This window comes from Lates calcarifer, linkage group LG5 (assembly GCF_001640805.2).
Source record: "Lates calcarifer isolate ASB-BC8 linkage group LG5, TLL_Latcal_v3, whole genome shotgun sequence".
In the NCBI taxonomy this organism is placed as follows: domain Eukaryota; kingdom Metazoa; phylum Chordata; class Actinopteri; family Centropomidae; genus Lates; species Lates calcarifer.
Window position 1 is genome coordinate 2,459,925 of NC_066837.1, and position 121,896 is coordinate 2,581,820.

The window sequence follows — 121,896 nt, forward strand, 5'->3', positions numbered from 1 at the left end:
GATAAGTAGATAAAGAGGTATGCAAAAGGAACAATGTGGGGACTGTGTGGTTTCAAGTGTTCCACATATTGGCCTTGATTCTTTCAGCAAACCCACTTTTAAAATCAAAAGACAGGAGGGGTTTTTTGTCATGCTGAACCCCCGTCTCTAACAGGGATTCAGAGAGTATCTTTCTGGGAATCTTTCCACACTGTTAAGAAGTTGCGATGTCTTGAAAAACAACCGTCTTTTTCCATCTTTAACTAAGGAATGCGAGGTGGGCTGCGAAAGGTTTGAGACCAAGAATGTTCACAAATCAAAAGACAGAACACATTGTGAGGATGTGAAACCAAAGCAGTATAAAAAGCTATGGAACCTCCACTGGGCGCTACGGACCGCATGGCAAAAGAAGCAAGAGGAAAAACAAAGACAAAGGACAGGAGATTAAAACAAAATGTCCAGGAGATGAGAGTTGATGGACAGGATCTGACAATATGTGGAGGTTGTCAAGGTTACATGGATTTCTTTTCTGAGGTATTCTGTGTTGTAATTTTTTTTTCATCTTCTTTACATTTTTGCACACCAAGAAACACCAAGATGGAAAACATTATCAAAGACTGAAAGAAAGAACGAACACTCAGCATTGCTTTCCCAAACCACATTTCAGTCAAAATGCTCGTTTTTTTTTTCTTTTTCTGTTTTTACGAGCAGCTTTCCTTAATTGTGACATTTGGAAAGGCAACAGTCCCAAGTCTTACAAGTTAGATCTCCAGAGGACCAACAAGGTGGACCGTTAAGCGAGCTCCGTATGAGCCTCCCCTGCTAAGAGTTATTCATATTTACAATCCTTGCTGTTTATAAAGCACTGAAAAAGTATTTGGCTGAAAATAATGTACAGGATCAGTCAAAAATAATTTTAAAAAAGGCTTTTCAAAAACCCTTTCAAGTGATGTTCTGGCTTTCATGAGTCAACTTCAGCCAGATGAGTGTGAGGTGTTCCACAAAAGCGTTTCTGAAAAGTTTCTGTTTGGCAGTAGGAATCGTCTGCATGACATTTAATCTTATGTACTGTTTGACAGAATATTTATCTCACCTGCCAAACTTCCTGGCTGAGGACTGAACTCTCGATATCCGCTCACTGAGTGCTGGTCTGTCTGACCTGGCTATCGATCGCACTCATCAGCTCGACTATAAATACACTGGCTGCTGGGGTTATCTGCATGTAGTGTAGACTTCACAACTGAAAGGTAACAGAGAAGGTACGCGGTCGTCCAAGACACCAAAGTTCAAATTCAGAAGACATCATAACTCGAAAGACGGCAAAAAGAAGCTACGAGAGGATCACAGCAACGCACTGGCAATTTCAACAAAACACAACCCTGCTCATTAGCTGATTTTTTTTCTTGTTTTTCTGTTTTTAAACACAGAAACTAAAAGTCAAGCCCGAGCCCATTACCCTGAAACATCAAAACAAGAGATCAGAGACATCATACAACATTAAAAACTTCCAAACCTTTAAAATATTGAGTCTCTTTTGTGGCGAGAGTTCATGAAATTTTCACCAGCCTGAAATATTAACCAACTGCCAAACATACTGTATGTACTGTACGTAGTAGTAGTAGTTAGTGTGTGTTTTTTTTTTCTAGAAATGGTTCTCAATATTGCAGAGGATAACGACCTCCTTGTTACTGAAAAAACCTCAAGCCCTGTCTTAAAAAATCTAAATCTGCAAGTTCCTCATCAGAGGAGAATGTGGCAAAGCCTCTGTGAAAAGATAAAGGAGAGAGAAAAAGAAAGGTGAAGGCCCAGGGGGCTCTGGGTTGTGGATACAACCCCAAGAGGTGGCAGAGAGATTTATGAAAAGGCCTGATGAGAAGTGAAGGACCTGGGGCTGCCCAGGAACACCCCATCTCTCCTGGGATAAACGAGGGCCTGTCAGCCCCGTGGCGCTCACGCTCCACTGACCAAGGATGCTGAGAGGATGACACATACAGTAGTTAAGGGGCGGAGGGGAAGGAAGGGGGTTAGGACTTTTCATCAAAGAAAGTGACAATAAAATCCAACAGTGTTTACAGAGATGTGTGGAGGGGATGCGTGGCCCTACTTGGCCACCGATGGCAGAGCACCAGCGTCACGGTGCCTCTCTGGTGAATCTCACTTTTGAGTGACAAGACAATCAAGATGTGACACATTTCTGAGAGGGAAAATAAGAAGAGGAAATTGCAACAGTCGGCAAACAATCAAAGGATACTGTCTTCGAGGACCGCCGGTGGGAAACCTGACAAATCATCCAGCCAACTCTTTGCAGCATTTAACTTTCATCAGAACCTTTCCGCACCAGCTGACCTGAACTCAAACGTCTATAAGGCCTAGGAATGCTATGAAATGCTTGCAATGGTACTTCAAATCAACTTTGTGCAGCTGACTTACTCGTGAAGCAGTCAGCACCTGAAAGGATTCCCGGGGGCAAGTCCTCACGACAGACTGAGGTAGCAGAAATAACAGAGACCATCTCAGAGACAGAGCAAAGAGACGGATACAAGATGCTCTCACGTGGACCCACATGAGAGCGAGATAAAGAAAGAGTTGTAAAAATTAGTTGGAAGCATAACAAAGGGAAAGAGGAAATGAGAAGAGGATAAAAGACATTCCATGGCAAATATTAGTTCACTAATGTTGGACTGAGATTTTGTATAATCACGTCTTCTGTTAACAGCATTTTCTGCACATCAGGACTGGTGTTTTTTGCAACAAGATCGGTTCTGCTGAAGCCAAACCTCCACGTTTGTGTACAGATGCAGGAGATAAACTGGTGTTAGCAGAGTTCAGAGCGACAGAGACCAGCTGGTCCACGTAGGTGGCTCTAAAGGTCCAGACACACCTCCACATGGGAACAATGCTGCAAGATTGTCATGGCAACGCACAAGGGCACCTCATGAAATGTACTCTTGTCACAGAGCATTTGACCACATTTCCTTCACACAGTCCTGTTTTTTATTTTTTAAATTTCAGCCTGTACGTCAGGTCTGATGTTTTCGCCCCTAATAATCGCCTCCTTTCTCTAAGTGGAGTTTCAGATCAGCCACGGCACCTTTTAATCGCGTGTGCCGAGGCAACGGTCGTTTGTGAGGCGAATTTCAGCATCGTTCCATTAAAAGCCCGTAGTTTAACTGTGGCGTGGGGGTGGGGATGGCGACCTTCAGCGGCCCTTATTCTTCTCTACTTCACTTAGAGTTCATCCTCACACTCCCATCCACCTCCTCAGACCGTGTCTATCTGGCGGTCTGTCTGGCTGCCATCTGTAAGGAGGCTTTCTGATGAGGCGGAGGGGTGAGACGCATGCCAGCACTGCGGGCTCGTCGGAGGCGAGAACAGCCAGTGTGAGAAAATGTCTGCATACAGGCCTTTCACAGTGCAACATAATCACTGATGAGGAGGGGTGGGGGTGGGGTGGGGCAATTTAAGCCGACAAATTTGACCTGAATCTCACATGACATTTTGCTTCGACAGAAGAAAGTTGCTCTTGAAGCGACGGCTCCGTGATTTCACCCAAGTGGTTAGATTATACGTGATTAAGAAACCAACCCTTAAGGATCAGATTTGAGATTGTGATCAGAGTCTTCAAAAGGCACTCTTGCTTCCACTGACTGAAGAACAACAAATATACAATCACCATCACATTTAATGTGAGTAAGAAGTTAAGAGTGGTCCATGTGGTGAATTTCTTGTTTAGTTAATTCTAGGGAAAGGGAGTGAAGGTGTCTGTTGTGTTGTTTGCTGCGGATCAGCATCATTCCAGAGGCGTGTCTGGCCTTTAAGGTCTGTACTCAGCTCTGCTTTCAAAGCCATACTGCTACTGAGCGACTGCCTCGTCACAAATTCTTTGACATTTACAGCACTTGGCATCACGCTCCACGACAGAGGAGATGCACATTCTAACAGATCTGTTAGCGTCGCTTTGACAAATGCCAGAGGGGAGAAAACAAATGACTGCATGGCAAAACTCACAGGGAGAACTGTCACTGTCAGTAGATGTACTGATAATTATTTCTTAAGAACTGTCCTCAAAGTAGATCTTGTTGCAAGAAAGAGACAGTCTTCTTGGATGTGTAGTTTAAGGGAGTAAATCCAAATCCTGAACTATCCACTGAAAAACAACCTCAGTCCAAGACTAGGAATGGAGAATACAGCCCATAATATTAACTAGTAATGATGTTCTTTGCATTCCTGCTGCTTCTTTTAGCTTGTTATGGTATTTGTGTCTAGGTGGAGAATCCGCAGTAGCCTTGATGGACCAGCATGCAACACCGCTATAAGACACCACAACTCACTTTAACTGGGAAAAGAAAACTCCACATCCAACTGAAAACAAATGCAGCCTGAGCTTCACAACAGTTCTACCTATGTGCACCTCCACCCACAGTTTACACACAGCTGAGTACAACAAAACCATGTGTGTGCGGCGGGTGGAGAATGGGGGAGTGTCAAAATGAACTCTGTGACTTGTAGGCAATCACCGACAGTGGCAGAAACAGATGAGGCAGTTTGAAGGAAAACATATTAAAAAGGGGAAATTAAATTACAACAAAATAACTGCAGGAATGCACAGAACATCACAGACTGATCACATGTCCAGAACAAATGAAGACAGGGGTTTTTTCCTTTAACAAAGAGATCAGTAGGTTGATTTAAAAAAAATAAAAAATAAAAAAAACAAGGAGTCTTTGATGAAAGCAAGGAACAAAACGATTTTCACAGAGGCAGTGCCTGCAGTGTCCCAGTGTGCCAGATCAAAATCAACCAGCAGGGCTGATGTTCTGCAGGCTGTGGACAAAACACACCCACCTGCTTCTAAAAGAGACGCGGCAGACTCCCAGCTTCATAATTATACATATAACCTGCCCACACAAAGTGTGGCTACCTGATGAGGAGGGAGAGTTGCTGTAGGTGCCTCGTGTCTCTATAAATGTGTGTGTGTGTGTGTGTGTGTGCGCACGCTCTGCTCTTCCACGGCTGTATGTGCTAGAGAGAATACAGCATTGTATTCACAGAAACCTGGCTTTCTGGCTTTTAAAGAATTAGTCTTTTCTGTTTCATATGAAAACAAAGAAAAGGAAAAGAAGATGTCATCAGAATAACAACAGTACGAATGACGACAACAACAAACGACGATTATTCAAAAACTGCTTCCTTCAGTTACATCTAAAAATCTGGAAACAAGCCGTACTAAAAATCCTGATTCTTCTTTGTGTTTCTGCGTATTTCTAATATACAATCAGCTGCTTTGAAGTGGTCGGACCTGAGGTATAAATGACAACCAGATATGCAGCGTGACAGAAAAAGAAACAGAAGAAACCTCTCCGCAGAGAGGAGCATGGCAATCATATACATTATGGTTCTTTCTTTCCTGGTAGCCCGCAGCATCACGCACCATCCTGAAACAAAATGGCACATCATGTGGCGTCTACTAAGTGAGGTTACAGTAGTTGCTGTTCGACAATTTTTTCTTCTTTTGTCGTGTTTTTGACAGTCTTTCACTCAGAAGAAAAAAAAAACTAATCAAATAAAAACCAACCTGAAAAGCAAAAGAGAAATCTATTGGCTTACCTGAAGATGCAAAAACAGTAAAATAAATACATATATTCATAGGTATACTGTATAGCTTTTTCATTTTCATCATATAAAGGTACATTTTCCTGTGTGTGGGGTGTTTTTTTGGAATGAAGTGTAAAAGATTTTGGATAGAATATTTTTCTTTTTAAAAGACAGCAGATAAAAGAAGGTTAACTTGTCCACCTGTCCCCCAATCTCCCCTCTGGGTCTCTGATTTCTTTTAGGTGTGAGAAATTAAAAAAAAAAAATCCCCCTGTCAAGTTTCAACCTGGAGTTTTGTTACACCTAAAAACACACAATAAACTTAAAAAAAGGAAGGAAAAAAAGAAACCTCAGTGAACAAAAACACCTTGTTCTTTCTCAGACCAGGGTGGGACCAACATGACTTGTTGCCTCCAGGGTGAAACCAGACGACTGAATCCCAAAATGTTTTCACTTTTGGAGGAAGAAATGAGAGGTTTGCAGCCCTCTCATGCCAAACCCCAACCAGTGCTAAGCTGTGTGATCCCCATGGGTCTCTCTTTTTGTCAATCTGTTGCTCATTCTATAATTCCATAAGGTTTTTTGTTGGAAAAAAGAAAAGAAAACAAAAAAACAAAATACCTGAAAAGAGGTAGGGTGGCAAATATTGGTCAGTCAGACACTTGAAGCGTCTCCCTCCTCCCTTCACAAGAGGGAGGCGAAACAAAGAAAAGAAAAACAATCAGATAATAAAAGAAAAGAAACAGCGGAGGATACTATATTTCCCAGAGTATCGGCTATCCCTTCGCCAGGCTCCCAGGTTAGGGATACATAAAAGTACGAGGCACGGAAAGGAGTCATTATTCTGAGAATGAGGTATAGCACTTGGTCTCTGCTGACCAAGCTGACATATAGTTTATATATTTGTATATATATGTCTATAAATTACATTTAGTACAGGTAGTTAAGTCTGCGCCATTTTCCGACTGACAAATATTGCTGCCCATCCCATTGGCTCGATCCTGAGACATTTACAGTACTGAAGGCTACTGTCGCACGCCCGCGTCAGAAAACAACTGCGTTTCCAATGCAAGCAGCGTAAAGTGAAAAGAAAAGTAAAAGGATAAAAACAACAGTCTGTTTAAAAATGAACGGACAGTGCCATCTTTTTTTTTTTTTTTTTTGCAGATCACTGTTGGCGGTGTTGTGGTTTTGTAAGTTTAAGATATTCATTTCGGTTCACTACATTCATTATGTGAGTATTTGTTAATATATATGTATATAAATAGATATATACTGCTCTCCTAAGTATATAATAGTATGAGGTTTCTTTTAAAAACTGCAGTGAGACTCAGTTGCAAGAAGGAGGACTTTTTCGGACAGGGGGAGCTGTTAACCACATGACTATAAACAATCAATAGAACCAAGAAAAAAAAACAAATGGAATGAAATAAATAAATCTTAAATGGCATGCACCTCAGTAGATAAGATCAGGCTGAAAATGGGACTTTTGTTTTTTTAGAAATTTAAAATTACAAGTATTTTTTGAAAGCAACAAGAAACTTTAAGCACTTTAAGAGTCAAAAAGGATAGAGAGAGAATTTTTGAAAATGATTTAGAGATTTGTGTAAATTATACACAGAGATCGTTTGGCCCTCGAGGAATCACCCCTCTCAGGGGAATTCAGTCTAAGTGCTGTTGGAGTTTATCCATGCAAACCTGTGCATTAAGTGCCAATTATACTATTTCTACACATACATTTTCTTTTTTTTTATTAGCACAAATCCATGCTTTACATGCATTACATGAAACTTTGATTGCCAAAGTTTGTTTGTTCTGTTTTTGAGAGGGAGGGGGCACACTGTAAGTCTGCTATTCACAGCTGGCTGTGAGCAGCTATCATGCCTTTTTAAAAGAGGCGTGTTCATGAGAAGTGCATTACTATCAACACTGGGGCTTCGACCCTGTTTTTACTATCAGATCAGTGCATTGTCCTTCGCTGGGTCCAACTCAACGCGCACAACAACCTTTTAGACACTTCAAATGCTCAGCATTGTCAAAGTGTTGGACGCATTTCATGCATGACGACCCCCCGGCAATGTTGTTGCTCCAGGGGTCTTTTCTAGAGCTTTTCCCCTTGGCCATGCATACCTGCCAATCAAGCCAAGGGAGCTACAAGGCTTAAGGGGGATAACCAATAACCACAGAGGGGAAAATTAAGATTGTATGCAACAGGTAGTAAGTAAGCGAGTCTAATTCTCAGTGATTTGAGCATCTCTGGCTCAGAATTAATTGAGTTGAAATCCTCTCAGCATAACTTATTCAATTGGCCTGACCCCAAAATCAGCCAGAGAAGTGGTGCATGCCATTTTTAAGAGAATAATCAAAGAAAAAAACAAACAAAAAAAACAGATTAAATAAATAAAATATACAATACATTTCAAAAGGAGTGAATCATCATCATTTCATCTGAACAGAGAGGTACAATTCTCATGTTAAAAATCTCACAGACTGGGTGAGCACCAGGCAGTGTTCGGAGCGAAGAGCAACATTTACCACAGAGCAAAAAAGAAAAAAGAAAAAAAAACCATGACAACCAAAAAGCTTTTTTCCGTCAATCTTTTCCTGATGGAAAACACCAAAAGAGCATTTTTTTCTTTCCACCTGTGTCCTCTGAGGGATATTCTTTCCCCGCCTGGTAAAACGCGATGATAGTTTTTCTATCCCTGGTGCTTCAGCAACGAGGGGAGGGAAATCGACAAGACGACACTACACAAAACTCAACATGTTCAAGCTGCTGACCTTTTTTTTCTTTTTCTTTTTTTTTTTTATTTTTGGAGGTAATTGAGAGGAAAAAAAAAGAGTAGTTTGGGTCCAAGCTGCAGCTTTCTGAAAGTCTTCACACACTAAAGCTTTTTTCTTCCATCTCTCAGCCCTCTTCTTCCTGCTCCATATCCCTCAGAGAAGAGCTACACTACATGCATAACCTCAAACAGATTTCCTTCTCTCTTGTTTTTTTTCTCTTATTTTTGAAAAGTGCTATTTTAGAAGTTTAGCGCCACAAGTTCGATCCCTAAACCATCAGTGTTTTCTGTTCTTTTTCATGATTCGTTAGCAGGTCTATCTGCTATGGCGCTGCCATATTTACTCACACACAGCCCCTCCGCGCAGACAAAGCAGTCAGTGAGAGGCGTGTGTTGTCCTCCTGTCTGTCTTCTATAGGTCCAAGAGGAAATTACCATATTTCAAACCCACATCATCTGTCTCAGTTACCCTGAGTTAAAAATGAGGAGAAAAATAATCACCCAGAATCATGGATTGGCTTTTACATAATCAGTCATAATAACTTAAATATATTAAAATCTGCCTTTCCCTCACCTCTATCAACTACCCCTCCCCACTGCATATTGCCCACCCACCACCCTACATGAACACCCCTATATAAATGCACATTGTTGTAGTAAACTGCCTCTAAAACTGTCTTTGATGGTTGAGGGAGAAGAATTTCTTTTAAAACTCGTCAGCTAAGCTGCTTCTGCTTATTTTGATTAGAAAAGGAAAAAAAACAAACAAAAAACATCAGAAATGTATTGTTGTTAGCGAAAACTAGCTAAAAGTCATTAGCTTAGGCTAGCTAAAGCCTTGGATAGGAGCTAGATAATCAACTGGATAGCAGCAGAGTTTCACATTCTGATCCTAAAAGGCCTTCATCAGGGTAAAGATCTCCATGATGTATGTGATGAGGCAACCTGAAGGCGTCTCCGGCATTCCAGGATCAGCAGTGAGACACTGATGGAGGTCCACGAGGTAGCATTCCGCCTTAAAAACAGCTGATCCATTATCAGATTACCCCCCTCAACTTGTCCATTGGCAAAAAAAAGAGGGTTAAAGAGCCTCCTGGATCTGATTATGGATCAGCGTATGCAGGCGATGTGCACCCCTGGCCCATTGCAAGGTTGCGACTGGGCTTCAGAGACAGACCATAATAAGTGCATGATGCAAGGGCAACAATGCCGAGGTAACCTGGTCTGTAAGCGCCAGACCCAAAGTGTAGTGCAAAAGAAAGCAAAACAAATCAAACGAAAAGATAGAGGAAAAGAAGTCAATTATAGAAGTCAGTAGTGTCCACGAAACTCACAAACATGCATCCCTGAATGACTTTTGTGTGTCTTTTCTCGTTCAAAAAGGACGGGTTAATGTTGCTTTCATCCGCACAGAGATTAGCAGAATATCTTAAGGAGGAAAGAAAAGGTTTGCAGTTAAAGCGTCGTGGCTACCTGGCAATAAGAGAATGGGTTTTGATTCAGAACCCTCGTGAGGAATATCAGTGGTATGATTAAATCTTACAGTTGGCTTCAAATGTAATAGACAGTTCACTTACCAATTTTCAGCTAGTAATCCATGAGAGAGGGGAGCGGTAAAGGGACTAAATTGTGAGTTTTTTTAAGGAGTTAATTTTCAACCTTCCCCTCATTTTCTCTCCAAATTGGTCCAAAGCCCAAACTGCATTTATACGCAGCAGTGGTTCAGTGTGTCAAGTTCAGAACAAGGGGGATTGGGTATTTTGGGCTAGGGATTATCAGCATGCTTAAGGAAATTTCATCAATTGTCATTTAACTAATGTCTTTAGCTGCATTTGTTAAGCCTCTGGATATAAAAGCTAAACAAATGCTTGTACAGCGTCGCTCAAGTGACGCTTGTTAAAAACCATCCGATTAGTTGTTTCTCTCCAGTTTGTTTTAAGAATCCTCCTCATATTATCTCTGCGTTTGTGCTCACCCAGATACTGCAAAGTAAATTGGCACAAATAAAGCCCCATCCGTTTTCAAATTACTTAAGTCATTTGTCTGAGGTTTACATGTGTAAGTCTTTTAGTCGATTGGTTTGAAATTGTCATCAATCTCTTCTTTTACATTGTCCTTGAGCTCTGCAGCTGCCAGCGGCCGGCCGTCGTCTCGTGGGGTTGAGGTGGGCGTGTTCTCCGACTCGTTGGGAAAATCCTGGCCACCTGCCTCCATCTTCATCATCAGCTTGAGCTTCTTCTTTGGGGGGTTCTTCAGGGTTCCCATGCGCTCCTTGACCTTGTACTCTAGGGTGCTGTGCGGGATGCCGTACATGTTCTGAGCCTTGGACACGCTCATCTTCCCGCTCATCACCACTGCTATGGCCTCCTCCAGGATCTCGCTGTTGTACTGGCGATAACGGCCCCTCTTCTTCCTCGGCTGCTTGGAGCTCGGGTCCCCTTCCACGTCGGAGGTGGAGTACGCCGGCCCGGAAATGGAGTGCTCCAAGTCAGAGCTCCAGTAGTCGGCTGCCCCGTCCAGCAGGCTTCCAAGGCTTCCTCCCCGGCGGTTCTGCTTAGGCAGGATGGCTCTCAGCTTCCGGCTCAGGGTGTTCTCCCCGTGGCCACCACCCCCAACCCCCATGGAGCCGTAGCCGTACAGCTCAGAGGCATGGGAGTCCCAGGAGAGATCCATGCCCCGAACTTGGGGGATCTTTAGGTCGACAGGAGGTGAGTGGCCCTGGTCTCTCTTGCCCTCATTGTGGTGGTGTTGGGCCTTGGAGACCTGATTGTGGTGGTGATGGTGGAGGGAACTCTTGATGGAGAAGGCTCCGTGGTGGTTGTGGTGGTGATTCTCCAGGAATGTGGGCAGGTCTTTGAGGTCGCTGAGGGCCCCGCTCAGAGCTCCGCTCAGAGCTCCGCTCAGGGCTCCGCTGGCCTGCTTCAGCTTCATCAGGCTTTCGAGGTGGGCCTTGCTTCCCCAGAAAGAGGAAGAGCCCTTCTGGCCGAGCAAGGAGTGAGACTGCCCGTGATTGAGCAAGCCAGCTGACTCTAGATTAGCCAATGAAAGAGCAGCAGGCTGGTTCAGGAGGCGGTGCTTCTGGCTGAGGAGCTCTTCCTTGATGCGCAGCGAGCGGGCCATCGGGGGCTTGAAGGAGTTGGAGTTGACGTAGTTCTCCCTCAGTCCGTCCTGCAAGCTTCTCTGCAGCAGGCCGTCTTCCTCATCCACCTCTGGCGGGGTATTTTCCACTCTGAGGGAAGGTCTGATGGAGGAAAAGAAGAGGAGGATTTCAGAACACTAGAAGGCTTCAAATTTGACAAAATGGTTGCAAACAAGTTGTTATTCTCCGCCCTTAAAAATCAGTTAGGGTGTCTGTGATTGCACTGCACACTGAGGTAGCATAAGGATGTCAGCCATTATGTTTTAATCTTTGATCTCATTATACACACAAATTTAATTCAAAAAGCATCAAACAAAAACATACAAATACACAGCACTTACTTACATTTTTCCTTCAAGCTCAAATGTCTGATTACTGTTTATTTTTTCAGTGCCACACTAAAGGGTGTTCAAATAATATTGGTATGATTCAGAGATGTTGGGGGCAACATGTAACAGCAGTGTCTGCTAAGCCAATCAATAATGTAACAACAAGGGGAGAGGCTTCGAAAGCAAGGACACAACGTTCATGGAAACTGTATAGATTTAGCCAAACCCTTAGACCACAGACCTATCCATATCCTGAATCTACATAATGACCAAGTTCATATACACTGGGTGATGTTTTGTAGGGAAGCAGTTGTAAATAAAATTCACAAAAGAATCCCTCAAAGTAATAAAATTAATCAACCAATCAAAAAAAATAAAATAAAAAATAATAATAATAATTTGGGAGGCCTGTGTCTTGTTTTTAATTATTGTTAATATTCTCAGTGGAGTCTCTTGAATTGCTCCACGTCAGATGAATCAAGGCTGTACTGAGGTGAGATTCATAAATACAGAATGTCCTCCAGGTAATAAGCGCTGGTCTGCAAGCATCTTGCATTTCAATGTTTCAAATTTCTGGAAACCATCTCTGCTGCTGAAACATACACTTACATGCAAAGTGCCTCCACTTGAACTGCTGCAGCCAGTGTTCCTACTGCTAAGTAACTATAGCAACAGTGGACAGGCTCTTTAAAAAAATGTTCCCTTAGGTTCATAATAACAGGAAATAGCTTGTCAAGTCAGCGGATGGCAAGGGAGAGAAGAAACTTAAGGGAAATACTGTCTCTCTCCTTATATATTCTGGTGAGCTACTGACTGTGCAATGTGGGGAGTCCTCAGCAGGAGCTTTAAGACAGATTATCACAGTGGGCGGTCTCGGACTCGTTGAAAACAATACAGGGTTAACGAGAGGCTTGGAGTCTATACTCTAATAGAGCGTTCTGTTACAGTAAGCAGACAGTCATCGGGGGGGAGGCTGTGCCAGACAGTAATGGTGGATCTGAGGATTCAGTGTGAGCATACATTTGAAAATAAAAAGACCAAAGAAATACACACAACAGAGGGGGATCCCCAATGAGATGGATAGAAGGAGGGTTTCAGCATCTGGGTGTATGATCTGAGTTCCCTTAGGCTCACATGGTTTTTGAAGTATGGCTTTATCCTGGAGGTTTAATTTTTGTATAAACGTGTTCAAGCCAGCAGCAGATTGTACTGTATTCTTCTTATGTAAAATATCCTCTGAAACAGCATTCACTCCATCAGTTTGTAGCTTCTAAATACTTCAGGACCGACCCACTTAAAAACAGTAAAATTATGAATTGAAAATAAAATAATCCACATTTTTAAAGATATTTTCCTGCAAACACGGTTGGAAAAGAATTTGAAATTAAAGGCCAGTAACCTGTAAAGCACACACACACACACACACACACACCTGCTGTGGGCTTTGGGGATTGTTTGGCTGCCAAAGACGAGGTGTTTGTGGGGGTGGAACTACAGGCTCCACCTCCTCCTGTAGTAAATATTACATGACCTGATCATTAGACACTCGCAGTGAGGCTCCGGGGGCCTTAGGTACCTCAGGCGAGAGACTGAGTCCTGTCCTGGGGGTGTTAGGGTGCTGTTTCTAATTTAGCTTTTAGTCCTGTTGTGGAAATACTTCAACATGCCCATGTTTACCTGCTGAGCCCTCGCTTGTGGAGTGTGTTGTCAGGCAATATCTGGTTGTGTTAAAGCAAAAAAAAGAAAGCTGGTGTGTAGAAAAGGCTCACAGTACTCACTGAGGTCGGAGGTAGGAACACTGGCGATCAAACAGCTTGTAAACAACCAGTTAAGTCAAAGTATCTAAACCACTTTTTGGGGAGTAAAAGCCAAATTGATGGATGTGCTCAGACAGCAGGTTGATGTTAAAACCAGGAAATTGGTCTGTAAAATGTGATGGATCTTTACAACAGGCTAAAACTGACAAAAATAAGACTCTAAGTGTTATAAACCTGAAATATACCCAGTTAAATGCCAGGTCCATGACTGAAAAAATCCACAGCAGCTGTTCATTGATAATCCTTTCTGTTCGTTTTAATTCAACTGGTGCGCTCAGCACTTGGTTTGGTAGCTTTGTATCTGAGCAGCATTAGCTTTCAGCAGGAAGAGCGGCTCATGTGGTGGTCCTTTGAGACGTTTGTTAACTGTAATGTCAATGCAACACCTCTCACATCTAAGTTCAGAAAGCAGCTGGAGGTGTATTCACTGCTCGGATCAAACAGACGCTGCCCACATGGTGGGCGCAAGATTTCTGTGCCCACGTCCTCCACCGCTGCAGCCTCTCCGCACTCCACCGTTTGGGGCCGCTCTGCGTATCGAACCTCGCCTAATCCATCTCTGACCTACAGATCAAAAGTATTCCTGGAAATGGCGGCCTCGATTTAGCGGTGATTGTTTATTCCCTCCTGATGCAAGAAACCGAGTATGATGACTACTGATTCAAACATGACTTGGAGGCAGAGAACACGTTCATCAATAAATGATCAGGCTGCAACGCAGAGGGTCGTCAATAAAGGCACTGACACAGAGACAAAAAGAAGAGCAGTCAAAGCCTCCATCTTGTGTTTGACATGCACTGATGTTGAACTCTCACTCTGGAGTCGGAGGGGGGACGAGTCCAGGGTCTGAGTTATAAATACCTGAACACATGTATGTAAAAACTTGGAGACTGATGGTAGCTAAGGTATCGATCAGCTGAGAGAAACCGATATGTAAGAGATGGGAGGCGTTGGCAGGACTCGCTCAAGGACGACGGGAGGAGGGGGAGGTGGAAGTGTGTGCCTCCAAAATGTAGAGAGACAGAGTGAGGGCATGTTCCTGCTGACCTTACGTTCGCTGTTCCCACCAGGTCGACTCTCTACTACCTTCTCGTTGTTAACTGCCTTTCTGTGACGTCTGAAACAAATTATTAGAGTGACAGAAATAGAAATAACGACATAATAACTGCACGATGTGGAGACAAGGGAGAGCAGATTTTGATGAGAGTCAAACCCTGATCAACAGAGCTGCTGATGCCGATGAATAGGAATATCTGCTGGATACAGCTACACCACATGCACTAATATCCACGGCTGGAGAAGCACATTGTATTCTTCAGTCAGGTATGAGCAGAGGTGTGTGAATGTAGAGCATTGTGTGTGTCTGTTGGTTTAACGGGCTCCCCGTGGTGCTGCCACACAGCAGTGGATTGTTCGTCTTCACTTCATGCATCTTTTATGAAACTGTTTGAGGATCTCGGTGCTTTGTCGTGCTTTCCCCTTTTCGTCACATTTGATTTCAAGTTTTACAAACTGTCTGCAGGTTGTGCTGTCATTTGCTGCGATGCATTCAGGTGCTGTGAGATTGTCAGAGACTTGAAACACCTTGTTTGTAAAAGCAATATCTCAGTGACACCTTGAGGGAATTTCTTGAAATTTGGCACAAATGTTCACTTGAACTCAAAGATGAATTGATTAGATTTTGGTGGTCAAATGTCAAAGGTTAAGGTTGCTGTGACCTAACAAAACACAGATTTTGTTAATGCCTCTTTTTAAAAAATATTTTTGGGACACAGCATTGTGCAACCAAAATTTTTTATGTCGGGATCCCCCACCAGCACTTGAAAGCACCACAGATGCAGCTTTTTCTTTATTTTCTTCTGAAACCAAAGGTGGTCGAGCTTGAACAGGAACACAAACATCCAGAGCACATTCACACAACCACATGAACTGCTACAGATGATAAACTGTTATGGTTATGGTGGTGATCTCATCAGTGTTTGTCAGCTAAAAAAGGAGAAGCCTGACTGCGGTTTGGCATCTGAAGTGTAACATCATCACCTCAGGCCGAGTCTCCACACAACGTTTCGTGTTAAACTAATGAGCTCGCTCTCTGGGAGGTGCAGTGCAGCAACGCAACTGCAGCAACCGCTTTAACCTCTCCAGTGTTGTTTTAGGCGCATGACTGCACCGCTCTGCTAACAGCGGGCCGGTTCGACTAATCCTGTTGTCTTACCCTTTGACCCCAGGCGCAGGGGAGAAGCCCAGGAAGGTTTTGAGGCCGTCCGCGCTGTGGTTCTTCTTGGTGGAGAGGTCCAGGACGCCATCTGAAGATAAACACACACAGGGGAAAAAAAAAGGTTAAACAAATCTTATCCAGAGCATTATTTGGCTTTGAAGAGTCACATGTGGAGTTACCTCTGACTGTGAACTTGTGTTGTAAACTGAAGCTTCATCATGTTGTTTGCTTATTAGGCAGAATGTGATACACTGCTTTCAGAGGAAGGCAAAGGTTTTGTCTAATTTATTGATCTGGCTTTACTGTTTTATCAGTTGTTACCGAGCTTCAGCAGCTAATTTCTCCTGCTGTCCACTGCAAAACAACTGTTTTTAATCACATGCTGAACAGGGAAGAAAAGCTGTTAATTGTAGAACTAATTAACAGTCTGCCAGTATTAAATGAGTGAAAATCTGAAGTTACACCAAACAGTCGAAACTCTGTTTGTTGGCTTTAACAAATCAATCTGAGGTTTGTTGCTCTAAATTTGTTTTAAAACATTAATTCCACATGTACATGACTTTATAAACGACTCGTTTTTTCTTCACCTGTTTATCAGTGGCGAGGTTAAAGATCGCAGATCACAGAGTTTGTCTTCCAGTATTTTGATGCAGTAATGAATACAGTCAATCTTCAGCTGCACAGACAAAGCACTTAACTAACTATAGCAAGTTTTTTAAAAACATTTAATAGAACACAGTGGACTGATATTTCTTGCCTCGTCCCTGATAATAATTCTGCATCTTATTTATTCCACTCGATCTGTTTACTTTCAGCAAATTCATCTAACAACACTTTTTTCTTTCCCTCCTCTTCACTCCAGTTTGACTGCTTTAACGTCTGACAGTGCGACAGGATTGCAATCAGGATTTGATTAACCTGAAGCAGGGACAGCGTTACCATGGCAACCATATCATATTTCCGCCCCGTGCGTGTGAGAACTCGCTCGGCTTTAAATTCAGTTCAGCACATCGACAACGACTCTATATGTTAATCTTGTGCGATAATCAAAGTGCAGAGAGAGTAGCTGTTTTTTTTTTTTAAATGAAATTTTTAAAACAACATTCCTCATCAAAAGATCAAGGAGAAAAAAGGGAATCGAGGAGAAGTGTATTTCAGATAACTGTGTGTGTTATACATGAAGCGGTTCACACTCTAAATCACTCAGACTTCATTAACATTTGTAAAAATTAACCTCCACAGTGAGAGATCACTCCATCATCTAACACAGCTTCTCTGCAGCTGCTTATGTCTGCATGGAAAAATGACTCCTGTTTCTGTGTGGCCGGATGATCAATAAATAAATAGATATTCTCTCAGTGCTTCAGAACAGGGGAAATGAAGTCTTGGAAATATGGCGACATGCTGAGTGTGAAATCTCAGTTTATTTGTGAATATGTTTGTCAGGGAAATCAGGTCACACACACACACACACTTACAGAGAGGATATATCATCATGTGTGAAGACATTAAATTGTGTGAAAGTGAGTTTAAATTGATCTGCTCTTTCGTTTTTTTTAACTTCCTGTTTTTTAGGAGCAGGATGTGTTTTCTTTTATTTAACAAGTCTTACAGGTAAAATCACCTTTTAAAAACTGGAAAACCTGAAGTGAAAAACCCACATGGTACCACGTACAGATAAATTCACCAGCAGACTGTTTCTCTTTCGGTGTTTTGCTGGTGTAATCCCTGAAGTGCAGCTGACCTTCTGACCCCTCTAACCCACACACGCCCATATGGGCACACAGGACTCGTTACTGCCTCGTTAATCTTCAGAGGCTTTTTGTTGTTTAATCGGACCAAAAAGAAAACATTAGGTGATATTAAAATGGAAAAAAAAAAACACAGTCACTGTGCAGAGGACACAGAAAGATGATGAATCTGGTCATACAACATACACACGTTAAGAGTTATAACTAGGAATCACGAGCTGTGTGTGTGTGTGTGTGTGTGTGTGTGTGTGGTGTGTGTTTTGGATTCAAAATGAATTTTAAATCAAAATGCACTCGAGTCCACTGATAACAACCAGGATTAATTATACATAATGAGTTACACTAATGAGGTCCTTCTTTGAGCTAATTAACATGTTAATTAGCATCTACATCAACTTTAGCCTGTTTGTTTTAGCATAACACGCTGGTGCTAGTAATGAGACCTCACTATGTTACAGTGTTAAAGAGTTTTCCTCATCAACAGGCACATTTCTGCTCCCAGTTTTAATCAGATCGTGAGGAGAAACTCATGCTTACACAGTATGATGGTTCAGTTGGTTCAAAATCAAGCATCTAGGAAAAGATGCTACTTGCTGGGGTCGTGAGATATTTGGTATCTTATGCACATATCTATTCTGTCGTCGTTTTCTTTCCTCGTTCGAGCTGGCAGTCAGACTGTAAACTGGGCAAACTCATTCAGTGGACATGTTGTGCTGGAGTAGCATTGTTAGCTTATATGTTATGTTTATATGTATTCCAGTGAAGCCATGTTTGTGTCCAGGATTCACTCTCCTCGTAGCTGTTTTTGTCTCCACCTCCTCCTGAGAAAGTTTGGTTCCATAAAACCAAACCTATGAGCTAAAAGAGGCTAAATAACTCAGCAGAGCCGCACCCTGTCACATGTGATGTAGTCACTTGGTTTATTGATACGCAGCATTAAAAAGGGAATATTTCCTGAAATTACATCTACTGTGCAATTTAAACGAGTGCGTGTATGTGATCCAGCTTTGAGGATAATCTCAGAATTCATCTAAAAGGTGTTTTGTGTTTGTGTGTGTGTGAATGAAAGAGAGAGAGAGAGAGAGAGATAACGTGTGAGCATGCGGTGGATGTAAATGCCTAAATCTTTTTTGTAAAAATTAAGGAGGCTTACTGTAAGCAGATTCCAAAAAGCTGGTATTAAAAGTGTGTGACCGGTCACATTGCGTTTGAGGGCTGAAACAGCGAGCCGTCGCTTCAGCCCCGCAGCCAGCTCGGTGATGGATACGCCGACCCCCTGCTGGTTTAGTTTGATTAAACGGAGATTGAATCCTGAGCTACATTTCAGAGCTCAGTGCAGTGCTGCAAGGGTTCAATCCCAAACATGATGGCTTTTCAGTGATCTGTGCATGAGCCAAATGTGTGTGTGCTGGAGTCTCCATGTGAAGAAAATGAATCTGTTCTGCTCTCACGTGTGTGTTAACAATAAGAGGACTGTCCTACCTGGAGACAAAAAGACGATGCCTGGAGCTTATTGATTTATCTTCTGGTTAATATGTTGTTTCAGTGTCAAGGTTAAAATCTAGGTTATGTTTTAAATAAAGGCTGGGTTAGACTTGGGCTGGTCATGTTTTAGATCAAGGTAAGGCTCCAGGGAATTAGCCTGTGTGTGGTTGTTCTTACCCTGCTGGCTGGGCTCCGTGTCGACCTGGTTCTTTTTCACGGTGAGGTCCAGCGGGCCGTCCTGGTCGGTCATGAGAAGCTTGCTGAGGACGGGATTCTGTGCAGAGGCAGCAGCCGTGCCTCCTCCTCCTCCGCCGTTAGTGGCTCCCGTTCCGTTGCTGCTCTGGGTGCAGGTGGGTGCTGAGGCGGCAGCAGCGGCGGTGGCGTTGTTAGCGGAGGAGGGGCTGAGGCCCAGCCCCGGGGTCGGGGATGGGGAGGAGGAGGCAGACGATGGAGGGGAGCTCGGCGCGGGCAGGGGCCCGGGTGGGGAGCAGGGGGCCGGGGCCAGAGACGCCGCTCTCGGCAGGCTTTGGTCCTTCATGGTGCCGTTGGGCAGGGGCAGGTCGTCCTGAGTAGTTTTTGAGGTATATTCGGCAGCGAACTGGCGGATCATTCGCTGCATGATCTCACGAGCCACTAGAGGAATGTGAGGGTCTGAGAAACTTGGGAGGTCTGGAGAGAGACAACACAGAAGAGCAAACGTGTCAGCATCTCATCCTCCAGGAATTTGCTCAACAGCTTATTTATCCCATTTCATCCTGAAAATGTAATCCTGAAGCAGCACTTAATCCTGCCTATTGCCCATGATCACAACACCAGTGTGTACAGCAGATTATTGCTTGCCATTCTTCAGCTGGAGCTAAACAACAAACTGATTAATTGACATAACAATTTTGTTAATGAAATCATTTGTTGAGATCATTTATCAAGCAAAAGTCTCTGAATTCTCTGGTCTCATCTTCTTCAGCTTGAGGATTTCTTTCTCTCTTATATCGTTGTAATCTGAATATTTTGTCGTTAGTTGGACAAAACAAGTAAATTCAAGATGTTGCCCAAGACTTCTACTTATTACTTATCTGTCACTACATTACATCCTGCACTTAAGCTACTAACGAGTGAACGATGCAACAAAAATATCACCTACAAGACAGAGGTGACTTGTACTGAATTACACATGCCCTTTAGAATCATAGCAAACCACATAATATCCATTATATCACACCAGATTTAATCAGATCTTCACTTTGCATTTTTGGTCTCACATCCTGGATTTAGGACACAAGAGCACAAACTGCACCCGGACTAAAAGTTTCCGTTGTCCCCTGCTGCGACACAACAAACCCATATCAAACACGCGTCATGGATCTCATTGGTTCATACATGTTGAGCAAAACAGCGACAGTGACGACACTCATTTGTTATTAATGCAGTAATCTGGCATTGTCCCAGATAAGTCAACAGTACTTATCTCTTTATAAACAGCAGCTCTATTATTTGGATACTTTAATGTTTGCCACTGAGTCTGAACCTAAATCCTCCAAACAATACATTAGCCCAAAAATCTAATCCTGAAGATATGATGAAATAATCCAAAACTCACATACATTCTGCACTGTATATATAATATAATCCTGCACTGCCGAGCGAGGTTGAAGCGCTATAATATCATACAGTTTATAAATGCTGTGTTTCCCAGCATGCTTCCCGTTTTTAACTCTGCACTGTACCACAGTGAGCGCTCCAGCTAAACGAGCAGTGAGGGCTGCAAAGAAAATGTGTGAAAAAAAAACCGTAAAGCCACTGGTGGTACTATTAATTACTGCTATTAATTTGAGGTTTTGATTCGTTCTGGGCCAACAACAGCCTGACACCTTCCAGGAGTGTGGGCTGGAGACTAAAGGTGACATTTTGACGAAGAGCTCAGGCTGATAGAGTCAGTTTTAAATCGTTTTTATTTATCAGTAAACTGGCACTTTATTTGTCTTGTGTTATTCTCTTCTTGTGTTATTCAGACTTACAGCAAACTTTAAAACAATAGCCATTGTTAACACTTGTGGTATGTGTTTCACAAATGCTCTGATTTTGCATTTCTGTTCTGTAAAAATAATCCGTTATATAAAAGAAGGTATTCTACAAAATGATTACAACTGCCCTGACAATACACAGAGGAAATTACAGTCATGATTTAACAAAACTGGAGTCAAACATAAGAAGAAAAGAAAGACGTAAAAACTAATTATGTCAAAGCCTCTCTGTTTAAGGACAAAAATAATAAGCTCCTCTAAAAAAACAAACAAAAAACATGAAATTACAAACTCCATTAATCAATATTCAATACAAACATGACACTTGTTTATAGAATATTTAGGCATCGGTCACCAGCGTCACCACAGACCTACATGTGTGCGCTGTTGCCTTTGTTGTTTGTGTCAGTTTGTGTGTAATCCTCAGTTAATGTTATCTGACTTCTGTGCTTGTTGCACCACACAACATGAAATACACACTGTAATCCCTGCTACTGAAATGATCTTGTTAGCATAGCAATAAAAGAACCTAAACTGTGCACCGGAGTATCTGTTGTGCTCAATTAACACATTCCCTAAGATATTCTACTGTGTAGATACAGTGTGTGGCCTTTTGCCCAGTCTACCACAGTCGAAAACCCAGAAGTGTGTTAGTTTACTGGAAATGTGCCTTAATTACACAGCTCCATTTTGACTGCATGTTGCCACCTTGGGAAATCTCCTGAGGAAACTCCAGCATGCAGCGACTGTATGTGCTGTGTTTGCTAGGAAGTGGCTGTTGTGTAACACTACAGGCTCGTGCAAAGGTACACAAGAGGTCTGGCTTTAAAAAAAACAACAGCATTTCAGGAATTCTACCATCCACCCTGAGAGAGGAAGCGTCCTGAGCAGACAGTCGACAGGATAATGTGTCTTGAGTCTGTGATGGTTGTGCGCGGCTGCATTCATAACGTAATAGATTGCACATTTAAATGCCATATTGCTGGGGACACTTCACAACAGATTTCTGACTGTTGATTGTCGAGTGTGTGCTCACAACCCAGTTAACGCCATTGGACATAGGAGGGTTTCAAATAGCGAGGATCAAATTTAAATATTGACGTTTCTCAAAATAACTGAAACCTGATACATCACTTTTAATGCCACATTAAAAAGAAGACACTAACAATTAGGAATGCGCTGTCGACAGCCTTTCAAAGGTTATCTAATGTTTGCCCCACGCAAAGCAAAATTAAACTGACAGATTTTGTCGTTTGTTATTGTGTATTGTGTATTGTTAGCTGTACCTGGAATTAGAAATCTTTAAGTTCTAGGGCTGCAACTATTATTTTCATAATCAGTTAATCTGGTGAGTAATTCCTCCATTAATCAATCAGTTGTTTAGTCAATAAAATATAAGAAAACACAGTAAAATACTGAATTGAGCCAGAGATTACTTGGCATTTTTGCTGGATTAATGACCAATCGACCGATCACTTAATCTACTAATCATTTCAGCTCTAGCAAGGTGTAAATGTTGCTAACTTTCCTGTCTTCAAATCGGATTAAGCTGTTCACCTGCACCACGTGTGTTGTAGTACTGAATTAACAAACATGGCTGCCTTGCTGCCGGCCAGTGACGTCGCATGACAACACATTATTCCTGAGCCTTGTTCCTGCCTCGTGGTGAATGTGCACTTGTTTTACAGTGTTTGTGTGGCTGACAGTGTGCTGACAGGTCTGTTACTGTATGAATGGCAGTGTGAGTGTGTGTGTGTACACTGTATATGTGTGTGTGTCCAATCATGCCTGTGTTACTGTTTTTCTGTCTATATATAGCAGCTGTGTGAGTGAAGCCAGATTGATTAGAGCTGGGCATTGATTGGGCAGACATCTGTTTCCTCGCTCCCTTCTGGAAAAAAACACAACACAAGCCACCGTCTCCGTCCAGGCTCAGCTCTCCTCTGTCACCAAATAACTGCCTGCCTAGTTCTTATTTTGGACAAGTTAGTCTACTGGAAAATATGCACACACTGATATTCTCAGATATGCTTTAATTCTACTAGATTTTTAAGGCTGTGTTCATCAGTGAAGGAATCTGAGAGAGTTTTGAGACAGTCAAAGAAATCTTATAACTAGTAGTCAAAGTTTTACAAGACTACACCCAAAAAGCTTGAAAGCTTGTCCATGTCTCTGTTAACATTAAACCTTCACGTCATGTAAACCTAACACTTTGTTCACGGTGGCTTCCTGTTCACGTAAAGATGCTGGGACAGGATAACATATTACACAGCCGGTGTGATGATCCATGTTTCTAAGTGTGGACTCAGGAATGATACAGCACAATGCCTAATGTGACTAAAAGCAATGCAAATGTATATAAGTGAGTGTGAGTCAAAGTGCACATGTAGGAAAGAGAGCTCTTTACAGGAAATTACACAGCAGACTGCAGCTTAACATTTTGTCAGATAATGGAGAACAGAAGCCATATTTGATAAGACTTGTATTTAAGGTTCACACAGCCCTGTAAGGATAGCTCATATTTTCGGCATCACGTGGAAAAAGATTTGATATTCAATGGCAAAAAAAGCTTTTAAAATCTGATCGTGAGGCATTCAACCTGAGCGTGATATGTATTGTAATGTGCCTCACTGTAATTTGTCAGCTTTGACAATTGTTTGCACCATAAAACAGTTGGATAGAAAAACAGGCTTGGTTTGGTAAATGCTGGGTATTTGCTGTAGGTTCAGTCACATACTCTACATAGGGCTCTGTTACCTATTTTTCAGAGGATAACTGAAAGCATTTCTCTTTTTATTGGCACCTACACATTTTGGACAGTTTTCATTCCCCTTCCACTTCATCTGCCTCCACCTCAAGGTCATTAAACTGATTCTTCAAAGAGGCACAGAAACCTTCAGTTAAATGCAACTTAACATGGAGCACAAAAACATTTAGGCAGCAAACCTCATGTGAGTAATTATACAGAAGTCCCACAGTGAACCAAACATCTCCCCTGGTCTGGTCCAGTGTGCTGTAAGACCTCATCAAATTCTGAAAAGACTCAGCCTCGCTCTGATTAGCACTTTGGTGACCAGTCATTGTTAGTTTTAGCTGTGTTCATGTATTTTGGTCATCTCTGGTGTTGTGTAATTTTCCTTTGGGGTTTTGTATATGGTCAACACATGTGGCCAAAGGCACAGGTGATATCTCTTATCCTATTTTTAAAGTCTCCAGCCCTCCCAAATTCAGTACTAGTACCTCATTATACTGCAACCATGTAAAATAACCTTCTGCAGAGTTTCCCATATGGCCTCTCATAGTAATCATGGCACTTTTAGTACAGGTCGGAAAAGTGGGTCGGCCTCTTTGGCCCAGATCTCAACCAGTTTTAGGTCTACCTAGAGGGCAGAAATGTCTTTGTTCCAAATGTAAAACTTTGGAAAAGTTATGTTATCCTCAGGGATTTTTATCCATTTTCAAACTGCAAAAATTCTCATCGTATGCAGATGATACACAACTCTACATCAGTCTCTAACTGAAACTTGTGTCCTCCCTGATTCAGCGAACTGAATTTCTCAGTAGTTTTGCAACCTGAAATACAATGTAGTTCACATTTTTGTAATCACTAAGCTGCTGCCCAACAAAAATCTTCAGTAGAGCATCTTTGGGGGTTAAAAGGTTTATATGGAGTGTTGCAACGAAAAACAATAAAAAGGATTTACACTGTGACCAACTCCATAATTTTCCATTACTTTCCCAAACCCTAAAAGGTCTGGTTTCAACCCAAGTTGGGATGGAAAATAATTAGATGTCTGAAATATATAATATACTCTGGTATTATATTTCCTTATAGGGTTAATTTTGTGAAATTCCCTTATATTCACTGATTTCCCTCAGGATTTCACCAAATTTTCTGACTTAACCTGTCTGAAATACACCTCTGGAAACATCAAGATATTCTAGATATTCATGACCAGAGGGAATGTGGTAATGAGTAATGAAATGACTGATGAGGAGTGTGTGTGTGTGTGGATGTAAGTGTGTGTGTCTTGCCTTTTCTGTGGAACACAGCATTGAGGAAGTCTTGGGCCTGTCTCTCCAGCCGGCTGATCCGAGACTGCTCCTGTTTGAAGTCTTCGCACTCCGACAGCACCTGGCTGCCTCCACCGTTCTCTACTCTGTGGTCCTGCACAGCAGAAGTACACAGAGACAAACGAGTGAGCTAAAGTCTGGTCTGTCTCAAAATAACACCCTTACACACCATCAAATAACAAGTTAGCTCCACCACGTCCAGCTGCAGACGTCTGTCACGGTTCTCCTGCTCATTTCTCTGTAGCTGCAGGTACAATCAGACCTCTCCATTCTTTGGCCTGAAAATGGCAGATTATGGTTAGTAGGACTAGTCTTCACAGGCTAGAATCTGCTTAAAAATATTTTATTTTTTTAATATCCACATTTATTGTGAGGCTGCAACTCACAGTTGTTCTTATTATTATTGATTATCCCTTGTAATTATGTTATTTGATTACTACATAATTGTTTGCGAGTTTTATTTTTCTTATGAGCTGATAATTTAATTGTGTATGTTGTGATGATTGACAATAATATTAGCTATTTAAAGCAGAGGAGACAACTGCCAGTGGCTGATGTTTCTGCTATTTTCCTTTGTATCTATTCATCATTAATGTATTGAATAAATCTGCTGATATAATCCACTAGAAACTTTGGAAGTCTGTGTTTCTGAAGAATGAACTCGCTGAGCGCTTTATTAGGAACAGCTGTACATCTGCTTAGTTGTGTAATATCAGCCAATCATTTAGCAGCAGTGCAATGAATACAAATCATGCAGATACAGGTCAGAGCTTCGGTTAATGTTCATATCAAAGGTTACAGCGACTTTGACCGTGGCGTGATTTTTGGTGCCAGACGAACACCGGTTTCTGCTGAGGCAGCAGATGGTACAGACAGAACTGCTGAGTGTCCAGGCTGCTGCTGCTGCTGGTGTAATAGCACGGGGAATATGCTTTATGGGGGCACATCGTCGCGTACATGTGGTGGAACAGGAGATCCATCCACAAAGCCACGAAGACCTGAGACTGTTTTGAGAGCAGTGGGTGGCCCTAAGTGCTTGGTGAGTTTCATCCAGCCACTGCCCATCTGACATCTGAGGGATTTCCCAACACTACCTGTCTCTTAGCGTCATCTGGTCACTATTCACAAACTCAAAGCTCAAATCGTGAGCTGGCCAATAACCAATAAAATCACAGGGAGAAGTGGCTCACTACTCTACTGAGGTGCCATTGTTGGAGGCGGGCCTTTTCAAGCTGACAGCCAATCAAACAGCTTCCTCAGGATATCCAGGGTCTTGAGTCTGGAGGTCTGCCATTATTATGAAAGAAACCTCCGCTAACTCGGAATGTGAATTCAGCCTCTAAGTTGCAGAAGAGATTAAAACCGCTGTTGGTGTTGTGGTAATGAGTGTGTTACCTTTGTGTTTACAACACTTAACAGGGAATGTGTGTGTATGTGTCAATGGTACGAGACAAAGCAACAAACAGAGATGAGTGTGTTTTTAAGGCCATCCCTCCCTCTCTTTATTTTAACCCCCTCAGCTCTCTTTCTTTCTGCTGGCAGTTTGCATGGCTTCAGATCAATGAATCAATGGTTCCCGCCTACTGAGGCTCCTCTGGCATTTCACAAACAAGCAGAGGGTAATAATGGTGAGACATAGAAAGCCTTCAAGTCCTAACAGATAACAGATGAATAAAAGATGAAAATTGTATTGAGTAAAAAGAGGAATACAATTAAACACAAATGCAAACTGCATCTTATTTGTGTTATGATTTGCACACTATGAGTGGCTAACATAATTATTGACCAATCAGGGAATACTGCTGAAAAGATTTCCAGTAATCCCCGCTGGGCTTTGTTTAATTGATTTTTTTCTGGTGATTGATTAAGATTTTTTGTTTGTTTATTTGTTCCATTTAAGTCGTATCTGTAATTTACTGTATTACACACAGGAACTGTGTTCTGTACTTTTTATTATCAGTGATGTGAGTGAGAGCTTTGGCAACACGAGTGTGATTTTATTAGCCTGAGCAGAGGGACACAGAAAAAGGGAGACAGAGAGCGACAGATGGGGGGTTGATGGAGTAGGGGCGGCGGTGAAGCCGGGATGTTTTTAGGAGACAGATGGCCGACCTCGGAGGTCAGACAGGGGTCAAGTCGAAAATCAAGAGACCGTCAACGGCCGAGGGAAGGACGCCTCCTCCTGACTTCCTTCCCTTCTTCGTTTGCACCCTCATTCCCTCCCTCGCTCCAAAAATAAAGGATGGAAAACATCCCCAAAACCACTTTTACCCTCCCACAGATGAACCAGCAAATAGAGACAAAAAAACTACAAAGAATTCAAGAGGACAACTTAGATAAAAAGTCAATTTGTGATGCTGGTGAAGAGAAAAGCTCCAGAAGAAGCGAGTGAGTGGAAGTTGAGATTGTTTTGTTAACAAAGTACGAGAAGATTAAATTGTTGCACAGGTTTAAAGCAAATTTCAGCAAAATTAAATGTAAGTCAGTGTGTGTTTCCATCAACTACCTTTACCTAAACTTACTGAAGCACATGTGATAAGATCAATATGTTGATTAACTCTGATCCTACTGTCATTACTCCTTCCCACCTCTTTGTGTTTTCTTGTTTTTTATTGAGTGAATTTGTCTCCTGAGTCACACGTTCCCTGTGGTGTGAGTAACAGGCATTTGGTGATAGAGAGGGGGTTGATGTGTGACAAGGGCCCCTGTCTAGAATCAAATAGAGGCCACTGAGCATGTGGACACTCTTGCTCTTTTTGTTCTTTATTTTTCAGTGTAGTGGAGGTCTTTAACGGCGAGCGGCTATGTCACATGAGTACTTGGCCTGCAGCAGAATAAGCAGACGCAGGTACCATGGTACCAGGAGTCCATGCATGTGCATATGTATATGTGCATTAAGAAGGGGTTGGTCCAATAAACTCGTTATTATTCTGCTGTGATCACTTTTTAGCCGATGAGAAACTCTGAGAGGAGGCACGGGCCTCTCTGCTGCTGTGGGAGTCTCACTAATTTACACCCATGTCACCGTCCTCCTCCTCCTCCACCTCCTCCTGTTTCCCCACACACACACTCCTACACACCCAAATCATTATGTAGCATTCCTTTCATAAGCTAAATTGGGGTCAAGACCATGATGGTTGAAAAACACAAATAACAAGTATGTAGCAGGAGGAGGAGGAGGAGGAGGAGGAAAGACAAAGATGTGGAGCTTTCAACAGAACGCTCAAAATGGCGGCAGACAAAAACACAAAATGTATGGACAAAGGGAAGGGTTTCATTCACAGGATTAATTCAAGTGCTGTAACAGGCAGAAAGCAGCATTTGTTTCTATTCTTCAGAATATAATAGAAACACTGATTTATATTTTCTTTTGCTTGCTTTTTGTCTCTCCCTCCTTTTAATCGATCACATGTTCAATAGCAGTGAAAGCATGTGGTTTGGGGTCTTTATTATTTTGCACATATCATTCTTCCCTATTTTATTCAAGGATGTTATGTTTCATAATAGATATTGATCAATAATTTAGCGTAAACCTTGGATAAAAGCACAGTTTATATCTTAAACTATATTTAACCTACATTCATTAAACCAGAGGACTAGTTTGATATTTTGGGAACTAGCATGGGATAGCTTAGCCTAGCGTTAAGACTAGAAACTACTAGCCTGGGTATGTCCAGAGGTTAAAAGCATCTTTAAATTTGACTCATTAACATTATTTCTCATTTACTTAATCTGCAAACAAATGTACAAGGACAAGTTCTGGTTTTACAGGGAGTTCCATTAAAGCCTTGTAGTTTTACTCAAGAGTCACTGGATCTTGTCTGAGAGGGAGACAAAATGTTTCTCTGTCTCTTACCTTGACTTTCTCACGTCTTAAGCAGCAGAAGAGACAGTTTTCGTCAAAGGACCAGTCAGACACTTCCTCTGGCTCGCAGTCTGGATCACAGAGGAAGACAGAGAGCAGACGGTTAAATCCTGACAAACTCCAGCTCCCATAATCCTCTGTATCTCCCAACTTGATGCACATACTAGCAGCGAATGAACTTTTTTGATCTAAACATACATCAGCAAACTGGTGAGTTCATATCTACAGTCTTCTTATCGAGAAAAGTACAAAGAAACTACAATTTGTTTTCTTGTTTTGTCTTTTTAATTTGGATTCAGATTTTGTATTTTGTTTGCGCTGTGTGTTTATCGGCTTATTTAAATAACCAAACACAGGTTGAATCTGAAAACCTGCTGTAGATAATGTGTAGATGAATCAACATCCAGTCAAGCCTACAGAGACTGACAGCAGAGCATTCAAATGATTCACTTTTAATTACAGCAGATGATTAGATTACTAACTTCATACGTCAGGTATGCTGCATAAAAATTAACCACACATGTGAATGACAGATAAATTCAATTCACTATGGACTACATCAATATACAGTGTTGAATCAGTCCTGAGGATGGTGGAATATCCTCATGATCCTTCACTTGACATTAAACTGTGAAAATCAGCCCAGTTTAAGCCACAACATTTTCATTTTACCAGACCAGTTCACACTGGATCAGTGCTACCTGGAGACCTGCAGTGATTTAGAAATTACATAAATGAAACCCTCAGATCTGTGACAAGGTAAACACAGTCTGTGTTCGACTTATAACAAGAAGTTTGTATTGAAACATTTAAAAACTAATGTGCACGTTGTCCGTCTCTTTAAATGCCTAGATTTTACTCTTTTGACTGATTTATTTTTAGTTCTTTTCCTTGTTGCAAAAAGAGATGTTACTAATATTTCTCTCTTTAATATGTGACCCAGAGTCCTTGTAAAAACTAACCAACTAATTAGGACAGATGTCATTAAAGCTGTCAAATAAAGTGATATGGAAGATGTTTTAATTTGTGATGAGAATTGTGACCTTCAGTAGTTAGAGAAGAATCACACAGTAACACAAACAGACTAACAGATGGAGGCAGAGGTATTCCAGCAGCTCCTGTGTTCTGCTCTTTTAAATTCCTGTTTTTGTCAGTGGAGTCTGGTACTGATATATAGAGATGTTTCTGGATCTTCCTCTTTAATAAAAAGCTCTGTCTCTGTAGGAATCCTGTCATCATGTCGTCAGACACTTTGCAGCAGCTGTTCATGGCTGCCCAGGTCAAAAGATCCCAGAACTAAAACTCCAGTATACACCTGACATACACGTACACACCGATGTCTTTTGCAATTATAACAAATCACAGGGGGAACCATACAAGGTCAGGTTATACAGTGTGTTAGTTTTCTATGTGAAAGCCTACTTCTTCCTTATAATAAACCAGATCACATCTACATCTCTTCCAATCACAGTCCACTTTCCTTTCACACTCCTGTGAGACATGCAACAGATAAATGGACAGTATATTACTCTCTCTTTCTCCCATTCCGTCTCTTCCTCTCACTGTAATGAAAAGGTTAAAGGTGAGCTGTGCTTGAACCCTGCGGTTGTGCCACTTGCAATATCCCTGGGAAGGCAGCAATTAGCTCCAGTCCCACTGCTAACGTGACCCCCCACCCTCTCGGTAGTCAAGTTTCTGTGTGTGTGTGTGTGTCTGTGTTTGCGAGCTTGAGGAAGACGTTGATACTGTTTACATGAATCTTTAAGTGGTTGTGTTCCTGCTCAACAGTCGGTGTGTTTGCATGCACTTCATTAATCAGGGTTACAGCGTCTGCAGCCACCTGGTTTCTTAAGCATCTTGTAATTGAGAGATTATTTGAGATTCACAGAAACCTGATTAATGTGCTGTGTGTAGATTTCTGCCAAACAAACTTGATTTCTCAGATGTGTATGAGGGTTTTCCACAGTTTTTTTTATGTGTGAACTCCCTGTGACAGCAGGGTGGGAAGATAAAAAGTGAACTGATTAATGTGTGTGTGTTTGTAAGAGTCTGAATCAAACATTTCTGGCTCCATTTTGTTGTTTGATGTGTTTTTTTTTACTGTGGATCGACAGAATATCGGACTAGAATGAAGATTCAAGATGTCCGTATCAGAGATGACGAGGTGTGATGTTCAATCTATCTGCAATCACAAATAAATCTATACAAACGCAGCATGGTCACATGACTTTATATGTTACATGATTCCCTTCTCTTGAGTGGGCTCCCGCAGGGAATTCTGGGAAATATAAGAAACCAGTGATGTAGAAAACACTGAGCACCACTTTAGGGAAAACAATTTCTGAAACATTGCTATGTTTTTCATTTAAATGTGTGAATTTGTGTATGTAAACTTCACACGTACAGGTTTCACCGTCCGCAGCCTCGTGAATGAGAACGTATGGCCGCTGTATACTTGTGTGTGGAAGTGTAATGCATGAGTGAAAATATTAGAAATATTCTAAAAATGCCTTAAGTTGGTGGGGGAGGGGTCACATGACTTCAGGGCGCCATGTTGACCTCGTTTTTTCTAGATAGGAGGAGAGAGAGAGAGAGAGATGGAGATCTGGGTGGCCTTCACTTGCTCTGCTCTCATGGCATCCATATTTGATTTGTCACTCGGAGGAGGAAACAGGGAACAGTTGGATCAGGTGACAGTTTTGGTGAATTCTACCATATCTCATGTATGTATTCATGTGTATGGATTTACTTAATGGACATCTCTCTATCCTTATTTTCCCATGTTTTTGGGTGTAAATGATTAATAGGGAGGAAACTCTGAACAAAATCCACAAACAGCTGCTGCAATGAAAACAAACGTGCAACTGTCACAGTCAAAGTACGTCCACTAAAGTGTTTGTTTTTGTCACTGACAGACTCAGATTGTTCTTCTAAGTGTCTGACAACATGATGACAGGATTCCTACAGAGACAGAGCTTTTTATTAAAGAGGAAGATCCTTTTAGTTTAACCAGAAACATCTCTATATATCACTACCAGACTCCATTGACAAAAACAGGAATTTTACTGAGCAGAACACAGGAGCTGCTGGAATAGCTCTGCCTCCATCTGTTAGTCTGTTTGTGTTATTGTGTGATTGTTCTCCCTATGTAAAGGATTTGAATACTTTAAAGTTGCACAATAACACAAACAAACCAACCAATCGAGGCAGCAGTTTATCAGCAACTCCTGTGTTCCCCTCAGAAAAAAATTACTGCTTTTGTCAATGTAGTCTGGTACCAAACTCCTGGCTGAAACAGAATCTTATTTCAGATTTATTTTGCACTAGAGTTTTTTATTCTTGGATCTTAACTCTATAGATAACAATGTCTGTCTACAACACTTGATCCAGAATGAAAAACTAGTGATAACAGTTTTTCTCACTGGATCCTGATCGATCAGTCTACATCAAGTCTCCTCTTCTTAGCGAGCTACTTCCTGGTGTATAGTTTGAAACAAAGAGCAAATCCTGAATTTGCACATTAAACAAATTTAAAATTACAAGACAAGATCTACTTGACTGATGCGAGGTTGAGACTAAATTTTAGAGGCATCTGCAGTCAGTAACATTAGCTTATCTTTGCTGCCACCTTTGTTGAAAAAGACAATACCAGACCAGACAGACTGGTTATACTGGAGACCAGTTTCTGTTGGTCATGCTCTGACCATGAATGCTGTTTCTAACAGGTGCGTTTAGTCACTTTTCATACTGTGTTTTAACGTTTAGCAGCTTATCAAGAATCAGACCAGCGCCGCCTGGTTGAGGCCAGTAAGAAACCAGAAACAGACTCCATCAGCTTCAGCTGTTCTTAAGTTTTGCAGTTTGACTTAAATTAATCTTTGCTGTTTGTGTATTCGTTCGTTCAAGACGGCAAAAACAATCAAACGTCCTTTTCAGTCCTTGTAAACAACAAGAACAGTATTACGTCTGATCTAACAGCGATGTTTATTAATTTGTTTCTTTAATTTATCTTCACATCTTTCAGACATTACTGTTTAATTAATTGTGAATCACTCTTCTGGCTCCGGAAAGAAAATATGTGTATACCTATATTATTATATTATCATTATTACAGATGTGTTTGAGCATGTTTACCTTGGAAAAGGGTGATATCTTTGACTAGTCCCGGCCCAAACAAGCCTTCCAAGATGCTTTCAAAGCCTGTGGAAAAGAGAGGAGATGTGATATTAATGTAAAGTGACATGTTTACTATCAAAACAACAAATATGACAACAGCTAAAATACAACGCAACACAAACACTGTGAAAACGAAAAACTGTCACTCAGGATAAAATAACTCCAGCGTTGTTTGAAACACAGTGAAATATTTACACGAGGATTTTTGAATCATTATTTTATCTTTTGAAGGGGAAGGAACATAAATGACGACGATTTTTTTTTCCCCCCGTGGGGCGTATTTTGCTGATGCACAGCCTCCACTGCTCTCGCCCCAGCAGCAACAAAAAAAACTAAACCAAAAATAGCTGCAGAAAGCAGTTTGCAATCTGTGGAGAATTCAGTGTGTAAATAAATATTTTTTTTATTATTTTTGTAAACTGACCATAATAAACTACATTATTGTGCATCCACACATTCACACAAGAGCATGGAAGCTCATTTTAAGGCACTCACAAACACACACATGGACAATAATGTGAGAGAACAAAAATCACAGTAATACACACATGGACAAAAGACAAGGCAAAGGCTAATGTGAAGGCCTTTTTAGGCACACAACACACACACACACACACACACACACACACATGGAAACATCTACAAAGACAAGACTGGCTGAGTGATTATTATGCATATACACACAATAGACGCACACACACACACAGTTGCGCCTATACAGACGGGGTGTGGAAGCATTTATTAGTCTCTATACACAAAGGACTCTCTCTCTCTCTCTCTCTCTCTCACACACACACACACACACACAGACCTTGTCTTTATTCCCAGATCTTAAAGCAAATGAGCGCTTTACCTCTAATACACCAAGCTAATGTCACTCACTTTTTATTAACTGTAAATACCCTCGGCCTGCTGTTGCTTGGCAACCACATACAGAGAAACATAAATACATATCGCAATTTTCAATCTGGACCCCCCCCCCCCAACCCAACCTACCTTCCCCCTCCCCCCTCCCCTCTCATCATCCTCCATTAAATGGAAAATAGAGGCAGACAGAAACAGAGACAAAGACATATGTATGTATGTGAATGAATGTGTGTTTTTTTAGCAGGCAGGTAAAGGTTAACGGAGCACACACACAAAGTTCAAGTGCAGCCACTTGTCTTGGTGTAGTGGGTGAATGTCTGGGGCCACATACTTTACATTGCAGGAATAAGCTAGCCTGATAAACCGCAGCCTCCATGGAAATGGGTTTCTTTTCTTTGTTATGAAATCATTACAGCTGACCTCGTGACAGCGGCAACATCCCTTCAGCTCGTACGCCACAGACGCTCTGTGCTCAAGCACGCCGCTTTGAAAAATGACTGAGGTTAAAAATGCTGACATCTGGCTTTAATTTGAGGGAGCTGACATCTATATGAGCATTTAACTTCACTGTCCTGCTGCATTCATCTATTCAGGTCCTGATTTTTTAAATTCATAATCGTGAAATTAAGATGGTGGGGGAACTGACTTCAACCTCACTGATGAGTAACTGCTCTGAACTGTTTGATGCTAAATAGAGTTTAAATCTCACACTGGATCACAGCAACTGCCAAACCTACAAAAAATTCTTCACATCATATTAAAACTTTTCATTTTCTTAGTTTCTCAGTTTAATATGAAGAGCTAAGGTTTTGATTGTGGGCTTAAGACATGCAGAAACACCAGTATGATGCATTTAAATCACATTTTCCTGACAATAAAAGTGTGTAGGATGGTGTGTGACTGTGTATCTATATGTTAGTGTGTGTGTGTGTGTGTGTGTGTGTGTGTGTGTGTGAAATCCCTCATTACTAGCCCTTTAGTCTTTTCAGCTTGTGTTGGCCAGAAGCCAGAAACAAATGAAGTTGTGTTATCTTTTCAATTCCAGCACGGCCTATCATCTGATGATGGTATGATACACACATCAACCACACACACGGGTCATGTCACGTGACATTTAAACTTGTGTGGTCCAGCAGTCTTTGTGATGTTAGTGTTTTTGTGTTTTTGTGTAATTGGGCTTCTGAAGGTAGATTTTTTCATATCATGGTTTAAGCTCTAAATGTTAAGAGGCGGATGTACTAATTTTGATGATTTAAATCGGCCAAAGAGAGTTAATCGGCTGCAGATTAAACCCGCCTCTAATGTATTCATCCTCTCACCCAAATCTATTCTGACGGGCAGCCAATATTCTCCCTCTTTCCTCGTCTTTCCTCATTTCTCAAATTAGTACAGTACCGCATGTGTTGAAAAAAACACACACACACACACAGGCACATCACAAAGTTCCCTTAAACCTGCACATGCAAAATTCATGTGGCCTACAAAGGCAGCTTTGATAACAAAAAAACGGAAGCTTCAAAGAATTTTCAAAAGCTTCAATTTTTTCCTCCTTTCCAGCTGCCAATATGCACAGAAACACAACTCTCCTTTCAAGTCAGGGAGCGGGTGGGGGGGTGGATAATTAGGGTTGCGGAGCTGCAGCGTGAGAAATCAGTGCTGAAAGTCAAAGTTACACAGGTCGCCCCCCCTCCAGTGCTATTTGGGCCACGAGATGGAGAGTGTTTTCATATTTAAAGGGACAGTGGGTCACAAATGCATCTCCAGCAGTGGCCCTGGTGGAGAGCAGAGGATGTCTACCCCGCGAGGCTAAAGCTGCGATTGGACAGAAGGGGCCGAGGATGTGATTGGACAAACGAGATTAGGGGACGTGATTGGCTAGATGAGATAACAGCGACAAAGTCTCCTGAGCCACAGGCAAAAAGCTCCAGAAATGTAGGTCAGTTAGTGAACGCACTCTGGGCCCAAAAGCATTCACACATGACAGAGTAGAGAGAGAAACCACACACACACATTATATGGCATCTGGGATTCTGTAAGTATGTTACACAAAAATGCACGTGAACATAGAGTCACACACACACACACACACACACAGAGCTGTCCCCAATCTCTGAAACCTCCATTGTGTCACTTCGTTTCACTTCACAGAGTCCAGCAGCGCAGCCGAGAGCAGCGTGACACAAACTTAAGAGACTCACACACACACACACAAAAATACACACATACATGCATGGAGGGAATCACAAGACATTGAGCTAATCCACATCTGTACCAGAAGGGACAAACAACAAGCTACAACACAGCCTTAAAATATGTGTTGAACATATATGAATGAGCTGCTGCAGACGCAAAAATATGATTTGAATCATAAAGCAGAGGTAGATTATGTAAACAAACGCACACCTGACAAGTTTAGTGTGTAAGCACATGATTCATCTTGTAACTGTAATCTCATGTAAAGCTGAAACGCTGTTTAGATTTATATATTTCCTGGTTTGGTTATGAATTGCAGCAGAATTTGATACAGCATTCAAAAAATGCAGTCAATATCGGATCAATTCATCCAGTTTCCAGGCAGTAAAGACATTAAAAACAGCAGTTACATACAAAAGTACTGTTGTATAAATTGTGGGTTTACAATATCTAGGCATTAAAATAGCAGAAACACAGAGGGAAGGACAGAGGAACACTGAAGTAAAGATGTGACTGACAGTGGGCACTGGACACCATGAGGACGACATAGATGTGTTAGAATCAAATATCAGCCTGGATGGTGCAAGAGGAGAAAGAAGAGGAGCTGCATGGAGAACTTTTCAGAGATGACCAGGAAATGCTCGATTTATCTGTGGCAACATGCCAACAGGGAAATCTGGCAAGTACGACATCAGAAAAAATGAAGAAGAAGAAAACACTCCCAGTGCTGTTGCACTACTGCTTTGCTGTATGTTGAGAGCAACTGAGCTGCTCAAAAATTCATTCAAGGCATGCTTGTGAAATCAAAGCACACACACACACACACACACACACACGCACGCAGGCATGTGAAGAAACAGCATCTCTCCCTCCTCCAGCAGCCATGGACAGAAACTCGACACTGGAGGAAGCAGAGCAGTCAATCTGAGAATGAACGAGGAGGGGAGAGGGAAGGAAACAGGGAGGCAGCGAGGCAGTGGAAGAGGAACATGGAACCAGCGCTTGGCTTTCTTGTGACCATTGGACATCAGCTATATATAGTGCTGCATGAGCATTAATAATTTAGCATGACCAAAGCCCTTAGAAACAGGGCCCCTTGCCTGGCCCTGATCAAATCAATACCTAATTAACCCTAACAGGGGTCTGGGCTTAAGGGAGGAGGGAGTGAGACAGCATGCAGGGGAGAGATGGGGAAGATCAACAAGCCAAGTTAACTTAACACCTCAGACACAATTTGTGGTTATTGCATTAAAATTCTCCATTCCTGACACCCTGACGTGACGGGCTGTTCATTTCTTTTCAGGGTTATCTCCAAAAACACCATGGGTGTGAATCAAGAGTAAAGCACAATAACTGCAACTACACCGAAAGCTTCGAGGCATAAGGAGGAGCTGGGTGCAGCAGTATGTGGCTTTGGGATGAGGGTATCAGCTGGATGAATGTTACTGAACAGCTGGATGTATGAGCCACTAAAGATCATATTCCTATCAGATAATAAAGCACAATTTCTGCCTGAAGTAAGGCCTGTTCTTGGGCTGGTTTTATGAGCAGTAAATATTTTGAATGGGGTAAAACAAGCCACTCATTTTTAAGGGATGATAAATACACATGTGGGGTAAAGTTAAGTTCGCCCTAGGCTTTCTGTAGCGAAATTTATTATGTTTGTCAAAGGTCTGAGACACGTGAAACGCTTGGAGGTGTGTTCCTCTGTAGCTACTCTTTTTTACCCCTACACAGTCTTTTTTGTGTTACTGTGTGGTACTTTGACTAAAAGAATCTGAATACTTCTTCCACTACTGAAAGTCACATAACATGAACAAACTGACCCATCAGACAACTTAGAAACTCCCATGTCCTCTCCATAACGGATGTCAGGTCCCAATCATTTACACCCAAAAACATGGGGCTACAAGTTAAAAAATCTAGGAGTTACTTGTTAAATGTGTGTGCTAATAATGTTAAATCCTTAAAGTTAAAAACTACTATTAGATAGGATAAGAGAAAGGAGACACAAATTATACGAACAAACGCATCCATTGTTTTTTTTTACCTCACAAAAGTGCTCCAGGCAGCACTTTTTACCCACAAACACACAAGCAATAACAGCCACAATGCCTGAGCAGAAAAACAAAGTGTGCCACTTAGAGAAATGTGTTCCATCACTGGCCAAAAGCACTGAGTTAACTCACAGGTGCAGATCATGACCCCTGACCCCTAACACTAAAGTTGTGCTAAGAATTATAAGCTAAACTTCATCTGGTCAGTGGTGAAACAGGCCTCATTGATCTCTATGATCCTTGCACTCTAAATTAGCCCTCATTAGCTGCAGCCATTTCCACAGAGGCTGCTCTTCTTGGGCAAAAGAAAATAACATTAATCTGTGTAATTCATTGCATTTTGACCTTCATTATAAGCTCCACACGGCAAAACATCTCATCCACAGTGGTGACAGTGAGGGCCATGGTGAGGATTTGGAATGACACGGGGGGAGATCACATGATGAGTCAGCAACCAGAAACACTAAAACAGAAATTTACTGGCAGACTAATCTATTTTCTCCACACATGCTCCATATTTACTGTGATTTGGATTCAACTCACAGGGACAGTATGTCTAATGTAGAGAATGATATGTAAAATTCATCTTGTAGTTGATCTTTTAATGTCTGAGTACAGTATGTTCCTTTGCATGGTCATCATTATTAGGCTGGACATTTTGATGCACGACCCAAAGGAGCATGAGCAGCCCTGCTATGTCTGTTGTTTACACACAAGATACAAAGATTTAGACATCTATCATTTCACAGATTTCAGCTGCTTTGACGCTTTGGTTATCAACCAACAAGACCGAAATAAACAAACACAAGATAGTTTGTTAGGTGCCCAGTTGGAGGTAAATAAAAGTCAAATATTTAGCAACATAAACAGGAGCCAGAGATTTTTCTCAGGAGTTGCTGGATCAAAGGAGATTACATTTATATTTGCCAGGTGGCCAGAAACACAGCTCCCAAAGGATGCCAGTGCTCCGTTTCTGCTTAATGTTTTGGCAGCTGTTCGCTAACATGCTACAATTTTTATAAACTAAAAGCTCAAAGCTGAGAGTTTTGTTGGAGTTTTCTATTACCTCATGGCCACAAATCAATTAATGTGCCAGGGAAATAAGGAAAAGAAAAAGATGTCAGTATTGTGGCTCAACCTACTTGCAGTCTAAGATAAGCTAGGCTAACATGAACCCAGATTTAAAGGTACATTTAAATTGACTTTAATCTTTAATCTAGCGGACACCTAGCCAATCAGAGACAAGTCTTATCCTTCGCCACATAAGCACATATTTGTATTTGGACACATGCTAACATCCCATTTTCTATGTGTTCTAGTATTATTCAAGTTCATACAACAGTTTATGTGAACGGTGCTAGAATAATGGTGGATGCACTAAGATGCATGTGCATATGGCACGAACAGCGTGGTGATGGGAAGATGCAGCGAAGCCTGGATTGAAACTGACATATATCATGTTGTACAATGTGATAATGTGTAAGAATATCTAGTTTCTGTCATGGAAAAACATCATGTCATGGTGGAAGGGGCTGAGATGTAGCCTTGAATAGCCGTGAATCTGTCTCTGAAAGCTCCCCTCCTTTCTTTGAATGTCTGCTTTCTTTCACGCAATGTTTGTGACAACGTTCTCAGATGTCGCCCCAAGGACCGGCTGTCTGGTTTGACTGGATGATGTCTGACTGACTGCTGGAAAGAAATAAAATTCTGTTTGGCCTTGGTGCCTCGGTGGAGATCGAGGGTCTGATTTCAAGGCTGCAAAGGACACGCAACCAGGCAAGACAGGAAGCTAATGAGGTGCTGTGTACTGTAAGCACTGTGTTGAAATGAATCCTATATTTTTTTCTGTCAAAGTTACATCTGAAAAAGGCGAAGGCAACATTATCAGCAGTAGATCTCAGTCCCTCTCCCAAAAAACAAACAGAAATAGAATAAAAAGCATCACTCATACCCATAATAAAACCACTTCTGGCTGTATTTTTGTTAACCAAGTTCAAATTCTTGGAAAGTGAGACATCATTTAAACAGCTGAATTGTTTGAGTGCTGCAACACACAGAGCCACAGAGCAGCGAGAGAGCAGTGATTCACAAACATCACAGCGAGGAAAGATCAACGAAATCCTTTTTTTCTCTGCAGGAAAACAAACTTCAGTCGAACTGTTGAGCCATTTTTGTGTGTGTGAGAACAAATACAAACACAAAAGCTTGTTTACAAAGAGTCGCAACCACCTCTGGTATAATGTGTGTGGTGTGTATATGTATGTGCATTTATGTATGTTATGTGTGCGCATGTGTGGGTGTGTGTCCTGGGGAATGAGGAGGAAAATGAATAAAGCAAATACGTGCATGATTGGCCAAAGGCGTGGTAAAACACAGAGTCAAACAAACTGCAGGGAAACACACACACACACACACACACATAAAAACACACATCCTAAACGTGGTGTGTCGATTCAATCTGACGGCTTCTCGGCAAACCAAATCCCTAATCTCATCTCATCTCTCTCTCTCTCTGAAGTATCCGGTGATGAGCTCAAAGGAGGCTGATGTGCGCTGGCAGCTATTTCTGTGACTAACACACTACCGTTGCACACACACACATACACACACGCTTGTTAACACAGCAGAAATACTGTAGAAGCAATCAAAACTGGGTGTTGTCTCACAGGAAGGTGCATCAACACACAAACACACACCATTGTACCACACATCAAACTGTGGATTTGCAGATTTCACATTATGTTTCTGTGGCGTGGAGCCAGTCACACTTTCACCATTTGAACATGGTCATGGCTCGGGGAAGGGAAGGAGGAAAAAAAAACTAGGTCGAGCTCTCTGATTGGTTGACTAATCATCCCCTAACATAAAGCAATGGCACAACGGATGAGTGCTTAATGCAAAGAACCGCTCTCCTCTCTCCTACTGCACACACGCAGGGTGTTTATGCAGGGCTTATTTTGAGAAATGCAAACTATAGGTCAAGGCAAATTTAGGCTCCTGTTTTCCCCATAATGCCCTGAGGCAGTGCTTGGGCGTGGTGCTGCTCAAAATCCGCACTACCCTTTTCTGTTCGCATTTCTGCAGCCGAGCAGACGTCACTGCAGGAGGAAAGACAAAAAGAATAAGTCCAATTACTTGTCTAATTATCTAATTATTTCATTATGTGGTGGAGAGCAGGAAGGAGGATGATGATGGTGCCTGCGTTTCCTTTCCCCTCTGATCTCCGCTCCTGGAGACGAGACCTGGACATATTTCAAAGTATTACCTTTCTGCACAGGCCCTCTGCTGCGGATTTCACCACTATCTGCTTTATCGTCTTCGTTTATTTGACCTCCAACAGAAACATACAAACCACCCCCCACATATTCTCATTCCCCCTCCTTCTGGGTTTTTGCATATTCTCTCTTAGATGAAGAAGAAAGCGAGCAGAGAAGGAGGTGCGGGCACATGAAAGTGCTAACTGGAAACAAATTAAAAACAATTAAAGGAGAGATGGGGGAGTTTATGTGTTTGCGCAAATGAATGTGGATGTTGTGGGGTGTGTGTTGGTGTGTGTGTGGGGAGGGGCGGTAGTGGTGATTAGCGAGGTATTAGAGAATGGGAGTGGTAATTAGTGTATTCTTTTATTTCCTGCCAATTAAACCTGCTAAAGAACAACAGAGGTGAGATGGAGCAGAGGACCTGAGAACAGACTGGACTGACTCTGAACTGGGATGAACTGGAACGTGTCGGGCGCTTTCACACTCTAAAACAAGTAACACCACTGAGATGTTTAGAAATCTTTAGTCTGCCATCTTCTAAGTAACTAACTTGATCATTTAATCTGAATTTAGTAGAAGCATTACAACCCCTAACGCCCTAAGTTTCTCAATCTTTGGGGCAAGACCCCATTCAAAGCTTCTCTCTGCGTCGACAGGGCTGTGGGTGATTTCTTTAACTGAGTAATTGAAACACTGCATGCAGTCCATCTGGAATTTCCCCTGTGTTTTGAAGTAAAATCCAAAACAATGGCTCACTCAAATTCACATGACAGTATAACATGTTTCTAGCTGATTTTGGAATCTAAAAATGGAGTAAATTTCTGGGAAAAAAACTGAAAAGCTGCTTCATTGCCATAAAGAAATGCGTATTAGTAAGTGGAAAATCAAGCATTATAAAATAAACTTGAGGGAAACCAAAATCAGATTATTATCTGCACAGATTTCACTATTACTGCTCTTAACTGTTATGAAGCACAGATAAGTCTATCGTGCTTATTTAAAGATAAAGGGACTGGAAATCTGATTAGTTCTGAATCCCTTCTGCTGACAAAAATCTCTAAACTTGGCAGGATGACAGGCCATCGAGCATCTGTCCAACAAAGGAGCTACAACTGAGTCATGTGACGTTTGTTTACAAGCCTTGATCCTGTTGCACATGGTCGGTTTAAGCCTGAAGAAACCCGACTGAAGGTGAGACTGTGCCTTCGTGGAGAGCTTCAGGAAAGCTGTGAGACTGAGGCAAGAGATGGAGGAGTCAGCGTTTGAGAGCGTGGAGGTTTAAGGTGAAAAGACAGACAAGGAAGAGAGCAGCATTAAGTCAAGTGACATCCAAGTGGTCCTCCCGATCGCTTCTAGACCACAGTTTGTGGTCAGTCCAGGTGTATCAGCACCATCTGGACAAGCAGTTCTCAACCATCTGCCTCTGAGCCCCGAGAACAAACTGACAGATTCTGCAAATTAACTTCATGGTTTACCAGCCAACAAATGCCAAGACTACGTTTTACAAGAAAGACGAACAGATTTCAGTCCCTCTCTCTCACACAGTCTATCCACTTGCTTATCATTTTCTTCTATTTTTGTATCCTCACACCTGTCACTCCTGTCACCAGGAGAATAACATCTAATTTCATTGCATGGTAGACCACTCGTCGAGACAACTGAAAAACAGAAGCTGCTGCAATTTAACAGGTTTTCGGTTTATAAGAAAAACTTCTTTCACACAGCTAGTCATACAGCATGTGATTGGTGGGAGGTGCAGCGTCAGTTATTGTTAAGTTGAGCTTTGCACTGTGCGAAACATGTCACAAAAGCCAATATAGCACCATGAAAACAACATGATGGCAAGAGATGGATGTGCTTCAGCGTCTCTCAAGCAACTGTCGTCCTGGGCTTTTTTATACACAGCTGAATTTACCGCGGTGGAAACAGAAAAGACCGATTACCCTCAACATTACTGGGCAGACTCGGTCTGACACACAAGGATGTGAACGATGATTGGTCGGGGATAAACTTGTAGTGTTGCCAGTCTCCAAACCAAGAACTGATCAAGAATTAATAGCACTCTTTTCCTAATCTGACATGGTGACGATTGTGAAATAAAAAATGAATCCAGTCTCCCTGACACATGCATACAAACTCTCTCTTTCAGTTACAGTGTTAGCTTTGTTGTATTAATGTGTTTTCATGTCCTTGCTGTGTGCAGCACTTTGTAGCTATATATATTTAAAAAAAATTCAAAGCATTAAATAATCAAATGGAAATGACTTGACTAGAAGTGTTGTGTGAAATGGGTCAATGTCTCGGTTTTGTTTACCGTGGCCTCCTTCAAGACCTCTGCAAAAGTCTCACACTGACCTGTGAGCACTCAGTCAAGAGCTTAAATAAGTATGAAAACCTGCACTACATTACTCTCTTTACAAAAAGTGATTCAATTCTCATTTGTTTTTGAAGTACTTTCTGACCTCTGATCTGATTCTGCCGCCATCAAAACATTCTTCCCTCCTTCCCCATGAAAAAGACAAGAGAGAGTCTCTTATTTGTATGGCCAATAAATATTCTTATCCACATAACTGTATAAATCTTTCATTATGCTACAAGGTTGCAAAAAAAGAGAGTGAAAAAGAAACATGAATGTCACAGAGTCAACAGTCAGCAATGAAACAAGAAATGAAGTGAATTGCAGACAGTTTTGCGATGCCTGGAAAGCTGGGTAACATTTTTCTTGCTCATCAATCTCTCTTTAAATTCTTTTCAGGAGGCAAATTATTCACAGCGGGAATGAAAAGAATCTAAAATATTAGCTTGCACCTAGAGGGAAGAAGAATGTGAAACGGAGAGAGAAGGTTTTTAAACTGTTACTGAGACAGAGACCTTGCCTTTTAAAGACCGCACAATGGCCCCCAACAAGCACTCAAGTCATTTCTAAAGAGCAGCAATTTGCAATTCACAGCAAAGTGAATCCTTTCAGATTGAAGAGGGTGACATACGACAATCTCCCTGGCCTTGAAGTTTTCTCTTTCTTTTTTCTGTTTTTAGCTGACACTGTCTCCCCTCCTAATGGACGTCAATCGTCCACTGTTTGACCACAAAAACACCATCATGATGAAATCTCTTTTTTCGTCCCCACAGAAAGAGAAAATCCTCGTGGGAGTTATTGCAGGTTCCATCAGGTGTTGTAAGAACAGGACAAAGCAGGAATGATCGCTAACTAGCTTGTCCCCAAGAGTTGGCATAGCAACCAGCGAAGGCCAGCCTCAATCGACCTGTTAAAACCGAACAATTGAAACTAATTACTGCTCGTGTAATTTGCGTTAATTAATGATGACTAGTATTGGAGGGATAATTGTTGACGTAGGGCAGCACAGCCAGGAACAGATGAGCTGTTAGTGAAGATCTTATCCATTCTTTATAGCACTGAGGGAAATTCCTGAAGCTTCTGTTAAAGGATCCATAAAAAAAACAACATATCTTCTCACTAATGTCTAGTGAGGCAGCTGTATTCCAGCAGCTCCTGTGCTCTGTGAGGTAAAATGTTTTTATTGTCCATGTGGTTTTAGACCTCTGAGAACTTTTGTGGGCTGTTGACAGGAACTTTTTCTAGATAGCCCTTCTAGAGAAAACTGTTCAAAGCTTCAAAATCACAGATTTCAAACACAGATTGGAACTAATGCAGTCTAAGTGGTGAATTTCGATAGTGATAATGTATTTAGCTGTTACTCTTAACAACACCTCCAGCGCCTGTTCGAAAGCATGAATATCGTGCATCAGTTTCACAGAGACGCGTTTCCACAAAGGCTCTCAGAGCGGATCACAGAGGGGTTTTTAGCCTCAGAGCAGATTGTTTCGGGCCGGTGATCCCAGTTCATCACAGCCAGCGTCCGGAAGCTTTGTGTGAAGACTGCTTGTTCTGGCGCGTGGCTAAGTTTCAGCACTGAAAGCAACACTGTGCGAAAGTTCTGTTTCAGTGGCACACGAGTCAACAATCACATGCTGAATCTCCTCGTTAGCATCAAAGAGCTGTGAAAGCGAGGCCTTTGTCTGCTTCATTATCTCCTTACATGGAGCCTCTGAGCCCCAATCTTCTGCTAGTAATTACTACCAAGTTCTTTGCAAAGGGAGGTGGGGATCTGATGATCTGAATTACCATTTTTTCAGGGAGAGTAAAGCATAATGGCTCTACTGTGTAACAAAAAAATACACATCCACGGCACAAATGAGGCGTCCTATCAAATGAGAAACATCCGGGCTTGGATGGAAAGCAAACGAGGCTGACATATAATCTTGTTAGTCGAGCTGAAGTCGGCAGTATGTGCTGCTGTGTCCTGCAGCATTTACAACTTCAGCATCATTATGTGGCCAATCAGCAGCTCATTCCCAAAGAGGATGGGTCACTTTCAGCTGCTAACTGGAGTCTAGTTTGGGACAGAGATCACAATACGAACACCGCATCATAGGGATAAGGAACTTATACAACAGACAAACGAATCGGTTGTGTGACTGCGCTGCAGGTCAGGGATCATCCTGTGCATGTAAGGTCACAGGTCTGATCTCCTCCCACAGTTTTTCCTGGCTTACACTGAGGCTACAGCACAACAGGCTCATGTTTAGTTTAGAAAATGTCAGAAAATAGTGAAAAATTACCTTTTTTTTATGATTATGGTTTCCTAAAACCTAGAGAGACTTCTCCAAACTTCATGATGAACTGATTATCAAACACAGTAGCTGCTAATTGATTTTCTGCCAATCGATTAGGCCACTAATTGTTTCAGCTCCTCTCAGTGTTGTAAAACTGTGGTCGGACCTGCACTCAGACTCGAGCAAAAAATGTATTCAGACTCAGAAGTTGGAGACGAGGACATAAGATGCTGATAGCTACATTAAAACTGTAACACTGTTCAGTTTCATGCAAGGACAGGCGCATGTGTTCGCTTACTTACAGGCAGATTCATGCGCGTACTGTCGGTAACAGTTAGTGCTCCAACTCAGCCTTGTTAAACCTGTATATTCATGCTCCTCAGAGGATAAATTCTAAGGGATTTTATTGACCTCTTGGCCTTTGACCTGGTTCCATCTTGGGGCACAAAAATGTCCCATTCCATACGAGAAATGTTAGCATTTAATGTGCAAACTGTCATGATATTTTCATCCATCTTGGACTCTCACCAACAGGTCAAAATTGTCACGTTTGGACACAAGAAGACTTAAATTCTGAAGAGCACGTTCAAGAGGATATATCCACAGTCTTGCCTTGCTCATGAGAGCAACAACACCACCACATCTCTGAAGGAAGCGAGAGTGTTAAACTTTTGATTCACCCCACTCACACTTTTCCCAGAGATTCAAATCAGCGATGTTCTGGTCACAAGTCTACGTCTAAAAATGAGGCTTGAAATCATCCTTTTACATGTTAATGTCGCTCACATGTATGAGCTGAGCTGAGCTGAGCAAAAAACACTGTCCACAATGTAAAGAAGAAGACGGACTAAATGTTTTTTTTTTTCCAGAATTTGAACTTGGAAACACATCCCAATAACGAATCAAAGATCTGGAACTGAAACGAGGAAATTCATTTTGACCACATGATGCAGTCCCAGGATCTTCTCATAAAAAAGGGTTGATCCATTTCAGCTGATTTCATGCTTTAAAAAAAAATGTTTTCTGCACAGTTCACAGTAAACAAAACCTCCAGGGGTGAAAACAGCTCCAAACATGCTGCTGCTAATAGAAAGTGAAAAGAAAAACTACCACTACTGTTTAATATGCGACACATCAGTCAACACAACACATGCTTTTCAACAAACAAGATTTTTAAGTTGGATTTTTGAACGCTTTAATACCGGAGATTATTCCCAACCTTTCCCATGGAACACTGAAACACTACAACCATTACGATCTGTTCATTTCAGGGCAAAAATAACAGGAAAAAGTCTAATTATAGTACTCGGCAAACTAAAAATCTCCTTTGTAGATTAACGACTGACCTGATCTGGATTCAAGAATGAAAAGAAAAAACATTTGATGGTTTTGTTTTGATAAATTCAGTGTGAAAGATTCAGTGAACGCTCAACTGTAACTGTAACTGTAACACACATATCTAATGAGATTCAGTGACTCACTGTACCATCACACACGCAACGGAGTAAAAGATGCACCGCCTCAGCACACACACACACACACACACACACACACGTGCATGTGTTGCGTCACACACACTATTTGTTTTGATTTTGCGCAGCAGAAGCATCAGGCTGTGTTACTGCGCTCAACAATCTCATCTGGTCCCCTCCTGACCTAGATTTCACTTGAATTAAAATTCACTCTGACCAGAGGGCCACAGAGAGAGAGCGAGCGAGAGAGGCAGATTTGGAGTGACATCATGCTTAGCGAACAGCTGAGCTACTGGAGAGCAGAAAATCCAATTTGTGCAGGCAGGACCTTGGACACCTAACGCACCGAGGGGGGCTTTTCAGCTCCAACACCCTCCCCCCTCCCCCTTCTCCAAACACAGCAGTGGAGGGGTGGAGTGGATTTTTTTTAAGCTTTTAATGCCAGTGATTACAGCCAGAGGCGAGGTTCGAGGTTCTGCGCTAAGCACCGAATAAATGTTTTTTTTTTTTTCTTTTAACGGTGGAGTGGACAGATGTGAGGCATCCTCTGTCCGGAGCAGCTGCAGGTCCTGTTTAATCTCTGCTGGATGCATCTTATTCCATCTCGTCCTAAAATTTTTAAAGATTTTTTTTATATATAGCATTTCCTCTGAGTGGAGCCGTGGAGAAAACTGCATGTGAATCAAAGGCTCCACACAGACTTAATCAAAGTTCATTATGTTTTCACAGGCTGACATGAAACTCCTGCAGTGGAGAGACTCTGAGCATGACTGTAATCTGCCATTTCGTTTGAGATATCTCACAATTTAATTTATTTTTCACAGCAATTTTGTGAGAAAAAACTGCCTCTTTATTCGTGTTTTTACAGTTTCCCTCTGACTCTCTAACGACAGAGAGAACGACCTGCAGCTGCTCACTTGTTCTTCACACACCTCCCCTCAGTTTGCTTTCTTTTTATGTGTTCAGGTGAATATGAAATCATGAATGCACTGATGTGGCAAATCCACAAACACCGCCTCCTGTTGCTTTCAGTGTTCATATAATGACAGTTTAAACCCACAAAACCTGCATATGATACTAGCATAGCTTTAATTCACTTCATCTAAATAATTCAACATATTTTTACCAACATGAGCTGAGAGATCAGCCAGGAGACGAGTCCACCAGGACGTCTTCCTCTTCCTGTTTTCCTCTATTGATTGTTGTTTTTGTTGTCAACAAATCTAAAACCACGTCATGTTGTCGTGGGTGTTTTCCTGCTGCTCTCTGTCGGGTTTAAAGGTTGAGAGGTTGACCAGACTTCTTTAGCCGGCCCCCCTCCCCTCTCCTTTCCTCTCCTCTGCCCCGCCGGGGCACGTGGGTAAATTCCTTATGAGATTTAAATGTTGGATGAGACAAAAGAAAGACACACACACACAGGCATACACTCACACTCACACAGGGCTTATGTGATCATTGTGGTGCTATATTTACTGAGTGTGTGTGAGGGTGAAAGAGAGAATAACATACTGAGGGAGGATGGATTGAACGCGACCTTCAGCTGGAGACACAGACGGCCTTCAAACCTGAATAATAACACCAATGGCAGAAAACATACTCTCATTCTCTTTTCATTCTGTTTGCTCAGATTTTCTATTCTCCTTCATTCTTATTGTTACTTCTCCATCTGCAGTCCTCTGCTTGTTATTTCGTTTCATTTTCATGCCCTTTAATTTTTTATCTCCCATGAAAATCAACGTTATTCTGATTTTCACTCTTTAAGCTTTTTGTTTTAATCCCATTTTTCATTTTTTATTCCTTTTCTCTTTATGCCTTCCCTACTTTTTTAACCTCTCTCTCCACCCACTCATTAATACCTTTTTTATTCCCTCTGTTTCCTCTTGTTCACTTTCTTTAATTACTTCCCTCCTGCTCCGCTTCTATCCTTCAGTACTTCCTCATCTCTCCTCCTCTTCACTTTCTTCTTGACTCGAACCTGAACGCTCCTCCTGTCTTTATTCCTCTGTTTGGCTCATGTCTCGTTTTTAGTTTATTTCCCATTTGTTCACTCACTCTGTAACACACTCTCACATCCTTTTATTCCCTCTCGCTGAATCATGTTTCATTTCCTCTGCAGTTGCGTTCTCTCGCTCTAACATCTCTTCAACTGTATTTCTCAAGTCCTTCATTGTTGCTGTTGTACTGTCACTGCCTCCTCTATCAGCCCCAAGAGACCAGACAAGATGCTCTGCCTCCAAGAAAACACCTGCTTACACTTAAACACAAAGTAAAGCCACACAGAGAGGTCAAGATACTGAGAGGTGAGAGGGAAGAATGAAAAACTGCGTGACTGCCGAGTCTTTTCAACGACATTTCCATTTACACAACCAAATAGTTCTGCAACGAACAATTCTTTTCAGTATTAATTATTGTGCTGATTATATTCTCAGTTCAGTGATGAAAAGTTTGGTCTATAAAATGTCTGAAAACAGTGTCTGTTCAGTTTTATCCATAAACAGACTAAAACCCAAAGATATTCAGCAGGAAATTCTCACATTTGAGAAGCTTAAAATCAATAAATGTTTTCAATTTTCACTAGAAACAAATAAGCAATTAATGGATTATCAGACAAATTTTTTATTTTATTATTTCTTAAAGAAACAAAACTAACACATTTTGCTTTAACTCTATATTGTTTCCTGGTTGGTTCAAGAGTTTGGGGTTCATATTTAGGTAAAAAGAAATGATTTTTCACTTCTTTTCTGTCCTCCTGGTCTTTTATCTTTTTGTATTTGTCAGAACAGAAACAATACTTTAAAACAAAATGGTGCAGTATAATCATAATTTCCTGTCAGATTTATCACCAAATCATAGATTAATTATTTGGGCCAGAAAATGTCAGGAAATACTGAAAAACACTGATCATAACTTCAAAATGCCAGAGCTGATGACGAAAAAGAAAACCAGTAAAAACACTGACTTTTTGCTTTAAAAAAAGAAAATTAAAATTGTCAAAGCTCAAGTTTCAATCCAATTTTCTAAATAAATTGTTTAAGCTCTAAAAAAAATAGCAAAACATATTTTGTAGTAAGTGTAACACAGCTCAAAATAAATAAAATGGTCTTTAAGGCTACAGAGAAAGATGGAGGCCATGGTTTAACATGGTTTAATGCTGACAGTGGTAACTGGAAATCGAACCAGGGACAATAGCGTTTTCAGTGCTGACACTGTCACTATATAAACATCACATTACTTCTGTATTAGCTGAACTGTGCTGCTATTGAATTAGTGCAGAAAAACTGCCCATAAATCTCATTCAATGGGAGACTTCTGCTGCTAAAATGCAACAATACACAGTTATTGATGGTGGAAACTCATTGTAACATACAGTCATTCACTGGCTCTGGCCACAGAGCCATCGTCAGCACTTGGGTGTCGCCTGGATGTTTCACGTTTGACGGCCTAAAGAGTAAAGGCAGAGTCGTATTATATCAGATTTTATTTCCGAAAAGAAGAGGGCGTCTCCTTTTCTTTCATAAGACACAAAGGATCTGATGGAGCAGCGATCCCGAGCTGCGAGAAACAGTCCCGCTGTGAAGCTCCATCCGTCTCCTCCCCCTCTCACCATAAACACACGGTGGAGGCTTTTACTGGGGCCTCATGCTGACTGACTGATTGACTAACTCTATATTTATGTATACATGTATGTGTGTGTGTGTAGTGCAGGATTCAGTACATGCACTAAATGAGAGCTGGTGAGCCACGTGCCTCCATTGACGAACGGGGATAAGAGCGAAACCCACAGAAGCCATTATGATGTTAAATCCAAAAAACCTGCCCAACACACACACAAGAGGCAGATTAATGCAAACATTCACGTCCACGCCCGGCTAAGCCAACGTCATGTGAACACCACAGGTTCAAAGCTGGATTGCAGACCACAGGACAGAGCACCAACCGTCACTGACTCCTCTTTAGAAGAAGAGGAGACAAACAACATAAACAAACAGCCGAGGAAACTGTCACACACGACGCAAAAGACCACAGAGAAAAGCAGCCACTGTGGAAAAAAAATTATCATTTATCTAAGACCTGTTTAAAACTGTGGTTCCCAGGCTTTTTGGCTTGTAAAACGAAGCTCCTTTTTTCACCTGGTCGGTGTTTACATCTGCACCAGAGAGTGTTTATCACCTTTACTGTTTAATTTGAATTATTGTTAAAGGTCCAAAGACGTGAAACTGAGAGGAATTTAGATTTTTTCTTCTTTTCTTTTCTATTCCATTTATCCTAAACTAAAAATACTGAGTGGAAACTGCTGAGTCAGATAATATATTTATTTGCTAAATAAAATACTGACTGATTCTAATTTAATTTTGCTTTTAATTAAGGTTAACTGTATTTTATTTTGGTTAAGTAGTTGTTGTTGTGTTGAGACAACATTAAATCATTTTGGCTTCTTATGTTAAATTAAAAAAGTGGGTTGCAGAAAAACGTGGAATGAGGAAACCCCTTAATTTGTTAGTTTGAGTTCAAAGGTGAGTGATGAAAGAGGTTTTGAAGTTTTGAAGAAACCACATCATTTTAATTGAAGGCAAAAAAAAAAAAAAACACAAGAGGTTTTTTGAAGGCGAACACAGGAGATGTCCCAGAGAGTTTTTCTGCAAGTCAAGTTTCATTGGATAATTTAATTTGAAATCAACTAAACAGATCAGACTCCTCGACTGCAGTTTTGATTACATTTGAAACAGTTTGTTATTTCAACATTACAAACCTCTGCTGAGTTAAATCTCCTCTGTAAGTTTATGTACTTTGTTGGCACAACCTTAAACCTACGTATTCATTATTACTTCACTGAACCCACATTATTCATGGGAGCTGCTACTTTTTCCAGAGCTCACAAACACGTCAATAACATCGATTAAACCTGGTGTAAAAACAGAAACAGCAGAGGAAGAAGATAATGTAAATCCATATAAAACTCAACAGATAAAGGTGAAGGTGACCACATCTATAAAACTATTAATGTAATTATACTAAAACAATTATTAATAAGTATTTGAATGTAGTTTTGAACATGTTGTTTTCCTGTTTGATGGCGTTTGCTGTACTGAGTGACTGGGTGATTAAAAGATCACAGGTTGATATGTCTCTGTTCTGCAGGTTAGATTTGCACTGGGCTGCAGGATGAAAATGAAATCAACAAAAACCTGCTTTTAAAATAAATGTAAATACTGTAATTAATGAGGGAAGTTACAGATGGAGGCCTGAAAGAGAGAGCAAAAACAAAGCCTCTAACCTTTTTACAGATTAAGAATCAGAAACTGATTGAAATAAAAACTAAAATGAATGTAAATGAAATGAAATACATATACATTTCTCTGTTCATCAGAAAAAGCTCTAATTATTTCACCACGTATGTTATTGAGGTTTCTTTTGCACTCAGCCCTGTTTGGTGTTTGTTGGTCCAACAACATGCAGGTGTTAAAGGTTCTGGTTCACCAACCTTTATTATTATTATTCTGGAACTTTTAGAAACCCAAACACACACTCGTGCACGTGCACATCAAGAGGAAATAAAGGTGCGCTGCTGCTCCCACATGGAAACACAGCAACAAGTTCCTCACTTGTGCAGGAGAGCGGCCTCAACTTTTAGCCCAGCACAGCTCTGAGGTCAGAGGCCGAACACTTTACGGCCATCTAACTCTGCTGGAAGGCGGCGGCCCGGTCAGCGCCGAGAGGCCAAACCACAACACTGAGTGAGATCTTTTATGGGAGAGGAGAAAATGATTCTAATGGCTCCAATTTGACTTTTATCTGAGCCTTTTATCAAAAGCATCTCTCAGCGGAGGAGCAGGCTGAACATGACTTGTACAGAAGTGACACTATCAGCAGTCAGCAGGGAGGAGAGGAGGAGTAACGCAAAACCAGAGCGACCAGAAGAGAAAGAGACTGATGCTGCCAGATACACTGAAACTAAAGAACAGTCCCTATGGAAACTGTTGACAGCTGGTTGTATGGATTTTCCAAGGTCATGGGGATTCTGTCTCTAAAAAAAATTCACAGTTTTGTGTAATGACCAGATACAGTGAGAGGAAGTGAGACAGTACGGGGTTGTATTGTGGATTTGTTGAATAAGCTCTTTAAGATGGAGGAAATGCATCTCATGACGGAGCGGTCGCACAGAGACGGGATTTGGGATTTGCAAGAACATCCAAAAAGGTTCTTGCAAACTTCACTGACCTGCTGACCGGCGGGGCAGTCCGGACTCGACAGCCATGCATGAAACATGTAGATATGTGTTCATTTGATGAAATGGTGCGGCCTTTAAAAACAGTGAGTGCTGGGTTTAAACATCATGCAGGCTCACAGAGGAGCTGAGGGACAGAGCCACAAACTTTTACTGTCAGCAAGAATCAACTGAAGCGATAAATTAATGTAAGACAACAGCTCATGTAAATACATTTCACTGCACACACACACACACACACACACAAATAATAAAGACTCAGTCATCATTTAGCATCTTTTAGCCTGAACAACATCAGCCAGATGTGAGGATTGGTTGAAATCTGGGCGAGTTAACGAGGTCAGGAAGCCCCGGAGCTGATGGAACAACGACGTGGTTTTGGACTTGTGTGTGTGTGTGTGTGTTTGCCTTAAATGTATATAGTGTGTTTACAGTCTATATGTGTGTGTGTGTGTGTGTGTGGGAGGCTCTTGTTATCATATGATAATCACATGAAGTCGTGCTGCTTACATTTTGACAGACAAAGGAGGCGATTCACAGACAGCAGGGCACATAAGAGGAAAATGTATGGATTTAATACCAGAAATTCCCCTAAAAACACACAAAGATGGCTGTCTGCTGTTATAATTGGGAGCTGGCTAACATGTTCTGTGACCTCTTTCTACAAAACTCATTACTAGCTTTGTTTTCATCCTGATTTCTGGAGATAAAAACCTACAGTCTTGCATTTGACGTCTGGGTTTTAAGCGAGTGACAGCTCGTTTTGAGGAAAGGTGAAGATTTTAATACGTGTTATGTTGACTTTATATAAGATGAGGGTTAATCTCATTTGGCTGTAGAAATCTGCAGCTTTTTGTTTTTATTCAGTTCAATTAACTGTAATGTTTTTTTTTAGTGCATGTGCCATTTCTAGTGAGCTGTTGTTGACGCGTCCGTCAAAATTTTCCCCGAGTTTTTCAACAGAAACATGTTTTCTAATAAATTTTAGAAATCTATAAAAAAGGTTTCCACCCATGAACCAGCATAAAACTTGTTTTTTATGAAGTAGCTGTGTTTGTCACTGCACTGGGGGAACTTCTACATATCTTTGGTCACCTGATTGGTTTTAAAAGCAGAAACAGCAGCAGTGAGCTGTTTGGTGAGGAGCTGCAGTCAACAGGCTCTCACTGCAAACCAACACACCTCCAACACCTCATCACTGGCTCCTACCGCACCGTGCCACACCATGCTGTGATAAAACGCTATGCCAGCACTGTGCCAGCATGGACTGAATGGCTGCAGCTGCTAATAGCTGAGCTTCTGCATGAGCTCCGCAGTCTGGCTTTGTTCGACTGGAGTGTTTCTGTGTAAAAGCAGATTTGAAAATGAAATCTCAGCGGCTAGTCGGGTAATAGCTGAGACAGGTTTTATGAACTTAACTCAAAACGCTGAGACGTCACCAGTCAGAACGACGAGACAATGAGCTAAAAAACTGCTAATGTCTCTTTGGCTGTTTTCATGGGTCAAATCTGGGACATGAAATCGTATTTTTGTGCCTCTGTGCATCATATGATCCAGTCAACATCCGCAGGCAGAACAAAAGCATCAATCTGCTTCCAGGACACAGGGACACTCCATGTCCTCAAAAGATTGATGCACAATTTAAGCTGTAAAGCCATTAGCTGCTTATTTCATTACAGAGCATGAAATATGAATGGCAGTACCCTACATGGCTATATTAACCTCTCAATAACAGAATAAGTGATGTCTCTTTTAGGAAGTAAAAATGTTCTTTAAAATGCTTTTTACTCTAATAAACGGCTTCACAAAGCTGCCTGTGGTTACAACTTCAATTCTGTTTCTTAAAAACTCTGATCATGTAGATTCCATTTAGGATTGGTTTTCAACAATTTCAGGACAGACTAGTTATAAATACAATAATTATTAGGAACTATAATTCATAGATTTACAATAAGTTAACTAAAACTAAAGCGTTTCACTTGGAAAAGGAGTGAAAAGATGCTAAATTTGGATTTTTAAAGTATTTTTTTAATATTTAGTTGCAATTTGTGCGTTCAGGTGATTTTTCTGTCACATATGTTGCAAAGGATTGTGAACACAAACGTAGATTTTTTTTTTACGAGGCTCCAAAGAAACAACAAGTGTCGGGTAGATGTTTACGAGCTGAGAGAGAAAAACTAAACGAAACACAGGACCTGCAAGAGCAGCTGAGCAGAAAATGTATTTCCTCAAAAAAAGAGATACAGAAAGAGAGGGCTGAAAACTGAAAGCTGCCAACACACACACACACACACACACACACACACACACACACACACACACACACAGGTTGTGGCATTAAAGGAAAACACCATGTCAAGAGCTTCAGATCTGAAGCCATTTTGGAGTCGAGGCTAAGTGCTGCAGTGATTTTAATAGCAGGCAACCATGTGACCCACACACACACACACACACACACACAGATATGACCATATGGCTGCTTTAAGTCGACTTCACATTCACATGTGCACACACAGACACACACAACCCCCACACACACACGCAGCACTGTACCCAGGAGAGCTTTAACAACTGGTCATAAATATTTCCCTTTTTGCAAATCAAAGGTCTGGTGTACTTGCTTATCTTAGTTTGCCAGTGTGTGTGTGTGTGTGTGTGTGTGTGTGTGTGTGTGTGTGTGTGTGTGTGTGTGTGTGTGTCCGAGATTGATAGAGAGCAAGAGAGAGAGAGAGAGGGGGAAGGAAGAAGGGAGGAGAAAGAGGGAGCAGCTCTGAAGTTCAATATTGACACAGCAGCAGAGGAGCCTCCTCACATTAATATTAAATGATATTATCACTAATATGGAGGAATGTGCTCTTAGTTGGCTCCGCCTACGGCAGCACACACACACACACACAGGAAGTCGTCCCTCTCAGTGTGTTTATAGCTATCTTGTAACTCCTATCCTTGAACTGTTCCCTAAACAGCCTCCTTCCCAATTTATCCCCACAGTCCAAAGGTGGACGGTCCAAAGAGCCGCTGATAGGCCGCAACACACCTTACTTCACAAAATGTTCACAACTCATTAACCACATCCAAAACTAAAGCACTGCAAAACAGAGCGACGCAGATAAAGTGACTCAGGCAGCCAGGCTGAGAAGCACCAGAAAACTGTCTTCAATATTTCTCAGTTTCAGAACTAAATTTGCATTTGAGTGATTAAAGTCACTTGTGGTGAATTTGGTCAGAAGTGATCTGAAACACTGAGTCAAAGATGGCGACTTCTTAAAAAAAAAAAAACAGCAGATATTATAAAAGATAATGTATCATGAGGTGATCATGAGGTGACCAAATTAGGGATGAGGTGGAAGTGAAATACCCACAATGCAAAGCTGGACGGCTCCTCTTATCCTTTCAGATAAGAATAAGATGTGGAGAGTATCTATGGTTTGAGGTAACTTTTGACATAGTGTAAAATATCATTAATGTTGCCATAGTAACTGAATGGCTTAATATATGCAGTGCAATTATAAATGAAACTAAACTGAGATGCTGTGGTAAAAACATCACCAAGGAGAGATACGGAGCCCAAAAGACAAAAAGAAAAAACGAAAAGAAATCTAAAACAGCTCTGACATACGATCCAATCAGGAACAAGTATTTTCTGTGGTTGTGGTTTAATGACATTTATTCAGTTCTACTGAATCAGGCGTTAGGGTGACAAATGTAACGGTTTAAGACTCATCTAATCATGACAGCTTCTGTTTTACAAGTATTTTCTTTTATAAGATTCACATGAGTTTGTCCTTGTGGTTCTGATCTCTCACTGATTTATGCAGGCTTCAGCTCTTTAGCGTGTGACACAGTGCTTTCATTGTTGTTGCAACCCTGGCAGATACAACGTCCAAATTGCAAAAGGCTGCAGTGATAATTAGCCATGAAGAAATGTGTTTCATGCAGTTTTGTTTTTGTTTTTTTTTTTTTGTAAAAAACAAGGAAGCAACATAACTACAAATTAGAGTCACATCATAAAAACATTGTCGCTTCAGTCCATTCACACGGTCGAAACCCCACAACATCCTCTGTTCCTTTAACGTGTTGAGAAATCAATTAATACGTATATCCAAGTTGCAATAATGGAAAAAGTTAGACTGAGCCTTTGGTTGTGGAATTATACTAGAAAGCCAAAAGTATGTGGACACGCCTGCCCACAAATATTTAGATAGGCTTATATCGAAGGAAGGGAAATATTAACGCTGCACCGTGCAAGACGTGAAAATGCCCCTGTGCACAAAGCCTCAACCCCGTCCAGCATCTTTAGGATGAGCTGAGATTCTTTCTCCGGCTGAAAAAACAGTTTAAAAATCAAACATGGATGTGACCGATGTGTCTCTATCTGCTTCCACTGTAAATCTGCTCACTTTTAAGATTACAGTCTCCTGCATAACGCAACAATACTACACAACTTATTCATGTAAAAAAAACAAACAAACACTCACAAAATACTACAGTACCCATGAGCCTCATCAGCTGTTGCTATGGAGATGAGAAAGCCAGAGACGTGACTCAGAGCTCTGGCATATTGGTTTTGCAAATGGAAACAAAACACAAACACCACAATGTAAAGCTGCTTGTGTTCCTGCTGTTTCTTAGTTTACTGTGTCTGTATCTCTGTGAGTGTTTCCTTCAGTTATTGTTAAATAAGACACTTGTGAGGGCACGGAGCCCGGGAATACTAGCAACCACTGTGGCAGACTCTAGATAAACAAATACACTAATAAAAACAACACAAGAATTATTCCAAAAATCCAGAATTAATTGATTACAGTGCTGAAACAATCTGAGGATTTGTGGTGTTTTCTCTTTAATGTCACAGTAAATTGATTCTCTTTGTGTTTTGAACTGTTGATCAGATAAAACTGTGATGGCTATGTAAGTACTTAACCAATAGCTGATTGATTAATTGACATTATCAAATTAATAGTAATGATAATAACTGTTCACTGCAGCCCAAATGTATTCAAATTTGCAGAAAATAGTTCTACAGGTTGAGAAATTTAGCTGCACAGCGACAGACTTTAAAGCTTAGTGATCGGATGTTTCTCACCGCAGTGCTTCTTGGGAGTCGTAGTTGATTCACTCCTCAGGCTCCTACTGAAACACACAGTAGAATTCCCGGTGTAGTTTCTAACCGTTAGCGCTGATGATTCAGTTACGAGAGCTTCACGTCTACATCCAGTTTCTGAACAAACTCCACTGAGAAGTCACCCCTCACTGACTTTTACCTCCACCCAAACAGAACTCCACCCACTTCACCACCCTGCTGTGGATTTTTTTCCCCACATTTTTACTACCATTTCCTCTCTTAGATGATATTTCAAAGGAATTTGTCCTTCTGGTTTTGACCCTTACATTCATTACAACGGGTTTCAGCTCCTCAGTGTGCGACACAGTGCTTTCATTGTGTCAAAAGCTGCAGCAGTGGCAGCTGAAATCTCCAAATTGCATGAGGCGGCCATGTTAATTAACCAGAGAAAAATGTGTTTCATGCTGCTTTTTGAGGAGGGCACGCAAAATAACTACAAATTAAGAGTCACATCCGAAAAATCTTTCATTTCTTTCACAAGGTCCAAACCCTAAACATCATCTGAACCTTTTTTTTAAGTGTTGAAAAAGCAATTACTCTGAAAACCCTTGCTGCACATGGATCACAATTTATCTCCCAGCTGAAATATTGAATGCACAGAAATTGCATTTTGATTTTTTGTCTCTATTGTGAAGCTCTACTCAAGTAAATAATGAAATCACATGCTTGTACAGTATCTGTGCACATCTGTGCACATGTAGCTGCTCCAAGCATTGGAGAGCTAATAATAATAAAACCTGGACGTTTACATGGTGGCATGACATCGGTAGTGTAAGAAATGATGATATTAGTAAAATGAAGAAAAATATGTATGGATGTATAATCTGCCTACGCCTCAATTAAGTCTGAGACGAGAACGTCTGCAGCTGCAACACACTCATTTGAAGGTGGGTGTTAGAAAATCTACCAGAATAAAAAGTTGCAGAATGTAAGTGCCTCTTGGCAGAAATGAAATGAAAAAATTTCAAGAGATCTTTCAGCGAGCTGTGAAGTCTCGTCGGCAGATTGATTCCTTTATTGCTGCCTCGAAAAAAAAAAGTAGAGCCTGTATCGACACTGTGTGACATAAGCTTGATAAAATGTCAAAATACTGAAGGCTGCATAAAAGTACGTTTAGGCATCGAAGAAAAACATGAATGAAAACAATTTAAAGAAATACAATCGTAGCTGTGAGAAGGAAAACGAGAGATGAAGATGAAACAAAAGAGAAGAAAAAAAAAAGAAATGAAGGCTTAAAAATAGACAGAAGCGTATATGATAAGAGGACTGAGAAGAAGAAGGAGACTAAAGAGCAGGCAGAGAAGAAGTATCTATGTGAAGTGAGGGAGATGAGAAGTGATAAAGGAAAAAAAGAGAAGGAGAAGAAGGAAAGAGGGATGAGAATATGAGAGATGGAGAGGATGCAGCAGAGGAGAGGAGGAGATAAAAATACAAGTGACATTTCTCCTGGCAGTGACGGGAGTGACGGCGGCGGCAGAGTGGCGTTTGTTGCTTGACCTTCAGTTTTATTGCGTGTGTGTGTGTGTGTGTGTGTGTGTGTGTGTGCGTGTGTGTGCAGCAGGCCGGTGGGCTTGACACCTAACTGAGGGTGACACGGTCACACACAGAGGAGAGCTGAGAGCCCCCAGCTCTGCCAGCCGGCCCGGCCCTCACACAGCACAGCTGGCCCTGTCACCTCCACTTATCCTGTCCTAGTACAGTAACTCAGTGTGTGTGTGTGTGTGTGTGTGTGGCTTCAGTACAGTGCTGGGTAAAAGCCAGATGCAAAGGCTTGTGAGCATAAAGGTGCATTAAATTAAATTTTACTGTCCCACTGCACTATGCAGCCATGAATTATCTGCAGCTGTCAGGTTGGTTGAGCAGTGCTAACGCTAATAACTGCTCTAAATCAGAGCTGGTGGCAGAGTTACAAAACAAAAACATGACGAGTTTAACCATTAACATATTGTGTAAAGTATCAGGAAGGTAATCAACTGTTTGAGTCATTTTTTAAAACAGAAATGCAAAAAGTTTTATTTCACTGTAAATGTGAAAATCGTGACATTTTATCAATCAAAGATTAATCGATCACTAAAAAGAAATCTTCGTCTGATTGATCAGAAACTAAAATTATTAGTAGTAGTGACCCTCAGGATCTGGTCTGGAACTTTTTGAATTATTCATCTAATCTATTTCATTGTCAGCAGTTTGGAAAATGGACACTGTGACCAGGAGCCGAGGTATCTCCATTTAGACAATAACAGACGGCAAAACATTCATTGCTCACGTCTAGATGCTTTTCACACATTGGTGCCTCAAGCGTTAACACTGCAAGAATACATTTCCCACTTCCAGGCCATTAGCAAACACTTGTGCACACTCTCCTGGTGAAAACTTCTGCCCACCTGCGACAACCATTAGCACTGCTGGAGAGCAGTTCATGTCCTCCACCTGGTCATTAAACAAGCTAATAGAAATGGAGTTGAAAGCAGCATCAAAGCAAATGGAAGAGCAACATCTTCCACCTGTTTTCTGTTGTAGAAGGGTGAAGCAGGTTTTGCCTTCTGCATTTTGAGAAAGAGAAAGAGGCTGCCAATATTCCTGGCAGTCATGGTGCTGTAATTCTGCACGGAGCATCTTCAGTACCATGGCTCCATTACGTCTTCCACCATCTCTCCCTTGAGGTGAAGGCTCTTTGGAACACAAAAGAGCCAAGTGTAGGAAATACAGAGATCTCCTCAGCCAAATATTCAGCAAACCCAGTTCAGTTACCAGCTGCTTGCAGACAATGAAATATACATGTGCAAAAAACTGAACAATAAACTGACTGCACACAAAGCAACTATGAGAGCAGAAGGCAGTCTGCAGGAAAAAATAGATGAATGACAGACTGCAGGTTTTGTAGACAAAGAAACAGAAATGGCTGGTAAGGTGGGAGTTAAGGTGGGCTGTAGGCGGTGCTGAAGAAACGGCTCGAGTCTGGGAGAGAAAATCACGACTACTACTCCCTGGATCTATTGTCTTGAAGAAACTGAGCTTCGACGCCTGCTTTTATAAAGCTAATTTTAGGGAGACAGCAGGATTAGTGCGTAACCAGATAGATAATAATTGGTCAGCGTGACGAATACGTCAGGAGGAGAGGGGGAAGTGCTTGTTTTTTTTTTCATTTCCACATGGAGCAATGAAACTTTCAAAGGATCAAACACCTGATCCGACAGTAAAATCCTGATACCAAGTGTGTGTGTGTGTGTATCCAGGGCCTGGTACATCTTATTCCTCTGGGCCACAGACTTCCACTGTTGTCCAAACACTATTAAAAACACATTAATGAGGCACACTGTTTGTTACCATGACCACACACACTAGTTTACTTTGACTTAATCCCACATACACTCTTGTTAGTATAAATACTCACTAGAACATCAAAAGCGTAGTAATCCACCACCAACAGTTCCCAACAAATGCAAATGTTTCCTCCTGTTTGTATTGTTTCCTAACAAACAAGCTTTAACTTCTGTTCTGCTTGTTTTATAACAGACATTATTTAAGCACTGCTTTTCCTTCAGGCTGTGAACACGTTGGTTTTCTGATTTAAAAACTGCTCAATTATTTTTTCAACTCCAAACTGAGCAAGAAAGAAACAACCGCTCGTCGGCTGCTGTGAATCACCTGCAGTGGCAAATAGGGGTCAACAGTTGCGTTCATGTATGTGGACATAACTAATAAAATATTCACAAGCTTCTTTAAACTATCAGGGCATTTTGTGTGAATTTATTTATGATGACTTTATTGTTTTATGACTTTTAAAAAGGCTTTTTGCGCCCCAGCTGCCGTTAATGTCTGACCCCTGGTCACCAAAACTGTCAGGTTTAAATTCAAATGCTCCCCTGATGTGACTTTTTTTTTTTACCTCTAAATAATTCATTTCTGCTTCACACTCGCTCTCGTTTATTAGAATAAACAAAAATCTACAGCCCCCTCCAGCTGCCTGTAGAGGCTGAAATGCCCATTATACCAGACAGTACACAGGGTTTTCACAGAACGAACAAAACACCAATGCTTTCACCTTCCTATGATCCTTATCAGCCGGCTGAAAATGAACTAAAAATTTAACGTTTCTCTTGAGGGTACAGCCAGATGAAATAAAAATGGTTTGTCCCCATGGGCACATGAATGTATTTCAGACAATCAAAGGCAACCTGCCAAAGCCAGTTAGCTTAAGAGATACTTTGCAGAATTAACATTTTGGCCAAAGGGTGTTGCTAGATGAAAACTCCTTTAGTGTGAAGGGTAAACCCTTTGAGAAGCATGAATGTGTTCATACTGTATAACCTGACTGATGCACCTGCCATTTTGAGTATATTTTTTCCCTGTAAAACATTTTGTAAGTTCATTAACACTTCCATCCATCCATGTTGGTTTATAACAGCAGCTGCTGGTCACACTTAACAAACAGCAATATGGCGAGATGTTGCTGCTCTGTATCACCATCTCTATCTGCTAATCCTGCTAACAGAAGGCGGCCTGTACAAGAAGCTTCAGCCCTGCCTGTTGTTGTTTTTGTTTTTTTTTGTGGAAGAATGACAAGGAGGTCAGTCTTCCTCGGGGCAGTGTGAGTCAGACCCCAGCACACCCTGCAGCTTCAGAAAGCATCACAGGGGACGACCCTCTATTCTGTTCTTCATACAATGACTTCTGTGTGTTTTTGACAACGCTGACATCGGCGAGACCCCCTCTGTAGCCGCCGCGTTGTTGAATGTGGTTGGCGACGGCACTGAAAATGAGCTCATTCTGACGCAGAGGGAGATTCAGGGTTTCATCGTGGCTGATTCAGAAACGTCAGGGTTAAGTTTATTTGCAGAGATAATTAACCACACAGAGAGAAAAAAGTGTGAACTATGCAGACAGAAAAACAGGGGAAAAAATAAAATGAACAGGCAATGAAATTAAGCTGACAGCGAGAGTCGAGCTGAGTGGGAAGGTTGGTGCTTTCTCTTCAGCCTCTCTTCTCTCTCGCCTTTACTCCCTGTGCTCATCTCGACGAGCTGACAGGCAGAGAAAGACCAAAACACGCTGGAACAAAAGGTTTGTGGTGATAAAAGCTAACTGAAGTAAGCATACAGGTTCAGATTCCACGTTCCTCTTCCAGGCCTGTCACGCTTTGAACACTTTGAGACATTTAACAGATTTTCTTACACGCAGAGACTCAGAAACTGAGCCTGACTCACGCTCAAACACACCTTTACACACGATCAAACAGGTGACCACCATGTTACAGGACAAGCCCTGCGTCCACAAGGTCATCATGATACGCATTCCGTCTCATTCTAACTCTTCCTTTCCTCTGCTTTCTCCCAGGTTTACACTTTTAAAGGCTAAACAAGCAATTTCAGAATATTATCTCCTGTAGACACTTGTTAATAATTCGCCCACATCGGGGCTAATATACCTCACTGTAAAATTTACTGTTGGAGGTGCTGATTACAGGGCGGAGGCAGCAGGCTATATGATGTCTAAACAGGTTTATGAGGGTTTTCTTGACTGAAAGGTTTATACTATCTTTGGAACATACTTCATGTCAACACTGGATGTTTTTCTGCTTCGGGGAGGTCACGTTTCCAGCCCTGTTTGTTTCCTCAGTCAGAAATTAAACATATTTAAACATTTGGATGAAGGTCATCAGCTAAGGATGCACCAATACTGAGCTTATTAAGTGGTCTGATTATCAGCCAGAAACCACCATTTACAAAACCCTTCTGTGCTTTTTTTGGAGGAAAAAAATGAAGAGAGAAAAATGAATTTTTAATGATTATATTCATTTAGAGATTAATGTATTCAAAAACATAATGTACATCTACTGAAAATACTTTAATTATTTGCTGTATTTTTAAAACCACAGGCAGCAGTGGAGGGTTTACCTGCTTTTCCATGAGCAATCTACTGTCCAAGACCAAATCATAATGAAGTCCCATTCAGTCTTTGAATTGCAAATAATTGCCTATTGTTTCCGTGTCATTTGTTGTGCAAACCTCATCTGTCATGTGTCCTCCCAGGGTGTGTTGTGTAAAGGCAGCATACCTCACAAAACACTCCCTCCACTCACCCTCTCCTTCAACGTCTCTCTCTCTATTGTTCCAGCTCACCCCTCTGTGCCTCTCTTTTGGAACTACATTTCCCAGGGTGCACCTGTGGGCAGCAGCAGAAGCAGCAGTGGGGGGATGGGGGTGGCCTGGCACGCTGCCATGCCCAGCGGGTACAGAATCTTTAAACAAACATGCCCAAATTAAACCCAACTTAAACACAGATGCCCCGCCGACCCACCTCAAAGTGACGCACAGTACGAACACGCTCTAAAAGCACGAAAATTATCACCTTGCCAACTTGCATTTGCATTATCATTATTATTATTATTATTGTCATAACAAGTCAAGTTAGATCTTATTTATACAGGTGTAATGAAACTGAGACAGAGATGGAGACTCGCTCTTCCAGGATGGACAGACAGTCAGATTATAAATATATTTTAAGAATATAATCCTGGGCAGCATCATGCTGTAGCCTACGGTGGCGAATATTAGCTAATCTTAGCAAACTTTAGGTAAATATTGGAGTATAATGTACATTACTGCTTCAGTTTGCTGACTTTCCGACTCTTCTCCACCTGCGTTACTGTTAGACTAGCTTAGCATTTATTTAGCATTAGCGTCATGTTTCTCCGCAGCGTCTGCTGTTACATTGTCTCATGGTTTCCATTATTGTATTATATCATAATGTATTTGTCTTCTTCCACTTCTATAACGAGTATTTCCATTTGTATGTTGTTATTTGTAATGTTTTTGTTTGAGCATTTTGCGACAATCTGACATGTTTACATGTTGTGTTTCATACTGATGTTCAATAACATGCATTGTCCCTATCAAATTAACAAATAGAACACTACTGTATTGTTATCAGTAGTGGAAGCTGTAATAGTTGCACGCCTACAAAGATTCTCATATCTAAAAGTATTAGAATCAAAAACTCTGTCACACTGGCACTGACAGAAAGTACACAGTAGTACATAGTGACAGCGACATGTGACAGACAGCAGCTGATAACAGTGTTTAGCTCTGACTAAACATGTGTAAGAGTACAGTTATTACAGTTATTTGATATATTCTTGAATATATTCAACACTCAGCATCTTTCTGTCTCTCGACAGAGATATCTGATCTTCTTGGCTTTGGTGACACCTTTGGTAACGAGAAGTAAGTCCAAGCTAACAACATGTAAAATCTGTGCAGTGCAGCTTTAATTTTCTCCTAAAGTTTATCCCAAATAAGCTTCTGTTGTTTTGTCTGAGCATCAGCACGTCCTTTCCTGCTGCTGCAGAGGAGGAGTTTGATATCGATGACAGAGGTTTATTTATAAGACAAAACTACAGAATGTGCCTTTAACAATTTAGAACAGACGTGTGCAGTTACCCGTGAACTGTCCCTTTAACTGTGAACCATGACAGCTTAACGCTGCTTAACTGACTGTTCAGCCCTATTATTATCTCATTAGCTGGTTCCTCTTGTTCAGGAATACTGAGGTGCCACTTAGTATTAATTAATTGTTAATGACAGCCTTAATGGCACACACTTTTACTTTAATTCCATTAATACTGAATTCTCGGGGAGAGGCAGAGATTTGAGAATTCCCTCATTAAAATAATAAGGCATTCCCTTCAGCTTAATCATCACAGTTATGTGACCAACCCCAGGTCTTAACCCCCCCCCCCCCACTCAGCTCTGTGAGGAGGTGACAACTGAACTAAATGTCTCTGCTTTCAAAAGACATCCACACTTTCAAAGTCTTAAAATCCACACATGCACTCAGGGTCATCCACGGCATTGATCAAATACACTGAAAAGCAAAATGTGCAAATATGACCTTCCACTCAAAAGCAGCCATTATTGAGGAACCAGGAGGAATTCACCAAAGGTGGGTCCAAGTAAACACTCCTGCTGCTCTAAAGCCTCGACACCTCTCACCAGCCCTGTGTGTGTGTGTGTGTGTGTGTGTGTGTGTGTGTGTGTGTGTGTGTGTGTGTGTGTGTGTGTGTGTGTGTGTGTGTGTGCTCCAAACACAAGCTCTTAACCGTGCATGAGCCCACATGGTGTCAGTGTCCAAAGGACTGTACCAAGGAGGTCAGGTAGCTCACATAACAGAAGGAACTCACACACACACACACACACACACACACACACACACACACACAATAGAGTGCTTACATAAATTTTAGGTTGAGTCAGGGACGCTATGTACAAAGTTTAGTTTAAGGAAATGGAGGACTTTGGTCGCTGCTGGTACTAAAGGGAAGAAAAGAAAGCGAGAGAGTGAAAGCGTTGCCTTTTCACGGTTTTAATTCCCGATCTCTAAACTGCAGATATTCATCTGCAAAACTTGAACCCTGTCTGAACTAACTGAGGAAAGACTGATACCCTATATAACAGTGTTTTTTTGTTTTATTTCTGTCATTCCTTTTCTTAAATTTCACACTAAGGAATCTGGTTTCTGTAACACAAACAGTCGTGTTTTTGGGAAAACAAGTGACACAAAACTTATATGAAGACCTGCCTGTGCATCCCAGACCCTATCCCTCCTATTTCCCGTTATTAACAGGTAAATCACTGACACCACTTCATCAGCAGAAGTCAAATATCAGCCTATAAATATCAGTGAGTCAACCCATAGCATCTGTATCATGGTTACATTTGTCTATTAGGTGAATACTGGCCTCTCCATATTTCCGTGGTTCTGATTTACTGTGAGATAAGTTCAGGTAAATAATTTAGTTTCTTGTGATGATATGTATGTCATATAGGTGTGTGTGTGTGTGACTGTGACACACACTCACACCTTGGTACAGGCCTCTCCTGATCGACTGATTGATTGGAAGGTTTCACCTCTAAATGAAACCAAATGAAGACAGAGACGCAGGAGAAGATCAACTTAAATTCAGGTTTAGAACAAAATGTTTCATCTGATTCCTCAGAGTGCTCTGCTCCACTCGCTGACTATGACAACAAGCCTCTCAGCCTCAAAGCTCTTGTATGTTCCTCTTGAATCTGCTGCAACCTTCAAAAATAATGGCCAAAACCCTCCCACTGCTGTTTTCAGATTCACTCAAAAGATCCCAAGGGAGGAAAAAAAACATGGATAAAATAAAATGAAATGAAAACAACGATGTGAAAGATTAAAAAAAGAACAACCACCACAAAAAAAGGCTTTTTAGAAAGTGAGCTGCCTCCCTCTTCTCCTGAGACTCAAAAACAGTTTGTTCTTCTAAAACTGTCACACTCCCTTCTTCTAACGGGCTGAGAAGAAAGAATTATTTTCTGAAATATTTGACTACTTTCTCCACAGCCTGCAAAAAAAACAACAAAAAATTAAATAAAACAAAGATGAAATAGTTTCCTCCTCAGATACAGCAGGCGTGTAACCAGAGCGACGGCAGTTTGAATCCTTCTGGCACTTTAGATAAATGTCAGTGGGTACGTTTGAACATGAGGCAGGACGTCGCTGGAAAAGAGCACAGCGATCAGTGATCGTTTTCCTGGATAAATAATGGTTCACACACACACACACACACACACACACACACACACCTTCTGTCGACATCCTCTCAGTGCCAGTGGTGTATTTTGCTTTTCCACAGATTGCAGTCAACCCCCCCCACCAACCCAAAGAGAGCAGCCCTCCTCCCACAGGGCTCCTGGTTGGCATGGATCGGCCCCCGAGATAGCTACACACTCACACGACTGTCGAGCAGAGTGTGTGTGTGTGCATGCATGTGTAATGAGGAAGGTGCAGGAGATTTACAGCGTTGGCACCCGGTCTGGTCAAATGGGTGGATCGCTGCCACTCTCCCCACCAGCTCCCGATAAATGTGCCATGTTTTGTTTTCCTTTTCAAAAAGCCCATGAAAAGAATTAGCAAGATGTGAAAGTAGAAGGCAGATCTCTCAGGGCGTCCATCTGTCCATTACTGAAATAAAAGCCCGACCACTCGCTCAGAGAGGGGGGGCGTGGCAGTTGGATGGAGGGATTTTGTTGACTTGATAAGACGAGGATTTGACTTTGAGTACAGAGGAGATAGAGAGATAAATAGATCGATGGGTGGAAGAATGAATTAAAAAAATCAGGAAGATCTGTTCGTTTAAAGACACTCTAAACCAGAATGGATGATCTTGCACATCGTGGTTTAACTATGGGATATAATCGGAGGAGATACTTGCTGCCTTTATAGCCTACGCTGTCAAATTCTCATGCTAAATCAGCACGATTCGCCTCCAACTCATTCATTAATCAGCAGTAAGTGGAAAGGACATAAACTGGACACATGCAGCTAAAAGGACCAATGCAACCAATCATGTCAGGGCAAAGACCTGTGAGCTACAGAGCTGTAACAATTAGTCGATTAAACAACCACTCAATTGACAGAGTCTTCATTTCTTTTTTTTTTTTAAATGCAGAAATTTGCTGGTTTCTTTTTTCCTCTGCATGTCTAAGTTTTGGGGTTTTGGTCAAACAGAACAAGACGACGAAGGTTCTGACTCTGGGAAACTTAGATGTCACATTTTCTGACCAGTCAATCAAAAAAGAAAATGATCAATCATGAAAATTCAACCATTAATTGCAGCCCTAATGTAAAACTGCACACACTATGGTGACTGAGGGTCCTACAGTGAAAGCTGCCAGTGTCAAATGCAGGATTTGACCAATGCGCCAATAAAGGCAGAACTTCATTTGAGCAGGTTTCTCTTGTGTATCGCAAGACAGTTCCAATTAAAAAAAGAAGCTAAATAGAAAATGTACTTGGAAAAAAAGCTGCACCAAGTTAGCCAGGATAGTTTAGCTATTGAGCCTTGCTGCACTTCCAAGTTCAAATAATCTAGTAAGCATGTCTTTATATACCAGAACACACAGTCAGTGACTGCATGAGAGATAAAAGAGATAAAAGTCTTTTTATATTTGTTTTCATGTTTTAATTAGATATATAACAGCAGAAGGTTTGGGTTAAGGGTTAGCGACAGAGTCTGACTTGATGCAAATTAATGGCTACACAAGAAGTCTTCCAATGTAATGAATGTAATTTTACAGCATTATATCTACATGTATTGTGCTAAGGTGCTTTCTTTTAGGGGAATTCAATTTAAAAAACATTTATAAAATACATGTAAATGGCTCTTTTTGCTGATCTGGTGACTCATGCTTGACAAATACAGGGCTGCATCTCTAACAGTTGACAAATCTCCGTCGTCTCTTTGTGTGGTATATATTATCATGTAGTCCTACCCTGACTAAAACCTGCCTCAACCAGTGACTCCTCAGTCACCAGACGACTGCTGCATTGAAAAATGTAGCCGCTGAGAACCCAAACTGTAGCTTCGCCAGCTGACTCAACCGACGGCATTATTACTGTGTTGGGAGCAGCTCTGGCTGTAAGAAGTGTTGGAAGTAAAAAAGCAATCTGCCACTCAGACTCACACCTCTCTCTCTCTCTCTCCCACTCTCTCTCTAGATCGCAGTCTGTCTCTCTGCAGCACTGCCACAACCTTTCAGCAATCAAATTAGCTGCACTCTCTTACCCAGAATGTGTGCCAAAGGAATCAGCAGTTGGGCTATAATTGCTACCAACTAATAATGTTAACCTTTCTATGGCATATGGGCCCTACTTTATTATCAGTACAGCACAGGGCATGGAGGCGAGGCAGGCTGTGTCGACAAGCTGCATCCATGTACATCACTATGAACTTTAATAAACTGTAGGATGTCCACCTTTGTTACCTGACCTTCTTCAACCAAATGTCTCTGACACCGTGATCATTATACCCTTGATAACAGTGCTGTGTTTTAAATTTCATATCAGCACACATTTTTATGAAAGAATTTGTTCTTACGTCGTCTCATTTTGGGTTTACTTTGGAGTATTAACACTAAAAAAAAGTACAGTTTTTAACCTTATGCCTTTTTCCAGCTGACAAAAAACTGTTTAATGAGCTGAAACTATTGGTCAATTAATTGTTTTATCAATCTTTAATAACACTATGTCATTTTTCAAGCAAAAATGACAAAAACTTTAAATTACAGCTTCTCAATTGTTAAAAATGGATGCTTTTCTTTTACTTTAATGTTTGTAAATTTAATATATTTGGGTTTCAGCCTTTTGCTAAGACACAATAAGACATTTGAAGACAAATGTCAGACTCACATTATATCGGCCAAACAAATAATCAGATGACCGACAGCACAGAAGGTTAATAATGGAAACATGCAACACATAATGGATTTTAAAGTGATTGCATTCTTTTAAGGACTTACAGCATTTTGGAAACACATGCTTCAGCTGGTCAGAGGACAAATCCTTTGAACGCTCCAGTTTCTCACAGTTTGAGAGCTGATTAGCCTTCAAACAAATAAACATGTCAGACTTCAATCTGAGCGCTGATAACCGCCGCTGCTGCGCTCAGGCCCTAAAACTCGTCACACATTGCAAACCAATGAACATCAGCAACCAGAAATGAAGAAATATGTTGAACTGACACACAGCCTGTATCCGCACACACACACACACACACACACACACACACACACACACACACACACACACACAGAACACGCTAAAGCAAACTGCAATATCAGACTTTGAGTTCGTTATTGCTCCGTGGTGGTGTGTGTGTGTTTCCCCTGTGGTAACACTGTGACATTACTTCACAGATTTAAGGTGCACAGCAGTGTGTTTATCATGCTTATGGTATCTCTATTGACTTTAGTATCATGACAGTATTTCTCTAGGGTCTTACAGTCTCAATGAGATATCTGAATAACATCTTTCTGCTGTTTACATGCAGCTCTTTTCCAATAAACTGCAACCCTGCAAACTGTATTAGACTTTTAGGGAGGGAGTGACATCATCCTCTGCTGCTTTGAGCTCAAACCCAGTGACCCACTAAATCATTAAAAAAGCACTAATTAGACTGTAAACATGGGCAAGAGCAGCACACAAAGAGAGCAGGGTCATTGTCGTTAATATGAGGAATAAGAAAACAGGTTAAAGCTCACTTTTACTGAGTAAAAACAGATTTTAATGTGATGCAACGGACTGGAGGGAGGGAGGGAGGAAACGCCTTTTGTTGTCTTTTGTTTATACTGTTGATTGAGATTCCTTATGGCTTTACACTGATCACACCAACTGGAGGTCAGAGATTACCCAACCTTTTAATTTACCACTACATCCCCTCATTAGGAGGTTCTCTTACTAAAAAGCCCCACTAGCCTAGTCGGAATCAGGCCATGTGAGTTATTATAAAGCGGTCGGATGGGTAAGTAGGTGACAGGTCAACGCGCAACATCTGGACACAGAAATGCGTCCAAAAACAAGAAGAGCCGCAACACTCCGACCCCGCGGCTTCTACCGCTGCCGCTGCCGCTGCTGCCGCTGCGGCGGTGGAGCTTTATACCGCCGATAAAAGCCAGATTAGGAGCCGGGCAGAGAGCCGAGGAAACCCAGAGAGGTTAAGAGATCAGAGGCGAAGAGTGGATGATAATCTTGCCATAACATCGGGATAGGTCGATGTAACCGGATTAAACTGAGCTAATGAAATACAGTAGATATGGTGGACAAGGGGGGAGGAGAAGGGAAGGTGGGTGGGAGAAATGTATGGATGAGAAAATCCAAAATAAAAGCCGACGTGAAGTAATGGGAAAAGCAGGAAAAGGTTAAAAGCTGGATTTTCTTAGTTTTTCAATAAGACAAAGACTGACACATGTCATGGCCGCTGCTGTAAACTGTCCCTGCAGTGACCGACGGAGGCTGTCCTGTCAGGAACATTTCAAATATCATAAATATGTCTTCATGCAAACTGCGCCGGACAAATCTCAACCGCAGAGTTTCCCACCGCATCCAGGAGCGGCGTTTCAACAAGTATCAAACCCGGTAACACAGGCGAGCACCGAGGCATTTCAGCCTGCCGACCCCCCGCCTACACCTTCCCCCTAAAATACAAAATTATTTCCACTGACATTTTCCCCAATGCAGCAATGCGCGCTCCCAAAAGCCGATTTCCAGGGCAGAGTGGAGGAGGGGGAGGAGAGGGAGGGGGAGGAGGAGGGGGGCGTCATGTTTGGAGATGGAGAACGCGCACCGCCCTCCCCCCCACCAAAATCTCAACCCGGAGGCGCGCACGCGGGCACGGGCCGGCCTATAGAGGGGCAGCCGATTGGCTGAGGCGCAGCTCCATCTGCACACGTGACATGCCCTGCTTACAATAAATAAACAGCTATAGAATAATGTATAAAAATACCCCCAGCGGCTTCCTGAGCAAAACAATACTCAACAGTCAAACAAGTCACAAGCACAAAGTGAGCAGGTGCAACACCTGGCAACACGCCCGACACGAGCCCCAAACTTGGGGCAGAATATTTTTTGGATATGTCCGGTGGGAGGCGGGCAGCGCCAGGCAACAGCCGAGCGTAACAAAAAAATGACAGCTTCATGGAGAGCCTATAGGTTTTCCAGTGGACATTACAGCCCCGACTCTTTGCTCTTTACACTCCAAAAAACCAAACTCAGCACAGTTACCGGCACCTTCCGACCCCCCCGGACCACGCCACACACACGCGCACACACAATGCCAAGCGAGCTTACCTACACAGTGAATGAGTTTGTGCCTCCAAGAGTCAAGTTCCTGCCGAAAGCCGCGCCTCTCTATCGTGCATTGCTGCCTTTTGCACAGACTCGCCATTTTCTATCGGCCCCTCCCGTGGGCGCGCACATACTGCTGGGTGCTTCCCTGCGCGCACGTCACCGGTGGATTTTATTCTAGGGCTGGGTGGAGTGAGATATGAGGGGGACGGGGCTGCAGCATCCCCCTTTCTATAGCGCTCATTTGTCCCACCCACCAAAAGCGCCCCCCGTTCCCTCCCCTCCCCTCCCCTCCATCCTTCCCAGCATCTCAGCGCGAAGATGTGCTGTCATTGGTCGTTTAATGGGATGTTTGTCTGTTTTAATGTTGTATAGGGTACAGCACATGGCGCCTGTGCTCCAAATTTGCCATGGCTTAAAGCTATGTGTGTCAAAGGGCGCGGGTGTGCCGGGGATTTAAAATGCGCATATAGACACTGCATTGTTTAAATTAACAGATGTGTTACAGTGCAGCTCTCAGCGCCACAGTAAATAAACTGTAGCCTAGATCACACAGGCGATGTTTACAAAGAAGCTTTGTTATCAAAAAGTGCTGGAGTATGATTTTATAAAAAGTTAAAGAGCCCACAGCTCCTTAACGTGACTGGAAACACAGTGAGACTGTCCGAAAAATCCCCAGTGTTTCCTGTGTGGCCACCAGGAGCAGCACATTCAACCACATTACTAATATTCATGTATTCACACTAATATTATTTAGCCAATTAAAGGATTACTACAAGTTCTCTTTAGAGGGATTAGGCGGTTAAATTAATAAACGCTCAATCCATTACATTTCCAGTCTTTTCTGAGGCCTGCATCACTAAACAATGTCCACAAGTGACACACAGGCCACGGTGGGGTCTCTTGGATTTTAGAAATACTGATGCTACAAGTCTTATTTCCCCTGCCACCACCGCCCTGCACATAAAATGTGCATTTCATTGAATTTTTCCATTTGTAAGCTTGTTATATTCTCTGCAAGATAAAGACATTTCAATTAAAATCAACAACTACTCTTAGATTTATAAAGACAACATGAGTCTAACTAAGGCAGTTATTAGGAGACACAGACCTGTAGGTGTTACCAATTGGTTTCCCAATATGAAGATCTTGATTTTAAAAAATGTATAAATAAAATTCTGGCAGAGAAACATTGAATCCCGGCGCAAAACTACTCAGTCGACAAAAATCAGCCCTGAAATGTGAAAAGTTTTTTAACTCCCCCAAGGTTTTCTAACACCACGTGATCCCAGTGTCCTCAGTGGTAGCTGCCTAGGCCCAAAGGGGGAAACCGCAGTCACAATATAGTGTTTATTTACACAGTATATATCCCTATAGATATTTAGACCAGTACTACACATCACATGGATGCAACACCTGTCCATAGATGACAGGAAAACAACAGTAAAGAACCCAAACCTTAACAATAACAATAAAAACTTAATGTAAAACACCTGACTGTGATTTGATCTCTTTTTAAAACTGTTCCCATTCAAACTTAAATTGAATCAAAAACGTGTTGTTTCTTATGGATAATGTCAATAATAATCCAACCACTGTGACTCTGCAGGAGTTTACGGTGCCTTCTACTTTGTCTGCTCATAAAAAACATATCAGTTGTTTTCTCATATCAGTCAGTCCTCCAGCTTCAGTTCTTATTTTTGACTATTTTCCAAATCAGACACTGATTACCTGCCTCCATCTTTAAATTAATGAAAGTAAGTACAAGACTTCATTGTTGTGTCTTCTTTGTGGTGTGGCAGTGCAGGGAAGTCAACAAAAAATGTAATAATCTGAACATTTTATGCACATTTTTGGTGGGTAGATTGAAGTTGGACTCGAGCTCAGCATTTGATCGGCCCTTCTCGTGTGGGCTCACCTTTTTCTGTAGGACATTTCCAATTTTCTTCCACAGGTAAGATCAAACACAACAGCAACACACCAGCCCCAGCACACACCTGTAAGACATTAGAGTGAAACCAAGACTGACACTGTGATACAAACGTCCACAATGTCCTATGTATTCATTCACACAATTATTAATCTATTTAAAGTTAGGCCAAGCTGTTTAATCTGTAAATATTACACCTATTCTATTGCCTTGCAACTGCCTGTGTCATGTGACTATTTTGGTCCAATCATGATGAGTGAGCACACCTGATTGCAGAGCCATCAGGGCACATTCAAGTCAGCAGTGTGGGAACGATTCTTGTCATATTAATGAATATTAATTCATCCATTTACAGCATCATCATTGATAAATGGACAAACATGAATGCTATCTGTCTGTGTATCTTGGCTTTCTATCAAAAATAAAAGCTACACTGGCCATAGTTTATTAATAATCAATAAAGAAGCTTTAGCAGGTTAATCCTAGTCCCAGTTTTCCCTGGAGAAAGAAGAATCAGGGCAGCAGAGTTTTGTTTCATTTGGGTCACCTTAATTTTTCCTCTTTTTTCCTCGAGCTTTTTAGTGAATTAAAGCCTTATTGGCTTTGAATCCATATCACCTCATTTAACAAACCCGCCACCTCAGTGCAGCTGTTTTAGCGCGCAGGCAGAACAATAAATCATGTTCCATAAAACTCGCCAAAACGCGGGTCTAATCACCAAATTGAAACATGAAATGACACAGTATCATTAAAGGGAACCTCGCTGCCGTTTTATAATCCTACAGAGACGATGGGCAGCACATAAAATAAAAAATAAAAAAAGGCAAGGGCAACCGCTTTAACGGAGGAGCACTCCGGCTAATTAAGTCGTTGAACCCGTTGCCCTCGACAAAGATGTCTCCCGCTGAGGGGCTGGACGGAGAAGACGAGCAGCCAATAGGAGGGCGTTTTGAGTCGAGGTGGAGGTGCGGCAGCTAATCAGATCGCGGCACCTTGGAGAGACGCTGAGGCAGCTCTGCCAGGACACTACCAGCGACGGAGAAAAGGCAAAAATAGCCGCTGAGAGGAGCAGGAATCCTCCAACTGCCGCGTTGTTTTAAGTGATGTAGAGAAAAGGGGGACTGAGTTGCTCTTTGATTAAACAGGTAAATCCTTTATTTTATTTCTCCAGGCCTGCTCACTGTGATGTGTGTGTGTGTGTGTGTGTGTGGCTGGCAGCGTCATGCCGGCAGGATGAAAGGGATTAGGGCGCCGTTACTGTGGCAACATTAGATGGAGGGATACACACGCCTCCCTCCCGTCTAATCTGACAGTGTGCCTGATGGCATTTGAGCAATTATTCAGCCGAGTAAACGGCCCTTAGATGTTTTCTGTCTTATTGTGAAGCCTAAATGTGTCTTTGATGCTCCTGTCAGCAGCGGTTTGTCTCTAATCTCATTCTGAAACAACAGAGAGGAGAGGATAGGCTACACCTCAGAGAACCACAGTCAGCTCAGAGCTCTGTTCAACAAATGAAGATGTATCTGAGGAAAACAGGAAAGCATCACACACACACACACACACACACACAGGAGATCTCTTACTACAGATAAATGAATGAAGCAGTGTTGTGCTGTCACACCAACAGTTCACAGGCCCCTGAACAGGGCATCTGCTAGCATTTTAATAGTAGCTTTGCATCCTGTATACTGTACTACACTGAACTGCCTAAAGCACATGAACAACCCTGTCTAATGCTGCATTCACATGCTTCTCAAATGGTCGTATTTCCCAAGTCAGGAAGTCATTCTGGCTTCTGTGTTTTCACGTGCTTCTAAGTCATAATGTGGAAACAACATGGACGCCGCAGTAGTAGCTGCTGGACCGCTGCCTCGATCTGATCTGTTAGTTTGTGTTACTGTGTGAGCGGTGGAAGAAGTGTTCAGATCCTTAACATAAGTAGAAGTACCACACAACAACACAAACAAACTGACCGAGCGAGGCAGCGGCACTCCACCGCTCCTGTGCTCTGTGAGGTAAAATCACTGTTTTTCTCAATGGAGTCTGGTACTGATACATAGTGATGCTTCTGGTTAAACAAAAACAATCTTCCTCTTTAATAAAAAGCTCTGTCTCTGTAGGAATCCTGTCCATACACACTGATAAGAACAATCTGCTGTTTGTGGCTGCTAGGTAGACTTCTCTTGCTCAATGCTGCACTGATTGCAAAGAGTTTTGTCCCAGTCAGCTCTAACCCTAACCCAAAAGAGCCAGGCCATTTCATCCTACAACTGAAGGAACAGTCTTCATTATGTTTGTCAAAGTGAGATAGGTGGAGGCGTGTAGTTTCTCTGGAGTCCCTGGCTGTGTAATCTGAGCTAGATTGCTCTGCAATCACTCTGCAGTGTTCAAACCCATGGTGGGTTGAAAAGAGAACACATTATTTGATGAACTCCCAGTTCTCTGCATGGGTGTCAGGATGTCACACAAGTCTTGATGATGGTTTTTGTGTCTTATTGTGCGTGCCAGCAGGACCCATGACCCTGACACGAGGATCCTTCACCTACTCAAACGGGGAGGAGTACCACGGCGAATGGAAAGAAGGCAAGACTGACCTCCTCAATCACTCATCCATCCTCCGTCGTCGACTACATTTGCATGCACAGCAGAACGGTTGTTGTAATGTGATTAAAAGAACAATGCACGTAAGGCAGAGCCCATGTAAACACCACTCTTGTGTTTGATTCATGTGATAATGCTCTTAGCAGAAGTATAGCATAATCACAGTAACATATGTGGAATACTCAGACCTTATTTGCATTAACAGACACGAGTTGGGACATGTATACAGCTCAGTGGTATTACCTGAACTGGGATGTTGCTGTGAGAAGACCTGTCACTGAGCCAGCTTCTCTTGTTTATACTTAAACCAAAAAAAGCCGGTATAATGTTGCCATGGTGTGGGATTTTAGATGGCATGCTGGTGTTGTAATGCAACAGCGGCGGCATCTGTCCTGCCATGTCAGCTCTCTGTAACGGTTTCCGCTGCTTAAACGTTCATACCATTTAAACAGAACATCGAGGCAGAATAAACTGTATAAAAGGAGCTATTGAGCGTGCGCCCGGCTCTCTGTAGAGAGCGTGGAAAGGAAGCCTGGACTGTTATTGTCATGGGGGTCAAGAGTCAAGGAGGCTAATGCTAGAAGGCATGGGTTACACTCGTCTTTCAAGTGGAAGGTGGGTTTTATAGAAGATTTCAGCACATATGCATTCATGGGGATAATTTAAATAAGTACTTCACTCAGACAATTAGAATAATTAGAATAATTAGAATAAGAAACTTACCTCTGGCTCTCTTGTGGTGTTTACATGTCAATCTTCTCTGGTATCTGGTTCTCCTCAAAATGCCTGCAGTCAACAACAGTGACTTATCAGTCCATAAATGTGAATGTCAGAGCAATTCTCTCATGTTGACAGAATAAACAATTATATTAGTGTAAACGTTTGGGGAAAAGGTGGATTGTAGAACCTACATTAGAAGAGGAAACATAGTTAAAAATTTCAATTTAATATAAGCACACTGATCTCTGTTGAAGCTTAACTGGTTGTATTGATACTAAGCTATGAAAGTCAGTAATAGAAAACTGTCATATTAAGAGTTTGAACCTCTTTTCCAGCGTGCTGGCATAAGCTTTCTCAGAGGGGATGAGCAGTTTGATACCCTGATAATTGGAGCACACCCTCTGGCTCCCTGTTTTTAAAACCTTAAACCATTGAGGGGGCATGCCTACCAACAACATCCACAGCTGTCATCATCTCAGGGCAACCCTTCACCTCTGGTGCCACCACTGAGGCTTTTTGACAAGCTCAGCGACGTCCTGCAGAGAAAGGAGCGGAGCTTCCCTCAGGACGAACTTCTGCCTGGAACACAGAGAATGTGTTGGTCAGATTCAGGAGTTCGTCACACTGTCGTTTCAAGAGCTGCGGTCAATCAACAGACAGTTATCATCGATCAACAGAAAATTAATCGACAACCATTTTGATAAACGATTAATCCTTATAGTAATCCTTCAAGCATAAACTCTAAACATTTGCTGGTTGCAGGTTCTGTTTTCCTCTGTTGTATGTCTTAGTAAACAAGACTGTCCGCCCCTAAAAAAACAAACAACCCTATAGGTCATGTGTGGATTGGATTGGATACTTTGCATGTAGTGCTAGCCCTAACCCTACAAAACTCATATTCACCAGGCAGTCCCCTGTGAGCTGTCCTCCTGAGCCTAGTTTCCACATGAGGCCCTGGTTTCCTGATCTGGGTAAGGTCACTCCCTCCCAGAGATGCCAGTCTATAGAGGCTTTAAAACTGCTCTTAGTGTAGCCCCCTCACCTGAGACCATTTTGTCGTGTGAGACCCTATCGGGAGCTATTCCCCCAGCAACACAGCTCCCAGAGTCCTGTTCCCCGATGAGGTGGCTATTCTCAGAGGGTTAAAAGGTCCAGTCTTGATTGGATTGGAGGAACAGTTAAGTCCCCAAAAAGAAATTCAGGTAACCTCAATTTAAGTTGGTAAAAATATCTCCAGGGTGTTAGGGTTCAGGAGGTCAGGACCCAAATGCAGGCGCACGCCAAGGCAGAAAGGTTTAATGATGATAGTAACAAAAAGAGCAGGAACACTGGTTAGGCAAAAACACACAGGAGTCAGGAGCATTAGAAAAACTCAGAACTCAAAAGGAAAAAAATCCAAAAGCAGAGGCACAAGGTCACTTAGTGAAACAGAACAGGTGAGGGGATGAAACACTGGAGGGTAAAACACACAAGGTCAAGAGGAAAAACCATAAGGCACACGACAGGGAATGTAATTTCAAAATAAAACAGGAAATAACACAAAGTCCAGGGAGTCTCACAGGAGCAGATGATGATAAAGAGAGCATAAAGTGTATCAACAGAGATCAGTAGTGTGCATATCCCATATTATACCTGCGTAACATACAGCACTGCCAATAAGACAATAACGGGTCTAGTTTCAAAAGCATTTCAGATGAGGTTTGTTCTAAAAGCAGAGTGGTGTTTTTCTCCGTTAAAGGATTTATTTATTGGAATATATCTACATGGATATATCTCAGGATCAAATAGAAGCTATATGATAAAAATCATGCTTAACGAAAAAGTTTCTGACAGCAGCTCTAAGTAATGAAGGGTGGGATTTCATGTCAGATTATAGCATCAGGGGAAAAGTGGGTGTACTATACGTGAGTCACAACGGGAAAAGTAGTTGACTTTTAAATGAACCTGCACTCACACAAACAGATTGTGTCTGATATGAAAAAAAAAACAGGAAAAAGGTGTCAAACTGGAGTCAGTAACTACAGGAAAATCTACACACACACACACCATCTGGTGAGCCGCTGAGACAGGATATCACACTACCTAAACCAGTATTTGCAGGTTGACAAAAAAAAACACTTGGACAACCTTTAGAGCAAGGTTCAACAAAGAACAAGAGTTTGGCACCAAAGCGGGCGTGAAGCTGCGGGGAGAAACATATGGTCTCTGCATGGTTTGCAAAAAACTGTTAAACTGGTTTGGCTGTGATGCACAGGTTTTAGGTTTTAGTTTTTTTTGTTTTTTAATGCTCAGTGACGAGAAATGAGTCCACTAATAGATCCGATGCAGCTCTGTGTTGGCTGTCAGGATTTCTTGGCAGTGTGTTGACTTTTTTTGTCACGTTTATCTTTTATAAATCCAATAAGAAAGACAGTGTATACACTACACATTCAATTCAGGGATTCAGGATGCTTTCAGAGCTCTTTAAGGGACTTCTCACCCATGGTGGAGTTCAAAAAATAGTTGATTAAGCTGAGGATCAAAACAGCTACTAAACTGACCTTGGGGTAAGACTGTTTTTCTCAATGACTGTCCCTGAAGGTCAAGAATTACCTGTTTACCTTAGATACAAAAGCTTATTCTAACACTGTGCAAACACACATCTTTAGTAAAATATCCTAAAGCTTACCAGGTTTTTTATGAGCTTTTAACACATCTCACAGCCTTCTTTGCTCAGTATTTATCTTGTCAGTTTTTATCATGAGAAACATTTGTTTGACCATATCTACACATTATTTTTCTCTATCCAACCATTTTTTTACCTGCTGTTTGCTGTTAATAACGTTTTAATGAGATATTTCTCCCCACTTTGTACAGTTTCATGTGTAAACAGAGCTAAAGTACTCATGGGAATATATATTGTAGCACTTCATTTACCCTTTCCTAAGACACAGTTATTTTTGTGTGATTTCACATTCTGTTGAAATAACACTGCTGACTTTGTTCTGTGATTAGTAATTGTGTGTGTGTGTGTGTGTGTTGGGAAGCGTTGTCATGAACACAGATTGATGCGTGTCGTGCACCGTGTCTCTGCGTCCTTGCATGCTAAGTCACTGTTTGCACACAAACATGTAGGTGCATGTCGGACAGAGGTCTGTGGTGTCACATGAATAATTCAGCGGAGCGCCAGTTGAAGACAGACCCGGGGGCTATCAGGTTACAGGAAGTAGGTTGGGTACATCCACAACAGCCAAGGCACAGGCAGGGGCCATTTACTACTGTACTTCCCCCGTGCGGTCATTTAACATCTATGCATTACCGCTATTGATTGACATAAAAGCCGGACAAATTCAGCTAAACCGTAATTAGCCGGAGACCGTGACCCAACATGAGATTGGAGAGAGGCGTTACAAAAGGAGCTGAGCGACAGATTAGAGTCTGTGTGGAAGGATCAAATCCAAGAAGACAGGGAGGAAAGTGCTGTCCCTCGCTGTAACAGCCCAGTGATAATCTGTCCCCTCAGTAAAAAGTAAACTGTTAGCTTCATGGCGGTCTGCGAAACTCTTACACTGATGCCACTTGATTTCATTATGCTGAATAACACCATTCATTCTTTGACACGGCTCTCATAATGCTTGATGGAAGACACTGCTCGTGGCGTTTGTGGCCGCACGACTCGACGGCCTCTTTGACGCTGCACAGACCGTCAGATTTCAGCAGCTAGTTCGTGAAATTTCTGCCTCAGGCTGCTGCTCGCTTGTCAGGGGTCCTGCAGGCGGAGGAGCTGGATATAAGCCCCCGTTGGCCCTCTTCTTTACCCATATACTGTATACTTAATCGAGTCCAGCTTGTGCACACGCACACACACATTCGCACATATGGATGCGGGATGTTTCAGAGGAGGAAAGACTTTGAAAATGGAATGCAGAGCTCCAGATTTAGTTTCAGCCAAATCTCTTCTCCAAATCTCCTGTGAAAACCCTGCTGAGATTAGGCAGAGAGCAGCACTTTAAGCAGCCCTGACAGATGGACTGCCTAATTTACTTTGCCATTAGCTGGGAGCAAAGGAGAACACTCACTAGCCTCACCCATGCCTCCCCTCCTGTAAATCCCAATCCGCTGTCAGGGTCCCTCTTCCCCCCTCCCCTCCAGAGCTTCTTCTCTCCTCTCCTCTACCGCCAGTTTCATGCCACTTTGGCAAGCTTTCAGTAAATCCTATTCCTCGCTTACAGCTGCTACGAGGAACCCGGGACCTCCTCAGCCCGTGTCCAACTGTGCCTCATATCCAGTTATTCTCCTAATTCCCGCTGGGCCTGCTAAATAGAAGTTGGCAAGGAGAGATACTCACTTCCTCCTCACCCCGTCTCCTTCGACTGCCATCCTACTGATCCTGGAAATTAATTGCAGAATTAGGAGGAAAATTGGGTCTCACCTCCTCGGGAACAAGTGAAGAGTCGAGAGAATGAAACAGTGTGTCTCACTTTCTGTAGGGTAGCACCAGTTATGAATCTCTTGTTAAAATAATGATGTACTTGCCTTCTTAAAGCTCAAAGTTCTTGTGCAAAATGACATTTGCATTCCCCAGAAAAACTCCACACCCTCCCATGTGGTATTTATGCTGAGATTAAACCCACAGTAAATCTGAACCTTACTGAGTATTTTACCACTAAGTACATTAAAAGCTGCAGAAAAATGTGGATGTAGCGTCTGGGATCTCACCCTCATATTTCTGAAGAGTAAACTGTAGTTTGCCACCTTCTCATCAACTGTGTCTGGGGAGAAAATCCAAGTCCAAGGCTGAGGTAAGATTAGTTGTTGTTGTAGGTGCTGCCTTGTGTTAGGAACTTTGTAACTTGGGTTTTGACAAGTGCTCTATAAATAAGGATGATTTACTTATTTTAAATTTGTCGGTACAAACAGTGAAACAAAAAGAAAACAGTGAAAGAAATCCTCCTTCTCTCTGTGTAATCTGTGCATCAATTGTTTTTTTCTTAAATTGGATGCATGTTCCAGGCAGTAATTCATTTGTATATTGAGAAATGCTTAACTCAGGGGATATGTGGGGACTTTGCGCTGAGCGCAGCACTGAGAACACGCCACTGGAGATATCAGGCACCAAGGTCAGGTATTTAGCAACTCAAATGACATTTGTGCTGGGAAGCGTATGATTCAGGTGGGCCAGAAATAGTGATTTACTTTCCCCCACGCTCCATCATCTAATATCAAGCAAACCAGCATCTATTTCCTGTCTTCCTTTGTGCAAGAACTATTTTGGAAACATGGTGAAAAGTGTACTATTTAATATCTAGTTTTTTTTCTTGTCTGGAGTTTTTATTTTTACTTCTTTTTACATCAAGCATCTTGTAGCCACTGTGTTTTTGTTTCAGGTGAAATGGTGGAAACATTTCGGCTTTAACTTCTGTTTTGGTTCCAGTTTAATCTTTTGTACGGGGAGTTTTCAGCTTCTCTCAAAAGCTGCTGCTATATTAACTAAACACATGGGATATTATTCATGGTATGAGCTGTATGAAACTCGGCCTCCAAAATGATTATGTTTTCAAGGATCGAATCAGCAACGCTTTGATGGATTTCACTGAGCACAAGAATGTTTTGGTTTCCAGTTTCGTGGTTGGCTTTGGATCAAGTGTGGGACACAAACATGTCTGTTGACTATAGAAGTGGTATTGACTGATAGAATGCAGTATTCTTATTTGTCCAATTTCATCATGTATCCTTGGGACAAACATTTGTTACAGCTTTGTCTGAAACAGAGAGAGGACGATATTTTCTCTACCACCTTCTTTAAGTTCTTAGCCGGAAAAAGAGATTCATGTATTACCAAGGTTTTTTAATTCAGTTATTTTTCACTTCCTATGAAAGGTTTCATCTAACAACCTTCTTGTATACACATGGGAGTCAGAGCGTTTTTATCAGCGCTGCAAGGATTTTGTGAGTGTCCTGATGGTTCAGACACTTTGGCAAGTTTGCCAGTGAACAGAGGTGTTGTCACGGTGACAGAAGTCTCACATCCAACTAATTATAACAAACTGCAAAACAAAACAGACCAGTGCTGTGTTTTAACTCTGGTGTTTCTGAACCTGGGTCTTTCAAACCTGACTAAAACCTATTTTATCTCACAGAGCAGGGGAGTTGCTAATCTACTGCTGCCTCAAAAATAAGGTTAAAAAACACCAGAGTTACCCTTTAAATCAAAGTATTGTATTGTGTTTACTGCTCCAGGTCTGCGTCATGGCCTGGGTCAGCTGACCTTCAGCGACGGGACGTGCTACACCGGACAGTTTGAGAACGGCCTCTTCAACGGCTGTGGGATGCTGGTTTTCCCTGATGGCTCCAGGTCTGTGTCTCACTTTCTGTTAATCTGACCTTTGACCTTTTAAAACGAAATCATTTTTTCTGATGTGATGTTAGGGTAGTTGAATACTCATTTCATTTTATTTGAAGAGTCACTCTTAGGTAAAGTTATTAATCTTCTTCTCCAAACATACTGCTTGGCCCCCTCCTAAGAATTCTTGATATTTGCATCAGTTTCCCAGATATCAGAGATGAACGCTGGTTTTTAATGACTTCTAAGTCTTTTTAACTGATCTATAATTCAGCTTTACTCTGGAACTCTCTGGGTCTGATTCCAGCAGTTTAAGCTGCTGACTCTCACTCAGTTAGAGGGAGATCGTACCTGAAAAACCACAGTTACACAGAGAAACAACAGGTGTTCAGGGAGCAGAGTCAGTGTGAGTCAAAGTGATTCTGAAGCTGCTTATTTTAAGTTAAAATAGTTGCGCTGTGTTGCTTTATGTTGCACACAGATGGTCAAATTTGGACTAAAATGCTCTGGTATTTCAGGAAAAATAACCTTTGGCCACACGTCTCTAACATTATTATCCCTGGGGAGGCATCCACTGTGCTGTATCTCTGTCTTGTACCTTGTTATCTTAGCAACAGACAAGTGCTTGGCGTTGAGTTGTTAAAATTAAAATAACAACAACAACAAAAGGTTGGAGAGTGGGTCCAGGTGAGGGCGGTGACTCATCATGAAGATTATTTGAGTGTTTTGATACTTTCACAGTATTTATATAGAATCTAAACCCAATTTATGATCACAAAAGACATGGAAATCTCACCCTCCCTTTATCGTCAGCACTGTTAGAGTGCTTTCATGGCCTGAACATGTCGAATGTCAGACAGCAGTTCTTTCTTGCCGTAATATTAGCTGCATATTATTCCAGAGCAGGTGGAAACACCTGCTGCTGCTTTTAAGACATACAGAAAACATTGAAACCCAATCGATCCAGATTCAGTTTTTTCTTCTGCTCTTCTTTGTTAAGTGAAGGTGAAGGGTTTGAGTACAGTACAGCTGAGGATGAGGAACCAAAGTGTAGCCTGTCCGAGGCCATCTGTTGTGTTATTCCTTGGAAAAACCAGCTGATTGATTCCTCAAGGGCTATGAAGACAGCATCAGACAGTTACTGGCTGAAGGCTTGGAAGGTTCTGAAAAGGTTTTAGCTTTCTCCTTCACTGAACATGGAAACACACAAAACCAAAGTTCCCTGCTATCTGAGTATAAAAATCAAATGCAGGTGAATAACTCTAATGAAGCACTTTTAAATCAATTTGGTTCTCAGTTATTAATTATTTAGCATCATTAATTTACTACTTATTTTCCTGCAGATGTCACACTGAAGTGATATCACAAAATGTGCATGCTGTGTGTGTTAAAAAAGCTGAGGCTCTGCAACTTGATTCACACTTGTCTATCTCAGCTGTGTGTAAAATTCTGTGAAACTTCTGTGAAGGTATTTTTGAACGTGGGCCTTATTTTCAGAGGTTCAGATTTTTATTATCAGTGTCTGCCAACATCATGGATATGATTATTACAGAGATGGACTTTGTTATTAACAATAAAATCTTAACTGTTTTTGTTAATGGAGTCTGGTAGCGATGTATAGAGATGTTTCTGGTTAAACAAAACTGATCTTACTTTCTTACAGTATCACAGGAGAGTTTGTTGCACTGCATGTCATGTCGTCTGAGTGATTTTATCCTTACCGTATCATATCTGGAGTTAGTTGTTTCGTGATTTCCACTCCCACTTCCTTCTCCCCTGCTCTGCCTCCTCTCTTCTGTTTCTGTCAACTCCTGTTTACTGTTTTTCAAAGAGCAGAGAAATCATTCTTAAAAAGTAGCTTCTATCATCAATAGGTGATTGCAATGATCAGATAATTTAGATTCACAAAAACAAACCTGAAAACATTTAGTGTTTTATTTGTCTCGGACAGTGAGAGTGTTTGAGTAATGCTTTGATATTAGTGGGTTAAAGTCACAAACTGTCGATGTTATTTGTGATTTTCATGCCTCAAATTCCAAACATTCAAGGACAATGTTGCTACAGTGTCGCAATCAAACCTCAGTTATTGTTCATTGTGTAACTATAAAAGCATTCCTCATACTTTTAAAGGATGTTCCTCCTCACTCACTTTCCCTTTTACTCACAATTCTTAAATTACTTCAGATGAGGATGCTCTATTGTACCATGTTTTGTAGGAATGTCACTTTTTTCTACTGTTTGTTTGTTTGTTTGTTTGTGTTTAGGTATGAAGGTGAATTTGTGCAGGGGAAGTTTCAAGGCACCGGTGTCTTCACTCGCTTCGATGGGATGAGGTTTGAAGGCGAGTTCAAAAGCGGATGTGTGGACGGCTACGGTAAGACTTCACTACTCATCTAATTTCCCCCAGAGAGGCACAAATAAAGCGTAACGTTATTTTCGAGACAGTCTTCGCTGTTGTAACAGTAACTTTTGAATACAGCGATGCAGGTGGCTTCACTGGTCATCGCTGGTCTTGGATTCTGTTATTTTAAAAAAATCATTCATGGTTATCTTCTCATTAAAAGTAAAAACGTTATACTTCGTAAGGTTTGTGACACGTGGTTGAAGCATCAGAAAAGAACATTTCCTGAGGTTTATTTTCACATCTCAGTTTGGTTACCTTTGACTCCAGTTACTTAACTGCTTTTTTCACTTTTATGCTTTTTCTAATTGTATTAAACTCTGTGTCACTTCACATAATTACAGCAATATTTTATATCTTTAAACTCCAGTCTCACATTGTTAGTGTTTTAGTGCTCTGTGCTCTTTGTTCTGATACCAAGCATTTTAAATACTTTTAAATTATATTAAACAGTGAAATGTGTTAATTGTCTGGTCTGAAGCCCCCCTGAGGCTCGGCTCCGAGTCTCTGGAGGTAATCAACACGTTTTTATTTGAAAACTGCTGGGTGGCGAGGGTGGAACAATGTGTCACCGTGACAACTGGCTAATTTTTGTACTTGTAAAAATAGAGATGGAACATAAGGATTACTTCAGTTTCCTCAGATATAACCACCTGAAATCAGAGCTGAGCCAAGTGGTGTTTTAAAAGGAAGGGCTTCATTCTTTAAAGTTTTTTCCCAAGTTAAACATTAACCTAAGTTCAGCTAACAGTTAACCCTCAGCCATTATATGACGGAAACAAGAGCTCAAACAGATGACAGGAGATAAAGGTGATGAAGCACAAACGTGAGGATTATGTCGCTGGCCTAGATTTTGTCTGATTTCTCAAAGGGTTCTCTCAGAGAGTTTACACAGCAACAAGTGTTTGCAGTTACAAGCAGACAAAGCAAGCACCAAGAAGAATGTACACATTGAACCTGAAATATCAAGAAGTTATTCACTCCTGCACAACTGAAAGAACGTTTCCAACGTTGCTTGGTAAAGTGTCAGATAGTTTATTTTCTGTACACAAGCTCAAATCTTCTATCTTCTTAAGTTGTCTCTACAAGCTATTATTAATTTTTGAGAGTGAAACCTGAAGAAAACGACATGTAAAACACAACTCTCTAATTCCACACAGACAAAAATAAACAGTGTGTACAGAGATTTGAGCTCATTATTCTGAGTCACGATCACAGTTTTGTTGGGTTACTGATATTTATAAATCTGGCTTCCTGATGATTTGCTCAAGTTTATGTTCTGTGTGCAGCTGAAACATCAAATCAGATTTGTAGAAAACCACAAGGATTCCCACATCTGCCGTCTTTCGTTTGTTTTCCTTTGCATCCATCCTCTGAAACATCGCTATGTAGCCAACATTAGAATGAACAGCTGTTTACATCAAGGAAAGCCCAGCATCAAACTTCATTCCTTTACTCATAAAGATGGCGTGAACACAATGGTGGCTGAAGCTCTTAGCAAGTGACCGTGACCAGCTCCCTGCAAGAAACCACATTTGGCAGCAGAGAAAACGTACTGATGGCCCCTTTAATCTTTTTCATTAAGAGCATGGCTTTTAGCTCGGGTACTTTACACCTCTAAAAGTGGAGCATGGAACTCCTGTTTGGTTCGATGAAATACATCATTAGCAGTCTGTCTGGTGCAGGAGTGCTGACGTTTGCGGACGGAGGCCCCAGCGGCGGAGGCGGCAGCCATGAGGGCCTGTTTGAGACCAACCAGCTGATGAGGAGAGAGAACAGCCAGGGAGCCGTACAGAGGGCGCAGGCAGCAGCCGCCAAGGCCCGAGCTCTGGCCATGTGACCTGGACTACATCACCCACAGTGCCCCACTACCAGGATCATCCTCCCCCCGTCATCCTCCTACTGGTTTGAACAGCTGATTATGTTATTTATGTTCTTTTGTATCTATTTGTCTTCACATTATTTCTCATACATGTAACCTGCACTATTCTCTAGAGTGGAAATCAATGGCTCCAGGTCTTTTTTTACATCCAGTTAGAAAGCCACTGATTCAGGATCAGCTGAGCCAAATACAGATTTACTGTTCAGTCAACACACTGGTGCTAAGTCTGCTTCAGGGTCAGCTAATCTGACGAAGTACAACTCTGGATTCAAAAGTGCATATGGACGTTTTCCAGTAAACACTGATTTGGTGATTTTCATGTCTAAACATCTGAGTTGAAACTGAGCTCAATTTGGTTAAAATGTAGAAAGTTTTTTAGAAGTCCAGGTAGAGTTAGGAGTTCAAGAGTATTTTCTAAAATCTGAATCCTCTTATCGACTCTGCTTATCATATCTGAGTCCTTTCAAATCCCTGATTGAACGCCTTACCGATTCAAGTTTTCAACAATTGCAAGCAATACAAGTTATAAATAGCTAAAACTCAAAGAATCAATTTATATCTGTCACTCTTTCGCCAGTGAGAAGGAAGAAAAAATTAGTGACAGCCTAATTAATGTTTACAACTTGGGAGTTACAACCTTAAAATTAGCTTAGCAGCCACAGATAGAAAAGTGTTGATTAAATGTGCCTGACATGCTGAAATAACAGCTGTAGTTTAGCTACTTTGCATGCATTGTTATTAACATGCTACTTCCTGAAACTTGTGGAGGTCTCAGTTCAAAACGATGACATTAACAAGCAACAAGGTCTGTGAGATCTTTTCAGTCTGTTGTTGTTGGGCTATAAAAATAAGGATGTTAAAGAGTGGGAATAATCGACAGAGTACAGACACTCACTCGCAGAAAGCTCATTAATATTTACTATATCAGTGCATTTGGCTGCAATTGATATCATCTGCTGCGCGTGATGTTTGTCATTTTAAGCTGTGAAAGCAGTCGATTGGTGCTGGAAAAATAAATGAGACGCCAGCTAATGTTGCCTGAAAGATTTTTATGTTACTCTGTGTTAACAGAAAAGAGCAATGAGAGAGAAAAGATTTGAGAAGAGATTTTTCCACAGTGTAACAACTCTGGGTGTTCTGCTGAGCAGGAACTGGATCCAACGTTTGGTGCCCAATCCTAGATATTGTCTACATACATTATAATTGTTACAACTGCATTTAAATTAATATATTTAAGATGTAATTACCTGACTGACAGTGAAATATAGTCTTTTAAATACTGAGAAAACAAGTTGGATTTTACAGGTCTGTAATTTCCTGGGCAGTTCCATTTGGTACCAATTATAAGGAACATAGAGGCGTGTTGAATTGGTACACCTTCAATTAATTTGTTTCAGATAGGAGTGTCACTGGTATTGATGAGAACCATCATCTGCCACTATCCATTATGTGTCATGGTTACAGACTCTCTCCACCTCCCTACACTAACTTAATGCTTTACTCAGTGCAGCACAGGTCAGCTTATCTATGTGCAAGTGCACAATTCAACATAAAGAATATAATGCCAATAATTATTGAGTGATGAAGAAATAATAATGAGCAGTTCTTCCAAGAAAAATCCTCTGGAAATCAGCTTCTGCTCATACAGCTACAAGAGCTGAATTTTCTCTCTACGTTTCTTATTAATAAAATAAAACTTATTAGGAGATTATGAGGAAACAAACTTACTTTTCAATCAAATTCTGTCCAGTTTCAACTTCGACATGTTTTGACTTTTAAATCACCACATCAGTATTAACTGGGTTTCCTGCCTTCCTGTTAAAAAAATCTCATTTGCTCTGACATCTGACCTCTCATTGGTGCTCTGGTATCAGAATAGAAGTTGTTTACTGAAAGTTAGAGAGATGTCAGAAAGGTGAAGAAAAGGTGAGCAGTTTTTTTTTCCCTTTCACTCAGTGCCATTATAACTCAGTCTGATCACAGATCAGCAGGAACATCCTCCTCAGTGCCAACCACGCAGTGCCAACGGGCTGCGGCTGATCCCGAATCAGTGGCTCAACATCAGAGAGGAAGAGGGGATGAACAGCAGAGGTAGAGGGAGGGGGGTGTAACGAGTGCAATTTGATAAAAACGTGCAATTTCCTGCCTGAAAGCAAGATTCCCCTCCCAGGATGAGGAGCTGCCTGCAAACGAAGGTTTGTGGGTCAGAGAGGCTCATCTAATAAAACAGAGCCCGGGTGTCAAATGACTCTCTGAACTCCAACGGTTTCATTCCAGGGTTACATGCAAAGGGCCTTTTTTGTCTTATAAGCAAAACTTCTTCTTTTTTTTTTTAATCAGGAATCCATAACGTGCTTTACTTTAATGGACTAATTCACCAAAACAAGACCTAATGATTATTTAGAGTGTTTTTTTCTGTGTTTTTGAAATGAAACTCTTCCTTCAGCCAGTGCAGTGTTTGGCAGAATCGCTCTCTGCTGTTTTATGCAGCTTGTGTTTTTTCTTTTCTTTCTACTTATCACATCCTTGATTAATGATGTCACTTTCCAATGTTTAGTGTTTGTGTGTAAATCACCAAAAATCCCTTCTCAAAAGAAGAAAACAACAAAAAACAGGTGTAAGCATCACTGTTGTGAAGTTAACAAAGCTTGTGATAAGCTCTAACTAACACATATTTCACACGTGTGTCGTGCCTGCTGGGAATCAGCGTCTGTCTGTGTAATGAGACTGGTGTGTAGATGTGCCATACGTGTGTGCGTATGTACATAGTCGTGTTGTGGGTGGCGGGTTGGTGGGTGGGGGGCTGGGGTATTAAATGGGAAATGGAGTTAATTGTCGGTTATGTGATTATCTCGGAGTACGATTAATTTAGGATGTGGTTCAGGGGGCTGATGTCTTCTCCACTGAACAATTTGACAGTGACACCTAAAACAGCCGGACTGATGGAGGCATCTCACACCTTTTAATTGGCTCTGGGATCTGAACAGAGACACTGTTAAATGGAGCTGACTGTTGCCTTTAGCTGGGGGGGACTTCAGTGATCTGTCAGTCTTGGATACTGTGTTATTACCAGACAAAAACATTGTGACTACAGTTTGTTTTTATTGATATGTTTGAGTTTGTAACATTATTTCACTGAATGATCCCGTGTTCCTCCACAGTCTGAGAAAACGTCGCGGATCACTAAACCCTTTAAAACGCACCTTAAAATCTCAACTTGAAAAGTTGCCGTTTGATATTAACATGTACGGTTTTCACCTTAATGTGACTGATTTCTTGTTTCACTGTGAAGCGTCTCCATGATGGAGAAGGGTGCAGTCGAAATCCACCCTAAGACAGAATTCACAAAAAATTTGATTTGCTAAACTCGTCCAAATGAATCATCAGCCTTAAGGAACAGTTCAACATTTGGGAAATAACATATATTTGCTTTCTTGCTGTTACATGAGAGGATCAATACCTGTCTTCCTGATTTTTACAAAAACATATTTACCAAAACATAAAACTACCCCTTTAAGGGAGCACACTGGTATTTCAGAAATATGCTTCTGTATTGTCTTAAGAAGGAGACAGATATTCATTTCATCTTGTTGGAAGGCCTAGAGTCTAGATAAAACACCTCTAAAATGCCAGACTGTTCCTTTAAGTTGTAATCATGTATATATTTTTATAGATTATTATTATGGATTATTGGATCACCCAACAGAAATAACAATAACAGTGCAGGAAGATGAAGTTCAGATAGTGTGTTTTTTTTAAGTGAATTCTGTTTTAGAGGTGATTTCAAACACTCTGAGGAGACTTGTTGCCTTTTAAATGGGTTATTTTAACAGAACTTGTCCATTTTGAAGCTGTCTAGATTTTTTTATTTTCGCCCCTGAGGCTCAATGACTGTTTCTTTTACACCAGGACTCTGCTGATCTCGTTGGTTTTCTGTTGAATGTAGATTTTCATTTTTCTTTCTCAGTATTTCAGCTGAATTAAGAGAAAGTCTATACTTGTGTCACTTATTTCACACACACACACACACACACACACACACGTGAGGGTGAGGACTGGAGTTGTAATCAGCATCATTATTGTGATTAGTTTCACAGTATTCACTCACACTCTTTCACACAAACACACACTAGAGTCGGTGCCGGCCTGGTGTACGAACAAAACCAAACCCATTACCATAATCATAATCTGTAATGAGAAAAGAGGCAAAGAGCGTACCACGGCTCTGTAACTGTTGGTCAACAAGTGAGCGACTCAAGACTGAAAAAAAAGAAGAACAGTCACAGAGGGAGTTAACGAGTGCCTGAACAAAAACCTTCTTCTACTGTGCTTTGAATACTTTGAATACTGCCTGACTGTTTTACTAACTTCTTTCTCAAGTGTCACTGGTTTTTTTTTTTCAAAGAGTCTGTTTGTCTTTTCTCTGCTTAATGAAGAAAGAGGAAGAAGCAGCGTGGGGGTGGAGGACAGTGTTTGACCAGAATATATATGACACTCTGGTGAGATTAAAGCCGTGATGACTAACGACACGACCGACTCGCTGCCTTCACTCACGGTGGAGCTCCACGTCTGCTTTGGGCTCAGTTATTGACACAAGAGCTCATTTAAAGTATGTGGGAAACTGGACAGGAAAGTAACTAACTGTAACCTTTAAAATGACTCAGTACCAGAAATATTTTGATTTTCAGCAACAGGAAAAGAAACACTTTGATTTAACCAGGTAAAGGTCCCACACTATCTAGTTTTATTTCACTGTAAGAATAATGTTTTCAAAATAAGGAGCTTTTTACATGTAACACACATATTTTTCCACCTGTGAAAACAGCTGTATAATGTCGTCTGTGACTCTGGATGAGTTTAGTTGAATCTGAGATAATGATTTATTTTTTTAATAGCAGGACTTCATCACAAACTGTGTTTATGGGGTTTAAAGGAAGCTGGCATTTACAAGGCAGTGAGAGTCAAATGAAAGATGCTATTGAGTTGCATCATGGGAATTGTAGGATCCAATGATTCTACAACTCTGCCTCTGCTTCAGTTTAAAGAAAAAAATCTCCTGCACAGTCCCAAATCATGAAAATGTGCAAAACTAAATGACTGGAGTTCAGTTTAAAGGGAGTATTTGTTAACCCATGAAAAGACTGATTTTAAATGAGGTAAACTTGCTGCATGGAGGCTTTTAGCTGCTGACTGGATGAGACTCACTGATGATGCTTTTACTGAGGTTAATGAGAAAGTGGCTGGAAAAACGATTGAAGTTTTGAAAATCAAGAAACAACAACGTCTGCCTCTTGAGTGAAACTGATTCTAAGCTGAGAGTGAACTTCCTCCCTGACCTTGGAAATTGTAGTTTTACAAAACATCCTTGAAGAAGCCCTGTGGAGTTTTCTTGTAAACAAACAAAAGTACTGTGTTTATCCTTGAGGTTCTGAGTGTTGAGTGTTTTTTCTTCCACACAAAACATTTTCATGGTGATTTTAAATTGTGGATTATTCCCATCCGTGTTTACTAGTAAGTGTCTGCAGCAGTAGGTGTTACTGATGTTACATTTTCAGGTATGAGAGTCCATGATTATCAAATAAAAACCTAGGATTTGTAAAATGCTAGTTATCAATACTTGGTTAAATGCTACAATTAGAAATAACAGCAGCAGAGAAGAGGAGTCTCATCATGTGACCACCGGAGGATACCAACAAGATAATGGCGTTGGATTTGGTGTCAAAGCAAAAGCGTCTTTTTGGCAATATTTCAGATTTAGATCCAACGCCAAGATGGAGTCTGAGAACATTAACGAGGCATTCTGACAGCATCTGAACGTAACACTTCTAATCAGATACCGAACTTCCTCACTGGTGCATTAGCGCCACCGGTTAAAACGACAGAGCAGCATCAAAAAAATGGCAAAATTGTGCCGTCCAGATTCTTCTGCACGTGCACACTACAAACAAAGAGCTCAGCTCATTAAAACAGCTGCTCATTAGGGCTACTGGTGGTCAAAAACTCCACAGGGCATCTTCAGCTAAAGGTCCACGTTTTCTGGAGCTTTCAACTGCATCTCATCATTCATTGGCACATAGAGTCTGATCAGCTGTTACGATGAAGTCCACATTATGCATCATTTACCCATAATTAAAGACAATCAAAGCTCAATGGCCTTTAGGTAGAAAACATGTTAGACTCTTACCAAAAATAAACATAAGCAGAAAGTATGCAAAGATGTTTGGTTCTGTTCAGTCACGAGCTTCACAGTCACCTTCGCCCACAGCTGAACGTGCAGACGTAGAATCTAGATAATGTGGGACCTTTTCAGTAAATCCTCGGACACATGTCTGTTTCACACGGGGCTTCGTCCCTGTCTCGGCACCTTTAAACACTAAAAAACACACATCTGAACACTGAAACCTGAGGCCTGCTGTTGTCACAAAGCCATAATGTCACTTTTGCCGTTTCTTATAAATTTGTTGCAAGATGATGATGTCATGAAAAAAATGTAAAAAAAAATTAATAATAATAATAAGCAGCATTTGGTATTTTAAATGGAAACTAATCCACAGAGGAAAAATAAAGAAAATGCATGAAAATGAACCAGATTAGAAGCCTTTTGTTGTCTCTTTTGTGCTTTTAATGAGCAGAGGTGTGAGAGGCCGGTGGGAGACATGAAACACTAAAACATCAGAACAATGAAAGGCACACACAACCACAAGTCAACACATACACACACACACAGAGACACACTCAGACATATGGAGGGATTTTGAACTCTGATCACACATCTCGGCAGGTGTAGCGATTATTTGTGGAGCTTGGCTGTCAGAAAGCCCCCCCCCACCCCACCCCCGCTCCCCTCCCCCCACCCACTCTCTGCTCTGCTGTCACTAAAATAGCTTTAAGGTGTGTTTAGGTTGGACTTTAACCCCTTCGCCTATTTCGTCTCCTTGGAAACCGTCCAGAGTTCCCTTAATTTGTATCATCTCAATCCCAAGTGCTGCAGCAGTTTTGCCTGTTTGCCCCTAATCATAGAGCCTGTTGCCATGGCAAAGTATTTAAATATGCTCTGCAGATCATCTTCACCTAACACACCAGAAGTGGCAGCTATATGAGTGTGTGTTTGCATGTATTCTTTTGTTCCTTCACTAAAAATGCATCCCTCCATCCCCTCACCTCATGGTTCGTATTTTTTTTAAATTTCATTTTCCAAGGATATGATTTCTCATCGCTCCACTACTGCTTTTCTTTCCGTCTAATTCCTCGGGGAGGGATAGCCTATTTTCTATTTCATGCGTTCCTTAAAGAGAGAAGGCTTTGTCTGTTATCTTATCAGTGAAGCTTCACGGCTCCCAAAAGCTTTGGCCATGTTTAGAGAGGAAGTGCACACGGCATACTGATAAGAGAGGCCTGGCACTGCAGGGACGCACAGTGTCACTGCACACGCAACTGCAAGAAAATAAAAACTGGCAGTATGAAGAGAAAAAAAAGAAATAGAGAACACACACCCAGCATGGATTTTGCCTGATTTTAATTGCTCTGGGTTCCCTCTGCTCACAAACAGCACATTTGGGAGTTTGTGTATGTGTGTGTTTGAGTGTAAACATGCACGCAAGAGTGCGTTGGGGGAGGTATATAATAGGTGTATTCATCTGCTAAATAAAAATTTCAGGAGCTCTTACTCTTCCACTCTGAGCTGCTGCAGCTCGAGGATGTCAAGCGTTAGACGGATACATCCGAGCAAAACTGGCTTCTTCTTATTAAAAATCATATATCTTCTATGAGCGTCTAAGCCTAACAAAATCACTAGTCTGCTTTCAGTGGAGAGTTCCAGTGTCCAGTGATGGTTTAAATCCAGTTTTACAGCCTGAGAGGAAGCACACTTTAATCATATTTTGGGTTTCAAAGGTTTATATTGAAGATACAGAATATTGGTCAATACTATGGATTCAGAAATTGAAAAACCATCACTGAAGGGTCCGTTGACTTGTTGGTTAAAGGGTATTTAAAGGGGCTGAATGTGGGCGGAGGTGTAAATCATTAATAGGGACAAGAGTCTTTGTAATCCATGCAGTATTGAGCAAGAATGGCATATCCAACTAAAAACCAGTGACATCTTTGTTCATCACTACCAGACTCCATTGACAAAAACAGGAATTTTACCTTGAAGAACACAGGAGCTGCTGGAACACCACTGCCTTGATCGATTAGTTTGTTTGTGTCATTGAGTGGTATTTTTATTTGTGGAAAGGAAGAATACGAATACTAATCCGCCACTGAAAGTCACACAATAACACAAACAAACTAACCAGTCGAGGCAGCAGCATTCCATCAACTCCCATGTTCTGCAAGGTAAAATGACTGTTTTTTTAAATGGAGTCTGGCAGCGATACATAGTGAAGCGTCTGGTTTAACAACAAAGATTTTAAAGAAGAGGATCATAGCTATACTATATAACCACAGCGTTCCTGGTAACAATCCAGAGCCAGAGGATATGGTGCATTTCAAGACAGAACCTTAGCTCTGGACATTTATCACTGATTTTATGGACTAAACAATTAATTTGAAGTGATAATAATGCTTATTTGAGGCTCTAATTACAACTATATTTCCCCCAAAAACAGTACAACCTCTAAACTGTCAAAAACCATTCACTATTCACTCTATATGACCAGAAATAGAGCATTATATACCATGTTTGCTATTTCATAATGCTGCTTGAGAAGTGTTAGTGTTAGTGTATACCCTATATAGTGGAACTGTAACAATTGTGGGTATAAACATATTATATTGGAGAATAATTGTGCCTAATGCACCTCTACAATTTTGAAAATATGATTTAAAATCCTCCAAATCCAGACTCTGATCCACACATTCATTTTGTTTCCTACATTATTAAGTCAAGTCTTCATTACAGTCCTCCCTCAGGCTAGTCATCACGGCACATCTTGATTTTAACACCAGGACACATTAATTTTATGGTTATATTTTAACATTTCAACATGCCACCGCCTTCTTACTGCAGGTGCTTCAGGGGAAAAAAAAAAAAGAATAGAGAAGCAGGAGCAGATTGAAAGAGGCCAAGGAAGAGGGGAGGAATAACACTTGAGCTCAGCTAACCGACTTGAGGAAAGGAGAAGGGGAGAGGGGGGAGGTACCGAGGGATGTGGAGACATGATCTACATATTCAACATTTTGAGTCCCATCGAGGAAAAAAATCTACACTTTGATGCTCAGAAACATCTTAACCATCTGCAGCGTTCTGTGTTACAGTGCACGTTTAAACAGACTTTTTCTTCCTCAGCTCAAAGGTGTTTGAACTTCAGCCTCCTGCCTCAGGTTACAGTGTGGGTGGAGACTGTGATGGTGACAGCAGCCTGAAAGGTCTCCAGTTAAGAAAATTAAAAGTCCAGCATGTGGCTGCTTTGAATTCTGATCAATCGAGACGACTGTGGGTGTTAAAACTGGCCCCTCTGCATCCTCTACAGTGCGTTTGTCCTTCTGTAGTTTTTTTAACCTTGGCGGCTGCAGAATCATCCACAGCAAGTGTTCGGGAACCCTTTCAGGAACTGTACCTGAAGTTTGACAGGAAGAACTAAAGTCTAATTTTAGCTCGTAGGCTGTAGTACCAGCCCACGTTACAGTCCCTGAGGTATTATGTCCTTTTACAAGCAAATGGTTCAACAAGGAACTAAGGAACTAACACTAAGAGCTGCTCCATGAGGCTGCACTGTGCTTTGAGCAACAGGAAATACTAACAACAGCTAACATGGCAATGAATACCATGTTCACCATCTTAGTTTTCTGGTTTTAGCATGCTAACGTTTCCTAATTAGCACTAAAAAACACAAAGCAGAGGCTGATGGGCCAAATAGTTAAGATATCTATGTGTAGAACTAGGTGGTGGACACTACCATTACCATCCCTAAAGCCAATAACATCTTTTTTGATGCAGTTTCCACACATAAAAAATGTTCCAGAGAAGCTCCTGCTGCACATTTCCAATAAACCACTACACACACTCCTTTTGATGAAGGTTTGGAGCCATGACAGTGTGCACTAAGCTGGAGAGAATATATGTATTTAGAACAAACTGAACACATGGATTTACAGCTGAAGTTGACGACCGATGTACTGCTTTGAGAAATGAAACGACCTACTCAGCTAGTTACTCCTTCAATATTTTTGTGCTGTTGCAATGACGTCATACTACTTCCTTGTTGCTAATTAAAGAGGACAATTACTATTAGTAACTGATAAGTACACTGGTCGTTTAAAGCCTCTGAACAATCACTGCTGTCTTTTTGTTTCTCTGGTGAGCACGGTCTCCATTTGAGGCAAGAAATAGGTCACATAGCTGCTCAATTATGCTTAATTTTAGATCTACAACACCCACTTTAACTAGCTGTTAATCAGGTTGTCTTTACCTCTGTCGCCTGATTGAACCAGCTCGAAATCTCACTGTGAAAATTGAGCTGCTGTGACTTAACAAGACTAATCTGTGCAATGCCTGGAAAAGCTACATGCAATCCATCTATTACATCTATTTCCTGGTTTTGTTTTTTTTGAACTCTTCCTACTTTTTATCTCTCACAACCACCATCACTCCTCAATCTGATCCACTCTCTGCCTCGTGTTTTTTTTTCTCTTTTTGACCTGCACACTGGCTCGATCATCTTTGATGTCTGTCCATCTTGTACCATAGGTTTCTCTGTCTGAGAGTGGTGAGCTGAGTTTACATGTGAAAATGCACTCAGTGTGGTGTAATCAGGTATCATTATCTACTCTATAACATCTACATAGGAAGATGATTAAGGTCTTTTTCCCTATTTGTCCATTCCTACTGAAGACATACATTTTTAAAACTGGGTCACAAACACACGGTTTCATTTTTTTAGAAAAGGCAAAGATAATTTCCTATGAAAGCCGGGAACTGTAGTTTAACATTAAACATAATGTTATGTTGTTGGGGGACTATTTTCAGCAGCGGATGAATCCATATTTGATGCTCTGGTGAGGATTTGGGGGATCAAGATGGTGTATGTCTCTTAACAAGTTACTCAATGTGACGGTGTGGCTCCTCATGTGTTTTTAAGAGTCAGTGGAGCTCTATGGCTCAGAGGAATCTGGGAAATCACACAATACTTAGTTAACAGGATCTATTCATTGTTGGTTTTGGTCTTTTCATGGGTTTCGTTGATATTTATCACAAGACTTGTCCTTCAAATCTCCGCTCTGCTCCATAAGAGCTTCAACTGCCAACAAATGTGTACCCATTTGTGCTATGGTGCCAAAATACTCTAATGTAAAGTAAAACAAGTGTTGATCAGGCTTATAGTAGTCAGAGCACAGCGGGTGGAAAATGTATGTTTGATGTAGGCGTTGGGTTTTTCTCATACGTGTTTTCAGATGCAAACGACGATGAAATTTCAAAATCAGCTCAGTATGGACACACTCTCAGAGATAAGGAGGGAGTGCAGTGTGAGTCAGGCAGCAGCAGCTAACCACAGGGAAGGAAAGAGGAGAGGATGGGAGGGAGGGAGGGAAGAGATGGGAAGGCAAAAAGGAAGGGGTGGGGGTGGGGGAATCTGGGAATCTTTTAAGCTTGGTTTTAATCTGGGGCACTGCCAGAGCGGGAGCAAGAGGAGAGAGAGGAAAAGAGGGAAAGAGGGACTGGGCATTACATGCTACACTACACAGAGAGGTCACTGCATCGCCTGAAGGGCTGGGATGCAGAGAGAGGAGAGAAGGAAGAGGAAAGTGAGAGCAGAGAGAGATGACGGAGGGAAGGAGGAGGAGAAGGAGGAGGAGGAGAAGGAGGAGATGAACGACAAACTGTCAGGTGTGGAGGGATGATGAAGCGTGGAGGAAACAGGAGTGTACAGGGGAGGGGGGTTAGATTTGATGTCCTCTCCATGTCATCCTCACCCTCCTCCCTGTGACGCTGCAGCGCTGAGGGCAGCTTCTGCTGACTCGCCACTCGCTCGCCCCAGGAGCAGGAGCGAGATACATGCCGGGTCCCCTCCCCCCCTCCTGCGTGCCCACCGGGAGCGTTGGCATCGGTAACCCCCGCGGGTCCAAGATCCTCTGATTGAGATCAAAGGGATGCCCTTGACGCAGAGCAGGCAGTGCAGGAGCAGCACGATGGGGAGCGTCGCCCCCATGTGGCCGCTTGAATAAACTACAGCTTAGACGAAGATGAGGGAAAGAAACGCAAAACCAATTACCTGCAGCGGGTTTTATGTATTTAAGGAAGAAAAGGCTTCAGTGATGATTCTCACTGCGACCTCCAGATTGTAGAATTTATAGTGATTGAGCTTCAAGAAGGTTGAGGGCCACAGGGGTCAGTGAACGTGCAACAAATAAGGTCAACAAACTGTGAAATGAAATCCAAAAAGTGGATTAGGAAACTTGAAAGAAAGTCAAAAATCATTCCATCTCCCTTTCTCTGTTGAAAGGAATGAAAAGTTTGAGCTGTCTGAGGGACACAGTAATGACCGGTATTCAAAAAATAAAAAGAAAATCCTATTACAGATTTTCTTCATTTAATTCTTTAGCAAAAACCTGAAGCTCTGTCACTGCCCTTGGAAAGAGGCTTTACAGACAAGTGAATAAAAAGAATTCATTCATTATATCTGAAATCCTTGAACAGGTGCCTTAACATGAATGAGTTAATGCTTTCTGTATGGTACTGTAGTAACATCCCCAAACGGTTGAATTAATATGAACTTGAGGCTTTTCTCATGTTCATATTAAGTTTAATTTCTTTAAGTTCAGAGCTTGATTCCTCTGTTCTGATCTTTAAACAGTGAAGTTGTTGACAGATGAACAGACCTTTTTTTTCTCCTCAAAATGTTTTGGTGGAATTTGTGTAAAGCTCTGCTACCTGGTATTTTATAATAACAGTGGTACATGAAAGGGGTCAAACTCAGTGTCGCACCAACAGAGAGTCAAGGTGATAATACTGAAACAAACAATTTCTCCATGAAGTTGCAGTTATTGACAGATTGCTCGTGACTGTTCTGACACATACAAAGCTCCTGCAGTCCTTTCATACACTGGTTATTCAACAAGCAGTTGTTCTAACATTTAGTTAGTTGAAGTTTTCATCACTGACATTTCAAGCAGCAGCAGACAGCTGCTTTCCACAAAAATATACACAGCAGCACACAGTCAAGTATCATTTCCTCTGGATGGGTCTGTAAACACTGAAGCTACACTGAGCGACAGAGAACAAATTCTAAAGAGCAGAGATTCAGGTACAAGCTACAAAAGTGCTGAAAGCTTCTAATAATGTTATTAACAAAACAGATATGAATATGTCTGATGTCTGACCATAGGTAAACATTATAATAAACCTCTGTACAGCACCATACTGTGCAGAAAACAGCTGAACAAGATGATCATGTAAAACCTCCACGTTCCATGACAACACACACTCAGTGTCCTCAACTGTAATGAGCCTGTATCCAAACAGTGATTTTAATACGTCTTAAATCATGGAACATTAAAGATTAACATTGTCCTTGAATAGAAACATAAGCAGTGATTCACCTAAAACTGGGTTGATGGTGATTTCAACACTGTTTTGTAATGAGAGCTTTTCCCCCGGAGTCTCCTGCGCAGTGTCCTCGTCACAGAGGCGCAGGACGAAAAACAATGCATCCTTTCTTTATGATCCAGTAGGTAGTTTTGAAAATATCTCCTGCTAAAAAGGTGCTAATTGGAGTCACGGTTGGATAAAAGCAAAGAAACTGCTATGTGAAAAAGCTGAGGGCTCTCATTGCCATGGCTACCTGCCTCACTTGGCTTTAATTACTGCAGACATTTTCGGCTTTTAACTTTTTCACATCAAAGAGTGCTATGGCAGTTTATTCTGCTACAAACTGTGCATGTGACGTACAGCTCTGCCTCCTGCTGAGCTATGGCTTTTGACATCTACCAATGGAAACATTTAACATATGAACCTCAAACCTTTCCTGTCAAGGGGACAAGCCAGATCCGTGGCTCATTACAGCTGACAGTGACGATCTTTAGAGAAGAGCATCCAAAGACGTGCTACAAATTATATGAGGCTACCAGACATACAGGTAAGTCTTCTACTTAGTGCATTTTATTTCCTTCTTGTATTTATTGGTGTCAGAAGTGTAGAAATTATGCATCTCCTACAATGGAGTAAAAGCGCAGTGGCCATGGCACCATAAAGCCTTTTGTATACGGTGAGGCAGAATAACAGTGCAATATTGCCACCTCAAACAGGCTGTAAAAAGCAGGTTAAAGCCTTTCAATTACTCAACCAGAGCTCTGACTGCACAGTCCCACTCACTGAACTGAAACACGGCCAACGGCGTATATTACCCATGATCCCCGGCTTCTGGAGCAGGAGGTGCTGCTGCTGTAACAAACACACCAAACTCTCTTTATAACTCTTGATAATTGTGTCAGTTTCCTGGATATCAGAGATGAACACCGGTTTTTTTAACTGATCTACAGTTCAGCATCACTCTGGAACTCGCTGGGCCTGATTCCAGCAGGTTAAGCTGCTGACTATCACTCAGTTAGAGGGAGATCTGCTCAACAAAGCAAAAACAGATGTTCAGGGTGCAAAGTGGGTATGACAGAGGCTCCATTCTCCCTGTTACAAGTCAGTGTACCATCACAATTATTCAGAAGCTGCTATTTAAGGTTAAATGTTGTTTCAAGTATGTGTAAATTATAACATTATACATGTCAGTGACAGAGCAAAGAGATGACGATTCATTAGTGTCTGAAATCCTATCATACTGTTCACTACAGAGTAAATTACTGAGTGTTTATCATGTATGGAACAGTGAGGGACCACTACTATTTCCAACCAGCATACACCAAAACACTCCACTCCTGCATTAGTATTATTACAGTGCAGTGCAAGGTTACACAAGACACAGAAGTCAGTGAATGTTCTACCAATGTTGTCAACACTTAATAAAAACTGTGAAATAAAATCCAAAAAGTGGATTAGGAAACTTAAAATTCAACCCTAACCCTAACCCACCTCCATTTCTGTCTCTGAAAGGAATGAAAAGTTTGAGCTGTCTGAGGGACACAGTAATGACCGGTATTCAAAAATTAAAAAGAAAATCCTATTACAGATTTTCTTCATTTAATTCTTTAGCAAAAACCTGAAGCTCTGTCACTGCCCTTGGAAAGAGGCTTTACAGACAAGTGAATAAAAAGAATTCATTCATTATATCTGAAATCCTTGAACAGGTGCCTTAACATGAATGAGTTAATGCTTTCTGTATGGTACTGTAGTAACATCCCCAAACGGTTGAATTAATATGAACTTGAGACTAGAATTTCTTTCAAACTAGAAAAGTTCAGAGCTTCATTCCTCTGTCCTGATCTTTAGACAGTGAAGTTGTTGACAGTTTCTTCAATAGACCTTTCTCTATTCAAAATGTTTTGGTGGAATTTGTGTCATTAAAGCTCTAAAACTTTTATATTAAAAAGGGTTCCTGTGATTATGTAGAAAGTGAAAGGGGTCAGACTCAGTTTCAAACCAAAACAGAGTTAAAGTCGGGGTTGTGCTTGAAACTACTTCATACAAAGTGCCGCCAACTTCTGTATGAAGTTTCTGTCATTGTCGGATTATCCAACAACTTTGAGCTTTGTAGCTTAGCTTATTGGTTTGGTTTTAAGGCCAAAGGTGTCACTTCCAGCAGCAGCATACAGCTGATTGAAATCCCTGATCCACACCAAAATGTTAATGAGTTCTTCTTCACCTGTGCCCCATCCCTCCACCAAGTTTGGTGCAAATTGGTTCAGTGCTTCTTTTTTTTTTTTTTTTTTTTTTTTTTGCATAATCCTGCTGACAAATAAACAAACAGACAGACGTGGGTGAAAACAACCTCCTTAGTGGAGGCGAAAATCAATGCCCATAGAGGCTGATCTGATTTCTTCAGCATTAAAAGAAAGGGAAATATATACTACTGAAGTGAAATGCAATTTTATTGTCAAAACAAGTTGATGTAGAGTTTTATTTGTAACATTACTCTAACTTTACAGAAAACTGAGTGTTCATCAGCAACTTGATGGAATGACAGTGATTTGTTTTTGTGTAAAGTCAACAGAAGAATGAGTAAAAACTTTCTTTAACAATAACACAGAAAATCAGTGGGTGTTTTGTTCTGATTACATGGGTGATAACAGTTGGTTGTTATGCTTTTATATTTAAGTAGCCAGTCTGACAGGAGCTATGGATGTGTTGTCAGCGTAATGACTGATCCATCATGCAGTCTGTAAAAGGTTTAGTTGTTTTTTTTTGGTTAATCAACAATGTAAATCACTCTTCAGCACACTTGTTTCAATTCATTTAAGTTTGTGATTCTTTTTCTGTGACATTGCTACAAAGCATGGACATTGATGATTTCAGAACAAACCTACAGGTCTGTAATACTGTTCATTTTGTATTGCGTATTGTTGACCACACTGAATCGAAACAAAATAAGGTGATTGGGTTTTTGATATTTTTACGGGCGGATATGAGGCAGCAACAGATTTATTTTCTTTCTTCCAACCCCTCACTCCCCACCGCCTCCATCCCATGTCACATGGAGGACAGATCTAAGGCCTGAACAGCTAAAAGGTTTCCAGGTAAAGTGAAGACACACACACACACACACCTCACAGCCAGCCGTTGGAGGAGAAGTCCCGCCTCAGCTGCTTGGTTTCGGCCTCTGTGAGCGGCTGAAGAGGTGATCGACAGGCGCCTCCGTGGAAACCGAACCACTCCATCGCCTGCTTGAGGGCGGGAACTCCCAACTTCCTGGTCACCTAGCAACACAGAGCTCCAGTCAGTCTCCAAAGCTTTATCAATGAAGACACCTGAAATCAGACAGGTTTAGTGTCTGTGATCAATACTTGGCTGCTGCATACGATATTAGAGTGATGATGGATTTTCATGATGCGTCCTGTGGAGGTGGTTGTGTGGGAGACCGATGCTGTTAGGGCAATGACATTTAACACAACTCAACAGACATGTTTGTGGCCTGAAGCAAATCATTCAGTGCTGTGAGCAACATACGGCAACACAACTCTCTCACAAACACTGTTAAAGGATGAACGTGGCTGCTACAATCTGTATTTTTCTTTCAGTCAGACGCAGACACAGCTGTTTGAGATGATTCATGTAAGAAATCGTGTTTATTTGGAAAGCTGTAGGGGGCTTGCGCTGATTGCCCCACTGTTTTGCCTGAGTCCTTGTTTACCTGTCTCTCTATAAACGAGGTGGCAAATGAAAAGTTATCACAATTATGGTAAATACACTTGGCTGAAATCTACCACAATTATCCTTTAACTTAGAGCTAAAACAGATAAAGAGCTAAACAGATATTTTCAGGGAAGAACTGTTTCATTTCTTCTCAATTTACAGAATCCACAAGATTAAATTTAAACTATATGTCAACTAAAGAATTTAGCCTGATCTCTTTTAAATAGTCTCATTGTAAGTTTTTACTTTTGTACCATCCATCATCACAGCGGATATGTATTTTCTGAAATGGTGGAAAACTCACTTACACCTTGTAATTTTGTTATTTATATGCAAATACAACAACTTAAGTAAATCACTAATTCAACACTCAAATTAAATAAAAGTAGAGGGACTGAACCTTGAAAATATTTAAATGAATGAAGAAAATTTTAATTCAATTTTCACTTTAAATTAGTTTAACTTCTGTGCATCACATTATCAGCACCTGATGTAAAAATAGTGTACACATTCCAGAGGGAAGTTGCCTGGTTTGGACATGATATTTCTGAGAGGATAAAATCGACTAAATCTGTTCAGTTTAACCACAAATTATGTACAAATACAGCTCAAGTGTTCAAATCTCCAAGGGAAAGAGGTCATTAAAAGCAGCACATGACATATGTACTTTTCCCCCCACTCACTTTCTTCTGAGAAAGTTTTTAGCAGTCCTTAACCAAAACAAATTGTGACTTGTTTGCTGGGAAAGTGCAATCAGAGAAATGATTTCAGGCTCAGATCAGGAAGCCCCAGAGAGCATGACAGCTTCCAGTCTGTCACTATTTCTGGGAGCTTGTGTCCGCGGAGCGTTTGTTTCATGGTACGGTGGATAAAAGCGTCCACCGTGCAGCAGATGGTACTCACGGCGGCGTTGGGCTCGATGAGGCGCTGCTGCAAGACTCTGGCTTCCTCCCAGCGACCGGACACACACAGACGCTCCAGCTCACACAGCTCCTGGCCCAGAACGTTAGCGAGCGCACACACTCCTCCAACTGCACCTACAAACACACACCACAGACCAGGGAAAATTGAAGAATCACTGTACGGTCTCGTTTTTAAGTTAACTATTACATAATGAAATATGTTCTTGATCTTTTGAGCCTTCTTTTGCAGTTTAGTTGCCTACATGTGTTGGAAAAAGGAGCTGTAATCAGAGAGAGTTGACTTGTCAACATTAGATCTCTCTCTGAGTTATGACCAAAAACAGTGACCTTTGACCACCAAAATCTAATCCGTTCATCCTTCAGTCAGAGTGAACATGTCTGTCAAAGTTGAAGAAATTCCCTCAAGGCGTTACTGAGTTATCACAGACATCACATGAAATATTCCACAGAGGAAAACTCTCTGGTCACAAGTGGACATTTCAAGCCAAAAAGGTTTGGATATCAAGAAATCTTGCAAGATTCCTCTGTATTAAAACTCAGATTTCAGTGCAGTTTTTCCATTGTACTCCTATTCAACGCCAATTATCAAAGTATGGTTTCTCACTGAGGAAGGCTGAAGGAGGTGGCCTTAGAGATCACACGTTTGATCCGTCCACTGTGTACAATCACTCAACTCAGCATATATATAGTACGTTTAGAATCTTAAATGTTCCATCCATCGATCACGCATAGTGCGCTATAACATTAGCATGCATCACAGCAAAGTACAAGAAGCACTTGAGCTGCCGAAGACGTTGGAGAATTTCCTCAACCAGCAGAGAACCACATAATCCTTCACGTGACAGAATTCAGTGCTCAAACAACCGAAGATAAAACTCAACAGGAAGGACAGACGCGTGTTTTCTGCGTGATTTTAAGCTGAACATATATTCCTCTTAAATAAAGCCATCCATCATACTCCTGCTTTTACATTTCAACTGTGAACACACAGACATAGTTGATTTACTGTCAGCACAGCGTTTCTGATATGGAAGTCCAGCCTTGGTTTTCTCCACCCTCCTCTTTTTTTCCCTGACAGATCAGTAGGCAGCAGCGCTTCATATGATGTCTGTTTTTCTTTCTTTTTTTTTTATTATTTACAGAGCTAAGATACACAGACATTTTCCCAGGCAACAAGATATCATGGCCTTTCAGTGTGACATCTCATTGTCTGTCTGGCAGAGGAGAAAAGCAGAGAATCTGCCTCCATCCGTGGCCTTGGAGTTGTTGTTGTTGTGGATAAACGAGCCAGAGGGTGGTGATGGGCGGATTTTTTCTGTCTGATTTATGTTTCTGTGCCCTGTCGACGCTCAGATCACACAGCTGACAGCAGCTTGCCTAACGCTGCTGACTGACAGGTGAGTGTCCCCGCCTCCTCGCTGCACTGCAAGTGACGGCTCATGAACAGAGAGGCTGGACTGAAACAGAGTGAGGCAAAAATACAACTTAACATGTACAGGAGAGTGGAAGAGGTTTCTAGACCAGAACCAACTGAAAATACATTTTTTGGGGATGACCCACCTAACTTTACGCACATGGAAACGTGCACAATAACACAATAATCTATCAATATATACATTGCATGTAAGGCTGCAACTAATGATTACTGTCAAGCTGGGGACATTTAAACAATGACGGACTCAGGCTTGTGGGTAATTGTGTTCAATTGACTACAAATAGAAATATTGAATCTGTTCCAAAATTAGATTTTTTAAATCTATCATCCCACATGTGTGTAAGGTCACACACCAGTGGTGGTTTAACAAACATAAATACGATGGTAAAGGTCCCATATGCTACGATTTTCCAGTGTTTCCATAGTTTTGATATCCATAAGAAGATATATTTGTGGTATCTCAGATACTTTCACAGTGTTTACAAAGCACCTGCTTTATAATGAAAGGCAGCATGGAAATTCACTGCAGTTCTCTGACAGTGGACTGATTACGCAAAAAAAAGCACAATCCATAAACAAAGGACAACTTCAGTTAATTCAATAAGTGTCCTTGTGTAATAATAATATCAGCACTTGACAACAACTGGTGTTTTGCCAAGTTTCTGTCACTGAAATAAGACTCGTGAGAAAAGAAACATTAGCTTCAGTCTGTAAACACAGAAACACTCCAGCAAGAGTACAGAAGCAGATTCAAGTCAGCAATCAGAACTTTTTTCATCAAAGCTTTTTGTCTTCAGGCTCTAAGAGGTTTGGACTGACAGGTAGAGGGACCGCCTCCTGCTGCATCATTGTGGGGGGTGTCAAGAGCACGAATGCGGACATCAAAACTTCAGCGCGCACTCACAGCACGGACACATTATCATATCAATCACCCAGCGTTACCTTGCTCTGCATCAGTCACACACACTCACACACACACCCACAGCCAATTACTCTCATATTTCAGCTGTGAAGATGAGAACATGTCAGAGAGCAAAGATCAGAGAGGTGTGGGAGTGCATGTGCGTGTGCGTGCACGTGTGACAGACAGTTTGACAGCGCTGGCAGTGGGACAACATGACTCATTAGGTTCCTGAGCATCGTATCGATGCAGATCCCCTAACGTGTTATCTGATCCAAGCTTACAGTTCACTGTACGTGGCCGACATACTAAGAAGGTAAAAGAAATCTCTTCATAACGATGCTGTGAAAGATTGCTGATGTTTTATGATTTACTGCAACATCAAATGAAGGATCACATGCTGCGCCACAGGATGGGAAAACTCAAAGAGAAAACTTAGGGTGATAAAAATATAAAATGGTCAGGCTAGAATCAGAGCAGACGCTTGATGTTACTTACTTAAACAGATGGCTAACTTTCTGCAGTTTGGTGCTGGACATGCAGCGTGAACTTTTTTCAGAAATGGCTACTAACACTTACTTACTTAGAGGAGGTTGTAGAGCATAAATGAAGAGCTTAAAGCCTCCTCTGCACTAGCCTCAGCTACACAGTATATTTTATCTACCTCTCAAATGTTCTCTGTATTAGGTGAATTCAGTTTTTCTGTTGGGTTATTTGCTAACAGAGCCAGCCATTAAAGTAGCTCTGAGGCTAATGTGTTGCTAACTGCTGACTGCTTTAAGAATACTTGATGATTGATACAGGAGGTTATGTGACACATTTTGTGGCAGGTGAGTTGTTGTTTTTATACTTAATTACTTTCTGAATGAAAGAAAATATCGGTGCATCTCCCTTGAATTGGAATGGACAATAAATCTGAACACTGAACACATTCAGCGTTATTTTCCTTATGTATTATGTGACAGTTTCTTCCTGGTTGTAACAATGCATTTGTAAGCAGGGATTGTTTTGAAAACTGCCTCCATAACAGCAAGAGTGTAATTGAAAAACAGTCACTTTATCCTTCAATGAGGTAAATATTTGCTTATTTTTTGGTCTGCACACAAGACTATAATTTCCTCAAATACACCACAAAAAGGAGTTTTTAGAGCAAGAGTGCTCACACTTTCAGCTGTGAACAATGAAAGCACAACTTCAGCAAATTAATTAAAGTTGACTAATTGTACTGTGTGATAGATTACCTATCTCAAGTAATTTCCACGTTTTTACTGATTGGTTTCTTAAGTGAAATTAAATGAAGCCTTAAAAGCTGTCTTGAAGGTTGGAAAACAATCTACAAAGTTATAATATTCTTTGGAAAATGGTTGACACTAATGTAAAGTATGTGTAATCTATATGAGGATATGTTCAGGGCATGTTTAGGACATGTATCCTGAGCAACTCAATATCAGGATGATGTCCCTGAAATTTTGCACATTCGGTAGAGAGTGACACACAATCCCTTCGGGAAGCTGCTCGGTTTATGTGGAGTGTGAGCGAAATCTGAAACAACAACAGGAAGTGACCCCAGAACACAACACAAGGCTTTACGGATGGAAACAGGATGTCTGATGGCTGACCAATAACGATAAAGATATTACCGAAATACACTGACGCTTCTTTATACTTCAGTGCAGTGAAGACCCAAAATGAAAGATGTACAAAAAAGACAGCAAAAGTCAACTTCTCTACTTTGGTTTTAGATAAAAGAAACAAACAGAGATGGCAGCCTGGGGGATATGTTAGCGACAGCTCCCTGTGAGGAACAACAGCGCTGTTAGTCCTGTTTTAGGGTTCTTACCAACACAATAGGCGGCCATGAGAAACCCTGCTGAGCCCGCCAACACCTGGAAATCCTGTGTTTTGGTTTTGTGAACAATCAGGCCAATCCGTGTGATCTGAGGAACAGGTAAAAAGAGCCAGAGAGAGAGAGAGAGAGAGAGAGAGAGGGACAGAGAAGAAGGTAAAAAATCAGGACTGTTTCATTGTCATAGCTCCTCCCTGCTGTCAGGACTAATTTCTGGTGTAGCTATTTAATCCCAGGAGAGGCTGTCACAAGAGACGAGGATAAACCCCACGTCTCCCAAGGTAAACAAATCGCTCAAATTGAGACGAGCAGTGACTCTTTACATGGCTGAGGTTTTGGGAGGAGAGAATCGTTCAACATCCCAAATGAAAGAGGAAGAAAAAGGAGACACAGAAAAAGAGGAAAAACAGACAAGTCCCAAGTGAGATAAAATAGAGGAATCAACTTCAAAAGAGGAGGAGGGGGAGGAGGAGGATGGGAGAAGCTCATGAATAATTTATAAGCCCCTTATTTTGTTTTGCATCTTTTAATTCTCTTTTGTCAATCCGGATATGAAGCGTTGAATCCAAATAAACCTGAAATGTTCAAAGGGAGTATAAGATGACTCCACTGCTGCACATGAAGCTGAAAACTCCACAGGGAAAACCTGCAGCCTGCGGTTTCAGCCTCCATCACCGTTACCAGGGAGGGTCTATTTTTAACCGCCGGGTGTCAATCAGTTTCCCCATATCAGTCATTTCAAACACGCAGGACTGTAATTGATCAGTCAGTCAATCAGGTTATAGGAGCTCCTGCTGGTCTCCTGAAAGCTTGAGCACTCTGGCTATTTAGATACAGCTCCCCAGTGGGAAAAATAACATCGCAGCAAGACTACTGTCTGCCCTGGTGACAGAAAAACACTCATTAGTTTAGCTCTTATTTTCAAAGTCTCATTATTGTCCTTAGCCTGAAGTGTGCAACTCAAGATCCTGGGGAAACTTAACCCTCTACTGTACGAATCAAGTATTTTGGAGGGGGAAAGAATGGCCCTATTCTGTGGAGGACTAGGGTGATAATGTATGAATTAAAAAACTGATCAACCCTACCACATTCAAACCTTCATTGTGGTTTATTAACCACAGATTTCACATTTGAACCTGATGATGGTGCTAGATGAAGGATGATTCATACTCTGGGGAACATGAATTTCATCATAATCCATCCAGCAGTTGAGACATTTCAGTGGTGGACTGATAGAACAACAACTAATAAACACATATACATTAGAAAAGCTGTGTTAGATCCCTTTTGTATTAATCTATCAGTTTTTATTTTCTCAGTCCACACTGAACCTCAGGAAGCAGATCGTTCTCGTTGTAGGACAGAGATGCCTTTGCATAAGAAATTAAATATTCTGTTATTCTCTCTTATTATTTTAACAAACATCTAATTCTAAGAGGTTTTGTGTCTTAGCTTTAGTCTGGTGAAATGTACAGAACAGCCTCATAAACCTGACTGTGGGTCCCATTCTCCCTCAGTGTCCCTGTACTCAAGAGCAGTGTCCCCTCACCATCAGGGAGGAGGACCTGGGGGGGGCAGAGGGAGAGACATGAGGTAATATGACTCATAACGATACGTATATTTTTAGACTGAACGTGATTCATACTATTGTCATCATTTCCAGTGTCCATCACAAATGAACGTTCATATTTCCATGTAATCTTCTTTAAACTCCAGAACTTGCCTGAGAATCATCATGTAAGTATTAGTAGATATAAAATGTATCTATTAGCCAGTAATTATGCGTATCTAGAGATGCATGCACTTTTTTTTTTCTTTTATATTCAAACAAGGTATTTGAAGGTCTAATCAGATACATGTCATCACATATTACAACATGTAAAACTTTGATTTTTTTTTATTTTTTTTTTGGTGCAGGCTCCTGAGTTTTGAAATAAAACACACAGAGATTCTGTGTCTACAAATACTATAATGTTACAGATGCTAACTGTTATATTTTACATTTTATGTAAAACAATGTTAAGAAATCAGGATGAATTGTTACTAGTTTGACAGAGCATGCTGGGAACGTGGAGGAAATATCTTTAAATTATTTAAGCCTGTCATTTTAATTGACAGCACACGTTTTTGTGACAACTGACAGGAAAATTAGCATCGTTAGTTTGTGTCATGTCATGTCATATCTAAGTGTTCATGACTATTTTACAGGTGAGAGCTGTTAAGAAGTAGCTATAAATGTTCCTGGCTCTCTTGCGGAGACAAATAATAATAGGTGTTGTAATTATTCCATTTGGAGATGATAATTGTTTGGATGGATCAGACAGGTAGATTTTAGTCGCCGTGCAAAGGCAACGACACCTCACCATAACGTTCACTGTATTCACACGTCTGGCACATACATGGAGGTGCACAGCAATGAAAACATTCGATGTGTGTGCAACGGCGTAGGCAAGAGGAATCAGATTAGAGATGAGGTGAGATGAGATGAAACTTTAATCATCCCTGAGGGGAGAAATGTTAAAGCAGTAAATATAATAACTACATGACAAGAGCATTAACGGCTCCACAGATGAGCAGAGGGTATTTCTCAAACATTCATGTTTTTCAAATTGCTCAGATTGGAGACAGTTAGGAAAGAAATTGGTGCATGACAACTGTCTCAAGCAGGATTTGAACCTGTGACATGAGTGTCACAATATCTTGTTGCTGTACAGAGAAAATAAAAACACAATCATTAAACTGCTTCAACACCCAAAATAGAGACACATGTCACCATGGATTCATTTTGTTTGTTTGTTTCAGAAGCAGCTGAGAAAATCTGTGGATTTTGCAGCTGCCGATCTGAGTCTCAGAGCAGCTGCGTTTAAAGGAATACTCCACTGAAATCACTCACAAATAGTGGAGGAAAGTACATTTACTTAAGTGCAATTTTGAGGGGTTTGTGCTTCACATGTTCATTTCCATTATTCTACATTATACCCCTCCTTTAGTGCAGAGAAATACTGTACATTTTACTGTTTCATGCTGAAACAGTAGGATATTTGCACACCGTTATCTGTGTAATACTGCTTTGTTGAGGTTGAAGTTTTTCTCTTCAAGCTTCATCAAGTATACTGCAAATGCTTTCCTATTTTTCCACAATGAATTTCAGCTCCAGCACCTCATGTACCGTGTTTTTTTCTACCCAAATGGATGTCCAAAGGAAACAAGCAATCAGAGCTGTTTTTCATTTTGATTTGTAGCGTAAAACGTAAAACACGTCTTGTGCTCTTGTCACAACTGTGCTCACACTGCTGGGTTTGGACACCCTGACAGGTCCAGATATTTAGTCTGCTATATATCCTTTGGATCACATCTTTGAACAGTTCACAAATAACGATGGAGTGCTGATTTCCCAGCGTCAAGTGAACATGAATGATTTGCCCCTGATTTGATGTTTTTCTTTGCATTCTCCAGAAACTGCTGGTGAGTGGAATATCAGGGCTAAAATTGTGTAGTGTGACTTTCATGCATTCATACAAATTAATTCAAACACAATCAAAGATAAAAAGCTGCATTATGAATCTGCATTTACATGTTGTCAACACTTAAATTTGAAATTTAGATTTTTGCATGAAAACTTATGGTGACCTGCTGTCATGTAGACAGAAACAAATGCAGTGAAAAGGAAAAAAGAAAACATTGACATTACTTAATCTTTTCCACAGCCAATCACAGGCAATTTTAGATCAATCAGAGGTGATGAGAGGTGAGATGCAGTGAGAGACTGCTGGGAGACAAATTTAAATTTGGCCTATAAGTCAGTCAACACACAAATGCCTGCAGACAACACACTAATTTCTTTTCTAGAAATGTGTCTTCTTGTTAGTTAGGCCAAAATATAACAAGATTCAATTCAATCTGTGATTTATATTATATAAGACATTTTTGATAAAGTAATCTGCAGGAGCTGACTGATCTGGGGAAATATGTGCTGCTCATATTCTGAATAATCTTTCTCCAACTTGTCTGCCTTCTTGAAATTGACCCATCACCCCTTGTTTTCTGTGTTTGGCCTCCTCACGCCTACAAATTGAACACGGCCACTCTGTGCTTGAACTACGCCCACGCTCCTGTCTCCCAGCAAGTGGACAAACATGTTATTTCCCAAATCAGAAATCCATTTGCAACTTCTTGCACACACTTCCCACACAGACAAAAAGGTACTAAGAGCTCGACAAGAGCACACTGTTCTTTTTTTCCCAACAAGTAACCCTGCAATAAACCCTGCAGGATAAGACTACACACACTTTAGTTTTAGGTTCTTCGATAGTCACCGCTCTATTCTCCACAGCCTCTTGGCTTTGTGGAAAGAAATATGTTTTAGTGTGGAGAATAAGTTCTAGCCATCGAAGCCACTGGTCTTTGACAGTAAAATATCTCCCTAACTTGAATGGATTGTCTTGCACAGACATTCATGATCCTGAGGATGAATCCGGATGACTTTGATGACCCTGCAGCAAAAAGGCTAAATGTATTTTGGACCTAGGTTCAAACATTGGAACGCGAAGGGTATTTATTCTCTTTGAAAATGGGAGTCCTAATGACCTTTGTCCAGATAATGCAGAAATACGATGTACCGAGAAATTACCTTTTTCAGTACTTTCAGATAAGAGACTATATTAACTGTGTTTGATGTCTCCAATATAGGAAAAAAGATACATGTCGATTAAAGTCTTATAAAGTCGTATAATATCCTGAGAGAACACCCTGCTGTTGGCTCCCAGGAGCTCAGACAGACCTGGGAGAGGGAATGTTTGGAAGGCTATCTGGGGCAGTGCAAAAAAGAAAAAAAAAATATTTGTAACAGAACCAGAGCCACACAACTCAAATTACCACAGAGTACATTTATTGCCAGATCACCTCTCCAAATTTAATCCTAGATGCTCTCCTCTATGCCCTAAATGCAAAATAAACACTGATAACCTCATGCATTGCCTTTGGTCTTGCCCCAAACTACAGACATACTGGGAATCTGTCCTGTATGAGATGCAGAACATGTTTGGAACTGAGCTTACACTGGACCCAGTCTCACCTCCCCTAGGTCTTCCTAATACACGAGGTGCAAGAAAGGATATATTACTTTTTATAATATATTACTGTATTACTTGGATTTCCTGTAGAGGCTCCACACTCTCAAGCTGGTATAAAATTATAATGGAGTATATCCCACTAGACTTGTTGACCTGTCTGAGGCACTACAGGGTGCCTGAATTTTAACAATGTGGAGGCCATTCCTTGGTCATGTAAATGTAGGTGCATCTGCTATTCTATCCAGGTATTTTTTAAGGCTAAATGTTATATTAACATAGTGACATTTTTAATATTTAATACTGATGTTAGCATGTTAAAGAGCTAAAGCTTAAAGGCGCTATTAGTAAGTTTTCTCTTCCACTGAACACAGATGGTGATGATAGTCGCCTGGGAGGCACTTCATCCATCTTTGTGTTTACAATGCAAGAGGTGCTACTTCCTCAGAGCAGTCTGGACGCTACAGTGACACACAGAGGTTTCTCTACCTGCAGCTCAGCAACACCTGCACTGACAGCTGATCAGGATTTCTTCACGATTCACAGATTACATGGAAAAATGCTGTGGAAGTGTGCGTGTGCTCTTACATCTCCTCCGCTGTCTTTAAGGCCCACGATGTTTGGATGTTGAGACAGATGCACCACAGCGTCCAACGGCAGCTCCAGCCCAGTGTTGGCAGGAACACTGTACAGTACCACCGGCACTGGGCTGCTGTCCGCCACCTGCAGGGGGACACAGACACACGAGTCCTGAAATACAACTCCTGTGAATTTCCTTCTCATGTCTTAAAACACTTCTAGAAGAGATCTTTCAGAGCTGTTCGAGGGTTAAGACTGGGCTTCAGGGTAAGGTCAGAAACAGGTCTGGGTTAAGAGTAGTGTAGGGATTAGGAAATATAATATTGGGGTCCTTGAAAGTATAAATGTATGTGTCACTTTGTGTTTGTGCTGTCATCTTACCTTTGTAAAGTGCTGGATGAGAGCGTGGCTGTCCATCTTGCCCTTGTAAAAGCAGGGATTTACCACCAGGACAGCGTCAGCTCCGGCCGCTGCCATCCTCTCTGTGAGCTGCACTGTGGCTCTGGTGGCTGAACAGACAAAGAAAGAGAAACAGCTTTACTAACAAACACACACTCAGGCTTCATCTGCACCTTTTCAGCTACACATCTGTCAAAAACCTTTTAGTGAGACAGAGAGTTAAAGGACTGGAGGTGGAAAGTAACCCATGATGCCAGGAGCTCTATACTATTTATCACTGTCTGCTCCCTCAGTTCAGCATGTCATTTCTAGATATTTATTCTAAACAAGTCTATGCACACATAATGCACATATGCCCTCACATACAAGTCCTCCATCACCTGTATATGTTCTCCCTCTCTTACTTAAGAGACTAAATACCAAAACCTTGGCCTCAATTTTTCTGCACAGTCTGTATGAAGAGCAGGACAGAGGAAGGACAAATGGAAAACATCAGTGAAACAAGGAAAAGGAAAGAAAAATGAACATTTACTTTTCATGGAGGACCAAGATAACAAATAAACCTGTGTCCCTGGAATGTTTATTGAATGAATAACTGTGAAATAATTGATGAGGCAAGAGCCCAGGAGGTTTTTATATCATCAGTGAATGGAGGAAGAAGAGGAAAGTAAAGGGACTATAGAGCGAGATAATGTACATCTTTTCCCTCTGAATGTTCATTATGTGCTGTAGAACTAAGCAGTCAATAAAACGGTTACAGACTCCATTTGACTTCAATTGTCAGCCCATAAAAATTAACGACACCACAGGTTCATAACAAGCTTAAAACCAAGGTTGCTAAAATACATGCTGGAAACACGAGGAGTCAATTTGAGCTCTCAATACTCCTCCTCACTCTGAAATCTGAATTATCAGTAAATTATGTCATTTGTAAGTCTTTTAAAATGCAGATGTCTGCAGCGCTGAATAAACTGAAATTTAATTGATGCAGTCTTGGAAAAACTGAAAGATATGGTGTTCCTGAACTTTTTATTTTCATCTATTTATGCCTCTAAAACTCTGATTTCAGTCTGAACTGTATAAACTAATTTACAACTGCTGCGCAAATATTTAACTTTATCTAATAAAACTTGTTTTTCTTTTTCTTCCCAAGTAATATCCTGATGGCATTTATTCTGAAACATCATGATATTCAATAATCTGTTTAAAGAATTTTGACAACGTGGGCAAACATTTGAGTGAAACCAGGTGTTTTGATGTGTTTCCATAATGAGTTTCAGTGTCAGTAACCATTTTGACAATGTCAGTTTTTGAACTTTTTTTGTTTCTCAAATTAAGGAACAGAAAAAAAAAAAATCAACAACCAAGGAATCCTGGAATCTTCTTGTTGAACTGAATTTTATCTTAATTTCTGCCTCATTCAGCAGCCAAACACACTTGTGGCATTCTTTCTACAATGGAGATCAGATGCTGCTCAGAGAGTCTGTCCCAACACTGCTGAAGAAGTTCCCACAAATGAGTTGCTTTGTGCTTGCTGGGTTTAAGTCTGGAGACTATGCTTATCTTCCATCGTGCGAAGCGATGGTTATCCAAGAGGGGTTGTATTGAGTGCAACTGAAGGTTGCAGATAATTGAAGACATTTCATCTCTCATCCAAGAAGCTGAAATGTCTCTGGCTTCTTGAGATAACCATGACCTTGATGACTGAAAACTTTCACAGGAAGTATTGTCCTAATAATGCATCAGAGGATGTATAACATAGTTTGTGCCTTCGGACAGACAGGTTTGTAAGTAATCATTACTGAACCCTGAACTAGAATATGTACACACACAATGAGGCCTACATTCACAGCCTGATCCAGCCATCACCAGTTTGTCCGCCTGCAAGGAGCGTCTAACCGTCCTCACCACCTCCACCCGCTCCTCCTCCGTCAGGTACGGATACTCGCCGTTGGAGCCCTGAACCACCAGACCTGCAGCACAAAACAGTTTTTGTCTCATTTTTTTATCCGCTTTTCTATTATTGATCATCCTGACGAACTGATGAGATGAGTCAGTCTGGGAATGAGGACAGGAAGAGACAGAAGACACAGAACAACAGTAAGTTCACTAAGATGCTTCAACACCCTGCCTGCAGTGCCAGTACCAGTAGTGTACTGAGGAGAACTGGTGTTGGTTTAAGACCAAATGGTGGTCACAGCAAATGTTTCACTTTGAACTGCACTTAAAAACCATTAATGGCATTACTTTTGAAAGCATTCTCACTTTAGTTTTAATGCCTAAAACTGTTGGACAGTCCTGTATAAAATATCACAGATAACAGATGTCAAGTGGTAAAAGTAGCATAATAATAAGTACTACCTGTATTAATGCTAGTAGTAACATAAACACCATTAGTTGCTGACTGCTGTTTTTAAGTGTAGATATTATAGTTGTAGTAGCGCCAGAAGACCACCAGAGGGCGACAAACGCCAGAGAGCGTCCAGGTGATTTTACGCTTTTTACTCCGTGCTGATGTTTGTCTTCTCTTTCAAGTCCCTAAACAAATACTGATGACTAACTAACGACCAGTGAACCTCTGAGCAGGAGTTTAGCACGACTTAAATTAGTTTTGAAGTGTGCCTCTTCAAGTCATTTTTTTAGTTGCACTTAGGAAATGCAGACTGAAATTTGATTGGATATTTTCCCGAAGGACCCCATCTGAGTCTCACACACACCTGATTATCTGTGATGAACTTTCAATGCTTTCATGTTCACTCAAACTTATCTCACTGTGGACCACCTCAGTGACCCCTGCACCTCTGAGCCTACTTTGGGAACCTGTCTAGACTCCACCGGCCTTACAGAACCTCGAGTTTCGTTCGTTATTTTTTACTTATGCGTCCAAGGCCTGACCTTTAAATGGTATCTTGGCATATTTCTGCAGGTTTTCTTGCAGCCTGTGGTAGTCCACGTCCTCTTTGGCGGTAAACGGGGTGGCTATGGGCGGATAAATCCCGCTGAGGTCCAGCTTGGCAGCAGCAGCGCCGGTGTGGCTCCGGGATCGGTTCCATGCTGTCAAGTGACCTCCTCTGCACCGGGGACTCAGACCTCTCCAAACCCGAACGCACAGCATTGTAAAGCGGACACTGCTCGTTCTCCGTGTGCTGGGACAGTGTGCAGCTGCACTGCAACCCCGGACAGTTAATCACTAACCTGCTTCTGTAAATATTGACCAGAGTTGGTGATGATTTTTTTGTTGAGCAACTTTGAAAAAGTGTCTCAACTCTTCACTTGTAAACGACTCGCTTCATTCAGAACAGGAGAGGGGTTTTTTCATCAGCCACGTTTTGCTTTGCGCGGAGTGTAGAAGCTGGATGCGCGTTGTTAAGTGAATTTGACACCGATACCCCGCATGGACGCAACTTTCATTCACCTAACAACTGTTTGAAATGACTGTCAGCCGGGTTAGAGACAATGAGTGGCACTATGCAATGTTAGCAAAGTGCTACAACAGATCCAGAGCTCAGAGCTCCGCCCAGGATCGAGAAGGGCTCATCTGCCACAAGCAAGTTTCGGAATGAACGCAAACTGGTGGTTGTCCAGTCCTGTCCCTGGACTGACAGTACGGTGTGATGGTTTTTACTCCAGTCACAATCTGCTGTCACCATATATGAAGTGTCAGGTTACATTTATGCATCAACTATGGTTTAAAAAAACAAGAATAAGAGAGAAATGTTGATTTCCAAGACTTAAACGTTGTTCGTTAATCGATTTTTTTCAGCAGGTGTTAATCACTATCTCCAACTCTTACATGCTCTTGGAAATATAACAAAAATATACCATAGAAAGTTTCTGATAGTCAACTCACCAGAAATAATTTTCAGATAGGAATGATTGATAAATGATTACTTAAATAATAACCAGAGAATGAACACATGACTGACAACTCTCAGA

The 121,896-nt window shown here is 41.3% G+C and overlaps 3 protein-coding genes across 4 annotated transcripts; 1 reads left to right on the top strand and 2 right to left on the bottom strand.

Annotated features, from left to right (window-relative positions):
* Nucleotides 1–5,631: 5,631 nt before the first annotated feature.
* lcor (ligand dependent nuclear receptor corepressor) lies at nt 5,632–87,103 on the bottom strand. Of its 2 annotated transcripts, XM_018672553.2 has the most exons (9): nt 87,011–87,103; nt 79,417–79,546; nt 78,971–79,033; nt 33,191–33,256; nt 29,048–29,127; nt 25,153–25,285; nt 19,274–19,765; nt 15,858–15,948; nt 5,632–11,598 (listed from the first exon to the last, which is right to left on the bottom strand). In XM_018672553.2, exons 2-9 carry the CDS (start codon nt 79,439–79,441, stop codon nt 10,425–10,427), a joined length of 2,124 nt encoding a protein of 707 aa, XP_018528069.1. In that variant the 5' UTR covers nt 79,442–79,546; nt 87,011–87,103; the 3' UTR covers nt 5,632–10,424. The 2 variants fall into 2 exon arrangements, with proteins under 2 accessions (XP_018528069.1, XP_018528068.1); XM_018672552.2 differs by lacking the exons at nt 78,971–79,033; nt 79,417–79,546; nt 87,011–87,103 and adding an exon at nt 73,720–73,964.
* LOC108880836 (MORN repeat-containing protein 4) lies at nt 76,650–96,189 on the top strand. The gene is made up of 5 exons (XM_018672556.2): nt 76,650–76,791; nt 78,155–78,229; nt 85,187–85,301; nt 87,554–87,663; nt 89,376–96,189. Exons 2-5 carry the CDS (start codon nt 78,163–78,165, stop codon nt 89,528–89,530), a joined length of 447 nt encoding a protein of 148 aa, XP_018528072.1. The 5' UTR covers nt 76,650–76,791; nt 78,155–78,162; the 3' UTR covers nt 89,531–96,189.
* Nucleotides 96,190–105,529: 9,340 nt separating this feature from the next.
* On the bottom strand, nt 105,530–121,437 carry hoga1 (4-hydroxy-2-oxoglutarate aldolase 1). The gene is made up of 7 exons (XM_018672551.2): nt 120,856–121,437; nt 119,805–119,933; nt 117,943–118,070; nt 117,571–117,705; nt 111,908–112,004; nt 107,712–107,845; nt 105,530–106,372 (listed from the first exon to the last, which is right to left on the bottom strand). The coding sequence occupies exons 1-7, from the start codon at nt 121,073–121,075 to the stop codon at nt 106,223–106,225; spliced, it is 993 nt and encodes a 330-aa protein (XP_018528067.1). The 5' UTR covers nt 121,076–121,437; the 3' UTR covers nt 105,530–106,222.
* Between the last annotated feature and the right edge of the window lie 459 nt (nt 121,438–121,896).

Coding starts and splice junctions, on each gene's coding strand:
- lcor (XM_018672552.2), bottom strand. CDS start 73,816: ATGGCGAGTCTGTGCAAAAGGCAGCAATGCACGATAGAGAGGCGCGGC. Junction 15,949..19,273: donor CACGGAGCCCAGCCAGCAGG/GTAAGAACAACC, acceptor GTTTATCTTCAG/ATGGCGTCCTGGACCTCTCC. Junction 11,599..15,857: donor CCTGCGCCTGGGGTCAAAGG/GTAAGACAACAG, acceptor TTCCTCCATCAG/ACCTTCCCTCAGAGTGGAAA.
- LOC108880836 (XM_018672556.2), top strand. CDS start 78,163: ATGACCCTGACACGAGGATCCTTCACCTACTCAAACGGGGAGGAGTAC. Junction 78,230..85,186: donor CCACGGCGAATGGAAAGAAG/GCAAGACTGACC, acceptor TTACTGCTCCAG/GTCTGCGTCATGGCCTGGGT. Junction 85,302..87,553: donor GTTTTCCCTGATGGCTCCAG/GTCTGTGTCTCA, acceptor GTTTGTGTTTAG/GTATGAAGGTGAATTTGTGC.
- hoga1 (XM_018672551.2), bottom strand. CDS start 121,075: ATGCTGTGCGTTCGGGTTTGGAGAGGTCTGAGTCCCCGGTGCAGAGGA. Junction 119,934..120,855: donor TGCCAAGATACCATTTAAAG/GTCAGGCCTTGG, acceptor TTTGTGCTGCAG/GTCTGGTGGTTCAGGGCTCC. Junction 107,846..111,907: donor CATGGCCGCCTATTGTGTTG/GTAAGAACCCTA, acceptor GTGTGTTTGTAG/GTGCAGTTGGAGGAGTGTGT.